The sequence below is a fragment of the Gorilla gorilla genome, chromosome 17, assembly GCF_029281585.2.
Source record: "Gorilla gorilla gorilla isolate KB3781 chromosome 17, NHGRI_mGorGor1-v2.1_pri, whole genome shotgun sequence".
In the NCBI taxonomy this organism is placed as follows: Eukaryota; Metazoa; Chordata; class Mammalia; order Primates; family Hominidae; genus Gorilla; species Gorilla gorilla.
Genome location: NC_073241.2, coordinates 31835161 through 31979339, shown reverse-complemented (window position 1 = coordinate 31979339; position 144179 = coordinate 31835161). Strand labels below are relative to the sequence as shown.

Genomic DNA, 144179 nt, shown 5'->3' with positions numbered 1-144179 from the left:
TATTTATTTAGTGTAATTTGATATTTTATGTATAGTATATAATGTATATTTGGGGTATTTTTATATTTTATGTACACTATATAATATATATGGTGTATTGTGGTATTTTACATACAGTATATAATATATATTTGGAGTACTGTGATATTTTAGGTACAGTGCACTGTGTATATTTGGTGTACTTTGATATTTTATGTACAGTATATTATATATATTTGGTGTACTTTGATATTTTATGTAAAGTATATAATATATATTTTGTGTACTTTCATATTTTATGTACAGTATATAATATATATGTGGGGTATTTAGATATTTTATGTACTGTATATATAATATATGAGGTGTATTGTGATATTATATGTAGAGTCTATAATATATGTTTGGAGTACTGTGATATTTTATGTACACTATAAAATGTATAATTGGTGTGCTTTGATATTTTATGTACAGTATATAATATATATTGGGTTTGATTTTATATTATATGTACAGTATATAATTTACATTTGGTGTCTTTTGATATTTTATGTACAGAATATTATGTATGGTGTATTGTGATATTCTATGTACAGTATATAATATATAATTGATGTACTTTTATTTTTTATGTACTGTAAATAATATGTATGTAGTGTAAATTGATATTTTATATTCAGTATATAATATATATTTGGTGTGATTTTGTATTTTATGTAGAGTACATGATATATATTTGGGGTATTGTGATATTTTAAGTACGGTATATAGTATATATTTGGTGTATTTTATATTTTATGTACAGTATATAATACTTGCTATACTGTGATATTGTATGTACAGTATATAATGTATGTTTGGTTTACTTTGATATTTTATGTACAGTATATAATATATAATTGGTGTACTTTGATATTTAATGTACAGTATATAAAATTTACTTGGTGTATTCTGATATTTTATGTACAGAACATAATATATATTATGTATATTTTCATATTTTATGTACAGTATATAATATATGTTTGGTGTAGTGTTATATTTTATGTATGGTATATAATATCTATTTCGTGTAATTTCATATTTTATGTACAGTTCATAATATATATTTGGTGTGCTTTGATATTTTATGTACAGCATATAATATATATTTGGTGTAATTTGATATTTTATTTACAGTTTATAATACGTATTATGTGTATTTTCACATTTTATGTATAGTATATAATATATATTGGGTGTGATTTTATATTTTATGTACAGTATATAATATATATTTGGTGTACTTTGATACTTTATGTACAGTATATAATATATATTTGGTGTAGTTTGATAATTTATGTACAGTATGTGGTATATATTTTGTGTATTTTCATATTTTATTCACAGTGCATAATATATATTTGGTGTACTTTTATATTTTATGTACAGTATATATATATTTAATGTAATTTGGGTATTTCATGTATGGTATATAATATATATTTGGCGTACTTTGATATTTTATGTACAGTATATAATATATATTCGGGGTATTTTGATATTTTATGTACAGTATATTATATATGGTGTATTGTGATATTTTATGTACGGTATATAAAATATACTTTTGTACTGTTATATTGTATGTACAGTATATAATATATATTTGGTGTACTTTGATACTTTATGTGCAGTATATAATGTATATTTGGTGTACTTTGATATTTTATGTACAGTATATAAAATGTATTCGGTGTACTTTGATATTTTATGTACAGTATATAATATATATTTTGTATATTTTCATATTTTATGTACAGTATATAACATGTATTTCGTGTACTTTTATATTTTATGTATGGTTTATCATATTTATTTAGTGTAATTTCATACTTTATGTACAGTACATAATATATATTTGGTGTGCTTAGATATTTTAGGTACGGCATATAATATATATTTGGTGTACTTTGATGTTTTATGTATAGTACATAATACGTATTTTGTGTATTTTCACATTTTATGTACAGTATATAATATATATTTGGTGTGATTTTATATTTTATTGACAGTATATAATATATACTCGGTGTACTTTGATATTTTCTGTACAGTGTATAATATATATTTGGTGTACTTTGATATTTTATGTACAGTATATAATATATATTTGGTGTATTTTGATATTTTATGTACAGTATGTGATCTGTATTTTGTGTTTTCATATTTTATGTGCAGTATATAACATATATTTTGTGAAATTTGATATCTTATGTACAGTATATAATATACATTTGGTGCCCTTTGATATTATACGTACAGGATATAATATATATTTGGGGTATTTTGATATTTTATATACGGTATATAATATATATTTGGTGAAGTTTGATAGTTTTTGTTGATTATATAATATACATTTGGTGTCCTTTCACATTTTATGTACAGTATAAAATATATATTTTGTGTATTTTCACATTTTATGTACAGTATATAAAACATATTTGGTGTACTTTGATATATCATGTACAGTATATAATGCATATTAGGAGTACTGTGATATTTTGTATACAATATATAAAAAACATTTTTTGTACTGTGATATTTTATGTACACTATATAATATATATTTGGTTTGCTGTGATATTTTATGAACAGTATATAATATATTAGGTGTACCTTGATAATTTATGTACAGTTTATAATATATATTTGGTGTAATATGATATTTTAAGTACAGAACATAATATATATTTGCTGAACTTAGACAATATACAGTACATAATATACGTTTGGTGTAATTTGATATTTTATGTGCAGTATATAATATATATTTGGTGTAGTTTGATATTTTATGCACAGTATATAACATATATTTTGTGTACTTTCATATATTATGTACACTATATAATATTCATTTCTGTACTTTGATATTTTAAATACAGTAGATAATATATATTTGCTGTACTTTGATATTTTATGTACAGTATATAACATATATTTGGTGTACTGTGATATTTTATGTACAGTATATCATGTATATTTGGTGTACTTTCGAATTTTTTGTACAGTATATAATATATATTTGTTGTGATTTTATATTTTATGTACAATATATAATATATACTTGGTGTACTTTGATATTTTATGTACAGTATATAGTTTATATTATGTGTATTTTCATATTTTATGTACAGTATATAATACATACTTGGAGTACTTATATATTTTATGTTCAGAACATAATATGTATTTAGTGTAATTTGATTTTTTATGAACAGTATATAATATATATTTGGTGTGCTTTTACTTTTCATGTACAGTATATAATATATATTTTGTGTACTTTGATGTATTATGTACAGTATATAATATATATTTTGTGTATTTTCACATTTTATGTACCGTATATAATATATATTAGGTGTCCTTTTATATTTTATGTACAGTATGTAATATATCTTTAGTGTAATTTGATATTTTATGTACAGTATGTAATATACATTTTGTGAACTTTGATATTTTACGTACTGTATATAATATACATTTGGTGTCCTTTGATATTTTATGTACAGTATATAATGTATATTTGGTGTAGTGTGATTTTTTATGTACCGCATATGACATATATTTGTTGTACCTTGATATTTTATGGTCAGAATATAATATATATTTGGTGTACTTTGATATTTTATGTACAGTATATTATATATATGGTGTACTTTTATATATTATGTGCAGTATATAATAGATACTTTGTGTATTTTGATATTTTATATACCCTATATAATATACATTTGGTGTACTTTGATATTATATATAAAGTAAATAATATATATTTGGTGTACATTCATATTTTATTTACAGTGCATAATATATTTGGTGTACTTTTATATTTTATGTACAGTATATAGTATATATTTGGTGTTCGTTGATATTTTATGTACAGTATAAAATATATATTTGGTGTATGAACAGTATATAATATATATTAGTTGTACCTTGATATTTTATGTACAGTATATAATATATATTTGGTGTAATTTGATATTTTATGTACAGTATACAATATACATTTGGTGTACTTTGAAATTTTATATGGAGTGTATAATATATATTTGGTGTACTTTGATACTTTATGTACAGTATATATATTGGCATATTTTGATATTTTATGCAGATTATGTAGTATATATTTGCTGTACTTTGATATTTTATGTACAGTATATAATATATTTGGTGGAATTTGATATTTTATGTATAGTATATTATATATGTTTGGTGTGCTTTTATTTTTTATATAATTTATATAATATATAATTGCTGTACTTTTATATTTTATGGACCGTATATAATAAATATTTCATGTACATTGATATTTTATTTACAGTATAAAATACATATTTGGTGTACTTTGGTATTTTATGTACATTGCATAATATATATTTGGTGTACTGTGATATTTTATGAACAGCATATAGTATTCATTTGGTGTACTTTGATATTTTATGTACAGTCTTTAATATATATTTGTAGTATTTTCATATTTTATGTAAGTACATAATATATATTTATTGTACTTTGATATTTTATCTACAGTATATAATATATATTTGGTGTACTTTGATATTTTATGTGCAGTATATAATATATATTTGGTGTAATTTGATATATTATGTAGAGTATATATTTGGTGTACTTTGATATTTTATGTACAGTATATAATATATATTTGGTGTACTTTGATACTTTATGTGCAGTATATAATATATATTTTGTGTACTGTGATATTTAATGTACACTATATAATATTTCCTTGGTGTAATTTGATATATTATTTGCAACATATAATACACATTTGGTCTAATTTGATATTTTATGTACAGTATATAATATATATTTGGTGTACGCTGATATTTTATATAGAGTATATAATATATATTTGGTATTCTTTGATATTTTATGTACAGTATAAGATATATTTGGTACACTTTGATAATTCATGAACATTATATAATATGTATTTTGTGTACTTTGGTATTTTATGTACAGTATATAATATATAATTAGTGTGCTGTGATATTTTAAGTACAGCATACACGATATATTTGGTGTACTTTGATATTTTATGTACCATATATAATATATATTTATTGTACTTTGATGATTTATGTACAGTATATAATATATACTTGGTGAACTTTTACATTTTATGTACAGTATATTATATATATTTGGTGTACTGTCATATATTATGTACAGTATATAATATATATTTGTTGTACTTCGATATTTTATGTTCAGTCTATAATATATATTAGGTGTGCTTTCATATTTTATGAACAGTATATAGTATTCATTTGGTGTATTTTGATATTTTATCTACAGTCTTTAATATATATTTGGAGTATTTTGATATTTTATGTAAGTATATAATATACATTTGGTGTACTTTGATATTTTATCTACAGTATATATTTGTTGGACTTTGATATTTTATGTGCAGTATATAATATATATTTGGTGTACTGTGATATTTCATGCAGAGCATATGTCTTTGGTGTACTTTGATATTTTATGTACAGTATACTATATATTTGGTGTAGTTTTATATTTTATGTACAGTATATAATAAATTTGGTGTACTTTGATATTTCATGTGCAGTATATCATATATATTTGATTAACTTTTATATTTTATGTACAGTATATAATATATAATTTGTCTACTTTTATATTTTTCTACAGTATGCAATATATATTTGGTGTACTTTGACATTTTATGTGCAGTATATAATATATATTTGGTGTATTGTGGTATTTTATGTACAGTATATAATACACTTTTGGTGTATTTTATATTTTATGTACATAATATATATTTAGTGTACTTTGATATTTTATGTACAGTATATAATATATATTTATTGTGCTTGGATATTTCATGTACAGTATATAATATATATTTGGTGTACTTTGATATTTTATGTACAGTATATTATATATGTTTGGTGTACTGTGATATTTTATGTACTGTATATAATATATATTTGGTGTACTTTGATATTTTCTGTACAGTATATTATATATATTTGATGTAATTTGATTTTTTAACAGTACATGATATATATTTTGTGTACTTTGGTATTTTAAGCACAGCATATAATATATATTTGGTGTACTTTGATATTTTATGTACAGTGTATAATATATGTTTGGTGTAATTTGATATTTTATGTACAGTAGGAAATATATATTTATAATACTTTGATATTTTATGTATGGGATATAATATACATTTGGAGTGCTTTGAAATTTTAAGTAGAGTATATTATATATTGGGTGTACTGTTATATTTTATGTACAGTACATAATACATATTGTGTGTGATTTGATATTTCATGTACTGTACATATTATACATTTGGAGTACTTTTATATTTTAGGTAAATTATATAATATATATTTGGTGTACCTTTATATTTTATGTACAGTATATAATATATATTTGGTGTACTGTGATATTTTATGTACAGTATATAATATACATATGGTGTGTTTTGATATTTTATATAGAGTATATTATATATTTTTGGTGTACTTTGACATTTTATGTACAGTATAATATATATATTAGATGTACTTTGATATTTTATAAACAGTATATAGTATTCATTTGGTGTACTATGATATTTTATGTACAGTCTTTAATATGTATTTGTAGCACTTTGATATTTTTTGTAAGTATATAATATACATTTGGGTAATTTGATATTTTATCAACACTATATAATATATATTTGGTGTATTTTGATATTTTCTATGCAGTATATATTTGTTGTAATGGGATATTTTATGTACAGTGTATAATACATATATGGTGTACTTTGATATTTTATATACAGTATATAATATATATTAGGTGTACTTTGATATTTTGTGAACTGTATATAATATTCATTTGGTGAACTTTGATATTTTATGTACAGTTTTTAATACGTATTTGGGGTACTTTGATGTTTTATGTAAGTATATAATATAAAATTTGTGTACTTTTACATTTTAATTACAGTATGTAATATATAATATCTGTACTTTGATATTTTCTGGGCAGTATATAACATATATTTGGTGTACTGTGATATTTTATGTACTGTATATAATATATGTTTGGTTAACTTTTATATTTTATGTACAGTATATAATATTCATTTGGTGTAATTTGATATTTCATGTACAGTATATAATATATATTTGGTTTACTTTGATATTTTATGTACAGTATATAATATATATTTGGTATACATTGATATTTTATGTACAGTATAAAACTTTTATTTGGTGTACTTTGATATTTTATGTACACTATATAAGATATATTTGGTGTACTTTGATATTCTATGTGTAGTAGATAATATATATTTGGGGTACCTTGGTATTTTATGTGCAGTACGTTAAATATATTTTGTGTACTGTGATATTTTATGTGCAGTATATAATATTTATTTGGAGTACTGTGATATTTTATGTACAGTATATAATATACATTTGGTGTGCTTTTATATTTTATGTACAGTATGCAATATAGATTTGGTGTACTTTGATATTTTAGGTACAGTACATAATATACATATGGTGTACCTTTATATTTCATATACAGTATATGGTATATATTTTGTGTACTTTCATATTTTATCTACAGTATAAAGCATATTTGGTGTACTTTGTTATTTTACGTACCGTATATAATATATATTTGATGTACTTTTTATTTTATGTACAGTATATAACATATATTTGCTGTAGTATATTTTATGTACAGTATATAATATAAATTTATTGCACTTTGCTATTTTATGTACAGTATATAATATGTGTTTGGTGTACATTGATATTTTTTGTACTGTATATTATATATATTTGGTGTACTGTGATATTTTACGTACAGTGTTTGATAAATATTTGTTGTACTTTGATGTTTTATTTACAGTATATAATATACATTTGGTGTACCTTTAAATTTTATGTGCTGTATATAATATATATTTGGTATAGTTACATATTTTATGTACAGTATATATTATATATTTGGTGTAAGTTGTTATTTTATATACTTTATATAATATATATTTGGTGTAATTTGTTATTTCATGTACAGTATAAAATATATTGGGTGTACTTTGATATTTTTTGTACATTATATAATTTATACTTTGTGTAATTTGATATTTTATGTACAGTATATAATATATATTTCACAGACTTCTATATTTTATAAACAGTATATAATATATATTTGGTGTACTTTGATAGTTTGTGTACAGTTTATAATATATATTTGGCATATATTGATATTTTATATACAGTATATATGTTTGGTGTACTTTGATATTTTTTGCACAGTATACAATATATATTCTGTGTACTTTGATGTTTTATGAACAGTATATAATATTCATTTGGTGTTCTTTGATATTTTATGTACAGTCTTTAATATATATTTGGAGTACTTTTATATTTTATGTAAGTACATAATATACATTTGGTGTACTTTGATATTTTATCTACAGTATATATTTGGTGCACTTTGGTATTTTATGTGCAGTATAAAAAATATATTTGGTGTACTGTGATATTTTATGTACAGTATATAATATATATTTGGTGAACTTTGATACTTTATGCATGGTATATATTAAATTGGTGTACTTTGATATTTTATGTACAGTAGATAATATATATTAGTTGTATTTTGATATTTTATGTACAGTATATGATATATATTCCGTGAAAATTGATATATGTTCACTATATAATATATATTTAGTGTACTTTGATATTTTAGGTGCAATATGTATTTGTTGTACTTTGATATTTTATGTACAGTGTATAATACATGTTTGTTGTACTTTGATATTTTATGCACCGTATATAATATATATTTATTGTAGTTTGATATTTTAAATACAGAGTACAATATATATTTGGTGTACTTTGATATTTTATGTACAGTATATTATATATATTTGGTGTACTGTGATATTTTCTGTACAGTATATAATATGTTTTTGATGTACTTTTATATTTTATGTACAGTATATAATATATATTTGGTGTACTTTGATATTTTATGTTCAGTATGAAATATTAATTGTAATTTGATATTTTATGTACTGTATACAATATATGTTTGGTGTTCTTTGATATTTTACGTACAGTATATTATATATATTTGGTGTACTTTGATATTTTATGTCCGGTACATAATATACATTTGTGCTACTTTTATATTTTAGGTACTGTGTATAATATATATTTGGTATACGTTGATATTTTATGTACAGTATATAATATACATTTGGTGTACTTTGATATTTTATCTACAGTGTATAATATATATTTGGTGTACTTTGATATTTTATGTACAGTGTAGAAAATATATTTGGTGAAATTTGATATTTTATGTTCAGTATATAATATTTATTTGGTGTACTTTGATATTGTATGTACAGTCTTTAATATATATTTGGAGTACTTTGATATTTTATGTACTGTATAAAATATTCATTTGGTGTAATTTGATATTTTATATGCAGTATATAATATATATTTCACGTTCTTTGATATCTCATGCACAATATATAATATGTATTTGCTGTATTTTGATATTTTATGTAAAGTATATAACATATATTTGGTGAATTTTGATATTTTACGTGCAGTATATAATATATATTTAGTGTATTTTGATATTTTATGTACAGTATATATTTGGTGTACTTTGTTTTTTGTACAGTATAAAATACATGTTTGGTGTACTTAGACATTTTATGTACATTAAGTAATATATATTTGGTGTACTTTGATATTTTATTTTCAGTACATACTTTATATTTGCTGTTCTGTGATATGTGTACAGTATATAATACATATTTGGTGTCCTTTGATATTTTATATAGAGTATGTAATATATATTTGGTGTACTTTGAGATTTTATGTACAGTCTTTAATATATATTTGGAGTACTTTGATATTTTATGTAAGTATATACATTTGGGGTAATTTGATATTTTATCTACAGTATATAATATATATTTGGTGTACTTTGATATATGATGTGCAGTGTATATTATATATTTGGTGTACTGTGATATTATATGTACCGTATATATCTTTGGTGTAGTCTGATATTTTATGTGCAGTATATTGTATACATTTGGTGTAATTTGATAATTTATGTAAAGTATATAATATATATTTGGTGTACTTTGATATTTTATGTACCGTATATTATATATATTTGGTGTACTGTTATATTTTAAGTACATTACATAATATATATTTGGTGTACTTTGATATTTCATGTACAGTAATATAATATACATTTGGGGTACTTTTTTTTAGGTACTGTATATAATATATATTTGGTATACTTAGATATTTTATGTACAGTATAAAATATACATTTGGTGTAATTTGATATTTTATATACAGTGTATAATATATATTTGGTGTTGATATTTTATGTACAGTATATAATATATATTAGTTGTCCTTTGATATTTTACAAATAGTATATAGTATTCATTTGGTGTGCTTTGATATTTCATGTACAGTCTTAAATATATATTTGGAGTACTTTGATATTTTATGTCAGTATATAATATTCATTTGGTGTACTTTGATATTTTATCTACAGTATTTAATATATATTTGGTGTACTGTGATATTTTATGTGCAGTATATAATATATATTTGGTGTACTTTGTTATTTTAAGTACAGTGTATAATACATGTTTTTTGTACTTTCATATTTTATGAACAGTATTTAATATATATTTTGTATACTTTGATATTTTATGTACAGTATATAATACATATTTGGTGTATTTTGTTATTATAAGTTCAGTATATAATACATATTTGTTGTACTTTCATATTTTATGTACAGTATTTACTATATATTTCGTGTATTTTGATATTTTATGTAGAGTGTTTAATATTCATTTGGTGTACTATGACATTTTATGTACAGTATACAATATATATTTGGTGAAGTTTGATATTTTATGTGGAATATTTAATATATATCGTGTATTTTTATATTTTATGCAAAGTATATCATATATATTTGTGTACTTTGATATTTTATGAACAATACATAAAATATAATTTGTGTATTTTTAAATTTTAAATACTATATGTAATATATATTTTGTGAAATTTCATATTTTATGTAAAATATATAATATATATTGTGTGTATTTTGATATTTTATGTACAATATATAATACATATTTTGTGAACTTTTTGATATTTTATGTAAAATACATAATATATATTTTGTGTACTTTGATAGTTGATGTACAATATATAATATATATTTTGGGTAATTTTTGATTCTTTATGTAAACTATATAATATATACTTTGTGTATTTTCATATTTTATGTTCAATATATAATACATATTTTGTGTACTTTCATATTTTATCTACAATATATAACATAATTTGTGTTCTTTAATATTTTATGTACAATATATAATATATATTTTGTGTACTTTGATATTTTATGTACAATATATAATATACATTTTGTGTGCTTTCATATTTTATTTACAATATATAATATACATTTTGTGTATTTGATATTTTATGTACAATATATAACATATATATTTTGTTCTTTGATATTTTATGTAGAATACGTAATATATATTTTGTGTACTTTGATATTTTATGTACAATATTTAACAAGTATTTCTTGTGCTTTGATATTTTATATACAATATACAATGTCTCTTTTGTGTACTTTGATATTTTATGTAAAATATAAAATATATATTTTGTCTACTTTGATATTTTATGTACCATATATAATCTATAATTAGTGTACTTTGATATTTTGTGTACAGTATATAAAACATATTTTGTGTACTTTGATATTTTGTGTACAATATATAATATATATTTTGTGTATTTTGATATTTTATGTACAATATATAATATACAGTTTGTGTGCTTTCATATTTTATTTACAATATATAATATACATTTTGTGTATTTGATATTTTATGTACAATATATAACATATATTTTTTGTTCTTTGATATTTTATGTAGAATACATAATATATATTTTGTGTACTTTGATATTTTATGTACAATATTTAACAAGTATTTCGTGTGCTTTGATATTTTATATACAATATACAATATCTCTTTTGTGTACTTTGATATTTTATGTAAAATATAAAATATATATTTTGTCTACTTTGATATTTTATGTACCATATATAATCTATAATTAGTGTACTTTGATATTTTGTGTACAGTATATAAAACATATTTTGTGTACTTTGATATTTTGTGTACAATATATAATATATATTTTGTGTACTTTGATATTTTTTGAACAATATATATTTTTTGTGTACATTCATATTTTATGTACAATATAAAATATACATATTGAGTAGTCTGATATTTTGTGTACAATATATAATATATATTTTGTGTACTTTGATATTTTATGTACAATATATATGTTTTTTGTACTTTTATATATTATGTACAATATATAAAAATATTGTGTATCTTGATATTTTATGTATGATATGCTATCATATATTACATAATAATATGTATCATATATTACATATATCATACATTTTATGTTATACATATCATATATTATGGGTTATATATCATAAATATATATTATATGTTATATATCATATATATCATATATAGTGTACTTTGATATTTTATGTAGAATATATAAGATACATTTTGTGTAGTTTGATATTTTATGTACAATATGTAAGATATAATTTGTGTACTTTGGTATTTTAGGTAGAATATATAAGATATATATTGTGTACTTTGATATTTTATGTACAATATATAAGATGTATTTTGTGTACTTTTTTATTTTATGGACAATATATAAGATATATTTTGTGTACTTTTATATTTTATGTACAGTATATAAAATATAGTTTGTGTACTTTGATGTTTTATGTACAATATAGTAGATATAGTTTGTGTACTTTGATATTTTATGTACAATATATAAGTTATAGCTTGTGTACTTTGATATTTTATGTACAACTAGATATAGTTTGTGTACTGTCATATTTTATGTACACTATATAAGATATAGTTTCTTTACTTTGATATTTTATGTACAATATAGACGATATAATTTGTGTACTTTGATATTTTATTTACAATATATGAGATATGGTTTGTGTACTTTCATATTTTACGTACAATATATAAGAAATATTGTGTGTACTTCCATATTTTATGTACTATATATAAGATATAGTTTGTGTACTTTGATATTTTATGTAAAATATATAAGATATAGTTTGTGTACTTTGATATTTTATGTAAAATATGTAACCTATAGTTTGTGTACTTTCATATTTTATGCACAACATATAATATATATTTTTTATTTGATATTTTATGTACAATATAATACCTATTTTGTGTACTTTGATATTTTATGTACACTATATAACATATATTTTGTGTAATTTGATAAATTATGTACAATATATAATATATGTTTTGTGTGCATTGATATTTTATTTATGATATATAAATATCATGTTATATGTAATATGTATCATATATTACATATATCTTACATTTTTTGTAATATCTATGATATACTATATATTATATATCATATATTATCAATAATATATATGATATGTTCAAGGTAATATATATCATACATTATATAATATATAGCTTATGTTATAAAATATATTATATATTATATAGCATATATTACATAATATATATTATATATCAAATTATATACCACATATCATATAATAGACATCATATATTAAATTATATATATCTTATGTAATATAATATATGTGATATATTATATTATAGCCAGTATATATTACCTATAATATATTATTTACTTATCATATAATGTATAATTTGAATATTATATATTATATATTTTGTTTAACATATAATATATAAAGAGTATATTTTATTTTTTTATATGATATATTAATATATCATATATACAATATATGATATATATGTAAAATATATATAATATATATCTTATATAAATAATATATATTATATCATATATAATATAATATATATATAAATATACATGTCATAAAATATATTTTTTAGATCATTATATTATACACATTATATATTAGTTAAAATATATAACATATATTCTATATATTATATATAATATAAATAATATATATTATACATGATATATAATGTCATACAATATATATTATACATTATATGTTATATATAATATATATAATATATAATATAGGTAATATGACATGATATTTTTATGTATATTGTGACATATTATATATTATATATTACAGATATATTATATAATATATAATGCATATATATTATATATATTATATATATAACTGTTTTTATACAGAGTCTTGTTCTGTTGCACAGACTGGGGTGCATTGGCACCATCTTGGCTGACTGCAACCTCTGCCTCATGGGTTCAAACGATTGTCCTGCCTCATCCTCCCAGGTAGCTGGGACTACACCATACTGGGACTACTCCAGCTGCCACCATGCCTGGCTGATTTTTTTTAGTTTTAGTAGAGACAGGATTTCACTGTATTGCCCAGGATGGTCTTGATCACCTCACTTTGTGATCCTCTTGCCTTGGCCCCCCAAAGTGCTGGGATTAGAGGCCTGAGCCAAGATACATATTTTTTAAATGAAGAAAAATTTCAACGGTACTCTGCTTGGTACAACAATCAAACATATAAATAGAGGAATAAAAAGTTAACCTTGAAACATATTGATAACTGCATATGGAAAATACAGAAGATAATGTTTTAAATAACATATTTGGAAAGCTCTAATAATTTGTAGAGTTTGCATTTGACAGGCCAGCTTGAACATACCTTGAATTCAGCAACACAGGTTCCACATGAGAAAAATCAAAATCAGGGAAAATGAAACCAAAAAAGGTTCTATCTGCTCTGAGCTTTGAAAAACTCAGCACAGACAGAGGCACTTAGGACTAAGGGCAGGAGATCCCTAATCCCATTACCATGGTGATAGGGCACAAACATTCCAGGGTGAAGGCACAGTCCACATTATGAGGTCCAACTGCTGCCAGGCAGTCAGGAGTGCTTTTACATGTACAGGAAGGTCATTGAAGGCTCAGTGTTTTGTTTAAAAACTGAATCCCAAGCCCACACATTACTAGGCTGTACTTCTTCAAATAAGTTATGAGGTGGGAAATAGGGCACCCCCAAATGTATATATATATGTGTGTGTATATATATACATTATTTACATAATGTAATATATATAACTTATATAATATGTATAACATATATATAATTATATTTTACATCCTGCATCCTTATATTTAATATGTGTAATATAATATATAATGACATGTTATTATTATATACTATATAATGCACATAATAATACATAATTATTTCATATAACATCATACATAATTATATATAATTTTACAATTATATATATAATTATATATACCATAATAATATATAATATATAATATATTATATAATGAAGAATATCATATGTATATTATATAATATAAAATCTTTATAATATATATAATGTATTATATATTACATATAATATGTAATATATTATACATAATATATAATATATTATATATTATATATTATATAATATACTATATATTAGATTTTATACATTATATAACATATTACATATTATATATCACAGTATTATATATTATAATAATATATATGACATATATTAGATAAAATATTATATAATATAATACATTATGTTTAATAATATAATATAATATATAATACATTCTATGTTATATGTAATATATTATAATATATATCATTTATTAAGTTATTTTATATATAACATATAATATAATCTTATATAATAGAATATTATATATAATATATAACATATATATTTCATAAATCATATATAATATGTATCATGTATTATGTGTCATATATTATATATAAAAAGTATCATATATTACATATATCTTACATTTCATGTAATATATATCATATATTATGTTATATATCATATATTATATTTTACATATCATTTATTATCAATAATATATATCATATGTTCAATGTAATATATATCATACATTATATAGTATATAGCATATGTTATAAAATATATATAGTATATCATATAATATATTGCATATACTATATAATGTATATCATATATATTATATACCTTGTATCATACAATATACATCATGCATTATATTATATATATAATATGTTATATAATATATGTCATATATTATATTTATTAAAGATGGTATATATTACCTCTAATACATTATTTACATATCATATATTTTATAATTTAAATATTATATGACATATCACATATTTTAACATATAATATATACTATGTATATACTATATATTTTATATATGATAAATTTAATGTAATATATATAATCTGTTATATATTATATATAATATACTATATATAATATATACATGTCATAAAATATAATATATATTATAGATCATTATATAATTTACCTATTATATATTAGATTATATATAATACATAAAATATATATCTTATATATAAAACATATATTATATATTATAATGTAAATAATATATGTTATGTGTTATATACAAGTCATATATATTATATATTATATGTAATATATAATGTATATAATATGTATTATAAATAATATGACATATTTTTATGTATATTATGTGATATTATATATTATATACTATATATTACACTTATAACATATTATATAATATATAATGCATATATATAATACATATTATATATGTAATTGTTTTTAGACAGAGTCTTCTTCTGTTGCACAGACTGGGGTGCAATGGCACCATGTTGGCTCACTGCAACCTCTGCCCCACGGGTTCAAGCGATTGTCCTGCCTCAGCCTCCAGGTAGCGGGGACTACACCATACTGGGACTTCTCCAGCTGTCACCATGCCTGGCTGAATTTTTTGAGTTTTAGTAGAGACAGGATTTCACTGTACTGGCCAGGAAGGTCTTGATCTCCTCACCTTGTGATCCTCTTGCCTTGGCCTCCCAAAGTGCTGGGATTAGAGGCCTGAGCCAAGATACATATTTTTTCAATGAAGAAAAATTTCAAAGCTACTCTGCTTGGTACGATAATCAAACATATAAATTGAGGGATAAAACATAACCATGAAACATATCGATAACTGCATATGGAAAATACAGAGGATAATGTTTTAAATAACATATTTGGAAAGCACTAACTAATAATTTGAAGAGTTTGCATTTGACAGGCCAGTATGAACATACCTTGAATGCAGCAACACAGGTTCCACATGAGAAAAATCGAAATCAGGGAAAATGAAACCACAAAGATTCAATCTGCTCTGAGCTTTGAAAAACTCAGCACAGACAGTGGCACTTAGGACCAAGGGCAGGAGATCCCTAATCCCATCACAACGGCGATAGGGCATAAACATTCCAGGGTGAAGGCACAATCCACATTGTGAGGTCCAACTGCTGCCAGGCAGTGAGGAGTGCTTTCACATGTACAGGACGGTCATTGAAGGCTCAGTGTTTTGTTTCAAAAACTGAATCCCAAGCCCACACATTACCATGCTGTACTTCTTAAAGTAAGTTATGAGATGGGAAATGGGGCACAACCAAATATATGTATATGTGTGTATATATATATAATTATATATTATGTAATATATATAAAATATACAATATGTATAACATATATATAATTTCCTTTTACATCCAGCACACTTATATTATTTATAATATATTATGTATAATATAATATATAATGATACATATTTATTATTCTCATTATAAAACATAAAAATATGTAATTTTTATATATAATATAATATATAATTATATATATTATATAATTATATGTATAAATATATTTAACATAATTATGTATATTATAAATATTATAATTATATGTAATATATAATATATAATATCTATTATATAACATATTTTATAATGTAGAATATCATATGTATAATATATGATAAATTATATGATATTTAATATATAATATAATATAAGATGTATTATATATTACATATAATATGTAATATATTATACATAATATTTAATATATTAGATATTATAAATTATACAATGTATTACATATTATATATTATGAATGGTATAACATATCATATTATATAATAATATAATATATATTATAATATATACGTGACATATTGGATTAAATATTATATAATATATTACATTATGTACAGTAATAATATAATAAAATATATAATATATTATGATATATATATAATATATTATGATATATTACATATTATATATTAAGTTATATTACATATAATATACAATAAATCATTTATGATAGAATATTATATAATTATATATAATATATAACATATGTAATATATATCATATATAATACATATTTTATTTACAGTATAGAATATATATTTTCTGTACATTGACATTTTAAGTACAGTATAGAATATGTATTTCCTGTACTTTGATATTTTATGTATAATATAGAACATATATTTTGGGTACTTTGATATTTTCTGTGCAGTATAGAATATATATTTGGTGTACTTTGATATTTTATGTACAGTGTAGAATATATATTTGACATACATTGATATTTTAAGTACAGTGTAGAATATATATTTGGGGTACTTTGATATTTAATGTACAGAATAAAATATATATTTGGGGTACTGTGACATTTTAGGTACAGGACAGAATACATATTTTGTGAACTTTTATATTTTATGTCCAGTACAAAATATATATTTGGTGTACTTTCATATTTTATGTACAGTATACAATATATATTTGGTGTATTTTGGTATATTGTGTAGAGTATGGAATATATATTTGGAATACTTTGATATTTTATGTACAGTATAGAATATATATGTGGTGTACTTTGATATTTTATGTACAGTATACAATATATATTTGTTGTAGTTTGATATTTTATGTACAGTATTGAATATATATTTGGTGTACTTTGATATTTTATGTACAGTATATTATATATATGGTGTTCTTTGATATTTTATGTACAGTATAGAATATATATTTTGTGTAGTTTGATATTTTATGTACACTGTGGAATGTATATTTGTTATACTATGATATTTTATGTATAGTATATAATATATATTTGGTGCACTTTGATATTGTATGCACAGTAAAGAATATATATTTTGGGTACTTTGATATTTTATGCACAGTATAGATAACATAATTTGGGTACTTTGAAATTTTATGTCCAGTATAGAATACATATTTTGGGTATTTTCATATTTTCTGTAGAGTATAGAATATAGATTGTGTACTTTGATATTTTATGTACAGTACATAATATATAGTTTGGGTACTTTGATATTTTATGTACAGTATGGAATATATATTTTGGGTAGTTTGTTATTTTATGTACAGTATTGAATATATATTTTGGGTACTTTGATATTTTATTATTATATATATAATTGTTTTTAGACAGGGTCTTTTTCTGTTGCACAGACTGTTGTGCAATGGCACCGTCTTGACTCACTGCAATCTCTGCCTCACGGGTTCAAGCGATTGCCCTGCCTCAGCATCCCAGGCTGGGACTATTAGGACTACTGGGACATACTGGGACTACTCCAGCTGCCACCATGCCTGGCTAATTTTTTTAGTGTTAGTAGAGACAGGATTTCACTGTATTGGCCAGAATGGTCTTGATCTCCTCACGTTGTGATCCTCTTGCCTTGGCCTTCCAAAGTGCTTGGATTAGAGTCCTGAGCCAAGATACATATTTTTTAAATGAAGAAAAATTTCAAAGGTACTCTGCTTGGTACAATAATCAAATATATAAATTGAGGAATAAAACATAACCATGAAACATATTGATAACTGCATATGGAAAATACAGAGGATAATGTTTTAAAAAACATATTTGGAAAGCACTAACTAATAATTTGAAGAGTTTGCATTTGACAGGCCAGTATGAACGTACCTTGAATGCAGCAACACAGATTCCACATGAGAAAAATCAAAATCAGGGAAAATGAAACCACAAAGGTTCAATCTGCTCTGAGCTTTGAAAAACTCAGCACAGACAGTGGCACTTAGGACCAAGGGCGGGAGATCCCTAATCCCATCACCACGGCGATAGGGCATAAACATTCCAGGGTGAAGGCACAATCCACATTGTGAGGTCCAACTGCTGCCAGGCAGTCAGGAGTGCTTTCACATGTACAGGAAGGTCATTGAAGGCTCAGTGTTTTGTTTCAAAAACTGAATCCCAAGCCCACATTTTACTATGCCGTACTTCTTAAAATAAGTTATGAGATGGGAAATAGGGCACCCCAAAAACATATATATATATATGTCTGTATATATATATATATAATTTATATAATGTAATATATATAACTTATGTAGTATGTATAACATATATATAATTTTCTTTTACATCCTGCATCCTTATATTATATATGATGTCTTATGTATAATATAAAATATAATGATGTGTTATTATTATATACAATATAATACATGTAATAATATCTAATTTTTACATATAACAAAATATATAATTAGATACATATACAGTTATATATAATTATATAGAATATAATAATATACAGTATATATAATATATATCTAATATATCATGTTATATAATATAGCATATCATATGTATAACACAGTATATATTTATGATATGATATAATATATAATGTATTATATATTACATATAATATATAATGTATTATGTATTACATATAATATATAATGTATTATATATTACATGTAATATATAATATTCATAATAGATACTATATTAGATATAAATTATACAGTATATTGTACATTATATATTATGTGTTATATAACATATCATATATTATATAGGAATATATTATATATTATATTATATACATGACATATATTACATAAAATATTATATAATATATTACATTATGTACAGTAATATAATAAAATATATAATATATTATGATATGTTATATATAATATATCGTGATATATTATATATTATATTATATATTATATTATATATTATATTTAATATATTATGATATAATATATATTATATATTAAGACATATTATATATAATATACAATATAATCATATATAATAGATTATATAATTATATATAATATATAACATATGTAATATGTCATATAACATATATAATATTTTATGTACAGTATAGAATATATATTTTCTCTATATTGATATTTTATGTACAGTGTAGAATATATATTTCGTGTACTTGGATATTTTATGTACATTATAGAACATATATTTGGTGTACACTTGTATTTTATGTACAGTATAGAATATATATTTGGTGGACTTTGATATTTTCTGTACAGTATAGGATATATATTTGGTGTAATTTGATATTTTATGTACAGCATACAGAATATATTTGTTGTACTTTGATATTTTATGTACAGTATAGAATATATATTTGGGGTATTTTAATATTTATTGTACAGTATAAAATACATATTTGAGGTACTGTGATATTTTATGTACAGGATAGAATATATATTTTGTGTGCTTTTATATTTTATGTACAGTATAGAATATATATTTGGTGTAATTTGATATTTTATGTACAGTATAGAATATATATTTGGAGTACATTGATATTTTATGCACAGTATAGAATATATATGTGGTGTATATTGATATTTTATGTACAGTATAGAATATATATTTGTTGTACTTTGACATTTTATGTACAGTATAGAATACATATTTGGTGTACTTTGATATTTTATGTACAGTATAAAATATGTATTTGATGTACTCTGATACTTTATGTACAGTATAGAATATATATTAGGTATAGTTTGATATTTTATGTACAGTATTGAATATATAGTTTGGGTAATTTGATGTTTTATGTACAGTTCATAACATATAGTTTGGCTACTTTGATATTTTATATACAGTACAAAATATATACATTGTGTACTTTGAAATTTTATGTACAGTACATAATATATATTTTGGGTGCTTTGATATTTATGTACAGTACATAATATATAGTTTGGGAACTTTGATTTTTTATGTACAGTAGATAATATATAGGATGGGTACTTTGATATTTTATGTGCAGTATAGTATATATATTTTGTGTACTTTGATATTTTATGTACAGTATAGTATGTATATTTTGGGTACTTTGACATTTTATGTACAGTATAGAATATATACTTTGCATAATTTGATATTATATGTACAGTATATAGTATACATGTGGTGTACTTTGATATTTTATGTACAGCATAGACTATATATTTGATGTAGTTTGATATATTATGTACAGTATAGAATATATATTTGGTATACTTTGATATTTTATGTGCAGTATTGGATACACATTTGGTGTAGTTTGATATTTTATGTACAGTATATGATACATGTTTGCTGTACTTTGATATTTTATGTACAGTATATGATACATATGTGGTGTATTTTGATATTTCATCTTCAGTATGTGATACATATTTGGTGTATTTTGATATTTTATGTACAGTATATGATACATATTTGTTGTACTTTGATATTTTATGTACAGTATATGATACATATTTGCTGTACTTTGATATTTTATGTAAAGTATATGATACATATTTGGTGTATTTCGATATTTTATCTACAGTATGTGATACATATTTGGTGTATTTTGATATTTTACGTACCGTATATAATATATATTTGGTGTAATTTGACATTTTAATTACAGTATATAATATATATTTGGTTTACTTTGATATTTTATATACAGTATATAATATATGTATTGTGTACTTTGATACTTTATGTTCTGTGTATAATATATATACAGTGTAGTTTGATATTTTATGTACGGTATATAGTGCGTGTTTGGTGAAATTTGGTATTTTATGTATAGTATATATGTTTGGTGTACTTTGATATTTTATATACAGTATACGATACATATTTGGTGTAATTTGACATTTTAGGTACAATATATTGTACGTATTTTGTGTATTTTGTTATTTGTATGGTATATGATACATATTTGGTGTACTTTGATATTTTTTGTACAGCATATGATACATATTTGGCATACTTTGTTATTTTATGTACAGTATATGATACATATTTTGGGTACTTTGATAGTTTATGTACAGTATATGATACATATTTGGTGTACTTTGACATTTTATGCGCACTCTATGATATTTGATGTACTTTGATATTTTATGTACAGAGTATAATATAAATATTGTGTAGTTTGATATTTTATGTACTGTATATATTAGGAGTACTTTGATATTTTCTGTACAGTATATGATATATATTTGGTGTACATTGATATTTTATGTACAGAGTATAATATATATGTGGTGTACTTTGATATTTTATGTACAGTATATAATACATATTTTGTGTACTTTGATATTTTATGTACAGTATATGATACATATTTGGTGTACTTTGATATTTTATATCCAGTATATGATACATATTTGGTGTACCTTTGTATTTTATGTACACTACATGATTCCTTTTTGGTGTACTTTGATATTTTTTCTACAGTATATGATACATATTTGCTGTACTTTGATATTTTATGTACAGTACATGATACATATTTGGTGAAATTTGATATTTTATGTACGGTATATGATACATATTTGGTGCACTTTGATATTTTATGTACAGTATGACACATATGTGGTGTACTTTCAGAGTTTAGGTACAGTGTATAATACATATTTGGTGTGCTTTGATATTTTATGTAGAGAATATGACACATATTTGGTGTACGTTGATATTTTATGTACAATATATGATTCATGTTTGGTGTAGTTTGATATTTTATGTATAATATATGATACATATTTCGTGTACTTTGATATTTTATGTACAGTATATAAAATATATTTCTTGCACTTTGATATTTTATGTTCAGTATAAAATATATGTTTGGTGTTATTTGATATTTTATGTATAGCATATAATATATGCTTGTTGTACTTTGATATTTTATGTATAGTATACATGTTTGGTGTACTTTGATATTTTATGTACAGTCTATGATACATATTTGGTGTACTGTGATATTTTATGTACAGTATATAAAATGTATTTGGTGTATTTTGATATTTTATGTACAGTATATAATATATATTTCGTTTACTTTGATATTTTATGTACAGTATATAATATATATTTGGTGTTCTTTGATGTTTCATGTAAAGTAAATAATACATGTTTGTTGTGCTTTGATATTTTATGTATGGTATATTATATATATTTGGTGTGATTTGATATTTTATATACAGTATATAATCTATTTTTGGTGTGCTTTGATATTTTATATTCAGTATATAATATATATTTGGTGTGCTTTGATTTTTTTTACAGTTTATATGTTTGGTGTGCTTTGATATTTTATGTACAGTATATTATATATATTTGGTGTTCCTTGATATTTTAGGAACAGTATATGATAAACATTTGGTGTGCTTTGGTATTTTACAAACAGTAAATGATTCATATATGCTGTGCATTGATATTTTATGTACAGAGTATGATACACATTTGGTGTACTTTTATATTTTACATACAGTATATGATACATATTTGGTGTAATTTGATATTTCATATGCAGTTTATAATACATATTTTGTATACTTTGATATTTTATGTACAGTACATGATACATATTTGGTGTAGGTTGATATTACCTGTAAAATATATGATACATATTTGGTGTACTTTGATATTTTATGTACAGTGTATAATATATATTTTGTGTACTTTTTAATTTTATGTACAGTATATGATACATATTTTGTGTACTTTGATATTTTATGTACATTATATAATATATATTTTATGTACTGTGATATGTGTACAGTATACAATTTATATTTGGTGTACTTTGATATTTTATGTACAGTATATAATATATGTTTGGTGTACTTTGACCTTTTATGTACAGTGTATAATATACATTTGGTGTACTTTGATATTTTATGTACAGTATATAATATATGTTTGGTGTACTTTGACCTTTTATGTACAGTGTATAATATACATTTGGTGTACTTTGATATTTTATGTACAGTATATGATACATATTTGGTGTATTTTGATATTTTATGTTCAGTGTATGATACATATTTGGTGTACTTTTATAATTTATGTACAGTATATGATACATATTTGGTGTACTTTGTTATTTTATGTATAGTATATGATACATATTTGGTGTAATTTATTATTTTATGTACAGTATATATTTTTGGTGTATTTTAATATTTTATGTACAGCATATGATACAAATTTGGCATACTTTGATATTTTATGTACAATATACAATACATATCTGGTGTATTTTGATATTTTATGTATAGTATAAGATACATATTTGCTGTAGTTTGATATTTTATATACAGCCTATAAATTTGGTGTACTTTGATATTTCATGTACAGTATATAGTATATATTTGGTGTACTTTGATATTTTATGTACAGTATATAATATACATTTGGTGTACTTTGATATTTTATGTACAGTATATAATATATATTTGGTGTACTTTGACATTTTACATACAGTGTATAATATATATTTGTTGTACTTTGAAATTTTATGTACAGTATATAATATATTTGCTATACTTTGATATTTTATGTACAATATATATTATATATGGTGTACTTTGATATTTTATGTACAGTATATATGTTTGCTGTACTTTGATATTTTATGTACAGTGCATAATATATATTTGGTGTACTTTGATACTTTATGTACACTATATATTATAGATTTGTTGTACTTTGATATTTTATGTACAGTATATAATATATATTATGTATACTTTGATATTTTATGTACAGTATATAATATATATTTGGTCTACTTTGATATCTTCTATGCAGTATAAAATATATATTATTTTGTATTTTGATATTTTCTGTACACTATATAAGATATATTTGGTGTACACACACACACACACTCACTCCTTCATTCTGCTGGTTAGGAACTTAGTAGGGGTCTCTGGGAGCTGCAGGTTTCCTAATCATGTCTGCACCTAAGAACATAAGGTCTTGTCTGGCTCTTCTTATGAACGGTCCCCCAGCCCGGACTCCCCAAGATCCATGCTAGCCTCACCCAGCTTCTCCCTCTTCCCTCTCAGAAACTCAGACTTAAGTGGAAGCTCCTCACCAGGGATCCGGAGCTACCATTCACCATCCCCTAGGGCTCCACCACACTCACCTCTGTCATCGCCCGTATCCCACAATCTCCCATTTCCCTGTCCTCTCCGTGATGGGCAATCAATGAAGCCATTGGTCTCTCCCGTGTCCTCCTCTGAGGATTCTTCAGAGTCACCACGTTCATCAGTAATATACCACATGTTCCTACTGCCATCACCCAGCAGCTCACCCCCAGCTCTCGGGAAGTCTCCTGGGTCTCCCAGCTACTCTCCAAACAACCCCAGATTTCAGCTGGAGTCAGCCCCCCACACCCAGGAGTCACCTACAAACTCACGAGCCTCACGGTGCTCCTCCCCTGTGTCTTTCATCTCTTCACCCCCAGGCCTCAGGGACTCTCCTGTGGCTCCCAGTTACTCTCAAGCCATCCCCAGGTTCCTGCGGGAATCAGCAACATGCACCCAGGAGTCCCCCAGAGACTCACAGGTTTCGGGAGCATATGAGCGGTCCCCCAGCCCTGACTCCTCAAGATTCATGCCTGCCTCACCCAGCATCTACCTCTCCCCTACCAGGATCTCAGACCCAAGGGGCAGCTCCTCACAAGGGATGTGGAAGTACTCTACATCATCCCGCAGGGCTTCACCACTCTCACATCCGTCATCGACAGAATTCCACAACTTTACATTTCCCTTTCCTAACCAAGAAGGACAATCACTCATGTCATTGTGTTCTCCCGTGTCCTCCTCGGGAGATTCCTCACAGTCACCCCATTCATTAATAATATACCATATGTTCTTACTGCCATCATCCAGCAGCTCACCCCAGCCACCAATGACTCTTCTATCTGTCCCAGCTACTCTCCAACTACGCCAAGATTTCAGCGGGCATCGGTATCCCACACCCCAGAAACACCTACAAACTCACAGACCTCAGTGAGATCCTCGCCAGTCTCTCTCACGTCTTCACCCCCAGCCCTTACGGACCCTCCAGTCTCTACCAGCTACTCTCCAACCACCCCTACATTTCAGCTGGAGTCAGTTCCTGGCACCCCGGAGTCACCACCAAACTCACCAGTTTCACTGAGTTACTCCCCGGTCTGTCTCATGTCTTCACTTCCAACCCTCAGGGATTCTCCTGTCTGTCCCAGCTACTCTCCAACCACGCCCACATTTCAGCGGGAGTCCGTTGCAGGCACCCAGAAATCACCACCAAACTCACCAATTTCACTGCGTTACTCCCCAGTCTCTCTCTTGTCTTCACCAGCCCTCAGGGACTCTCCTGTCTGTCCCAGCTACTCTCCAACAACGCCCAGATTTCAGCTGGAAGCAGTTCCTTGCACCCCGGAATCAACACCAAACTCACCAATTTCACTCAATTACTCTCCAGTCTCTCTCATGTCTTCAGCAGCCCTCAGGGACTCTCCTGTCTGTCCCAGCTACTCTCCAACCACCCCCACATTTCAGCTGGAGTCAGTTCCTGGCACCCCGGAGTCACCACCAAACTCACCAGTTTCACTGAGTTACTCCCCGGTCTGTCTCATGTCTTCACCTCCAGCCCTCAGGGACTCTAGTGTGTGTCCCAGCTACTCTCCAACCACGCCCACAGTTCAGCAGGAGTCCGTTCCAGGCACCCAGGAATTACATACAAACTCAGCAGTTTCACTGCGTTACTCCCCAGTCTCTCTCATGTCTTCATCCCCAGCCCCCTGGGACTCTCCTGTCTGTCCCAGCTACTCTACCACCACGCCCAGATTTCAGAGGGAGTCAGCCTCCCACACTCCGGAATCACCTACAGACTCACAGACTTCACTGAGGTCCTCCCTGGTCTCTCTCAGGTCTTTGCCCTCAGCCCACAGGGACTCTTGTGTCTCTTTCAGCTACTCTCAAAACTTCTCTAGATTCCAGCTTTCCAGCTGGACTCAGTTCCAGGCACCCACGACACACCACCGAACTCACGAATTTCACTGACTTACTCCCCAGTCTCTCTCATGTTCTCACCCCCAGCCCTCAGGGACTCTTCTGTCTCTCTCAGCTACTCTTCAACCATCTCCACATTACACCTGGGGTCAGCTTCCCACACCCAGGTATCACCTACAAACTCACGGACCTTGCTGCAACCCTCCCCCATTTCTTTCACCTCTTCACCCCCTGCCTTCAGGGACTCTCCTGTGTCTCCCAGATCCTCTCCAGCCTTCCCCAGATTTCTGCCACAGTCAGCCCCAGGCACCCAGGGGAACCCTGGACACTCACAGGCCTCACCAGGCTACCTCCCAATGACCTGTATCTATACAGGGATGGCTCCCACGCTTCCCTCAGGGACCCCAAACCCATCTCCACTTACACTCAGACACTCCCAGGGCCTGACAGCTACTCCCCGTTATTGTCCTTCAGTTCGAAGCCCTGGCCAATCTACTAGCCAACATGATGCAGCTACCTGGCCATGTCTCCACATTTCTGGGGAGGGACCCACACCCAGCCGCAGAAGAGCCCCTCCTGCATTCCGTCCTCACACACAGGCCTTTCCATCCACTTGCTACTGTCACACTGTTGCCAGAAGAAGAGGCCCCTGTAATGGCCGATATCACCGCACAGTCTATCCTCACCCCACAGCTGTGCAGCGGGACCCTCCTGCTGCCCCACGTGGCTGCCAGAGCCCATGCTGGCACGACACTCCAGCATGTCGGCGTCCCTGAGGGCCACGCTACCGGTGACATGGCTCGCATGACCCTCCTTCCTGGCAGTGACACTGCTGATGTGAACCCCAGTTTCACAGCTGTCATTTGTAAATAGGACCATTTTCCCTTTTCTCTCTCCCTTCCATTCACAGGGCTTCTCATTCTCTCTGTTTCTGCCTCCGTTTCAGAGATTTACTCACCTTTTTCTCTCTCACTATGTCTGCCGTGGTCTCCAGAAGAGTGTGCCACATAAAATTGCCCCATTAAAAGTCATGAATTGAGTGGATTTTAGTATATTTGTGCTTGTGCACATTCAATTTTAATTCGCAATCCATTTTAGAAGGTTTTATCACCCCCGACCAGAGAAAAACCCTGTGGACATTAGTCACTCCTCATTCTGTCTCAAACCCTCTCCCTGACCCTCAGCCCTAGGTAACAACTGCATAAAGCGATCAACCCCATATGCATAGATTTCCACATTGTGGACATTTCCTATAAACGGAATTGCACAATACGTGAGCTTTTATGACTGACATAACACTTTTAGCACAATATTTTCAAGATTCATCCACATTGCAGTCTTACCCACAGGGGGAAACCGCATTTTGTGGTTTCAGTAACACCGGGTGTTTTCTCCTTCCTTCCGTCTTTCCTTCCGTCTTTCCTTCCTTCCTTCCTTTCCTTCCTCCTATTTCTCTCTTATCCCCTCTGCCCTCTCTCTTTCATATGCCTTAGGTGCATCCTACGTCCTGCGTCCTTTGGGGGAATCCTCAACAGGTGCTGGAAAATTGTGTTATTGTGATTATTTACCGCTATCTCTCTTTCATGGTTCTCCATCAGTTGTAAGAATCTATTGGTTTATCCCAGGTCACTAAGTATATTTTAATTAGGTACACCTGTTTTTCTTTATACACCTGTTTCTGGAGTATAGGGTCGCATACTCATAAACCCAGTGTATCTCAGAAACGCATATAATATTCCAATAAACCCATCATAACGTTGAAAAACCATAAATCAAACCAACATAAGTCACGGTTTGTCAGTGGATATGGGCTCCATCAATTCCATTGTCTTCAATAATGCTGTACACCATTAAGAATGGCAGACTGATTGGGCGTGGATGTGGATAACATTATAAAAATCAGTTATTAGAGGGATACTTTAACCTGACTAAAGAGCTGATCTAATGGTATTAGTACAGTGCATGCTTATGTGAGATGTTTTGAGACAGAGTAGTACATTTGTGTATGAAATTCTGTGGCTTTTTTCACTTAGTAGGAACCTTTGTGTGTGGAAAACTGAGAAAATTGCTTTCTACTGTAGAATCTGGCATTCACGGTAGATTAAAGCTTATTTTTCTGGAAGTAAATCTTATTCAATAAAATACTACTCTTTATAATAAAAAACAGAGACACTGGTGATGTGAAGTCATTATCCTCAGCAAACCAATCCAGGAACAGAAAACCAAACGCCACATTCTCACTTATAATGGGAGCCGAAAAATGGGATCACATGGACACAGGAAGGGGAACAACACACACTGGGGCCTTTTGGGAGGCAGAGCGTTAAGAAAAACAGCTACTGCATGCTGGCCTTAATACCTAGGTGATGGGTTGCCAGGTGCAGCAAACCACCATGGCACACGTTTGTTTACCTTAGTAACAAATCTGCACACCCTGCCCATATATCTCAGAACTTAGAAACAAAACGAAAGCAAAGAAAACGAGAAAGCAATAGCAAAACGCTAACGGCAAAACAAAGTTTCAAACTCAGAAAGTGACAGACCAATTTTTGATTCAAATCATGGTTCTCGACCCAGGTGCCTTAAGGTCAGGATAAAGAATTTGATTACGTATTGTAAAGAAGACATGCAGCGGATGACCAGAAAAATTGTTCTCAACATACGTGTGGCTTCGAGTTCAACGGTGACGCTATCTACCGGGACATAGCATTAGATTCCAAAGGGCCGAGTCCCGCAAGACTGGCCTCCCACACTAATAACAATGGGAAGCCCTACGTTGTTTTACCTGTGCTTCTCAGCAACTGGCTGTAAATCAGGTTTCCACCACTCCCAGTTTTAGTTGCATTCATTTGCTGGAAGAGCTCACAGCACGCAGGGAAACACTGACATTTCCCATTTTCTGTATTTTAGCGGATATTGCAAAAACTTCAGAAAAAACTTTTGGGCCCGGCATGTGGGGAGGGGCGCACTGCCTTCCAGGAAGTGTTATCCAGAAGCTCTCTAAACCCAGTCCTTTTGGGTTTTTATGGAGACCTCATTCTATAGGCATGATGGGTTAAACCATAGGCTATTGGTCATCAACCCCACCTGAGGCTCTCAACCCTCCCTGGAAATTGGGGTTGAGGCTTTGCCATTCTCAGTCTGAGTAAAAGAATTTACACAAACGGAATTTTAAAACAGATTAGCATAACTGGAAACTTAACTAGATGATGGAATTATCTGGAGCCACACCTTGATATTCCTAACCCGAGCACCCTCATCCAACGAATGCTCCACCCAACTGGCTCCCAAGCCTCTACGGGGTTCCAGAGCAAAAGGATGTTTCTACAACGCCTATCTCCACCTCTTCTTCAAAGTCTTTTCGCTTACACGGGTAATTCTTCAACTGCCATGCATCAGGGTCAGGGGGAGGGCTTGTTACCACACAGATCTGTGGATCTCCGGGGTTTGAGGGTGACAAGGATGCTGCTGGTGTCAAAACCACAACGTGGGAACCACAGAACCCCTAGTTGGTTTTCAGTGTTTCCGTGCATTTAATTCATCATACCTTTGGTCAAGAAAACTTGTAAGCTCTCAGATTGTCCCAAAGGTGGCGCATGAAATCAAATCAGGAGAACAGTTTCCTACGAGGTGTAGCCTGGGAAAGTTGGGGGTGACTGATGGAAAGGAGGAGTGAAGCTCCGCCCTTTCCGCTGCGAGGTTGTGCCCGAGGCTATTTAAACCCACCCTGGCTGGCCTGTACTCAGATCTTCGCAGAGCGGAGCAGCGGCCGGAGCGTTTGGCGGACTCTGCGTGGACTTGGAGCTCACAGCGTCTGGTGACTTGGAAGCGGATTCAGAGGACAGGACAGAACACTTGGGCAAGTGAATCTCTGTCTGTCTGTCTGTCTGTCTCATTGGTTGGTTTATTTCCATTTTCTTAAGGAGCACATACCTCACACCCCACACACACAAACACACACACACACGCACACACACACACACACACACACACACACACACACACACTCCTTCATTCTGCGGGTTTGGAAATTAGTAGGGGTCTCTGGGAGCTGCAGGTTTCCTAATCATGTCTGCACCTAAGAGCACTAGGGTCTTGTCTGGCTCTTCTTATGAACGGTCCCCCAGCCCGGACTCCCCAAGATCCATGCTAGCCTCACCCAGCTTCTCCCTCTCCCCTCTCAGAAACTCAGACTTAAGAGGAAGCTCCTCACCAGGGATCCAGAGCTACCATTCACCATCCCCTAGGGCTTCACCACACTCACCTCTGTCATCACCAGTATCCCACAATCTCCCATGTCATGTCCCTGTGGCTCACATCTGTAATCCGAGCACTTTGGGAGGCCAAGGCAGGCAGATCACTTGAGGTCAGCAGTTCAAGACCAGCCTGGCCAACACAGTGAAACTCCGTCTTTACTAAAAATACAAAAATTAGCCGGGCATGGTGGTGCACACCTGTAATCCCAGTGACTCAGAAGGCTGAGGCAGGAGAATCGCTTGAACCCAGGAGGCGGAGGTTGCAGTGACCGAGATTACACCACTGCATTCCAGCCTGGGTGACAGAGCAAGACTCCATCTCAAAAACAAACAAACAAAAAATAGGCTGGGCGCGGTGGCTCATGCCTATAATCCCAGCATTTTGGGAGGCTGAGGTGGGTGGATCACCTGAGGTCAGGAGTTCGAGAGCAGCCTGGCCAACTTGGTGAAACCCTATCTCTACTAAAAATACAAAAATTAGCTGGGTGTGGTGGCAGGCGCTTGTAATCCCAGCTATTTGGGAGGCTGAGCCAGGAGAATCGCTTGAACCTGGGAGGTGGATGTTGCAGTGAGCCAAGACTGCACCGTTGCACTCCAGCATGGGCAACAAGAGTGAAACTCCCTCTCAAAAAAAAAAAAAAAAAAAAAAGAAAAGAAATCATTTCCTTTGCAGCATCATGGACGCAGCTGGAAGTCATTATCCTGAGCAAATTAATGCAGGAACAAAAAACCAAATACCATATGTTCTCACTCATAAGTGAAAGCTAAACAATGGGTGCTCATGGACATCAAGGTGGCAATAATGGACCCTGGGGAGTTCTAGAAGGGGCACAGCAGAAAAGGGCACAGGTTGAAAAACTAACTATTGGGTCCTGTGCTCAGTACCTGGGTGATGCAATCAATCATACCCCAAACCTCAGCATCACACAATATTACCAATAAACCTGTATATGCACTTCCAAATCTAAAAGTTAATTTATACCAAAAATCTAAGCTCAAAAAGAAAAACAAAGTCTTTTGCCCATTAAAAAACAAATAATAACAAATACAAGAATCATCCTACATCAGAAATCTATATTAATGCAATTTATCATATTCATTAATTAAAGAAGACACACCTTACAATTATCTCAATTAATGCAGGAAAAAAGCATTCACTAAAATTCAGCCTGCACCTGTGACTTTAAAAATTAACAACTAGGAAACTTCCTTAACTCAGCAAAGAGAATCTACCAAAATACCTACCAGGAACATCACATTAATGACATAATATTGACAGCATTTTCTTTAAAGCCTGGAATTAAACAAAAATGCCCTCTCTTCACTGCTTCCATTTAACAGTATACTACAGAGCCTAACCAGTGTAGAAAGTCAGTGTAGTAAGTAAATCTTTAGAATAACTCCGTAATCTAATGAGAGAATTCAGGAAGATTTCTAGATGCAGGCTCAACATAAAAATTAATAGCTAAATCAAGGATGCAGGTTGAAATCTTTACAGTAATTACTAAAAACATAGAAAAAGAGTATATGACTTCCAAGGTAATGACAGACGGTGAGAAGGAAAGAATTATATTATTAAAATTCAATCGAATGGAAACAGAATGTCAGTAGGAAAACAGAAGAGTTAAATAAAATAGATGTACATAGAACACTGTTCTCAACAATGCATAATACATGTTCTTTTCAAATGTACAGAAAACATTTGACAATATCGACCAAATTCTGGGCCATTAAGCAAGTCTAAACAAATTTCAAAGAACTAAAAAAAAAAAAAAAATACATAGTATGTTCTGTGTCCACCACACAATATAATCAGAAATCAAAAATTTAAAGATAAATACAAAATTCTCATATGTTTGGAAATAAGGAAGTATACTTCTACATAACTCATGGGTCAAAAAAAAACAAGCACAAAGTTGGAACATAGTTTGAACTAAGTAAAATAAAAACACTAAAAATAAAAATTTATGGGACGAAACTAAAGCAATTCTTAGAGGAAAACTTGTAGCCTTAAATGGTAAATAGAAAAGATAGTGGTTGACACTCTAAGAATTATCCATGTCAAGAAGTCAGGAAAAGAACAAATTAATCCAAGGAGTACAGAAGAAAGTACTAAATATAATAGTAATTGATGAAATAAAAAATAAGTAAAAAATAGAGACCACAAATAGGCCAAAAACTTGGTTCGTTTAAAAGACTAGTAAAATTGATAAATCCCTGGTGCGACTACTCAGAAGAAAAAAGGGGAGAAGGCACCAAGAAAGCAAAGTCAGGAATAAAAAAGGGAACATCTCTGCAGACACTAAAATGGTAAAATGATATTGTGAACAATTTGATGTCAAGACAATTTGCAAAGTTAGATTAAATGGACAAATGCTGGGAAAACTATAATCTACCAAAATGGGCAAAAGAAATAAAATTATAAAAACATTCTATATAGGGAATTGAGCCATAATTTAAAGACCTCTCCAGAGAAAACTCTAGGCCAATTTGCGTTCACTGGTGAATTTCACTTTACACTTAGGAAGGAAAAAAATCAGCATACATAAATTTACCCAGAGAATAAAAACAGAGAAAATGAAATTTAACTCACTTTACGAAGCCAAGATTTGAAAAAACTATGAGAAAGGAAAATTATAACCAATCGCTCAGACGACATGAATTTGAAAATCCTAAACAAAATATTAACGGACAGAATCCAGCAATTTAATAATAAAATAATTTAATAAGTATTTAACAAAATAATACAGCACAACTAAATTACATTTATTCCAGAAACATGTTGGTTTACCATTTAATCAATGTAATTAACCACATTTATTTATAGGATAAAGTAGAAAAATTATCATCTCAAAGATTCAGAAAAATCTTTAAGAATTCAACATCCATTCATGATTTAAAAAAACTCTTAGCAAGCTAAACGAATTTCTTTTTTCCTTCTTTCTTTTTTTTTTTTTTGTTTCATTTTTTGAGACAGAGTCTTACTCTGTCATCCAGGCTGGAGAGCAGTGGTGCGATCTTGGCTCACTGGAACCTCTGCCTCCTGGTTTCAAGTGATTCTCGTGCCTCAGCCGGAGTAGCTGGCATTACAGGCATGTGCCACCACACCTGGCAAATTTTTGTATTTTTTAGTAGAGACAGGGTTTCACCATGTTGCCTAGGCTGGTCTTAAACTCCTGGCCTCAAGTGATCTGCCCCCACTGGGCCTCCCAAAGTGCTGGGATTACAGGTGTAAGCCAAGGCGCCCAGCCAAGGAATTTCTTAATTGATAAATGGTCACTAATACACACACACACACACACACACACACACACACACACACACTCGCAAAGCATTTGGAGAGATGTTGAAAGCTTTTCCTTTGATAATGGAACTGTATGTTGATGGCTGCTATTGCCACTTCTAATTCTACACTGTACTGAATGTTCTAGCCAGTGATAGGGGAGATGAATGACGGAAATGGAAAAAGTATAATTTATTATTTTCATATGATGTAATCATGTACCATAAAATCCAAAAGAATCTATAGATAAATTAGTAGAACTAATAAGTGAGTTTAGGCTGGGCACGGTGGCTCAGGCCTGCAGTCCTAGCACTTTGGGAGGCTGAGGCTGGCAGATCACTTGAGCACAGAAGTTTGAGACCAACCTGGGCAACATAGCGAAACCCCATCTCTACAAAAAAATGAAAAAATTAGCTGGGCATGGTGGCACCTGCCTGCAGTGCTAGCTACTCAAGAGGCTGATATAGGAGGATCACCTGAGCCCAGGGAGGTTGAGGCTGTAGTGAGCCATGATCATGCCACTGCATTCCAGCCTGGGTGACAGAATGAGACTGCTTCAAAAAAAAAAAAAAGTGAGTTTAGGAAAGTTGCTAACTGCAAGATTAATAAATAAAATGAAGTGCATTTAAAACAACAGAAAACATTTAGAAAATAAACATTTTAAAGGGATATCATTTAAATAACCACAAAAAAAATCTAAGAATAAATCTCACCAAAAATATGCAAGCTTTCTATACAGAAAATGAGAAAGCATTGTAAAGAGAAATTGAAGAGGACCTAATTAAATGAGAGAATACCTCTGTTCATGGGTTGGATGAGTCAATATTGTAAAGATTCAATTCTCCCCAGTCTATAAATTCAATGCAATTCCAAACAAATTTCTACCCAGTGTGTGTAACTTGACTAGTTGATTCTCAAATTTATATGGAAATATAGATGACCTAAAATACCCAAACAATTGTGAAGAATAAGAAGAAGATGATGAGGATATATTAGAAAGCTACAGTAAGATAGTTGTGCTATTGGCACACAGATGAAAAATCAATGAACAGAAGAGAAAGGTCAGAAACAGATTCATGTTCCTCAGGGTAGTAAACAAATGAAAATCTTCTGAACCAGTGTGCTGGAATAACTGGATAGCCATACACGAAAAAAGATGAAACCTGACGCCTTCCTCACACCACACACATAGATCAATTTTAAAAGGAATGAACCTTCCCGAAGAAAATACAGTAGTAAAATGTCCTTTAAACTCAAGGAAAATTTTCTTAATCAGGACACAAAAACACAAACTTTATAAAGGGAAAGCATGATACATATGATGGTAATACAACTAAGAACTTCTGTTAACCAAAAGCTACTCCTGAGAGACAGAAAAGGCAAATCACAGAGCAGAAAAGCTTTCTTGAAATACATTTATGACCAATAACAGAATTGAAATCAGAATACACAAAGAACTACAATCAGGAGAAAAAGATGAATAATCCAGGAGAAAAGTGGTTAAGAAAATTAAAAAGTTACTTTACAAAAAAGGATATCCAGATACTTAATCTTAAAAAAACTTCCTCAATCTTATTAATTACAGAAATGCAAATGATCACCACCACAAGATGCCATCACACAAACACCCAAAGGCTAAAGATAAAAATACTCAGAATTGCAAGTATTGGGGAAGATATGGAATGCTTGAAGTCTACAACACCAGTGGAGTAAAAATTGGTACAACTGTTTTAGAAAACAGGTGACATTATCAAATAAAGTTCAAGATTCATTACCCTAAGACAGAACAATTTTAGTCTGAGGTATACATTCAACAAAAATGTGGCCACATGTGCAACAAGAAACGTGTATTTTTAAAAGCAGTATTATTGGGCTAGGCATGGTGGCTCATGCCTGTAATCCCAGCAATTTGGGAGGCAGAGGCAGGCACATCACTTGAGGTCAGGAATTTGAGACCAGCCTGGACAACATGGCAAAACCCCATCTCTACTAAAAATACAAAATTAGCTGGGTGTGGTGGTGGACGCCTGTAATCCCAGCTACTCTGGAGGCTCAGGCATGAGAATTGCTTGAACCCAGGAGGCGGAGGTTGCAATGAACTGAGATCATGTCACTGCACTCCAGCCTGGGTGACAGAGTGAGACTTAATCTCAAAACAAAAAAACAAAAAACATAATTTATCACAATAAAAATTGGAAACAACCCAAATGTAATAGAAAGAAAGAGATTCCATTTTCAGTCACAATTTGTGCAAGAACGAATATTTGAAAAGATGTGCAAAGACATGATTAAAAAAGTATAAAATATTATTAAAGAATGAACAAGATGACTCACATGTACAACTCAATATCGCAAAGTTGTCACTTCTCTCAAGTTAATCTATAAATTCAATGTAGTTCCAATAAAAATCCTAAAAATGTTTTATTATGGCACTTCACAAAATGATTTTAAAATTGAATGTAACAATAAAGTTCCAAGAAGAGCAAGACAATTATGCCTTTATCAAACCACATTATAAAGCTACAATAATTACAAAAGTGTGGTAGAGAGAACTTAGGAGCAGTTTTGAATATTTATAGAAACTTGGTATATTACTGAGAGGGATTACAAATTAATGGAGAACAAAACAGCACGCAATTGATGGTGTTAGGACAATTGGCTATCTATATGAAAAAAACACTTCCCCCAACTTCCAATTAGATTAAAGACCCAAATATTGAAAATGGAACTTGAATATTTTTGAAGAAATGTGGAATATCTTTACTACATCAGTATAGGGGGGTGAATTTCATAAACATGACAGAAAAGCGTGAAATATATACACACACATAGAAAAACAAATTTTACTATATTCAAAATTACAAACTTCTCTCCAGGCGTGATGGCTCATGCCTGTAATCCCGGCACTTTGGGAAGCTGAGGTGGGTGGATCACTTGAGTCTAGGAGTTCGAGACCAGTTTGGACAGCACAGTGAGACCCTGTCTCTATAAAAAATACAAAAATTAGCCAGGCATGGTGACGCTCACCTGTAGTCCCACTTACTCAGAGCGGCTGAGATGGGAGGATCGCTTGAACCCCGGGAGGTTCAGGCTGCAATGAGCCGAGATCGTGCCACTGCACTCCAGCGTGAGTGACACAGTGAGATCATGTCTCAAAACAAAACAAAAATTTACAAACTTTTGTACAACAAAATAAATCACAATCAAATTTAAAAGGCAACATGTGGGGAGAATATAATTATAATACTAAGAAAAATTGGCATTCAGATTCTTTAAAGAACTCCTATAAATCAATATAAAATATTTTTACTATCATGATACTACTGGTAACCTGCAGGCAGCAACCAACCAGAAGATAGCAAGACTAATATGAATGAACACATAAAAAAGAGGCTGCTCTCGTACATACCAGCTGAATATTAGCCCTCTAAACAACCTCTAACAAAATCAACAAAATATTATGTGAACACAGAATAATGTAAACCCCCTCTCAGCAAAAAAGAAAAAAAGTCAAATTTGAAATGATTGTTTTCCTTCAAGCAAGGAATTAGCATTAGTTAATAGAAAACTGATGCTGACTTCTTTAATAATAACATTTTAGGTTGGACAATGTGAAATGGCCATTTTTAAAGCAAAAGATGGTTAAAAACTGGCAATTTCAAATGATTCAACCTCTATATTCTTAACTATGGTACTGTAAATTGCCAGTTTATATACAATATTCCAACCTGTAGAGCTAAACCCAGAACCTGTATATTAACTAATATACAGCTAAACACAGAACCTGTATTTTAACTGATGGGCTTGAAACTAGTCAATAAGACTAAAACTTGATTTTACTGAATTATATAAGTCAGTTGATGGTGCTATGTTTTCCTGGAATTTGATATAAAAATTGATTTACAGCCCACTAAAAATGTAATTATTTATGTTTGTCAAAATTTGTGAAATATGCTTAGATGATTATTTAAAGCCTAAACCTGAATGAGAGAAAATCTAACTAAACTTAAATTGGTTGGATTTACAAATGGCTTTTTTTCCCCATTTTCACCCCACCAATGTCAACTTCTTCGTATCATTACACTATAAAAATTCCAGTATAATTTTTGATATAGCATCTCTGTTGGCTCCCTTAATCTAAAATGTTCTCACAAAGTTTAAGAACAACCTTAAATATTACTGGAACAAAAACAGACATATAGACCAATGGAACAGAATACAAAGCCGAGAAAAAATCCATGCATTTATACTCAGCTGATATTCAACAAAGGTGCCAAGAATCCAAGATGGGGAAAGGACAGTCTCTTCAATGAACAATACTGGGGAAACTGAATATCCACTTGCAGAAAAATGAAATTGCAACCTATCTCACCCAATATACAAAAATCATCTCAAAGTAAATGCTTAACTGTGAAACATGAAATTGGAAAACTACTAGAAGAAAAGATAGGTGAAAATCTTCTTGACATTGGTCTGGGCCAAGATGTTTTTGGATATGACTGAAAAGCATAGGCAACGAAAGAAAAAGTAGACAAATGATACTGTATCAAACTAAAACGCTTTTGCACAGCAAAGGAAATATTTATAGAGTAAAGAGACAACCTACAGAATGGGAGAAATATCTACAAAGCATACATTCGATAATAGGTTAACAGATTTTTTAAAAAAGGAATTCAGACAACACAATAGCAAGAGAATAAGTTACTTCTCTAGAAAATGGGCAAAGAACCTGAAAAGATATTTCTCAACAGAAGACACACAAATGGCCAAGAGGTATAATGAGAAAATGCTAAACATCATTAATCATCAGGGAAAAGCAAATTAAAACCACAAAGAGATATGCTCACACCTGTTAGGATGGTCATTAACAAAAAGACAAAAGAAGAGTTGGTGAGGATGAAGAGAAAAGGGAACCCCCTTGTACACTGTTGGTGTCAATGTAAATTAGTAGTTATTGTGGAAAACAGCACTGAGATTCCTCAAAAAACCAAAAATAGAACTACCATATGATTTGGAGATTCCACTTCTGGGTATATATCCAAAGGAAATGAAATCTGCACTCCCATGTTCACTGCAGCATTATTCATAATACCCAAGCTATGGAGTCGATCTAAATGTCATCAGTGGATAAATGGATAAATAATATATGGTACATATAATGAAAGGCACACTATTCAGCCTTAGGGGAGATCCTGTCACTCGAGATAATATGGACGAACCTGGAGAACATTATGCTAAGTGAAATAAGCCAGGCGTAGAAAGACAAATACTGCATGTCTCACTTATTTGTGGAATCTAAAAAAGTCAAATTCATAGAAGCAGAGAGTAGAATGGTGGTTACCAGGGGCTGGGGAGACAAAACTTGGGGGATTGTGAAGATGTTGGTTTTTACTTTATGATTATTGTTATTTTTTTAGATGGAGTTTTGTTCTTGTTGCTCGGGCTGGAGTGCAATGGTGCGATCTCAGCTCACTGCAACCTCTGCCTCCCAGGTTCAAGCGATTCTTCTGCCTCAGCCTCCCGAGTAGCTGGGATTACAGGTGCATGCCACCACACCTGGCTAATGTTTTGTAATTTTTAGTAGAGATGGGGCTTCACCATGTGATCCACCTGCCTCAACCTCCCAAAGTGCTGGGATTACAGGTGTGAGCCACTGTGCCCAGCCTGAGATGTTGATTAAAGGATGCAAAATTTCAGTTAGACAGGAAGAATAAGTTCAGGAAATTTATTGTACAACATAGTGACCACAGTTAATAATCATGTATACTTGAAAATTGCTGGGACAGTAGATTTTAAATGTTCTCACACAAAAATATGTGGAGTAATGCATATGTTAATTAGCTTGATTTAGCCATTTCACAATGTTTACGTATATCAAAACATGTTGTACACCATAAATATATTGGTTCTTTATTTGTTAATTTAAAAATAAAAAAGATCAGCCTTAAATAAAAGTACTCTGATATTCTAAAATTAAAGACTGTTTGTATTTTGAGAGATATAAACTGGCAAACCAAAAATAAAGAAATCCAAATACTAGTAAAACAAGGGAAAATATGCTCAACCTTCCTTAGTTCTTTTTTCCTACTTTCTTCCCTTCCTTATCCTCTCCCTATCTCCTACCCTTCCTCCTCTCCTCTTTCCTTTCTCCTTCCCTTCTTTCAGTCTTGGAGCTAATATTTAAAAATGCTAACAATTATTAATACATATTAATAGCAATACGTATCTTGTTCTTGTACTTTATGTATATTTACATATCTTTAGAAATGGAGAAATAAAAAGGAAAATGCTATTACCTGTGCCTCCTTTACAGTGAATCGCTACGATGTTTTCAAGATCTTGAGCCATCCACTCATTTACTTCCTTGGTGAAAACCACCATCTGACTGATTTCAAGTTTAAGATTTTTAGTTAAAATATTTTCAAAAAATCAAGCCCAATATATGAGTAATGTACATACTGCATAGATTGTAGACTCGATAGTGGTTTCGGTGTTTCTTATCTAGAAACCGCACAACTTCCTAAAAAAGATAAACACATATCTTACATATTTACATGGCACCAACATAAGCTATTTCCTAGGGGGAACCTAAAATGGTTATTACATTTATTAGTTTGTCTCTCACTAGCATCTTCTAGGGGAGATTCAGGGAATAAGAGGGTATGCAAATTTCAAGTTCTAATCCACTGTGATTTTTCAAATAGTCCACAAGTATGTTTGCCTACTCAGATGAGTCTCTATTGTAAATACACACTGTTTAAAGCTATCAGATAAGTAAATTAGCTGGTTAACTAACTTTAAGTAATTTGTTCTAAATCATTAATTCACAGTTAATATGGTTCTTGTTTAAATCTAATTCATATTCGTTCTTATTTAAATTTAATTCTGAATAGATACATCTTTAGAGAGTGATCTGCATATTACAGTCTAAGCACCATGTAAACAAATAAATGCAAAAAGTATATAGTATGATTGTGTGTATGTGTGATAGAAAAAGATAAACATATCAAATTTTAAATAACTGGTAACAATATGGAGACTTTTTTGGCTCATTTGTTCTCTTTATTTTTTTAAATGAAGATATATGTGTACCTATAAGTGTGTGTGTATATATATATATATGTATATATGTATAACCTTTAAAATGAAAAACAAATAGTAGTTATAATTTAAAATACAATCAATACCACTATATGAATCCAACTTTCAGTAAATACATCTTTCTGAAACATACACACACATACGTATATATCTCTGTGCAACAACAAAAATGACACAAAATTTTAAAACTGATTAGTATGGTACCCTCAGAGCAATGTTTACTGGCTTAATATTGAGAAAAATAAAATGAAGGTATCAAAGTCATCCATTTATTAAACTGGCTATCTCTGTTAAGAGGAAATAATAAGTCAAAAAGATGAACACTCTGAATCTGCATAGTGGGGGAGGCAAGGATAAATAGTTTTATATACTTCAGGTGTATCCTCCCCCCAGGTGATGGCTTTGTTCTTATCAATCTCTATGTTAAGATAATCCAATGGCCTGACCTGTCTTCCACCTGAAGAGACCATGGAGATTAGGCTCAGTCTTGTGCTTGCTTCCCTTTTCCACGGTGTGGCACTGGGCACACTTCTGAACAAAAATTTTCTTGCCTTTCTCAGCATCACCCATATTTAATTCTCTCTTTCATCACTGGCACTACAAAGGTTCCCGCTCAGAAGCCAGATGTCCCGCTCTATGTACCATATTTTCTTTATCTAATCTATCATCGACTGGCATTTAGGTTGATTCCATGTCTTTGCTCTTGTGAATACTGCTGCAATGAACATATGTGTGCATGCATGTATTTTTATAAGACAATGATTTATATTCCTTTGGGTATATACCCCATAATGGGATTGCTGGGTCTGATGGTATTTCTGCCTCTAGGTCTTTGAGGAATTGCCACACTGTCTTCCACATGGCTTGAACTAATTTACACACCCACCAACAGCATTTCTTTTTCTCTGCAACCTTCCCAGCATCTGTTATTTTTTGGCTTTTTAATAGTAGCCATTCTGACTGGCATGAGATGGTATCTCATTGTGGTTTTGTTTGCATTTCTTTAATGATCAGTGATGTTGAGTTTTTTTTCATATTTTTGTTGACTGCATGCATGTCTCTTTTGGGAAGTGTCTGTTCAGATCCTCTGCCCACTTTTTAATGGGGTTGTGTTTTTCTTGTAAATTTAGGTTCCTCATAGACTCTGAAGGAGATATTACCAGTGAAGCCTGAGAAACAGCAAAGATGGCAGCCAGCTCCTTCCTTTGGAAGCTCCATCCCAGGGGGATACTGACCTGTAGCCAGCCCGCACATACCTGCAAGAGGTGGCTGGAGACCCCTGTTGGGCATTCTCACCCAGTCAGGAGGCATGGGATCAGGGACCCATCCAAAAAAACAGTCTGGCTGCTTTGGGGTAGAGCAGGTGTGCTGCACTGTGAGGGATCCTTCCTCCTCCGGACCACCTGTATTCTCCAAAGCCAGCAGGTTGGAGTGGCTGAGTTGACCAAACTGCAGAGGTGGCAGCTGCCCCTCCCACCAGGAGCTCCATTTCAGGGAGAGATCAAAGCTCTGTCCATAGAACTGTTGCTGGAGTGGTTAAAGCCCCTACAGGGATTCCTGCCCAGTGAAGAGGAATGGATTGGGGTCCTGCTTAAAGAGGTAGTCTGGTCATGATCTGGCAAGCCAGCTGTGCTGTGTCGTGGGGAACTCTTCCTTGTCCAGACTGTCTGTATTCTCCATAGCTGGCAGGCTGGAGTGGCTGAGTCTATGAACCACAGTGATGCTGGCTGCCTCTCCCCACCTCCCCGGGAACTCAGACCCATCTGAGGTGGATTCCAACCTGCTGCTGTTGGCAGGCTAGGATTCCAAGCCAGTGGGTCTTAACTTGTGAGGTGTCAAGGAAATGGGGCCTGCAGAATGATGCTGCCTGGCTCCCTGGATTCAGCCCCCTTCCCAGAGATACGTATGGACACATTTCCCACTGTGCTGAAGATCCCCGGGGCTAGAGTGTGTAAAACTCCTGGGTTTCTGTGTGTGCCTGAGCAGCTGATGTGCCCAGACTCCATCCAGGTCTGTGTATCAGACCCACAGCCCTGGTGGCATGGGCTCACAAGGGGATCTCTTGATCCACGGCTTGCAAAGATCCATGAGAGAAACACGGTTTCCCGGGCAGGACTGCACACTCACTCACAGCTTCCCTTGGCTGGGAGTGGGGGTTCCTTTGGCTCCGTGCCGCCCCCGGCTGGGCCATCGCACTCCCTGCCTGCTTGTCTTCATTCTCCATTGGTCAACCTGTTCATCCAGTCAGTCCCAATGTGAGAACCTGGTTATCTCAGTTGAAGGTGCTGAATTCCCTCGCCCCTTTTCATTCTTCGTGAGCACTGCAGACTGCAGCTGCTTCTAATTGGCCATCTTGCATCACTCTAAACATTTCTTTTTTAGCCCTAGTTCTTAATTCCTATAGCCCTTGGTTTATCACTACTTTCTTGATAAAACAATCCGTCCACGTTCTCTAGTCATGGGATGGTGACTCAGGCCAGGTATCCAGGACATTTTCTGGGAAGTAGCTAAACTTGCAGCCCTGTCCTGTTCAGAACTGAGCTAACACACTGCAGAGAGGTACTCCTTCCACCTCTCGGCAACTGATACCAGCCCTAGATAGTTATACTTTTATTGAGGTATAATAAGTATTGTAAATTACATAAAATTAAACAATGATCCTTTCAAGCTGGCATTTCACAGTAAACAGCATTATATGTTTGAAATTAATTTAGTCATCCACAGAGCCTAAAGCAATATGCCCCGACTATAATTTAGGATCTCAACCTAAGAAAACACATTTTGGGTTATGGCATCCCCATCTTTCTTCCCTATGGTAGACTATCAAAAACGGCCACAATTCTTTATAATTCCTTCCATCAAGAGTTGGAGTTTATTTTCTACTCCTTGAATCCAGACTGGTAGTGTAATTTGCATTGTCCAATAAAATGGGGTAGAATTAATATATAATTTTGAGCCTGGGCCTGAAGAGGATTTGCATTGTTTTGTTGCCGCTCCTCAGACTCTTGCCTCTGCCATCATGTGAACAGGCCTGAAGTAGCCTACTGGAGAACGAGAGACCACATGGGGCCATTCAGCCAAGTCAGGTAATATTCTTTCCTTTCATTTAAAAAATCTGTTTCCGTCATTCTTTAAAAATATTTTTAATTGACACATAATACTTGTTCATATTTATAAGGTAGAGACGGATATCTCAATACTTGTATACAATGTGTAATGATCAAATCAGGATAATCAGCATATCTATCACCTCAAATATTTATCATTCTTTGTGTTGGGAACACTTAACATCCTCTCTATTTAAAAATATACAATAAATTATAGTTAACTGTTGTCACCCTACAGCACTACAGAACACCAGAACTTATTCCTATCTGTAAGCTTAAATCTGATATTTCTTTGTTGATTTTCTGTCTAGATGATCTGTCCAGTGGTTAAGAGTGGGGTGCTAAAGGCCCCAACTGTTACTGCATTGGAGTCTATCTTTCCCTTTAGACCTAAAAATATTTGCCTTGTTTATCTGAGTGCTCTAGTGTAGGGTACATACATATTTACAATTATTCTATCTTATTGCTAAGTTGATCTCTTTATTATTATACAATGACCTTCTTTGTCTCTTCATACAGTTGGACTTAAAGTCTGTTTTTATCTGATAAGTATGGCTACCTCTGCTCGCTTTTGTTTTCTGTTTGCCTGGAATATCTTCTTCTATCCCTTCACTTCCAGTCTGTATGATCCTTTACAGGTGAAGTTAGTTTCTTGTAGGCAGCATACAGTTTGGTCTTTTTTTTTTTTTTTTTTTAAATCTTGTCAGGCAACTCTGTATCTTTTAATTGGGAATTTGATCTGTTTACATTACATTCAAGGTTACTATTAATAGATTAGGTTTTATCCTGTCATTTTGTTCATTTTTTTCTGGTTGTTTTGTATATCCTTTGTTCTTTTCTTCACCTTTTTTTTTTTTAATCTTTGTGGTTTGGTCACTTTCTGTAGTGACAAAGTTTGATTCTTTTCTCTTTCTCATGTGTATATCTGCACTACAGGTGAGTTTTACACGTTTGTGTGTTTTGACAATGGTAATCATCCTCTTGCTTCCAGATGTAGAACCACTTTAAGCAGTCCTTGTAAGTTCAGTCTAGTGGGAATGAATTCCTTCAGTTTTTGCTTGTATAGGAAATACTTTATTTCTCCCTCATTTCTAGGGGATAGCTCTACTAGGTATAGTATTCTTGGTTGACAGTTGTTTTTTTTTTTCCTTCAGTACTTTGAATATATCATCCCATCTTATTGTCTACTGACCTGTAAAGTTTCCACTGGGAAATCCACTGCTAATCAAATGGAGTTTCCCTTATATATGACTTGATGCTTTTTTCTTGCTGTTTTTAACATTTCCTTTTTTTTTTTTTTGGATACAGTCTTGCTCTGTCACCCAGGCAGTAGTGCAGTGGTGTGATCTTGGCCCACTGCAACCTCCACCTCTTGGGTTTAAGCAATTCTCGTGATTCAGCCTCCCAAGTAACTGGAACTACAGGTTCACACCACCACACCCAGGTAATTTTTTTGTATTATTAGTAGAAATGTGGTTTCTTCATGTTGGCCATGCTCACCTTGAACTCCTGGCCTCAAGTGATCCACCGGCCTCAGCCTCCCAAAGTGCCGGGATTACAGGTGTGAGACACCGCACCTGATGAATATTCCCTCTTTTTGACTTTTGACTACTATGCACCTCAGAGAAGACCTTTTTGGGTTGAATCTATTTGAGAACCTTTGAGCTTCCTAGATTTTGGCCATATCTCTCCCACGTCTGTTTTTAAAGCTCTTTTTTTTTTTTTTTTTTTTTTTGAGACAGGGTATCACTCTGCCACCCAGGCTGGAGTGCAGTGGCACAATCTTGGCTCACTGCAACCTCCACCTCCTGGATTCAAGCAATTCTTGTGCCTCAGCCTCCCAAGTAGCTTGGATGGCAGGCATGCACCACCAAACCCAACTAATTTTTGTATTTTTTAGAGACAGGATTTCACCATGTTAATCAGGCTTGTCTTGAACTCCTGGCCTCAAGTGATCCACTGCCTTGGCCTCCCAAAGTGCTGGGATAACAGGTGTGAACCACTTCACCTGGACTCTTGATTGTATTTTTATTTTATTCCTTAAATTCTTCAGCTCCACAATCTGTGTCTGGTTTTTAATGATATATATATATCCTTGTTGAATTTCTCATAAGATCATAAATTGTTTTTCTAATTTCATTGATTTGTCTATCTGTATTCTCTGTATCTCATAGTTTCCTTAAGATCATTATTTTGAATTCCTTCTTAGCCATTTGATATACTCTTTAAATTTAGGGTCTGTTAATGGGGAATTATGGTGTTTCTTTGGAGGTGTAATGTTTCCTTGCTTTTCACGTTTCTTGTGGCCCTAAACTGATTTTTGCACATCTGGGGGAACAGTTGCCTCTTCCAATGTTAGGGAGTTTTCACAGAGAAATACTTTTTCCAATAGTTGTCTCCTATAGTGTTCATTGAGTAGGGTGCTTTGACTTTGGATCTGGGTGGGTGCAGTAATATAGTCTTCAGGTGACTTTTTTGGCTGTAATCAGCATTCAGTGGTGTCTGTGAGTGCCTCAGTGGCCTGATGGTGAGTGTTTGTGGAGACAGTGGTATGGCTTTTCTTGGTGTGAGAGCCATCATTCAGATTAGTTCTCAGGCCTTAGGCATATGCATGCTAGCTGCAGTGGCTTTGCTAGTTGTGGGGTACTGCCAACAGCAGGGCAGGCACCAGGCAGGCCAGTCCTCAGTGTCTTAGAAGTGCATGCGGCAAATGGGGGCTCTGCTGGTGAAGGGGGTGGGGCTGTTGGCAGCAGTGGGTGCCAGATGGGATGGGCCTTGGGCCTTGGGGGGTGCATTTAGCATGCAGTGGCTCTGTCAGTCGAGGGTAGCCAAGTCATTTTAGACTAGCCAGTCCTCAGATGACCCAGTAGCTGCCCACAGATACATGAATGAGCTTAGTTGAGACAGGAAATCCTTTCTGCAAGCACCTAAATTGGACAGTTAAGCCCATACCAAATTCACAAACCACAGTATCATGAGCCAAATAAATAGTTGCTGTTATAAGCCAGTAAGTTTTGGGGTGGTTTGTAACCACTGGCACAATTGTAACTGGTATCAATCCATTATGATTTTTTTCCTTGAAAGAGTACATTTTTAAAAGAATACTGCCATATCTGGGTCAGTATTAAACTTATGACTACACAGTCTACATTCACCAAGAAATGAGTATTTGTCAGATAAAGACCCTTACCTCGATTGGATTTCTATAGAAAGACTGCCTTCCAGAAGATGGAAATGACATAGCAATAATACGTTCTAAAAGTCAAAATCATCACTATTACAAACATTATAGATTTCATATAACATACAAAAAAATTAACTTATACATGATCAGACTCCATTTTCACAGAAAAAAACCTTTTAAGATTGAGGTTGACAGAAAAGAGCTAATACTCAGGATAATCAAATAACAAATTATACAACACAATGACCATTAAACTGCCATGGAGTTCTTAAGTCTCCACTAGTTCTAACTGTATGCCATGTATTTATGATGGCCTCAGTCTGAAGTTCCCCCTGTTCTTCGAATTTATTTCTTATCTTAAATACCACAGAAAATCCAAGATTTCTGGGCACAAGTGATGGTGGGAACTCCCAAGGTGCTTTGCAGCCCTCTGACTCAGAAAACCTGAGATCTACAAAGCACTGACCTCATTCTCTGGGATTCTAGGATAAGAAGAGGTCTCTGTGGGATCCTTGGGACTCAGAAATAACTACTAGAGGTTAATAAATTGAAACTCAAATGGAGTCAGCTGAAAATCCATTCAAGTTCCTATGCTGCAACTGAGTAGTCCTGAATTGAGAAGACATGCAGATCTTCCATTGCCAGGGCTAAACCACAAATATGTCACACTATCACAGCAGCATATATCCTCATGAATAAAGAATATTTTGAATGAATGTGTCTTAGATGAGGCAAAAAAATACAATTACAAGAAAAAGTGAAGTAATACAAGTAAATCAACGGTTAAGTGTCACAAACCTGTAACGTAAGTGAGGTCTAGGTCAAATCCATCCCTTGTGTATCGCCTTTTGTTTTCTGAAACCTGACAGTTTAAAATCATCATTAGTTTGTGAAACACTCATCAACATAAAAATAAAAAACATTATATAGTATAGATATCAACCCTTGTCAATGGGTCCCAAAACACAAAATATTTTTGCGAATCATAAGCATGTTTTGCCCACTTACCCGCCTTCTTAACAGCTTTTCAAGTTGTCTTTTTTGATGAAACAGATGAAAAATTCTTAACAGAATAATAAGTCGTAGAAGTCGAAGTAAATGTGTCCATCTAAGAATAAATTTAAAAGATCCATTTTTGCTTCAGAAACAGAATTTTATCAATATAAACTATGTCTAGAGCAGCAGTTGTTAACCAGAGGCAATTTTCCCTCCTCTCCCCAATTACCTACCTGGGGGATATTTGGCAATGTCTGGAGGCATTTAGGTTTTCACCACTGGCGTGTGTGCGTGTGTGTGTCTGTGTGTTACTTACATCTAGTGAATAGAGGCCAGGAATTTTGCTAAACACCCTACAATTAATATAACTGCTCACCACCCTCTTATGACAATGATCTGGCCCAAAATGTCAGTAATGCTGAGGCTGAGAAATTCTGGTCTAGAGAAATAGTGATACAATAGACTCTTAGCATCTGTAAATTTAATTTTGGGATTTAAGACTAGCATTTTCAATTTTTCCACATCAAAACAAATCGATTATTCTTGTTCATCTTTGTTATTCCCATGAGTAACAGATGTTCACTACAGCTGCTACTACACATCAGGGAGGCAACAGATTGAGATACTTCTGAAGTGTGCTAGCTGGAATCTCCCCTACCATCAGAACCACCAAAGCAGAGAACTGATGGTCTGGACTGGTGCTTCTCTGATTTGGGCACACATCAATAAGAGCCACCTGGAAAAGCTTGTTAAGCTGCAGATTGCTGGGTCCCAGAGATACTGATTCAGTGGGTCCAGGGTGGGGCCTAAGGTATTTTTCTTCTTATATTTCTAGCAAACTGTCAAGTGATGCTGACGTTTCTAGTCAGAAGACCACATTGGCTGAGGTTATTTTCAAATAACTCCAAAAGCCTATCACTTAACATGCTTTTAGTTAGGGCCTGAGCTGTAGTCCAGGGAAGCTAGGGTACAAAAAGAAACCAGCTATTTGACCCATGAACAAGCTTAGGAAGCCACAATCTACATCCCAGTATACATTTGCTCTTTCATTTTCCTCATTGTCACAGTAAAAAAAGAGTCACCAGGGCTTCATATACTCTTTAGTTTCCCAATCCCTAACACTTCTAACTTTGCCTAAGCTTTCTTTGTTTCTACCACAACTATACTGCAAAACTCTACTATTGTGTTGCCACGTGTCATCTCCTAGTTTCTGTTCTGTTTGCTATTTTTTAGAAACTCATGATTGAAGTCACTCTAATTTTGCGTATGCTCAAATAAATTCCCTCTTGGCTGTAGGAAAAATCCAGACAGAACATTATGTGTAAGGGATTTGTAGTTGAAGCACAGAGGGGAATTGTTTTCAATATAAATTTTTTTGATATAGCAGATATTAAACTGATAATAATATTATACTTGATCTTAGCCAAAAGGCCAAAAAATGATACAAATGGGAATTTGACGAGAACTTCAAAATGTAGAGAAGTTAAAGTTAGTACAAGAGTAAAAGTCCTTCTTTGGGGTACTGCATCTTCTTTATTCCATTAATGGTACTTAGCCTGTATACTCTTCACCGGTCCCTAAATATCACAATCTTTTAGTTTCAAAGTATGTGGGAATTTACCTAAACATTTCATTTTAAAGCAATGTATTTGGTATAGAATGAGAACATTTGAAGTTGAAAAGATTATATAGAATAAAAGGCACAGAAAATGCTAAAATTAATGAAAAACTTTAAGAGAGGTAAGTCTTATGTTTCATACCTGGGAATATTCCTAAGCAACTTAATGTCAAAAAAAATGTAAACGACATCAACCAGCAGAAGAATCACAATGATGGCAGAATCTAAAATGTTAAATAAGTCAGAAAAATACTGCTGTCTCCTGTAATATAAAACAAAAAAATAAGTTCATTCCCCCCTGCAAGAAGAGATAGGAATATTTAAAGACCACAAACTATTGACTCATCCCCATTAAGAATTCTACTATCAAGAATTATTTAAAATGTATTTTCTAGAGTAGACTAAGGGAAAAATATAACATTCATGGGAAGTTTTCAAACAATAAAATTATATTCATCATTTGACACTTATATGTGACTAAAACACCAACATGGCAATTCAAACATAATAAGAGATATAACTAAATGCGTAATAATCACACTCATTGTGGACAATGGGGTATCTATCCCCTCAAGCATTTATCATTCATGTTACAAACAATCCAATTACACTCTTTCAGTCATTTAAAAATATACAATCAAGTTATTGTTGACTATGGTCAATCTGTTGTGCTATCAAATAGTAGGCGTTACTCATTCTATTTTTTTGTACCCATTAACCATCCCCACCTCCCCACCCCCAAGCCCCTACTACCATTCCCAGCCTCTGATGACCATCCGTCTACTCTCTAGGTCTATGAGTTCAATTTTTTTTTTTTTTTTTTTTTTAGAGCCACATAATAAGTGAGAACATGTGATGTTTATCCTTCTGTGCCTGGCTTATTTCACTTAATGAACATAGTGATCTCCAGTTCCATCCATGTTGTTCCAAATGACAGGATCTCTTTTTTTTTTTTTTTTTTTTTTTTGAGATGGAGTTTCACTCTTGTTGCCCAGTCTGGAGTGCAATGGCGTGATTTCGGCTCACTGCAACCTCCACCTCCTGGGTTCAAGCGATTCTCCTGCCTCAGCCTCACGAGTAGCTGGGATTACAGGCGCCCGGCACCACACCCAGCTAATTTTTGTATTTTTAGTAGAGATGGGGTTTCTCCATGTTGGTCAGGCTGGTCTCGATCTCCCGACTTCAGGTGATCTGCCCACCTCAGCCTCCCAAAGTGCTGGGATTAGAGGCATGAGCCAGTGCACTTGGCCAGGATCTTATTGTTTTTTATGGCTAAATAATACTCTCCTGTGTATATGTACTATATTTTCTTTACCCATTCATCTGTTGATGGGCACTTAGGTTGCTTCCAAATCTTAGCCATTATGAACAGTGCTGCAACAAACAGGGAATGCAGATATCTCTTCTATATACTGATTTCCTTTTTTGTGGGTATCTACCCAGCAGTGGGATTGCTGGATCATATGGTAGTTCTATTTTTAGTTTTTTGAGTAACCCCCAAACTGTTCTCCAATTGGTTCCACTAATTTACATTTCCATGAACAGTGTATGAGGGTTCTCTTATCTTCACATCTTTGTCAGGATTTGTTATTGCCTGACTTTTGGATATAAACCATTTTAGCTGGGGTGAGATGATATCTCATGGTAGTTTTCTACACTGAGAATTTCTCTAATGATCAATCATGTCAAGCATCTCTTGATATGCCTGTTTACCATCTGTATGTTTTGAGAAATGCCTATTCAAATCTTATCCTCATTTAAAAAATTAGATTATTACATTTTTTCCTAGAGAGTTGTTTGAGCTCCTTACATATTCTGGTTATTAATCCCTTTTCAGGTGGGTAGTTTGCAAGTATTTTCTCACATTCTGTGGGCTGTCTCTTCACTTTGCTAATTGTTTCCTCTGCTATGAAGCAGTTTTTTAACTTGATGTGATCCCATTTGCCCATTTTTGCTTTGGTTGCCTGTGCTTGTCAGGTATAGCCCAAGTAATTTTTGCTCAGACCAATGTCCTGGAGATTCTTCCCAATGTTCTCTTGTAGTATAGTAGTTTCATTGAGGTCTTAGATTTAAGTCTTTAATTCATGTTGATTTGATTTTTGTATATGGTGAGAGGTAGGGGTCTAGGTGCATTCTTCTGTATGTGTATATCCAGTTTTCCCAGAACCATTTGTTGAAGAGATGTCTTTTGTTCAATGTATGTTCTTGGCACATTTATGAAAAGTGAGTTCACTGTAAGTGTGTGTGGATTTGTTTCTGGGTTCTCTATTCTATTCCAGTGGTCTGTGTGTCTGTTTTTATGCCAGTGCCATGGTGTTTTCGTTATATAGTTCTGTAGTATAATTTGAAGTCAGGTAATGTGATTCCTCCAGCTTTGTTCTTTTTGCTTAGAATAGCTTTGGCTATTCTGGGTCTTTTGTGGCTCCATATAAATTTTAAGATTGTTTCTTCTATTTCTGTGAAGAATGTCATTCATATTTTGACAGGGAGTGCATTGAATCTGTAAATTGCTTTGGATAGTATGGACATTTTAACAATATTGATTCTTCCAATCCATGAACATGGAATCTCTTTCCATTTTTTGGTGCCCTCTTCAATTTCTTTCATCAGTGTTTTATCATTTTCATTATAAAGATCTTACACTTCTTTGGTTAGGTTAATTTCTAGGTATTTAATTTTATTTGTGGCTATTGTATATAGGACCACTTTTTAAATGTCCTTTCCAAATGGTTCACTGTTGACATATAGAAATGCTACTGATTTTTGTATATTGATTTTGTATCCTGCAACTTTACTGAATTTATCAATTCTAATAGTTTTTTTGGTGGAGTCTTTAGTATTTTCCAAATAAAATGTATCATCTGCAAACACAAGGATAATTTTACTTCTTCCATCCCAATTTGGATTTCTTTTTTTATTCCCTTTCTTTCTCTTCTATAATGGCTCTAGCTAGGACTTCCGGTACTATGTTGAACAACGGTGGTAAAAGTGGGCATCCTCACTGTGTTCTAGATCGCAGAGAAAAGCTTTTCATTTTTTCCCCATTCAGTACGGTAATGACTGTGGGTCTGTCTTATACGGTTTTTATTAAGTTGAGGTATGTTACTTCTATACCCAGTTTTTTTAGGGTGTTTACCATGAAGGGATGTTGAATTTTATCAAATGCTTTTTCAGCATCAACTGAAATGATCTTATGGTTTTTATCCTTTACTGTGTGGATATAATGTATCGCATTGATTGATTTACAAATGTTGAACCATCCTTGCATCCCAGAGACACATCCCACTTGTCATGATGAATGATCTTTCCCATATATTGTTGAATTCAGTTTTCTAGTATCTTGTTGAGGATTTTCGCATCAATATTTATCAGATATATTAGCATGCTTTTGGTTTTGGTTTTGGTTTTTGGGTTTTTTGTTCTTATTTTTATTCTTTTTGAGACTGAATCTCACTCTGTCACCCAGGCTAGAGTGCAGTGGTGTGATCTCAGCTCATTGCAACCTCTGCCTCCCAGGTTCAAGTGATTCTCTGGCCTCGGCCTCATGAGTAGCTGAAATTACAGGTGCCCGGCACCACACCCAGCTAATTTTTGTATTTTTAGTAGAGACGGGGTTTCACCATATTAGCCAGGCTGGTCTCGAACTCCTGACCTCCAGTAAACCACCCGCCTCTGCCTCCCAAAGTGCTGGGATTATGGGAGTGAGCCACCACTTCCAGCCTACATGTGTCTTTATGGGAGAAGAGTGTTTCCTGTAGGCAACAGAGCAATGGGTTTTTTTATTTTATTTATTTTTGAGCTGGAGTCTTGCTCTGTCACCAGACTGGAGTGCAGTGGCACCATCTCGGCTCACTGCAACCTCTGCCTCCCGGGTTCAAGTGATTCTCCTGCCTCAGCCTCCTGAGTAGCTGGGACTACAGGTGTGCACCACCACACCCTGCTAATTTTTGTATTTTTAGTAGAGACAGGGTTTCACCATGTTTGCCAGGATGGTCTGTAGCTCTTGACCTCATGATCTGCCTGCCTTGGCCTCCCAAACTGCTGGGATTACAGGTGTGAGCCACCACACCTGGATGGGTCTTGTTCTTTCATCCATTCATCCACTCTATCTTTTGATTGAAAAGTTTAGTCCACTGACATTCAATGTTATTATTGATAAGTAAGGACTTACTCCTGCCATTTTGTTATTTGTTTTCTGGTTGTTTTGGGGTCTTCTCTTCCTTCTTTCCTTCCTGTCTTTCATTAGTGAAGGTAATTTTCTCTGGTGATATGATTTAGTTTCTTGTTTTTTATTTTTCGTGTATCCATTGTTATATTTTTTGGTTTGAGGTTACCATGAGGCTTGTAAATACTATCTTATAATCCATTATTTTAATCTTATAAGTTTTCATAAACAAGTAAAAAGAAAACTAATAAAAACTCTACAACTTAGTCTCCCTATTTTTTAACTTTTTGTTATTTCTATTTATATCTTATTATACCATCTATGTCTTGAAAAGTTGTAGTTAATATTTTTGATTGGCTCATAGTTTAGTCTCTCTACTTAGAGTAAGAGTAGTTTATACATCATAGTTACAGTGTTATAACATTCTGCATTTTTCTGTATACCTACTATTACCAGTGAGTTTTATACCTTCAGGTTGTTACTTATTGCTCACTAATGTCCTTATCTTTCTGATTGAAATACTCCCTTTAGCATTTCTTCTAGGACAGGTCTGGTGTTGACAAAATCCCTCAGCTTTTGTGTGGAAAAGTCTTTATTTCCCCTTCACTTTGAAGGATATTTTCACTGGATACACTGTTCTAGGGTAAATGTTTTTTTCCTTCAGCACTTTCAATATGTCATGCCACTCTCTCCTGGCCTGAAACGTTTCTACTAAAGAGTCTGCTGCCAGATATATTGTAGCGCCATTGTATATTATTGGTTTCTTTTCTCTTGCTGCTTTTAAGATCCTCTTTTTATCCTTGATCTTTGGGACTGTGATTATTAAATGCCTTGAGGTAGTCTTCTTTGAGTTACATCTGCTTGGTGTTTTATAACTTTCTTGTACTTGGATATTGATATCTTTCTGTAGGTTTGGGACGTTCTGTTACCATCCCTTTGAATAAACTTTCTACACTCCCCACCTCCTCTTTAAGGCCAATACCACTTATATTTGTCCTTTTGAGGCTATTTTCTAGATCCTGTAGGCAGGCGTCATTGTTTTTTATTCTTTCCTTTGTCTCCTCTATGTATTTTGAAATAGCCTGTCTTCAAGCTCATTAATTCTTTCTTCTGGTTTATCAATTCTGCTATTAAAAGACTAATGCATTCTTCGGCATGCCAATTACATTTTTTGGCTTCAGAATTTCTGCTTGATTCTTTTAAATTATTTCAATCTCTTTGTTAAACTTATCTAATAGAATTATGAATTCCTTCCCTGTGTTATCTTGAATTTCTTTGAGTTTCCTTCCTCAACACAGCTATTTTGATTTCTTTGTCTGAAAGGTCACATATCTCTGTTTCTACAGGATTGGCCCCTGGTGCCTTATTTAGTTCATTTGGTGAGGTCATGTTTTCCTGGATAGTGTTGATGCTAGCAGATATTCTTTGGTGTCTGGGCACTGAAGAGTTAGGTATTGATTGTAGTTTTCACTGTATTTATTGTAGTTTTCACTGTCAGGGCTTGTTTGTACCCATCTTTCTTGGGAAGGCTTTCCAGATATTTGAAAGAACTTGGATACTGTGATCTAATCTCTATCTGCTTTAGGGGGCACCCCAAGCCTCCTAAACTCTGGTTCTTGCAGACTCATAGTGGTACTGCCTTAATGGTCTTGGACAAGATCCAGGATAATTCTCTGCATTACCAAAAAGAGACTCTTGTTTTCTTCCCTTACTTTCTCCCAAACAAACAGAGTCTCTCTCTCTGTTCTGAGGCACCTAAAGCTTGGGGTTGAGTGACATAAGCATATCTGTGGCCACCACTACTGTGACAGCATTGGGTCAGACCTGAGGCCAGCACAGCACGGGGTCTTGCCCAAGACCTGCTGTAACCACTCCTTAGGTGTTGCAGGAGTTTACTGAAGGCCCTGGGGCTCTACAGTCATCACATGGTAAAAACAGCCAGGCCTGTGTCCTTGCCTTCAGGATGGCAAGTTCTCCTAGCCTCCAGGTGGATCCACAGGTGCTGTCTGGGAATCAGGGCCTAGATCAAAAACTGTAAAAGTCTACCTAGTGTTTTATTGTGCTATGGCTGAGCTGTCACTCAAACCACAAGATGCAGTTCCTCCCACTCTTTCCACCCCTGTCCAAAGGCAGAGGAACATCAATCCATGGCCACCTCAAACACAGGACATGGGGGGGTACTGCCAGACTACCACCAATGTTCTCATAAGGCCCAAATGCTCTTAAGTCATTTTGTAGTGAATGCTCCTGTTAATTATTTTAAAAATTTTTTTTTTTTTTGAGATGGAGTCACCCTGTCACCCAGGCTAGAGTGCAATGGCATGATCTCAGCTCAGTGCAACTTCTGCCTCCCAGGTTCAAACGATTCTCCTGCCTCAGCCTCCCAAGCAGCTGGGATTACAGGCAACCACCACCACATCCAGCTAATTTTTGTACTTTTAGTAGAGATGGGGTTTCACCATGTTGGCCAGGATTGTCTCGAACTCCTGACCTTGGGATCCTCCCACCTCAGCCTCCGAAAGTGCTTCTTATAAAACTACAAAGTAGCTTAATGCATTATAAAAATAATCAAACTTACCCTTCTACAAGTACTCGAAGAAGAACATCCATGAGAAAAAATAAGGCAATAGCTAGAGAAATAGAACGATACTCCAAAGGAATATAAAGTTTGCTGTCAGTGAAAATTAGGTCAGCAAGGACGAGAGTGACATCCAGTAAGACCAGGAAAACTCCAAATAGTCTAAAATAAACAAATAAATAAATAAATAAATGCAAAGATAAAGGGGCATTTGTCCCTGTAGCTATACTATATTTAAGCCACTGATCAGGTACCAAAATGTTATTATTTAGTACTAAGCTGCCCAGTGGCAGGAAAAACTGTAATGCCTTAGAATCTCAGAAAAAATCACTGTTTTCACCCAATAGAAGCAGTTCTTAATAAACAAAATTCTCACCAAACCACTTCACAAGATATTATTGTGGCCTTTTACAGTAAACACACCAGGCCAACACCTCAAGAGAGAAAAGTAAAACTGAATTAAAATCACCTGTGTGTTTACAAACTCTTCTTAAAATTTGCGAATTTCATAAGAAGTTTATACCAATTTCTCATAAAAAATAAACCCTCATTAATCTGGATAATTCTAAAGAATTTATTAATAAAAACCAAATGAAAGCATGAGTAACATAAGCTCTTAAAAGACCAAGATTTTTCATCAGTGACATTTTCAACAAGCACATGATTTCATATTTATGGGTGCTTCTAGCAGAGTGATGGGCACATGAGTCTTGAACTCTAAAGTACCTCCTGCCACTTGCTGTTACATATTCTAAATATATTCTCCATAAATTGATTAGACTATTTGCCTAGTCTATGAAGGTGAATTCATCTTTGAAGTACTTTTTTAAAAACTTGCAGCTCAAATTCAAATATTATTAATTCAAAAGGAAACAATTATATTGCATAAATCTATATCATAGTATGAAATCTTACTCTTATGTAGAGAAGAGTCTAAGTAAATTGTTTCCAGAATTAAAGAGTAATTCCTGATGTATAAGGTACTAATAAAACACTTTACTAATAATTATAGAATTTTAACATTTGATTTTCATTAATGTTACTTTTGCAGATGGAAGAAATACAATATTAATATATTACTATTAATCTTAGGCAAAAGCCATTTATTTGCAATTCTTAATGTCCAGCTTAAACCAAAATTCCATGATAAATTAGATTACATTAGATGGGGCACATGGCTACTTAGCAACTGATGGACAGTGGAAATGCTTTTTTGTTATTTTATTTCAGTGTTTCTCATTGAAGTATTAAGTCTCATATATATATATATGTATGTATAGATATATATGAGACTCATATATTTTCTTTTCTTTTCTTTTTTTTTTTTTTTTTTTACATGGAGTCTTGCTGTGTCACCAAGGCTGTGGTGCAATGGTGCAATTTCAGCTCATTGCAACCTATGCCTCCTCGGTTCAAGCGATTCTTCTGCCTCAGCCTCCTGAGTAGCTGGGATTATAGGCACCCACCATTATGCTTGGCTAACTTTTGTATTTTTAGTAGAGATGGGGTTTCACCATGTTAGCCAGGCTGGTCTTGAACTCCTGACTTCATGTGATCCACCCGCCTCGGCCTCTCAGAGTGCTTGGATTACAGGCGTGAGCCACCGTGCCCAGCCAAGTCTCAGATATATTTAATACATGGTGTTTTCTATGTCTCACATACCCAAATGCAAAGGATGATACAATTGAATGCACAATTTTCTTAATCTTGCTGCTGCAAAAAGAAGTAAAAATAAAATTAATCAGGTTTCTTCTAACATATATTGTAAATTTAACCAAAAAACAAAGGGCCTTATAAATATAATTTCAAAAGAAAATTATTCAGAAGTTGTATAACAAAATGCTTTTTACTAATAGCTAAAATTTTATTCTTCCTGCTCCATGAGTATTTTACTTGTTTACTATGCTATCCAGAATATATGCAAATAAGACAGTAAACTTTGGATGTTTAGTAACATTTCCATTGCATGCAAAGCTCCAACCCCAACTTTATGGCAATACTAAACTTAAACTTGTGGTCATCATCTCAAGGAGTATAGCATGAAGACAGAAAAGGGTGATAGAAGAGAACTGTATTTTAATGCCAGCCTGGGCAAATCATCAAACTTTGGCCAGATCTCAGTTTCCACTGCAATAAAATAAGGTGTTTCAGGAATGAGCATAGGGAGTAAATGGTGCTCTTGTCATCTCCTCAAACTAGACACCTAGTGAACAGATACACATTAGCAAGAGTCGCATATGAGGTTGCAAACGAACTTCAGAGGTAAGACGTTTTAGTAAGATATACTTCAAAGGAGAAACACCTGAAAGACTGGGCTCCTTCCATTAATCAAAGGAAGGAGAACCTGTTTGATGGAGCCTCCAATAATGCCTCATTTTACCTTATGGCTGGAGACAAGGTAGCTCATGAGGAACAATTTTTTTTTGTCCTACTGAAGCCTCCTGTGTTGGAGGCTCTTCAGGAGGAGAAGCCTCCAACACAGGAAGCTTCAGTAGGAGAAGACTTCAGGAAGTTTCTGTCATACTGAAGCCTCCAACACAGGACTCAAATTCCACCCCAAGAGCCATGAATCCTAAGACAATGCTCACAGCCTGTGCCTAAGATGGGAGAACAAAGAGGGCAGATACTGAGCAGAACTGGGGCACTGACAATTGGCCTTTGACATGAACAGACATTTCTCAAAAGAAGACATGCTTGTGGCCAACAAACATGTGAAGAAAAGCTCAATATCACAGATTAGAGAAATGCAAATCAAAACCACAATGAAATACCATTTCACACCAGTCAGAATGGCTATTACTAAAAAGTCAAAAAATAACAGATGCGGGCAAGGTTGCAGAGAAAAAGGAACACATATACATTGTTGGTGGGAGTGTAAATTAGTTCAATCACTGTAAAAAGCACTATGGCAATACCTTGAAGAGCTAAAAGCAGAACTATTTGACTGAGCAATCCCAATACTGAGTAGATACCCAGAGGAATATAAATCATTCTACTATAAAGATACATGCATATGAATGTTCACTGCAGCACTATTTACAATAGCAAAGACATGGAATCAACCTAGGTACCCATCAATGACAGATTGGATAAAGAAAATGTGGTACATATATACCATGGAATACTATGCAGCCATAAAAAAGAATGAGATCATGTATTTTGTGGGAACATCGATGGAGCTGGAGGCTCTTATCCTTAGAAAACTAGTGCAGAAACAGACAACCAAATACTGAATGTTCTCACCTATCAGTGGTAGCTAAATCATAAGGACTTATGAACACAAAGAAGGAAATAGACACTGGGATCTACTTAAGTGGGGAGGGCAGGAGGAGAGAGAGGAGCAGAAAAGATAACTATTTGGGTACTGAGCTTAATACCTGGATGATGAAATAATATGTAAAAAATAAAAAAAATCCTCCCTGACACAAGTTTACCTATGTAGCAAATCTCACGTGTACCTCCAAACCTAAAATAAAAGTTAAAAAAAAAAAAACATTGGTCTTTGATGAATGATGTTAGGTTAACCTGAGATAAAGGAAATCCCCAATCCTTCTAATCTTCCCCTCTCCACCTGGACCCACCACCTCCACCCAGGCTTGGAGAGTTAAGGCTGATGTAGATGGAGGATCAATTGGCCAAAAGAGGTGAACTCTCTCCTCAAGTTGCCATTCCCTTACTACAAGAACCTCTGATCCCACACAGTCTACTAGATCTCTGGGTATCAAGGAAATGTCATAAATCTGAACTCACTTGACAATGTCACCATACAGAACCAAGTCTGACAGATTACGAAGGCATGAAGAAGTGGCTTGGGTGGCTTTAGCCCCTTAATCTGTTTCAGTGTATCCTGAAACTATACCAAGTAAATACACAATTGAGACTTTTTTGCTTAAAAAAAGAGTACTATGTAAATGAAGCTTCAAGCAGTTATGTGCAGAGTTTGCAGGGAAATAACTATGACTCAGTAAATCCATATCCAGGAAAAGTACTGTTCACACTCGGGAGCAACAGACAGACACTCCAACATGAAGCAACACGAAGCATAGCCTCCATGTACCTTTCCTAAAAACAATTATTCAAAGTGCTTGAGTCAGCTGAGCAATGAATCAAAATGAAGAACAAAAATGTAGCAGGTGACCAAAAGCAATGGCGACAAAAGCCAAAATTGACAAACAGGATCTAATTAAACTAAAGAGCTTCTGCACAGCAAAAGAAACTACCATCAGAGTGAACAGGCAACCTACGGAATGGGAGAAAATTTTTGGAATCTACTCATCTGAGAAAGGGCTAATATCCAGAATCTACAAAGAACTCAAACAAATTTACAAAAAAAAAATCAAACAACCCCATCAAAAAGTGGGCAAAGGATATGAACAGACACTTCTCAAAAGAAGACATTTATGCGGCCAACAGACACATGAAAAAATGCTCATCATCACTGGCCATCAGAGAAATGCAAATCAAAACCACAATGACATACCATCTCACACCAGTTAGAATGGTGATTATTAAAAAGTCAAGAAACAACAGGTGCTGGAGAGGATGTGGAGAAACTGAACACTTTTACACTGTTGGTGGGACTGTAAACTAGTTCAACCATTGTGGAAGACAGTGTGGCGATTCCTCAAGAATCTAAAACTAGAAATACCATTTGACCCAGCCATCCCATTACTGGGTATATACCCAAAGGATTATAAATCATGCTGCTATAAAGACACATGCACACGTATGTTTATTGCGACACTATTCACAAAAGCAAAGACTTGGAACCAACCCAAATGTCCAACAATGATAGACTGGATTAAGAAAATGTGGCACATATACACCATGGAATATTAAGCAGCCATAAAAAAGGATGAGTTCATGTCCCTTGTAGGGACATGGATGAAGCTGGAAACCATCATTCTCAGCAAACTATCGCAAGGTCAGAAAACCAAACACTGCATGTTATCACTCATAGGTGGGAATTGAACAATGAGAACCCTTGGACACAGGAAGGGGAACATCACACACCAGGGCCTGTCATGGGGTGGGGGGATGGGGGAGGGATAGCATTAGGAGATACACCTAATGTAAATGATGAATTAATGGGTACAGCACACCAACATGGCACATGCATGAATATGTAACAAACCTGCACATTGTGCACATGTACCCTAGAACTTACAGTATAATAATAAAAAAAAAGTAGCAGGTGAAAATGTAAATAAATGATCCTAAAAGTAAAGATAAATGATATAAAATCATGAATAATAGTATCGATTTGAATTTTTAGGCATTCTTACACTAGGATTCAAGGTGTGGAAGAAGATAGAAGTAAAGGCAGGTTGCATTTCTTATCTTTCACAGGTACAAGTCCAGTTTTATTCTCGATATTGATGGAAAAATGGTATAATTATGTTTTCTAAACATTTAAATATAAACATTGATAGACTAGAAATGGGCTTCTGACTTGCATATCAACAAAAAATGCAAGGGATAAAAACAAATCAATTAATAGCAAAACATAGACAAATTTACAAAGAAAATATCAAAGTATTTTTAATAAAGAAAAAGATGATAAATAAAACCAAACGTACCAGAAATCATAAATACAAACATATTACTCTCATATTGCATATTGAGAAATACTCTCAGATAACTTTGAAATTAAAGGCATTACATGCTATACACGAGAGACAAAAACTAAATTTAAATGGCAATTCAAAAATAAAGACATAGAGGCCAGGCGCGGTGGCTCACGCCTGTAATCCCAGCACTTTGGGTGGCCAAGGTGGGTGGATCATGAGGTCAAGAGATCGAGACCATCCTGGCCAACATGGTGAAACTCCATCTCTACTAAAAATACAAAAAATTAGCTGGGCGTGGTGGTGCATGCCTGTATTCCCAGCTACTCAGGAGGCTGAGGCAGGAGAATCGCTTGAACCTGGGAAGCGGAGGTTGCAGTGAGCTGAGTGGAGCCACTGCACTCCAGCCTGGTGACAGAGCAAGACTCCGGCTCAAAAAAAAAAAAGAGAGAAAAAAAGATATGAGATACTAAACCTTAATACACTGAAAGTTCCAATAATATCAAAGTTGAATTAAAAGCACAAATATTAACTATGAACATGACTCATTTTTTATCAATAGAAGGTGGAAGCTACATGACACTAACAAGACCGTGTTTAATGAAATGGGATTTGTATTGAAGGCAGGTGCTATCTCCCCCACTGGACACATTTTTCTCTTGTGCAGACTCTGGGGGTAGGGAGGTGGCCATGATGCAAAGCACGAAAAACACTGTAGTGACTCTGGTCTTCCTGCTCACTCTAGATCACTAAAACAGGGTAAGGACAATACAGAGGGATGACATGTTCATGCTGAAAAAATTATGAGTCACTTAGGAGAAAAGTAAATTTCTACACTTTATACCTTAAGACAAAGTAAATTCAGGGCAGATATTTTATTTAAATGAAAAAATTAAATTCAAAACAGAAATTTTGGTGGATATATTTAAAATCTTGGGGTGAGAAGGACTTTCTGAGAATAACATTAAAGGCAAAATCACAAAGAAAAGTACAGATACATTTGATTACATGAGGATTAAATGCTTTTATGTAGTGAAAAGCAAGACAACCTGGGAGAAATTGCTTATATTACATAAAATAGAAAAAGAATCAATAGATTTAACTTTTCAGTCCAAAGACAGAAAAGGATAAATGAAGGTGTGTCAAAGAACGTGCATTAGAACAAATATATTTACTAATATCAGAGAAATCAATGATGGCTAGTGTTAAGTGTGGGAGGGGAGAAATGTACACTTTGCATCTTGATGTTAAAGCATATATCAATATCAATAGCGTCACAATCATTCCCTTTGACACAGAATTCCCACTTCTGAGAATTTATGACAAGCAAATAACCAACAATATACGGAGATTTAGCCTCAAATATATTCATTTTTGTAAGTTAAAAACTTGTAAAAAACTGAATTGTTCAGCAATATCTGACTATTAAATGAATTATAGCACATCTACACCATGAAATATCACACAACTGTTACAAATAATGTTGTAAGTGCACATGAATATATATTAACAAAAAATATAGCTATGATGTCATTAATAAGGTTATTTGCAAAAGAATAAGTATGGTCTCATATCTGTAAACAAAAAAAGTGTATGCTTAAAGAACTTAGAAGTGCATGCATCAAAGTTTAAGAATGACTAAATGTGGGTAGATTTGTTGATTGTATTTTCAGATTTTCCTTAATGAACTCTTACGTTATTTTTAGCTTTTAGAATAAAACCTATTTACAGAACTACAGAGTTTTCAAAGTATTTTTGCATGTTATTTTCATTTTATTACTAATTTTTTAAATACAATATCCAATACATGGATTGCATAATAGCCAGTTTACATTTGAATAATCTGAAAGTTAAAGAGGGTTAGTGACTTGCTGAGTATCAGGTGAATGAATATATGATGGCAAAGCCAAGCACTGATTCCAGCTTTTACTATAAATCCAATATCATTCCCCTGTTATGAAACACCAGCATTTCTCACAGGGACTACTGCAAATTCCTCCTATATCTATGTAATGAGACTTTGTAATTTAAAAATAAAATAAAATGAAAACCTGCTTTATTTTGTTTGGAGTGGGGAAAGAAGGAAATGCTTGCCGTGCTTAATCGGTCTAATTTTGTTTCAGCCCTGGGCAGCTCCATTACAGAAAACGTATAGCTAATCTGCAGACACACAGTTTAATTCAGTGGCAAATTCAGGGTAATTTGAAGAACTATTTTTATTTGCCCTCTTTGTTTCCAATCTTTGTTTAGTCACCAACAGCTTACAACCATGGTGAGTTAACTTCCTCTATGGCAGTACTTCCTCTCCAGCATTGACACAAGCTGGTGAATGGTTATACAACTGGGCAAGAAAGAAGCAGAAGAAAAATCTCCTGAATATGTCTGCAGTTCAGACACAAGCCAGTTTAAGAATGTATTGTTTCATTACAGTGAGTACATGATAAAATGCCTTCAGGTCAGTGCAACAGGAAGTACTCTAGTGAGATTAGAAACAAATAAGAATAAAATCCCAATGAGCATAAAGAGGTCTTAGTCAGCAAAATATGTTTGCTTTTGCTATCAATACTATTTGCTCATAGGCAAAATGTACAAAATTGGGAATCACACCATATCCAGTAAAAATGAGAAACGTTCACTATTGATGAGTTAAGTAGCATTCTGCATTCCTGTTTTTTTTAAAAAAACTTTTAATGGAATTAATTTCCTCTAAGAATACTTTTTACATTTTCAAGCTAGAAGAACATTTATTTCTGAATGGATGGAATTTTTTTTTCAAAATAATACTTGTCTAAGAATTCAACTGGAGTAAATACGGTGTACCCTCCCACCCATACATTTTGATATCTTTCCATAGTTTCCCTTTTTCCTTCTTGCCTCAGCGGAAGCCCTGTTTAACTAAAGGTAAGAGATCCATCAATGGCTCCCTCCTTTCAAACTTCAAACTGACTTACTCATATGAAGCAACATTTTCAGCATCTTCAACTTCAAACTTGGAAAGTCGTGCTAACACACTTTAGCCACCAAAAAAAAAAAAAGCAAAAATATATCATTAGATATTTGCTACACAAAATAGTGATGAAAAATATATTTGAATAACAAGAATCCCATGAATCTAAAGGATATAGTAAACATGACTTAGCTCACTGGAAGACCTAATATTTAAGAAAGAAAATTACAATCATTAACCAGAAACTCTTTCCTCATGGATACTCCCAACACTGAATTTTGCATATTTTTATCTTCTTTTCTCTTTCTGTCTCTTTCTATATATATGTATATAAAGATATATAAAAGAATATGTATATGGATATATAATATATAAATAATATGTGTATAGACATATCTCAAAGACATTGTGGGTTTCATTCCAGACCACTGCAATAAAGCAAAAACTGCATTAAGCAACTCACACAAATGTTTTGGGTTCCCTGTGCATATAAAAGTTATGTTTACCCTACACTGTAGCCTGTTAAGTTTACAATGGCATTATGTTCAAAAACTTATGTGTATATCTTAATTAAAAACTACTTTATTGGTTTAAAAATGCTAATGATCACCTTTTGCTGGTGGAGGGCGTTGCCTCCATGTTCATGGCTGCTGACTGATCAGAGTGGTGGTTGCCAATGGTCGGAGTGGCTGAGACAATTTCTTAAAATAGGACAACAATGAAGTTAGCTGTAGCAAATGGCTCTTCCTTTCACAAGTGAGGATTAAGTGGTGAAGCCATCAGGTCCTGGACTTTGTTGAAAGCCTTTTTATTACTGATTTAATCTCATTACTTGTTTTTGGTCTGTTCAGGTTTTCTATTTCTTCTTGGTTTAGTCTTGGTAGGTCGTATGGGTCAAGGATTTTGTCCACCTCCTCTAGGTTTTCAAATTTATTGTAGAGTTGCTCATAATAGTCTCTAATAATTATTTTTATTTCTGTCATTATCTGTTATGCGGTCTCTTTTTTTGTTTCTGATTTTACTTATTTGGGTCTTCCCTTTTTCTTAATTAGTCTAGATAATGGTTTGTTGATATTTTTTAAACCTTTTCGTTGTTAACCTTTTGTAATTTTTGCCTCAAATTTGTTTATTTCTGTTTGGTCTTCATTATTTATTTCCTTTTAATAATTTGGGGTTTGGTTTGTTCTTACTATTCTAGTTTCTTGAGGTAGAATTTTTCAGTGGTTTATTTGAAAGTTTTCTAGTTTTTTTGATCCAGGCATTTATTGCTAAAAATATACTTTTTTTTTTATACTTTAAGTTCAAGGGTACATGTGCACAATGAGCAGGTTTGTTACACATGTATACATGTGCCATGTTGGTGTGCTGCGCCCATTAACTCGTCATTTACATTAGGTATATCTCCTAATGCTATCCCTCCCCCCTCCCCCTACCCAACAACAGGCCCCAGTGTGTGATGTCCCCCTTCCTGTGTCCGAGTGTTCTCATTGTTCAATTCCCACCTATGAGTGAGAACATGTGATGTTTGGTGTTTTGTCCTTGCGACAGTTTGCTGAAAAAATGATGAGTTCATGTCCTTTGTAGGGACACGGATGAAGCTAAAAACATATTTCTTAATAACTGCTTTTGCTGCGTCCCCTGTTTTGGTATACTGTGTTTCTAGTTACATTTGTTTCAAGGAATTCTTAAATTTCATTCTTAATTTCTTTCTTCACTCACTGTAACTCAAGGGCATGTTGTTTAATTTCCATATGTCTGTATAGTTTTGAATGTTCCTCTTGTTATGAATGTCTAGTTTTATTCCATTGTGGTAAGATAAGATACCTGATAGAATTTCAATTTTTAAAAATTTCTTGAGACTTGTTTTGTAGCCTAACATATGGTCTATCTTGGATAATGTTTCATGTGCTGATGAAAAGAATGTGTATTCTGGAGATGTTAGGTGAGATGTTCTGTATATGTTTGTTATTTATGTCCATTTGGTCTATGGTGGAGTTTAAGTCTGATGTTTCTTTGTTGATTTTCTGTCTAGATGATTTGTCCAATGCTGAGAGTGGGATACGGAAGTGCCCAACTCTTATTGTAATGGGGTCTATCTCCCTCTTTAGATCTAGTAATATTCGCTTTATATATCTAGGTGCTCTGGTGTTTGAGTGCATACATATTTACAATTATACACATATTACAATTATATTTCTTGCTGAATTGAACCCTTTATTATTACATAATACTCTTGTTTGTCAATTTTTATGGTTTTTAACTTGAACTCTGTTTTGTCTGATACAAGTATAGCTATCCCTGCTCACTTTGGGCTTCCATTTGCATAGGATATCTTTTTCCATCCCTTTATTATCAGTCTATGTGTTTCTATACCGGTAAAGTGAGTTTCTTTTAGATAAAATATAGTTGGGTCTTATTTTTTAATCCACTCAGTAAGTCTATATCCTTCATGGGGTATTTAATCTATTAACATTCAAAGTTATTATTGGTAGGTGAGGAGTTACTTCCAACGTTTTATTGTTTTCTGGTTGTTTTGTATATGTTTTATTCCTTTCTTCCTGTTTACTTTTGAAGTTGGGTAGTTTTCTGTAGTGATAAGGTTTCATTCCTTTCTCTTTCTCCTTTATGTATTGACTCTAACAGTGACTTTTAAAGTTTTGCATGTTTTCATGATGGTGGTTATCATCTTTTTACTTCCAGATGTAAGACTCCCTTGGGCATTTCTTGTAATGTTGGTCTAGTGGTGATGAATTATCTTGGTTTTTGTTTATCTATGACAGATTTTATGTCTTCTTCATTTGTAAAGGATAGCTGTGCTGGCTATAATATTATTGGCTGAAAGATTTTTTTCTTTCAGAACTTTGAATGTATCATCCCATTCTCTTCTAGCCTAAGGTTTTCCACTGGGAAATCAGCTGTTAGTCTAATGGGGATTCCATTATAAGTGTGTTACTTTTCTTTTGCTATTTTAAAAAATCTTTGTCTTTTGATTTTTCACAATTTGCCTATAATGTCTGGGTTGAATGTATTTGGGGTTCTTTGATCTTCCTGGAAATAGATGTCTAGCTCTCTCTCAAGAGTTAGGAAGTTTTATGCTATTTTATTAAATATGTTTTCCTCATATTTTCTCTACACTTTTCCTTCTGGAATGCCCATAATATGAATATTTGATCAAATTAATGGTGTCCCATAAATCCTGTAGGCTTTTTTCATTCTTTTTTATCCTTTTTTGCCTGTCTGTGTTATTTCAAAAGACTTGTCTTCAAGTTCAGAAATTATTTCTTCTGCTTGTTCTTGTCTGTAAAGCCATTGATTGTATTTTTTCATTTCATCCATTGAACTGTTTAGCTTTTAGGGCTTCTGTTTGGTTATTTTTATGATATCTGTATCTTTACTGAATTTCTCTTTCACCTGATTTCATTGACTTGCCTATCTGTATTACCTTACATCTCACTGAGTTTCCTTAAGATTATTCTTTTTTCTGTCACATCATATGTTTATGATCGGGTTCTATTACTGGATAATTATTATTTCCCTTTGTAGGTGACATGTTTTCTTGCATTTTCATGGTTGCTGTGTTTCTAAATTGATTTCTATGCATCTGGTGAAAAAGTCACCTTTTCCAATTTTATGGAGTAGGTTTACTTGTATGAATTAATTTGTATGAACGGGTCTTGGATGTCAGTTCATTGGGGTATACCGGCCTTGGTTCTACATGGATGCAGTAAGTGTAGTCTCCATGTAGTTTATTCAGCTGTGATCCACACTAGTAACATTTGCAAGTTACTCAGTGGCCTAGGTTAAGGAAGTTTGTAGTGATGGTGGTGCAGCCTTGCCAGGGGTGGGCTCACTGGGCTGTTTCTCAGGGTAAGGGTGTGTGCAGGCATACAGTGGGTCAGAAAACTTGGAGTATGGCTTTATGCCGCTGGCCATGGTGCCATCACTCTAGCCAGGAGCATGGGGATGCAGTTGCTCAACCAGGGCATGACTTCCAGATGTGCTTTGCAGGACAGTGTCTCAGGCCCAGGATGCAGGCACACAGCTGTTTGCCTGGCCTGGAAGCATGCACTCCAGGAGTGGCCTGAAGGGCTGTTTCCCATAACTGGTATGTGGGTACACAGCTGCTCATCTGGCCTGGGGGCAGTATGCTGGGGGAAACTCATGGGCCAAATATATAGGTGCATAGCTGCTAAGCTGGACTGAAGGTATCTTTGCCAGGGCTGGCCAAGAGGGGTGTTTCTCAGGCCTGGGATACAGTCAAATGACTTCTCAGCTGTCCTAGATGTGTGTCTGCTGGGGGTAGTCCATAGAGCTATTCTAGCTCAGGATGTGGGCACACTGCTGCTCAGCTGGCCTGGGTGGTGCCTGCCAGGGGAAGCCCTGGGGACTGCTTCTATGAGCCAGGATGTGGACACGAGGCTGCTCAGCTGGCGTAAGGGCATGTCTTCTGGGAGTAGCCCATGGAGCTCTTTCTTAGGTCCAGGACATGGGCATTCATGGCTGATTGGCTGGTCTGGAGGTGCATCTGCTGGGAATGGATACAGGAGTATTTCTCAGGCTCATCCAAGGTTGCACAGCTGCTTAGTTGGCCTGGGAGTGTTTCTGTGGGCGGTGGCCTAAAGGGCTGTTCCTCAAGCTGGGACATAGGTATGTGGCTGCTTAGTTGGCCTGAGTAAGCTCCCAGGGTTGCTTCTCAGCCCTGAGACTTGGGCATACACAGTTGCTTGTCTCTCAGGTATGAGACACAGGTGCAAGGCCCACTTGGTGGTGTGCCTGCTGGGGGCAGCCTGTAGGACTGTTTCTCAGGCCCTTATTAAAAGCAGAGGGCTACTGGGCACGCCAGGAGCATGTCTGTGGTTGATGGGGCCCGCAAGGCTGTTTCTCAGGTCCTGAGCATGGGCTCATAGTCACTTTGTTGACCTGCGGGTGTATCAGCTGCTCAGAGGCTTAGGGGCCTCTCCCACTTGGGAGAGGGCATGTAGTGGTTTGGCTGTCTTAAGAGTGAATTTACCCTGGATGGGACTGCAGATTATTCCTCTGTCTGGAAGTGTGGTGGTGGGGGTTGATTTCCCTACTCTGCATTACTTGAGTTACAGCCAGTCCTGGGACCAACCTCCACACAGCTGGGATTGTGGCTTTAACCCACCCATGTGGGCTTGGTGTACTGAAGATAAAGCTCCAGTGCTGGAGAGGCACAGTGACTACTGGCCCCCAGAGGAGGGCACACTCAAGAGATGACTCTGTTCTCAAGATGGTGCTGTGTTGCTGCAGCTTAAGTCTCTGGGGGTGGGAAGTCTTCACCTTGTACTCCTAGTCCAGGACATGCAGCTGTGTGAATCCTTGGCAATACTCCAAACTGGCCTGAGGGCTTGCAAAGACTGTGAGATTCTCTTGTTGTAAAGACTTTGTGTTTGTGATGGCAGTGGGGCTGGTGGGGATCTTCTGCCTACCTTCACCCTGCAATGAGAAGTCCCTCCTGTCTCTGGGCCAATTCAATCCAGATGGGACAGAAGGGGCTGCACAGGCTGAGTGCTTCCGTACTATGGCAACTTTCAGTCACCACAGATGTGTCTCCACTCCTTTGCTGCACTCCAGGACTATCCCTTTGATACTCTAATCAAATCTTAGATGTGTATTTCTTGCCTCGGTTCTTTCTTGTAGGGGAGATGAGCACCAGACATCTCTAGTCACCCATCTTGCTTGATTTAGCATAATTCGTAAGGGCCCCAGGATTTTCAGAATAGTCAATGATTGTTGGCTTCAACTTAAAGTCACCAGCTTCATTAGCCCCTAACAAGAGAATTGGCCTGTGCTTTGAAGATTTGAAACCATGCATTGACTTCTCCTCTCTAAATATAAAAGTCCTAGATGGCATCTTCTTCCAATAAAACGCTATCTTGTCTACATTGAAAATGTGTTGTTTAGTTTGGCCACATTCATCAGTTATCTCACCTAGATCTTCTGGATAACTTGCTGCTGCTTCTGCATCGGCACTGGCTGTTTACTTTGCACTTCTATGTGATAGAGATGGCTTCTTTCCTTAAACCTCATGAACAAACCTTTTAGCGTCAAGCTTTTCTTCTGCAGCTTCCTTACCTCTCCCAGGCTTCACTGAATCAAAGAGAGTGAGGGCCTTGTCCTGGATTATGCTTTGGCTTAAGGGAATGCTGTGGCTGGTTTGATCCTTTATCCAGACCACTACAACATTCTCCATATTAGCAATCAGACTGTTTTGCTTTCTCAACATTTGTATGTTCACTGGAGTAGCAGTCTTAATTTTCTTCAAGAAGTTTTTTGGCTTTTCTGTTTTGTTTTGTTTTTGTTTTTGTTTTACATTCACAACTTGGCTGAAGTGGTGCAAGAAGTCTAGCCTTCCTCACAATCATTTCTAGCTTTTGGTTTAAAGTGAGAGACATGTGACTCTTCCCTTCACTAGGACACTCAGAGACCATCATAGGCTTATTAAATGGCCTACTTTCAATATTGTTGTGTCTCAGGGAATAGGGAGGCCCAAGGAGAAGGAGAGAGATGGGGGAATGGCTAGTCAGTGGAGCAGTCACAACAAACATGTCATTGATTAGGCTTGTCATCTTAATATGGACATGGTTCGTGTTGCCCCAAAACAATTACAATAGTAACATCAAAGATCACTGATCACAGATCATCATAACAGATATGATAATAAAAAGTTTGGAATATTGCAAGAATTATTAAAATGTGACAAGAGACACAAAGTGAGAACACGCTGTTGGAAAAATGAAACCAGGAGACTTGCTCAATGTAGGGTTGCTACAAACCTTCAGTTTACAAAAAGTAATATCTGAGGGGCAATAAAATAAAGCACAATAAAACAAGATATACCTGCATATACACACACATATATGTATATATAAACTATATATGTGTATATATACATATATATGCTAAAGGATATATACATATATGTTTACATATATATATACACACACATGCTTATATGTATATTAAACGATATATATGACTACTGATGTTATTAATTTGGGTCAGTGCTAAAGAATATATCTATATATAGATATGTATATATAGATATATATACACACATTTAAATATGCACATATGTAGACATGTATATAGATATGTGTATCTATATACATATGTAGACATATGTATATAGATATATGTATATCTATATACACACAAATACATATTTATATATCTATATGTTACATATATAGCTAAAAGATATATCTGTATATATACACACACACACATACATGTGTGTTATATGTGTGTGTGTGTAGATAGATCCTTTAGCACTGACCCAAATTAATAATGTCAGTAGTTTTCAATGACACCACCATTGAAAGGTGAGTTATAACAAATATATATCAAATTAGTGAAAGACTACTGATGTCATTTTATCCGGGCCAGTGCTAACGATTAAAAATGTACACTTCAGGTCAAGTGACTTCAGAGACATACTTTTCTGGCTGAAATTATGTACAATTGCTCTACATTTATAAACTGGCTGAACTCTGAAAATGTATATGTCAATGCGTATATCATTTTTTCCTAGAAGAAAACCTTATATTATGTAAAGGTGCTCTTGGGCCTTAAAAAACAAACGAATGAATCACAATTTAAGTGCAGTTCTTTATTACTTCATTTGTGAGTGAATTTTACCAATCTTAATATATGCCTCTCTTCTTTCTCTCCGTATTTTGAAATCTCACCCATCATTGATGACTCTACCACACATTACTCTTTTTAATTCAATGAGGTAATAGCTAAAGGATTAAAAATGAACATAGCAAGACTCCACATGTTATCCTAGACTTAATTTTCTGATACAAATTAGTAATAATTATTCTTCAATTTATAATCTAGTTCCCCTGAAAAATGGACATTAATCAGTTATTTATTTGAAACATGGTATTTAATTTTTCTCTGGAAATGAGGTTTTAGATGTTTGTAATGAAATTTTTCAGCCTGTGAAAAAAACTTAATGAATCAAGTTTATATACATTTCTTTACTCCTAAACCTAATCCCCAAGTTACTGTTTCTGGCAAAATTTACATAAAATCAACTTTAGTTTGTAAACACCCACCTTGCTCGCCCTTGTAATTTTCTGCCTTCTCACGTTCAAATACCACCAGTAACTCTTCACCAATCATGGATGTCTTTCCTGCCCCTCAGATAGGGTTAAGTAACTACAGACCCAAGGCAGGGCCTCCATACAATCTGATGGCTCATGACTGTAAACCCAGCAGTTTGGGAGGCTGAGGCGGGTAGATCACGAGGGCAGGAGTTCAAGACCAGCCTGGCCAATATAGTGAAAACCTGCCCCTACCAAAAATACAAAAAATTTGTCTGGCATGGTAGCACATGACTGCAGTTCCAGCTACTCAGGAGGCTGAGGCAGGAAAATCGCTTGAACCCAGGAGAAGGAGGTTACAGTGAGCCGAGATCACGCCGCTGCATGCCAGCTTGGGAAACAGCGAGACTTCATCTCAAAAAATAATAATAATAATAGAAATACGTTTTAATTTGCCCATGCCTCCAATGTCCTATAAAATAAATTCTTTTAAAAATTTATTTATTGGCTTAAAAATCAATACTACATACAAAACTCACATGCTATTGCTTAATGAGCAGCTAAGAATTCTCACCTAGATGTTTCCTTAATCAGCCACTGATTAAACACAATCCTTTTATTCCTTCTGTAAAATCTCATTCATTTTGCAAGGTTTCTTGAGCATTACACTATAATTAACTTGAATCAGGTTTTCCATATTACTTACAACTTTATGATTTATTTCCAGGAGAGGTTTTCACATGATTGGGAAAAACCTCCACCACCTCCTTCCTTTCACTGATCATGCTAGTCTCTCCTGCCCATAAGACACAGTGAAGTACCCGCACACTTGAGGAAAGCGGCATCCAATGAGGTGGTGGGTTTGGGTTGGGTCTAGGCACCAACCTCACATGTGGACAGAGCTCTCGAGTGTGTGGGACAAGTCCACGTTCCATTAGCTCCGTTCTTTTTTTCCCAGGGCTTCACTACTCCTTATTGGCTGCTATCTCCTCCATGTTGCAAATAGGATTCTCTCCTTTCTTGGAACACTGTGGTAGGGTCTCAAACTCAGGAAACCTGAATCCCTTAAAAAATTGCCTACCAGAAATTGAGGGTGACAAAGACACTAACAGGAAGAAGCAGCTCTCCTACGAACTGACCTCCTTATACAACTCCATCAAAAAAAGGTGCAAAGTTATCTACAAATGCTACAATGAGAAGAATTGGAAACCCTGTTAAAAAACACTCTGTATGGCCATGCAGGCTCCTGAGAGTAAATTCCACAAATGTCCATCTGTCTCCGTGTTTTGTGTTTCCATTTTTTGCATGGGTTTGTTTGTGTAAATGTGTTGACAAAAGTGTGTATGGATGAAGATGGATGGATATATTTGTGTATGTGCTTCGTGTGTGTATAGCTCTATGCACTCTTATGCATACGTGTGTCTTCATGTATTTATAACTCACCTTTCACTGATAGGTGACACCAGGGCTGCTCCTTTAAATTCACTTGTGTGTGGGCTAGAGGATGATAAAAGAATACAGTCAGATAGGAGATGCAATTCTAAATTTACTTTTTTGGAAAATTAGCTTTTATTACTCTAGACAGAAACCAATGAATTCCTGTCAGAAATCTGAGTCCCATAAAAAAACTGCTTAGTAGGAACTAAGGGTGGCAAATACATCACAGGGAGAAGCAAATCTCCTATGACCTGCTCCTTTTTATAGAACTCCACCAAAGAAGGATGCAAAGTTACTAACAAATGCTACAATGAGACGAATTGGAAACTCTGTTAAAAAAAAAAAAAATCTCTATGGCCATGCAGGCTCCTGAGAGTAAATTCCACAAATGTCCACCAGTCTCCTTTCTCTTTGGTCTATGTTTCCATCATGTGCATGGATTAGTTTGTGTAAGTGTGTTGAAGAGACGTGTGGATGGATGGATGAATGGATGGATGGATGGATGGATGGATGGATGGGGTATACTTGCTCATGTGCCTGTGTGTGTATAGTTCTATGCACACTTATGCTGACAGGTGACTTTAACTATTTATTACTCACCTTTCTTTCGCAGGTGCCTCCTTGGTTGCTCCTTTAAATTCACTTGTCTGTGGACTAGTGGATGATAAGAGAAAACAGTCAGAGAGGAGACATAATTCTGAATTTATATTTTGGAAAAATTACCTTTCATTACTCTAGACAGAAACCAATTAATTTCTGACTATTCATGTGTATAGCACTACTGGAACCTGGAATGTCTTTTCCTCTTTATTAGAAATGAGGATTTATATGGCGACAACCAAAATCTTAGGCGGGGGAAAATAGTAATGCTTCCCGATTTAAGTAAACCTCTTTATTATGACCTCAGTCCCAATGTGTGACAGCTTTGTGGTGGCAGTTATTTCAAACTCAACTCCAATTTGTAGGTAGTCAGCCCTCTTATTCCATTCACTGTCCTGCTTAAAAGGCCCTCCATTAGCTCCTTATGTTCACCCAGCATGGTGGTTTCTCATGTCCCACAAAAAGGGTCAGGTAACTAGAGGTCTGACACAGGGGCACAATCCAATAGGATGGTGATTTAAGGTTTGGAGCACCAGCCTCTGTGGTGGCAGGGTTCTGGAGGGTGGAGAACACCTCTAAGGCTCATACCTCTGTTGCTTTCTGCTGAAGGCTTCACAGTTCCCCAAGTACTCCTACCTCCTCCTCACTCCAAACAGGATTCTCTCTTCCCTGGGCCTACTCTGGTATGTCTGGTACACAAAAAATCTGCTTTTCCAAAGCATTTGCCCGCTACTTACTAAGGGTGACAAGACAGTAACAGATGGAAGCCTCTATCTATAGTCAGTTTCTTTTTTTCTAAACAATGTAAAAATGTGGAAGTTATCTATACATGATACAGTGAGATGATAAAGAACCTGTGTGAAAGAAACACTGTATTATCATGAACACATCTGAGAGTTAATCCCACTAATCTCGGTCTCTTTCTCTGTCACTGTTTTGTGTGTGTGTGTACATCTTTTTTTTTTTCTTTTTTTCTTTTTTGCAACAGTTTCGCTCCTGCTGCCCAGGGTGGAATGCAGCGGCATGTTCTCAGCTCACTGCAAACTCCACTTCCCCAGGTTCAATCGATTCTCCTGCCTCAGCCTCCTGAGTAGCTGGGATTAGAGGCACCTGCCACCACACCTGGCTAGTTCTTGTAGTTTTAGTAGAGACAGGGTTTCACGATGTTTGCCAGCCTGGTCTCAAACACCCGACCTCAGGGTATCTGCCTGCTTCAGCCTCCCAAAGTGCTCAGATTACAGGTGTGAACCATTGCACCTGGTCATGTGTACATCTTTTATAACTCACCTGTCATTGGGGCTGAGCCAATGATGACTCCCACCAGGTCAGTCGGATCGGGACTAAAGGACAAATATGGTCAGAGTCATACACAATGCGTAATTCTAATGTTTTGCAACAAATAGCTACAGTTAGTCTATGTGTCATTCCCCAGTTACACTTTTATTATTCGCATGTATGTATATCACTAAATTGACCTGGGATGGCATTTGTCTTTTTATTAGAAATGAGGTTTCATATGCCAACAATGAGCATTTTAGGCTGTGACCATAGCGATGCATGCAGATTAAGTAAGGGTATCTACACCTCAAGGTGTAACAGCATTTTTGGAGAGCATTTAATTCTAGTTCAAATTTAGTTCCTGAGTCTCCCTTCTTATAATCCCATTTGAGTTCCTCATTCTCTATCACCTCCAATCACCTCCTCACTTTTCACCCATCCTAGTTTTCTTTGCTGCCCAAGAGTTGCGGCCAAGTAGCTGGAGGCCTCAAGCAAGGGCTCCATCCCATGTGAGAGTGGGTATGGGCAAAGGCAGTCAGCCTCACATAACGGTAGAGCTCTGGAGGGGGTGAAATAATTCCAGGGTTATTAGCTCTGTTCTTTGTTTTGGCTGGGATTTCTCTGATCTTTGTCCACTCCTATCTCCTTCTCCCTGCAAGCAGGATTCGCTTCTCCCTTGGTTCATGCTACTAGGAAAGTCTCATTCTCACAGAAAGGTAATGTGACAAACACTAACATAAAAAGTCTCCCTCTATGAGTTCCTCCCCATTTTCCTACCTCCATCCAAAAAACAAAACAATATTGCATACAAAGCTCATTCTGAGAGGACTCTAGAAATAGTTTCAAGGGAACTCCTTGTTCCCATGGATGCCTGTCACACTCAATAGCCCTACTCAGTCTCTCTTGTGTGTATGAATGCATGTATGTATGTGTTTGTATATGCATAGATACATGTATAACTGTATTCCTTGATATCACATGGTGCATTGGCCAGCCTACTAGAAGGTACTCTCAATTCACACACAGGGCCATGCCAAAGAAGTTAACATGTACATACTAAGACAACATGTAACTTCCTAGACTTAAGGTTTTCAGTTCAAAATAATTCCAACTGCTTTTGTTTTGGTTTTTTGTTTTTGTTTGTTGTTGTTGTTTTTGGTTTTTTTGAGACAGAGTCTCACTCAGTCACCCAAGCTGGAGTGCAGTGGCATGATCTCGGCTCACTGCAACATCTGCCTCCCGGGTTCAAGCAATTCTCCTGCCTCAGCCTCCCGAGTAGCAGGGACTACAGGTGCCCGCCACCACACCCGGCTAATTTTGTATTTTTAGTAGAGATGGGGTTTCACCATGTTGGCCAGGCTGGCCTTGAACTACTGATCTCGTTATCCACCCACCCTGGCCTCCCAAAGTGCTAGGACTACAGGCCTGAGCCACCGCACCCGACCTTCCAACTACTTTTCAACCTGTAAATTGCCTTACCCTTACAGAAGTCATGTGTGTATTTGGTTCTTTGGAATCTACCATGCCATTTACCCTACACATCATACTTTATATGATTGCAGCACATCTATCTAAGACTCACTGACTCAAGAGTTCACCAAAACTCTACCACTGGAGCTGGCCAATGCACGACAGACAGCCTTTTGTGGGTGAATTTCTTTTAAATTCAACTCCACTGTGTAGGCATTCCTCCTCCTAATCCCATCTATGGCCAACTTCCTGGATCTCTCCATCACGTCTTTCCTTTCACCCATCATGCTAGTCTTTCCTGTCCATGGGACACAGGCAAGTAGCTGTGGGCCTAAGGAAGGGCTGCATCCAATGAGGTGGTGTGCTTGTGTTTGTGTTTTAGCACCAACCTCATATGTTGACAGAGCTCTGGAGTGTGAGGGACAAGTCCATGTTCCATTAGCTCTGTTCTTTTCTGCCCAGGGCTTCACTGCTCCTTGTCAGCTGCTATCTCCTCCGTGTTGCAAACAGGATTTTCTCCTCCTTTCTGTCAATCTGGTGGGCTCTCAAACTCAGGAAATCTGAGTCCTTTAAGAAGCTGCTTACTAGGAACTAACAGTGACAAATACACTAACATACGAAGCAGCAGCTCTCCTATGACCTGCTCCTTTTTATAACACTCCGTTAGAAAAGGAAGCAATGTTACCTACAAAGGCTACGAGGAGAAGAATTGGAAATCCTGTTAAAAACCACTCTCTATGGCCACGCAGGCTTCCCAGAATAAACTCCACAAATGTCCGGCCGTCTGTCTCCTTGTTGTATGTTTCCACTGTATGCATGGATTTGTTAGTGGATGTGTTTGAGAGAAGTGTGCATGGATGGATGCATGGATGGATGGATGGATATATTTGTTTATGTGCCTGTGTGTGTGAATACTTCTATGCTCAGTTATAATTCGATAAATAAAGACACACATATGCATAACTCACCTTTCATTTATACGTGCCTCTGGGTTCACTCCTGATAATTCATTTGTGGGTGGACTAGAGGATGACAAAAGAATACAGTCAGACAGGAGACACAATTCAAAATTTACTTTTCTGGTAAAACTAACTTTCATTACTCTGCACATAAACCAGTTAAGTTCTGACTATTCATGTGTATAGCACTATTTGGTTCTAAAATGTCATTTTTTTATTAAAAAGGAGGATTTATATGATGGCAACCAACATCTTAGGCTGGGGAAAATAGTAATGCTTTCAGATTTAAATAAACCTCTTTATTATGACCTCAGTCCCAATGTGTGACAGCCTTTGTGGTGGCAGTTATTTCAAACTAAACTTTTGCGTGGAGGTAGTCAGCCCTCTTATTCCACTAAATGTGCTGCCTCGAAAGCCCTCCATTACTTCTTCACTTGATTGTCTCTCTTGGTCCACAAGTACGGTAAAGTAACTGCAGGTCTGAGTCAAGGACACAATCCAATATGATGGTATTTGGGGTTTTGAGTACCACCCTGTAATGTGGCAGAGTTCTGCAGGGTCGAAAACATTTCTAGGGTTGTTAGCTTTTTTCTCTTCTCCTGAGGTCTTCACTACTCTCCATCCCTGCTGTGCTTTCCTGTTTCCAAAGAGGATTCTCTGCTGTCCTCAGCCATTATAGTAAGGTCTCACATACAGGCAGTCTGAAAATTATTTTTTATTTTTACTCAAGAGTATCAAACAGACTAGTAAGAAAAATCATTCTTCTTTTTATGTGGCCATCTTTTATCTAAATTCATTCAAGACATAAAGTCACCTTCATATCCCACAGTGAGATCACGCAGACGCATGTGTCAAAAGTTTTTTGTTTTTCCATTAATGCCCTTGAATGGGAACTTCCCTAATCTCAACCTTTATATTTCTCTGCAGTACCTGTGGGTGCATGCCTTGATTTAATATGAATGCATATAGGTATATATAAATGGTATATAATCATTTCCTCCCTTGTTCATACATCGTTATATCTATATTGATTTATTTCTTTTTCTTTTTTTTCTTTTTTTGAGGGGGAGTCTCCCTCTGTTGCCCAGGCTGGAGTGCAGTGGCAGGATCTTGGCTCACTGCAAGCTCCGCCTCCCGGGTTCATGCGATTCTCCTGCCTCAGCCTCCTGAGTAGCTGGGACTACAGGCACCCGCCACCACACCCAGCTAATTTTTTATATTTTTAGTAGAGATGGGGTTTCACTGTGTTAGCCAGGATGGTCTCGATCTCCTGACCTCGTGATCCACCCACCTCGGCCTCCCAAAGTGCTGGGATTACAGGCGTGAGCCACCACGCCCAGCCTCTATATTATTTCTGTCTCACAGTTCACTGACAGCTCCACTCCAGGGTACTGATTTGAATTTAGACTTGGCAGTGCTACAGAATTTAAATATATATATATGTATCATCCAACACCAATATGACATCCTGGACTTCACTTTCTGGTTTGAATTACTCACAAGCGATGTTTAGTTCTTTACAATTGAATACAGCACAAACTAAGAATTTGGTGGTTTACTTTATTTCAAATTCAGCTGCAGTTTCTATATACAAATCCCCTTGACCCCATCTCATTTCCTGACACTAAAATCCCTTCATGAGTGCCTTGTTTTTGCCATTATAGGTGTCTTCTCTGTTCTCACACAGGGTCAAGAAACTGCCCCATACAATGTGATGATGGGTGTGGGCTTGCAGTGTTAGCCTCACATGGTGGTAGAGCTCTGGGTGTGAGGAACCCTGCCAGGGCCATTAGCTCTGTTTTTTTTCCCTAAGGGCTCCACTGCTCCCTGTCCACTGTTACTCGCTTGTTGCTCTGCATAGGATTTTCTTCCCTTGGTCCACTCTAGTATGTCTCATACACAGAAAATCTGACTTTCTTAAGTATGTGCCTGCTACTAAGGGTGACAAGACAATAACAAGAAGTTTCCCTTTTTTGCCCTGTTCCTTTTTTATCCAATTTAATCAAAAAGTTGGATAAGGGGCCTGCAGGGCTTATAGTGAGGAGGTTTATAAACAGTGTAAAAGACATTCTGTATGGCCATAGATGATCCTGAGTGTAAGCATATAATCTTCATCTTTCTCTCTGTCGATTCTCTCTCTCTTTTCTCTTTCTCTCCCTTTCTCTCTCTCCCTGTGTGTCTAGATAGACAGAAGTATGTATATCTGCATATATATTTCTTTAAATATTTGTGTATATATATTTTATAATTCACATTTCATTGGTGGTTCTATCATAGGTCATTGATGTCAATTCTGCATGCAGGCTAAAGGAATATAAAAGTAGATAGTTGGACACACATGTAATTCTAAACTTACTTTTTGAATCAAACAGCTACAGTTACTCTACGATGTACTATCTGGTTGACATTTAAATATTCATGTGCATATCACTAATTCGAACTAGGTGTATCCTTTTTTTTAGGTGGAGTCTCACTCTCACTGAGGCTGGAGTGCAGTTGTACCATCTTGGCTCACTGCAACCTCCGCCTCCCAGGTTCAAGCAATTCTCCTTCCTCAGCTTCCTGAGTAGATGGGATTACAGGCATGCACCACCACACCTGGCTAATTTTTGTATTTTTAGTAGAGACAGGGTTTTGCCATGTTGGTCAGGCTTGTCTCAAATTCCTGGCCTCCAGTGATCTAGCTGTCTTGGCCTCCCAAAGTGCTGGGATTACAGATATGAGCCACCATGCCTGGCCAGTGGCATTTATTTCTAATGTAACTGCAGTCTGTAAGGAAACATGCCTCTTACCCCATCTAAATTCTTGATTCCTAAGTCCTTCTGTCACTTCTTTACTTTCACCCATCATGGCTGTCTTTCCTGCCCAGAAGATATGACCATGTAGCTGTAGGCCTGAGTCAGGAACTCCCTACAAAATGATTGTGGGTTTGGGTTTGGAGCACCAGTCTCACATGGTGGTAGAACTCTAGAAGGTGAGGAACCCATTACGGTTTCATGAACTCTGTTCTTTTTGCTGAGTGCTTCACTCCTCCCTGTCACCTGTTACCTCCCCATTGCTCCATATAGGATTCTCTCTCCCTTTGGCCCACTCTAGTAGTAGGAGAGTCTCATAAATGGAAAACCTCAGAGGTTCCTAAGGGATTGGATACTACTAACTTAGAGTGACAAATATACTACGAGGAAGAAGCATCCCTTTCATGACTTCATCCTCTTTTATCCAATTTGGTCTGAAAAAAAAAAATAGAAGGTTATCTATAGATCCTACAGTGAGAAGATTTAGACATAGTGTCAAAGATACTCTGTATTTCCAAGGATATGCCTGACAGTGAATTTTACAAATATCAACTTCTCTTTCTCTTTCATTGTTTTATGTTTCTGTGTGTGTATGTGTATGCATGCGTGTATGTTATGTGTATATATGTATATATACACTTACTTGTATATAAATCTTTGTTTCTCATTCACATTTCATGGGTGGCTCTATCATAGGTTACTACCATCGACTCAATTGGCTGTGGGCTGGGGAATTATAAAAGCATATTACTCAGATACAAACACAATTTGGACTTACACTTTTGGTCAAATAGCTGCAGTTACTCTAGACAAGAGTCTACCTGCCAAGGAATGCCAAAGATTGCCAGCAACCAGAAAAAGCTAGCAAAGAGGTATCAAACAGATTCTTCCTTATAGCCTTCATAAAAAGCCAACCCTACTGACAACCTCAATTTCAGATTTCTAGTCCCTAGGACTATGAGATCATTAATTTTTGTTTAAGCCACTTGGTTTGTGATACTTTGTTAAAGCAGCCCTAGAAACTAATATAGCCTAACCTGGTAGAATCTCATACACAGGCAATCCAACAGTTTTCTAAAAGTTTTAGCTACTAGTCAATTCAGCTAGGAAGAAGAAGTAGACTTCTTGTGATCTACTTATCTTGTATCCAACTAGACCCAAAAAAGAAAAGGATGTTACATACAGAAGCTGAAACTACCAGTACTTTAGAAACAGTGTCCAAGAAACTCTATAGTTAACATTTGTGTGTATCTTTATGAACGTACACACACATAACACCTTTCACTGATGGCTCCATTATAGGCTAGTGATATCGTTTCACTTTCACTGAGGACTCCATCATGGGTTAGTGATATCACTTCATTTGGGTCAGAGCTAAAGAATTAAACTAAATTGTACATAATCAAATACCATGTGAATTTGTAGGCTTAATTTTTATTCAAATTAGCTACAATAACCCTACAACTAATAAACTAGCTGTTCTAAAAACACAAAACAAAACAAAACACATGCAATTTAGCCATTTGGAAACAGTAGTGACCATCCCTGCCTGTCTCCATAGACAACAACAGCAACTACCCAGGAGTAGTTACAGTAAAATTAGGAGAGCATTAGGCTGGCTGATGAAAACAGGGAAGGGCTGAAGAGCCATCCTTGGGCCTTCACTCCTCCACCTGCCTCCATCTCCAAAGCCCAGGTTACAAACCAGAGAGATTGTCTCCTCCAATGCTGCTTTGTTCAGGAGCTTCAAGGTGATATAGTTGTTTAATTAAACAAAATTTTCCCTGTGGTTGCCTCTGTACTTGAGTCCTTATGCAACAAACTGCAAGCTAACCTAGTGTGTAAACTAACAGCATAATTATGAATAGAATATACACTTGTAACAGATAGCTGTGTCTCAGTCAATTGCAGCAGCTGAGCTTCAGTCAATTGCGGGTGGCTGACTGATTCAAATAAGACAAAACATCCAGCTGTAACCAGTTGTAAACAACAAAGCTGTTTCTGGACCTCACTTCCATTTTCTGTCCATAATGCTGTCTGGCCACGTTGCCAGCTTGCAGTTCTCAGAACTTGTTCTCGTTCTAAAAGCTTCCCAACTCAAGAATCATTTTTGCACTATTAAACTCTTAAATTTACCTTGTCTAAAGTTTTTCCTTTTCACAACCCAGAGGAGTTGCCTGGTCAGTGTTTCATGGTTCCTGAGACTCTCTACCCTGGGGCACATCACTTCTCTTCATTTTAAACTTACTGACAATGACACAGCTTACGTCCTAGATTTCAGTGAGACTGACTATATAATTCCTGCCCAAACCAGGACACTTTTGAAAGGAAAAAGTGGGTGCTATTAATAATTATGTTGCAAGAACAGCAGCAGACTGAGATTGTCCTTCAGTCCTTCCCCAATACAAATGACCAGAGTAGCCAACAGCCACAAAAAATCTGAGTTCACAAACCAACATGATTAGATATCTGAGGAATACAACTACTGAAAAAGAAATACAACAAGCTGAACCACAGCATACCGACTGTAGCAAAACTACTGGAACACACTGACCAAGATTTTAAAGTAAGCATGACAAATATTCTTAAGGATAAGAGGACACAAAGGAAGATGTTGAAACATGAAATGAGAATCGGAGTCGTAAGAAAAAATAAAAGAGAAAGCCTTAACTGTAAAAGTATGACTGTCAAAAAAATATAACTTGTTGAGGGATAAATAGTAGTTTGGATACATGTGAAAAGCTAATTAATTTAGAGTTAGAAGATTAGATTGAGAAACTTACCCAGAAAATAGTAGAAAAGAATAAAGAGAACATACTAAAGAAGAACGTTATGGAGGATAAAAACAGCTATCTAACATCTAGAATATGAAAATCTAAGAAGAAATGAAAACTAAAAATGCAAAATAAAATGTGAAAATTTATGATGATAAATTTCCCAAAATTCAAGAAAGAAGAAACATATCAGCTTTAAGTATCTAATGGAGACAAAGAGAAAATTCTAACACCTTCTAGAAACAGCAAAAGACCTATGAGGGCACAAGGACAGACCAACATCATAGCTCTCTGTACCATAAAGAAAGCTTCCACAGGATAAAGTCCACAGGATCAATATCATATTGCTGTTCTCTGAATATATTGTAATATGATTCGCTTTTTTAAAAAAACCCACATTTGAAACTAAATTACACATTACTGAATGCCTCTTATGTTAAAAGGGAAATCATGAAATATTTTAAATACTAAGAACTGATTGATAATAACATGACAAAGTTTGTAGGATACAATGAAGCAATATTTAGAAGAAAATTTACCAATATATAAGCATTAATAAGAAGTCAAGATGGTTAAAAGCAAAGAGTACACATTTAAGTAGAGAGGTTGGAAAAGGAGCACAAGGCAAAGTCTATGGAGTAATAAGGAAGCAAAACATAAGGAGGTAAGCATAAGTCACTGAACTGGAGAAGAAAAAACCGTGGAGAAGATTAACAAAACAAAAGTGTGTCTCTTTGAAAAGATTACTACAATAGACCTGTGGCAATAATAATCAAGAACAAACAGAGTGAATATCCAAATAAAATGTACAAGAAGGGAGCATAACTAGAACACAACTAAAATTTTTTAAAATAAGATTATTCAGTTATATGCTAATAAATGTGAAAACTTAGATGGAATGGAAAAATTCCTAGACGAATATAAAACACTAACATTAGTGCAAGAAAATATATTTATATAGAAATAGAATACTCAAGTAACAAAGAAATCAACCTAGTATTTAAAGCCCTTCCCTCTCCCAAACACCACAGGGCCCACATAGGTATTTTTCAAAATTTTTTAGAATATTGACATACTTACTACAAAATCTATGTCAACATATAAAGGCTCCATTAATAACTTAACTAATCATGCTAATAAAAAAAAGGTGTAGGGATGCCATAAGTATCAATGGAGCAAAATATTGAGCTCAGAGATAAACCTATGTAGATATATGTCACTGACGATGATTACATAAACAAGCAAAAAGGATGAATTGTTTCATAGATGGTATTTGGAAAATCAGCCTACCATTGGGAGAAAAATGAAACCAAATCCCTACCTAACACCATATTGAAGGGTAGACTCTAAGTAGATTAAAGCATTAAATGTGTAAATTAAAACTATGAGGATTAGAAATTACCTTTGTAGACTGAAAGTGGGAAAATTTCAAACTTCAAAAGTAAAATAATAAGGCAAAAAGTTCTGTCATGAAGAGAATGAAAAACAACAATGCCAAAGCTAACAGGCAGATGACGGATTAGAGAACATAACTTCAATGTCTCAAACTGACATGAAGGATGATTTGAATACATAAAGCGATAGTCCAAACTTTTGAATGGGATTCCATGCATCTGAGTCTGTTTAATAAGGGATACCTGAGGCTGGGTAATTTATAAAGAAAAGAGGTTTATTTGGCTCACAGTTGTGTGCTGCACAAGAAGCCTGATGCCAACATCTGCTTCTGAGGCTGCTCCCATTTATGGTGGAAGATGAAGGGGAACTGACACGTGCAGAGATCAAATGGCAAGATGGGAATCAAGGTGCGGGAAGCCGCTGGTCTCTTTTTAAACCACCAGCTCTTGCAAGAACTAATAGAGTGAGTACTCACTCACCCTCACTCCAAGGGAGGGAATTAATCTATTCATCTTCCAAACACCTTCCATTAGGCCCCACCACCGACATTGGGGATCAAATTTCAACATGCAGTTTGGGGGTACAAACCTCCAAACAATAGCACCATGTTTTTAATGTTACTAAAAAGAGTGAATCATTGCTATATTGTTTACAAATGTAACATAATCACTTTGAAAATTAAACATAATTTTAAAAGAAATTTGATTAACTTATTCTAAAATATAAAATATTCAAAAACAGCACACGTAAATTAACAAGACAAAGATAGGAACACTAGTGGAAAAACGGGCTAAGTTCATGAATGGACCATTACAGAAGAAATCCCAAATGCTATAAGAACATAAAATGATGCTCAAATTCATAAGTTATCACATAAATTCAAAGTAAAACATAATGCAATATGTTATGACCTATTAGATTGATTATATAAATTAGAAAGTTTGATAATGTCAAGTGTTGTTGTGAATGTGTATGTGTAGGAACCATCATGCACTGTTCATGAGATGCAGACTGGTATAACCATTGTGAGAGCAATAGGCAGTATTCAGTAAAATTCAAAATATGCAATCCCATGGCCCATCAAGTCCTGTTTCATATTCCTACAGAAATACTCAAACAGGTCTATAGGGGTCTGGCATAAGGATAATCATTTAGCGGCACTCTTTGTGAAGGCAAATGGTAGGAAGCAATATATGTGTTCCTCACTAGGGGATGCATGCATGCTGTGCAATTTTTCATACCAGTTAAAAGCAACAACAAAAGGTATGCACAAGAAGAATAATCTTATGTTACTAAGCAGAAAACTAACAAAATGAGATACAACTTAATACCATTTAAGTAAATTTAAAAACATATAGGCAAAACAATAATACGTAGTTTACAGAACACATATAAATGTATATACTGTGTATTAAACATTAAAATTGTTGCATATGTGCATATATCTGTATATGTCAATATGTATAACTGTACTCTCATCTATATATTAAAAAGGCCTACAAGTAGCAATGAGCCAATGGCAATCAGCATACCAAATGCAAAATATTGATTGGTTTCTAAAGGGCATGAGGTTCTTTGGGTAAATGGCTGATTCCAGGGCTGGGGAAATGCTCAAAAAGTGATGGGAACATGTCAAGTCAAAAGGACACAGGGGCTAGCTTTTAGGGAGTCCCACTGGCCAAATATGGGACCATTTAAAGATCAAAATAAATAATGACAGAAAGGATTGTAATTCATTGAAATAATGTAAGAATTTATAAGTTCATAGTAATAGTGAACAAATAGGGGTAGGAATAGCTCTCCTTATAATAGAATGATACTTATTAAACACAGAAAAACTACTTTTTTTAAAAAGAAATCACCATTTTGTAATGATCACAGTTACAACTGATTCACATAAAAATCAATGAATGCTAAAACTAGGGCATGAAAGTTTTATGTGGAACAGGATACTGAACATTGAAGATAGTTTTAACATAGACTAAAGTATGTCCCCCCAACGTGGATATTAATTATAAACTGAATAATATTTACTTGTCAGCGAATAAATCTGGCAATACCTCTCAACCACAATAGAGATATGAACCATAAAACAGTGTAATATTCAATAGAGGAGTTACTTAATCTGAAAGTGGTATTCAAATCCCTCATCTATCCTTTAAAAGGCCATGAAATTATTTCCTGTCATCTCATATAAAAGATGTTGTAATATTCTAAGAGCTTGCATTTAGGTTGTCTCTGAAAAGAGTCTGATGAATAACTTGACAATAAGAAAGTGAATGCTGAGATTTTAGAGTGAACAGACATTTTAATCTCACAGTCTACTTTGTGTTAACTCACCCCTCTCACATTTCAAAAATATCTAAAAGTAGCTGTTAGACATTCTATTAAGTCCTCCTGGTGAAAATGGAAATGTTTGGATATTCGATCTTTGCATCATCTTCCTATATCCCACTTTTAAACATTTTTGGCATTGAAACTTATTCTTCAAATGAACTTTCAGATATCACACATGCTTAGTAAACTTCAAATCTGCAAGTGGTGAATAGATAATCTGCACAGGAAACACTTTTTTTTTTTGAGACAGAGTTTTGCTCTGTCATCGAGGCTGCAGTTCAGCGGTGCTGTCTCAGCTCACTGCAACCTCTGCTTCCCGGATTCAAGTGATCCTTCTGCCTCAGCCTCCTGAGTAGCTGGGACTACAGGCATGCACCACCATGCCCAGCTAATTTTTGTATTTTTAGTAGAGACGCGGTTCTACCATATTGGCCAGGCTGGTCTTGAACTCCTGACCTCGTGGTCCACCTGCCTCAGCCTCCCAAAGTGCTGGGATTACAGGCTTGAGCCACCATGCCCAGCCAGAAAACACTTTTGACAAACACACCAGCATTTCCTTTTGTAGAATCCTTGGGCCATATTAAGGGTATTGTTAAGCTGCCATCTCATAAAGTGTACAGAATAAAACACTAATTTGGGGAGACGTTAAAAGGGAATAGTAACAACAGCAGCAGCGCTTGTTTTATTTAAATGTGGAAAATTAATTCGAAATATAAAAAAATATTTTGGTGACTATATTGGTAATCTTACGATAAGAAATAACTTTCTGAGTATAACAAACAGCATCGGTTATAAAAGTACCAATTATATTTGAACACATGAAGCTTATTATAAAGCTCTATGTAAGGTTGCTGCATTTTACTTCAAACATCAAATGCAAAAATCTATTAGAGATTTGCCACATGGAGCGGTGATATGACCAATTTATTTGAACAACAAAATTCCTTGAATCTAAAAGATATGATAAATATGACTTAGCTTACTTAAGACCCAACTTTTTAGAAAGAATTTTAGAATCAGTGTCCAGAAAACTATTTTCCCATGAATAATTCTGAGACTGAATTTCACAAACCTGAATTCCTCCCATCTCCAATATATATTATGACATCACCTTTCATTGTTGACTCCAGCACAGATTTCTGATGTCAATTCATTGGAGTCAGTTCAAAGGATTGAAAGGTAAATAGTAAGAAACAACATAAATGCATACACGACTTTTTTTTTTTTTGGTTCAAATTGGCTATGATTGCGCTACAAATTACAATGTGTTGTCCTTAAAAATTCTCATGTAAATCTGTTATTTGGCACCTGGTACTTGATTTTTCTCTAGAAACAAGTCTCTATGTGTTGGTAATAAAAATTGTTTAGGACTCTCAAAAAAGTTTAATGAATCAAGATTTAAATATAATTCTTTATTACTGAACCTGATCATCATGTGTGGCAGCAAATTTAACTTAAATTTCCTTCAAATTCATGTCCCATTTGTAGTCACACATTATTCTTGCCCATTTTGATTTCCTAATTATCAAGTCCCTCCACCACCTTCATGCTCTTCATGAGTCACAGATATCTTTGCTTCTCCTCAAATAGGATCAAGTGACTAAACCTGAGGCAGGGGCTCCATCCAATGTGATGATGGCTTTGAGTTTGGGGCACCAGCTCTGAAGGGTGAGGGACAGATACAGGGTCTCTTAGCTCCTTTCTTTATGCTGAGGGCTCCTCTGCTGCCTGTCCAATGCTACCACCTTCTTTCTCCAAGTAGGATTCTCTACTCTCTTGCATCACTCTTGAGAGAGTCTCATACACAGGCATTCTGATAGTTTCCTAAGGTTTTGTTTGCTAATTACTTAGAGTCACAAACAATCTTTGAGTACCAAGCATCCCTCTTCTGACCTGATCTTATTTTTTCCACTCTGGTTCAAAAACAATGTTACCAAAGATGCTTAAAGTCTCTGATAGAAAGCTGTTATTGCCATTGGTGCTCCCAGTGTTTTTCACCACTTAGATCAGTCAACTCACCCATTGTGGTCATAGTTGTCAGAGCATACAGTAGAATCTGGTAGTGAATCCATAACTCTACCAAAGAGTAAAAAGCACATACAAAAAATAAAGTCAGATATTTTGGAAGGCAATGAGGATGTTAATGTCAACAGTATTTCAGGACACAAAAAATAAAATCGGAGGAATTTTGACAAGAACTAAAGAAACAATTTCAGGATACAGCACTAGTACTTCTGAGACTGTGTGTGTGTGTGTGAGAGAGAGAGAGAGGACACAGAAAAAAGAAAGAAAATGTAAGAATAATGAATGTTTCTATATCAATGGCTAGTTCCCGGTCATCCTTGGTAGGAAATAAACAAGTAGATAAGTCAAGCATAGCCTTAATTATGTTTAAAACATTTTGTGAACTTAAAGTGGACTATGTGTTTACAATGATTTTGTTTTCTTTTTGTCTGGATTCATTTTCTTAAAGTTATATGGCTATGTTTTACAATATCAAGACTTCCTAGCACCGAAACCCCTGGCTTGGCTAATTTAATCTCTCTGCTACTTCATTTCCTCATCTGTAAGTTAAGACACATGCAAAATACACTCCACATCTGTCAACTTCATAAAACCATGCTGGATATTCAGCATTTTGCCAATATTGGTTTTTAGACAACCTGCTCTCTACACCATATATTATGCCATAAAAATCAGTATGTGGCAATATAAACTGATACACATTTTTAGTTTCAAATACACAAACATTCTCATCAAGGTAATACACTCCCAAGACTCAAGAATTAATGCTCTTTGCCACAATTTTCTAACTTTTCAAACATTTAAATAAGTTTAAGAAACTGATCACATACATTTTTTTGCTGCTGATAACAACTGGGATTCTCTAAGAGTGTGCTGAGGTTTCTTAACCTATTTGACCACAGAACCTCTTTCTCACAGTGGAAATGTGTGAGAAACACATTTTGGAAACAATATATTAAATGGTATCTTTATGTCTTTAAGAAAAGTTCCCCTACACAAACTAATTTTGGACTCTGATCAATAGCTCCAGCCTTTAAGCACAGATAGACACTAATATTGTGCTAGTCTTTCAGCCTGTGAGGAAAGGAGTGCCAGAGTTCAAATTATCGCATCTCATTAGCCTGGTCTGAGGGCCATGAGGTGAACCTTTCAAGTTCTAAGTGGGTGTTCTCATGTCCTTGAATGGCTCCTGGAAATTCATCCAGGTCTCAGGAAAAACAATACCTTTTACAAAAAGAAAGGCATCTATAGGCATCCGCTACTTTTCAGCAGGATGAATAATTGGATTGTCTATGCAGAATACACTAATAAATCATAACAGGGGAAAATGTTCAAAACACCAAAAAGGTAAGAATTTGAGTTTCTGACATAAGCAGCCTTATTAAATGATTACTGGATTTTTCAGACATCCTCTACTGAGCAAGAGAACTGGAAGACACTCAAATTACTCCAGATTCAGGTGACAAGCCAGGATTGCTAAGCAAGTTCCTTGGGAAACTAATCTCCAAAAAGGGCACGAGACATCCATAGATGTTACCTGAATTCCTTTCAGGGAGAGTACTGCATGAAGTCTGAAATAATACTTTGATAAGCTGCTTTGGGGCACAGAATGACTTCCCTCATGGGACATGAATAAGTAACTAGCTAAATTGCCCTCTAAGGAAGGTGAGAATTGCAAACTGTCCTAAACTGAAGTGGTCATGCAGAATTCTTAAATGCTTTTTGGTAGATAGGAGCAACCACAGAAGTTTGAGTTAGCTGAAGGTTAGCTACATCTTTATAATCATGCTACCAGGTTATAATGAAAAGTAGGTCTCCGACCAAATCTGCCACACATACAGATATTCATTTAACAAAACATTCAGTAGCAAGCAGACACAGTACACAAGCTTCTGTAAGCTTTCCGCACTTTAGGTGCTCCAAGCATGAAAGCTTCATTCTCAACAGATTTCTAATGTTTCAGAGGCCAAAATCTTCCTAAACCTTCCTGGAGATAGGACCATATGAGGATCAAGCCTTGGGTGTCGTCTCTAAATATACACTACAGGCCACCCTCATACACCTTTATCCTGTTTATGCAAGGATGGGCTGTCTCCAAAACACGTTAGTTGATTAACAGATCTTAAAATGTCATATAATTGTAACATCCATCATGCTGCTTTGTAAGCCATCAATTTCACTAATAAAAACCCATTTGTGACCTTTACTGTAATTATTAACAGTGTTTCAGGTGTTAATTGAGATGGGACCACTGAAGCCCTTTTGGTGGCCATCTCTGTGGAGTGGCTTCCTGAGCTGAACACTAGCTCACCATCCTTGAACAGAGCATCCAACATTACGGCAACCAGCTGCCCCTGTAGGAAAGATTAAAGTGACCAGTATATGCATATTATCACACTGCCTAAAATGTCATAGAATGAGGCTTGGTTTGTTTTTTAAATTTTTTCTATTTCTATTATTTTTCTATCGAATTATTTTCCTATTTTTATTTGCTGGGTCACAGACAACAGCAAATTCCATACCTTTGGAGTTATACCAGCTCATCTGCCGTAGGAGTAGAAATATCAAAGCTCTCAGTCTACCACCTTGTGCTCCAGAGATGTGGCCCAAGCACATCTTTGGACGTGAACCGGGGCAACCCAAGGCAGAGCTGGATTTCTGGGAGCTTCTCCCTGTAAGCCCTGGACATGCTTACCTATAGACCAGACTGCTTCCAGAGCCACTGCCGGTCAGAAGAGCCTGGGGTGTGTTCAGCTGCTAGAATAACACAAGTCTGAGGTCTTGTGTCGTCGGTCCAACATTCTCTAAGAGGGAGAAATTTAATCAAGATCCTGTTAGCAGTTTTCTCTCTTGTTGCCTTTCAAGATTATGGCTTTTCCTTTTTTCATTTTTTAGTTCCCAAAACCAAGCTTGTTAAATCAAATCTTGACCCAATTCCTGGCAAGTAACAAGGTTATTGCTATTTGGCCTTACACCCACGGGTTGTCCCCCAGTACCGTGAGGGTAAGGGGACTCTGTAAGGTCCCTGGGAGGGGAAAGGAATGTCAATTAGTGGTCCCCCCCCGCTGGGTATAAGCAAACTTTCCTGTCTATGGGCCGCAGAGACCACCATCTAGTCCCCCCGCCAAAACTTTACATGATTTTAATTCTCCTGATGAAGATGAGAGGACAACAGCCAACAGAGAGGGCAGAGGATGGGATGGGACTCCCTTGCTTAGAGACCTCACCTCTAGGTCTTTACCTCCTATTGAGAATAAGTCAGTTCTGTAATAAGAACTCTGTGTCCACAGCAACCCCAAACAGAATCCTAGCGCTCTTGTGATTCTTGTAGAGTGGGGAATAGAACGAGCTTGGCCCAAGACTGCAGACACTTAAAAACATACTGTTCTTTGAGAATGGCAATCATTAAAAAGTCAGGAAACAACAGGTGCTGGAGAGGATGTGGAGAAATAGGAACACTTTTACACTGTTGGTGGGACTGTAAACTAGTTCAACCACGGTGGAAGTCAGTGTGGCGATTCCTCAGAGATCTAGAACTAGAAATACCATTTGACCCAGCCATCCCATTACTGGGTATATACCCAAAGGACTATAAATCATGCTGCTATACAGACACATGCACACGTATGTTTACTGCGGCACTATTCACAATAGCAAAGACTTGGAACCAACCCAAATGTCCAACAATGATAGACTGGATTAAGAAAATGTGGCACATATAAACCATGAAATACTATGCAGCCATAAAAAATGATGAGTTCATGTCCTTTGTAGGGACATGGATGAAATTGGAAATCATTCTCAGTAAACTATCGCAAGAACAAAAAACCAAACACTGCATATTCTCACTCATAGGTGGGAACTGAACAATGAGAACACATGGACCCAGGAAGGGGAACATCACACTCTGGGGACTGTTGTGGGGTGGGGGGAGGGGGGAGGGATAGCATTGGGAGATATACCTAATGCTAGATGAGGAGTTAGTGGGTGCAGCGCACCAGCATGTCACATGTGTACATATGTAACTAACCTGCACATTGTGCACATGTACCCTAAAACTTAAAGTATAATAAAAAAAAATACTGTTCTGCCATACATACAGATACTCATTAAAGATGAGGGAGAAGGGCATGGGGTGGGGGAGAATGTACCGAAACCAAAGACCACAGGATAATAACCTCAGAGCAGAGACTATCTCTCCAGTTATTTTTTCTTTTGTATGTAATGGAGAGGATTCTTATTATTTACTCTGATAAAGAAGTTTACATCAAGTGTTCAGCTTCCTTTGTGGGTTACAGAGAATAACCAGAGGGCTCAGTTATGCTCTCTGAATAACTATGTTTGCTTAGTGTTTTCTAGACAATATTAAATTTCACTAAAATAGACAAGGTTGATAGGACTTGGGGGGATAACTCATTGACTCAAGCTATCATTTTATAGGATTGTGAGAAAACAAATAGATGTACATTTAAAATACACTCATATTCTCGCTAGAAGAGAGGATTTTGAATATTCTTACATCAAAGACATGGTAAATGTTTAAGGCAATGGATATGCTAATTACCATGATTTGATCATTATGCAATGTAAAATGTACTGAAACATCACATTGTACCTCATAAATATGTACAATTTATTATGTGTGAATTAAAATTTTGAGTATAAGAAAAAATAAACTTCAATTATAAGAAAACAACCCAACTTTTAAAAAATGGGCAAAATATGTGAACAGATACTTCACTAATAGAGATTTGCAACTGGCAAATAAGCAAATGAAAAACTGGTCATCATCACTAGCTATTAGAGAAATGCAGATTAAAACTACAATAAGAAGCAATGCTGCCAGTCCAGACGCATTGTTTTGACCATTTCCAACTTGCCCCGGCCCTTCCCGGGGTATCGCTGGGGATCCTACGCCGACGGCCCCCCTCCGCCCGCGCCCCAAGGGCCAACTGGGCAAATTGGGAGACCCGCCCCGCGGGGCGACCCAACTTTTCGGAACAGACCCCCACCGCCCACCACCGCAGACCCCCGGACCCCCGCTCCCAGCGGAGATTCAGGGAACCCCGCACCCCAAGCCCTTCTAAATCGTGCAGTGTGAGTGTGACGGCCAAGAGCGGATGCAGCCCGGGATCGCCCTCACCTTCCCGTGGGCGGAAGTGCAGGAGCCGGCTGGGGAGGCCGCGCCCTAGAGGAGCGGCTAGAAAGCTGACACGGGGAACTGAGGTCAGCCTGGGGAGGGGACAAGACAACGAGAGCCGGGCGCCTCGGGGGCGGCGCGGGAGCCTCCGCAGGACCGGGCGGGCGCCCCGGCTGGCGCAGGCGGGGGGCGCGCCCCCTTTACCTGCGGCTCCGGCTCCTCGGCCATTTCCTCATGTGGCGGCGGCCAGGACTGAGCTGACACCACACAGGCGGGCCGGGTTTGAATGAGGAGGAGCGGGCGCGGAGAGGAGGTGGCGGGGAGGGCGGAGGGAGGGAGGTAGGCGTCGCGGAGTTTTTCTCGGCCTTTTGTGCGGACACCTCTCGGATTCCGCGCCCGCACCCGGCCCCCAAAAAGACACGGGGAGCAGCGGGCGAGGGGTGCAGCCATCCGCTGAGGCGCCTAGTGCCTTCGCGCCTCCAAGACCCCCGCCCTAACAAAAAAGGAGCGTCCCTCACCCCTAACCCCGCCCGGAGGATTTAGGGCCTGGGCTCACCTCGGGCGCGGAGCTAAGTGTAGGCGCCAGGGGTCCCTAGAGCCGCCGGGGCGCAGCGAGTCCGGCGCTGGGTGACCGTTGGGTCAGAAAGTGTTGAGGTAGCAGCTGTTGCGCCCTCCCTTGGCCCCGCCGCTCGGAGGCGCCCCGCCCCCTGCCTTGAACGGCCGCGCCGGCCCCGCCCCCTCCCTTGAACGGCCGCCCGGCCCCGCCCCGGCCCCGCCCCAGCGCCCACGTGACTAGCATAGGCGCGCCCCCGCTCCGCCCGCCGCCGCAGACTCCGCCTCCGGGACGCGAGCGAGCGGCGAGCGCGCGCACTACCAGTTCTTGCTCGGCGACTCCTGCGCACGCGCGCGCCGTGCCACCCTCCCCGCACCCCGTGTCCCGCACCCCTCCTCCCGCCATCCGGCTTAACCTGGCGGGCGCGCGCCGCGGCAGTAGCCGTGACAGGTACCCGGCGGGGGGGTGGGGTTGGCCCGCGAGGGTGTGCACAGGCACAGACCCGGGTCCTGTCCCCGCCGCCCCCTCCTCTGCAAGGTGTGCCTGGGCGAGGGGAGGGGCCCGCGGCCCGAACCCCTGGGTCACCCCCGAATTACAAACAAAAACCTTAAAGCCATTGCTCGCGGGTTAGAAGGCAGCTGTGCGTGCTCAGGAAAAGAAGCCACGCACAAGAGACCGCACGCGGCGTGGATACAGTGACACGAAACACCCAAAATCTCTTTTGAAAGGGAAACCAGGCACAGTGGCTCATGCTTATAATCCCAGCACTTTCGGGGGCCAAGGCGCTCACCTAAACCCGAGAGTTCAAGACCAGCCTGGGCAATACGGCGAAACCCTGTCTCTAAGAAAAATATAAAAATTAGCTAGGCATAGGGCTGGGCACGGTGGCTCACGCCTGTAATCCCAGCACTTTGGAGGCCGAGGCGGGCGGATCACGAGGTCAGGAGTTCCAGACCATCCTGGCTAACACAGTGAAACCTTGTCTCTACTAAAAATACAAAAAAAAATTAGCCGGGCGTGGTGGCAGATGCCTGTAGTCCTAGCTACTTGGGAGGTTGAGGCAGGAGAATGGCATGAATCAGGGAGCGGAGGCTGCAGTGAGCCGAGATTACGCCACTGCACTCCAGCCTGGGGGACAGAGTGAGACTCCGTCTCAAAAAAAAAAAAAAAAAAAATTAGCTGGGCATGGTGGCTGGCACCCATGGTCCCAGCTACTCAGGAGGCTGAGGTGGAAGGATCTCTTGATCCCGAGGAGGTCAAGGCTGCAGTGAGCCAAGATGGCATCACCGCACTCCAGCCTGGGCCACAGACCCTGTCTCAAAAAAAAAAGAGAAAGTGGGGAAGAAAATGTAATACAAATTAATATACCAACAGCAATTAGTGAGTACTTCTTCCATGGAGCTGGGAGAGAGAATAAATGTTTGTAAAATTAAAATGTTCTATGCTAGAAATCAACTTTCCTTCTATGCTTTCTTTACTTCACCCCTTATAGCTACTTAGTAAATCTCACAAATCCTATCCTTCTAATCTCTCTGAAATGTATGTACCCGTTCCTTTCTATTCTCACCACCCATGTTTCTTTGTTTCCTTCTGGCCTGTGTAATAATCTCATAATCGCACCTCCTGTACCTGCCTTCTTTCTAGTCCAGAATACGTTTTCCTAAATTCCACCAATAACCATCCTGCTACCGCTTTGTGTGAAATTCTCCAAAAAAAATTTTACTTTTCCAAAATAAGTCAGGCTCCCTCTCTTAGGATACAAAACCACACCATGGCCCCAGCCAATCTTTCAGCCTGATTCACTCAGTATATATTTATTGACCTCTCCTTTCTCCCAAGCACTTGGCTAGATAGTAATTAAAGAGTGCGGCACAAAACAAATTGGATTCCTCCCCTCATGGAGCTTGTATTTTAACAGGAAGCACAGACATTAAATAAATTAAAACACAAAAAAATAGACAAGCATATAATTACAGTATGTATCCTAGAGAAATATCACTCATGCAGAAAGCATACACAAGGATGCAGCACTGTTTCCAATAGCGAAAAGCTAGAAACAACCTACATGTTCTCCAAAAGAAAATTGCCACATAAACTATACCATATCCAAATTATCCAAATTTTAGAGTATAGACAACAGGTTGGGCGCGGTGGATCACGAGGTCAGGAGTTCAAGACCAGCCTGGCCAACATGGTGAAACCCCGTCTCCTCTAAAAATACAAAAAAATCAGCTGGGCGCTGTGGCAGGCGCCTGTAATCCCAGCTACTGAGGGGACTGAGGCAGGAGAATCGCTTGAACCCTAGAGGCAGAGGTTGCAGTGAGCCAAGACCGTGCCACTGCACTCTAGCCTGGGTGACAGAGCAAGACTCCATCTCAGAAAAAAAAAAAAAATAGAATATAGACAACAGGCCAGATGCAGTGGCTCATACCTGTAATCTCAGTACTTTGGGAGGCAGAGGTGGTCTGATCACCTGAGGTCAGGCGTTTGAGACCAGCCTGGCCAACATGGCGAAACCCCGTCTCTACTAAAAATACAAAAATTAGCCGCGCGTAGTGGCGTGCGCCTGTAATCCCAGCTACTTGGGAGGCTGAGGCAGGAGAATCACTTGAACCCAGCAGGCAGAGGTTTCAGTGAGCCGAGATCGTGCCACTGGGCAACAGAGCAAGACTTCCTCTCAAAAAAAAATACACACTGTGAATAAAATGTTTACTAGTTCCATATCCTGCTTTTGGATAAACATTTGATACACCATTCTATACTTACTCCTCTCTTTGCTCTATTCTGAATGCCTGCCCCCCTCCCCGCCACCCAATCCCCCAACGTATATGCCATATATATAAACATCAACCTGTAACCACCCTAATCGGCCCCAAGGTCACTCAAAATGCCACCTCCTTCAGTTACTCTCTCCTTTGTTCAATGCCTCCTTTATAACACTGTCTGCATTATGCCCAGCCCTGGGTATGTTATTTCTCTTACCAATTGAATAGTGGGGAGGCTCTTCCAAGGGAAGACCAGTTTCCTCCATGCTGTGGAACGGTCAACACACAGTAGGTGCTCCAATATTTAGCTGTTCCAATATGTAGCTGTTCTGTGCTCCTTGGGTTTTTGTTTGTTTGTTTGTTTGTTTGAGACAATGTCTCACTCTGTCGCCCAGGCTGGAGTGCAGTGGCGTGATCTCAGCTCACTGCAACCTCTGGGGTTCAAGTGATTCTCCTGCCTGAGCCTCCTGAGTAGCTGAGATTACAGGCGTGCACCAGCACACCTGGCTGATATTTGAATTTTTAGTAGAGATGGGGTTTCACCATTTTGGTCTCCAACTCCTGACCTCAAGTGATCTGCCCACCTCCCAAAGTGCTGAGATTGATTACAGGTGTGAGCCACTGCTCCTGGCCTCCCTAGATTCTTTTTTTTTTTTTTTTTTTGAGACAGTTTTTCACTCTTGTTGCCCAGGCTGGAGTGCAATGGCGCAATCTTGGCTCACTGCGACATCTGCCTCCCCAGTTCAAGCAATTCTCCTGCCTCAGCCTCCCTAGTAGCTAGGATTACAGGCACCTGCCACCACACCCAGCTGAATTTTTGTATTTTTAGTAGAGACGGGGTTTCACTATGTTGGCCAGGCTGGGCTCGAACTCAGGTGATGCACCCGCCTCAGCCTCCCAAAGTGCTAGGATTACTGGCATGACACACCTCACCCGGCTCCTGGATTCTTTAATACACTCGTTTTTTTTCCTCTTTCATGTGACATGTACCTAATAAGCACCCACTATGTACACCAGGCATTGTTCTATGTGCTGGAGATGCCGCAGGGAACCAAATAGATCAAAATGCCTATCCTCATGGAGTTAACATTTGATATTATAGTGTGTTAGATATTATAATAAGTACTATGGAGAGAAATACAAGGGGCAAAGGGGCTACAGAGTGGAGGGGTGGTGAGGGAAATGTTAAACAGATTGGCCCTGAAAGGCTTCATCATAGACACATCTAAATAAAGATCTGAAGGGGGTGACAGTGGCAGCCACAAGGAGTTCTAGGGGAAGAGCATTCCAGGTTCAGGGACAGGCAAGCGAAGTCCTTGAAGCAAAGTGCACCCAGTGTTTCAAAGAACAGCAAGGAGGCCAGCATGGCATTGTGGCTGGCATGGAGACAAGCCAGGAAATTAGGATAGGGATGGTGCATCTTGATTGCACGGATCTTTCTGGCCATGGTAAAGATTTTGAATTTCATTCTGAATGGTCCTGAGAGCTCTGAATAATCCGAGCAAAATGGCCGGGCTCGGTTAGTAAGTGGGTTCACACAATCAAGAGCACTCCTAAAATAGTAACACAGGGGCTCTCTCCTTTGCTGAAATCACTCAGATATTTAAATGTATCTCTATTTCAGGTTACTTCTACAACCATAACAGTAATAATAATAATAGTAAGAAGAGGGCTGAGCGCAGTGGCTGGCTCATGCTTGTAATCCAAGCACCTTGGGAGGCCAAGGCCGGCAGATTGCTTGAGTCCAAGAGTTCGAGACCAGCCTGGACAACATGGCGAAACCCTGTCTCTACAAAATACAAAAATTATTACAAAATTAGCCAGGAATGGTGGCAGGCACCTGTAATCCCAGCTACTCAAGAGTCTGAGGCAGGAGATCACTTGAACCCAGGAGGCGGAGGTTACAGTGAGCCAAGATCATGCCATTGCACTCCAGCCTGGGCAAAAAGAGTGAAACTGTCTTAAATGAAATGAAATGAAATGAAATGAAATGAAATGAAATGAAATAAAATAAAATAAAAATTTGGCGGGCTTGGTGGCATGCGCCTTTAATCCCAGCTACTCAGGAGGCTGAGATGGGAAGATAATTTGAGCCCAAGGGGTTGAGGCTGCAGTGAGCAGTGTTAGTGCCACTGCACTCCAGCCTGGCCGACAGTCTCAAAAAATAAAATAAATAAAATAAGAAGAACAGGGAGGAGAAGAGGAGGGATAAGAAGAGGAAAAACAGGCCAGGCTCGGTGGGAAGCCAGCACTTTGGGAGGCAGAGGCAGGAGGATCACATTAGGTCAGGAATTCCAGACTAGCCTGGCCAACATGGTGAAACCCTGTCTCTACTAAAAGTACAAAAATTAGCCGGGCATGGTGGTACGTGTCTGTAATCCCAGCTACTTGGGAGACTGAGGCAGGAGAATCGCTTGAACCCCGGAGGCAGAAGTTGCAGTAAGCAGAGATGGAGCCACTGCACTCCAGCCTGGGCAACAGAGACTCTGCCTCAAAATAATAATAATAATAAAAGGGGAAAAACAAAATGATTTACTGCACCCCCACTATGTACCACTCTCAGCTCCAAAGCTGATTTATATTATGGTGTTACTTAGTTCTCCTGATAACCTTCATGCTTAAATCCATTTGCAGATGAGGAAACTGGGGCCTGATGTTAACTTTCTGACTTAATTCTCTTACTTGAAGATCTACAACTAGAAGAAAGTGGGATTCTAGCCCAGATCCAATGCCAAAAGCCATGCTGACTCATACCATTCTTTTCTGTCTTAAGTGGTTGACCTTGGCCTTAGGAAAACAGAATAATAACAATCACTGATTGGGCATTGACTCTGGGGCAAGCACGCCATCCTCCATTTTGAGATCCCCCAGCAGAGTTGGAATCCAAGTCTCCCAGAATACAAAGTGGCACCTAGGAGCAGTGACCCCCACAGCAGGTCAGGGCTGAGCTCTTGAAAATGGCTCTCTGGGTTCAAATCAAAACTCGATTCCCCAGCTGTGCCACCTTGGGGCTTCCTTTGAACTCTCTTTGACTCCATTTTCCCCATTTTACAGATGGGGATAACAGAACTCCCTAACGGCTGGGCGCAGTGGCTCCCGTTTGTAATCCCAGCACTTTGGGAGGCTGAGGCAGGAGGATCGCTTGAGCACAGGAGTTCTAGGCCAGCCTGGGCAACAAAGTGAGACCCTGTCTTTGCAAAAAGCCTAAAAATTAGCTAGGCATGGTGGTTGTGTGCCTGTGGTCTCCAGCTACATCAGAGGCTGAGGACAGGAGAATTGCCTGAGCTCAGGAGTGCAAGGCTGCAGTGACCCAAGATTGTGCCACTGCACGCCAACCTGGGTGACATAGTGAGACCCTAAGATAGACAGATAGATAGATAGATAGATAGATAGATAGATAGATAGATACATACATACATACATAGATAAAAATTGAGGTGCACTGTCGCTTGAGAATTTCAAATTATGTGATAAGTATCTAAAGCAGTCAAAGAAAGGCTTTGGAGATGACCAGAAAGTACCTTATGTAACTAAGTTATTAAGTCCCTAAACCATTTATATTTAAATATAGAAAATATATTTAATAACTTGATACAGGAAAAAAGAGCTTGTCAAAAAATCTCAAAAGAATAAAGTCTATTGGATTTAAACCATTTCCTTATAAAACCTGATTGCTGTATTACAGATATGAACTCTATATGCACTCAAATCCTTTCATCAATAAAAGGCAATAAGACTCTTATTGAGTAACAATAAGAGGCAATAAGGTTCTTATTGACTGTAACATTATTTAGGATAGTTCTTTCCAATAGAAATATCAGGATCAAGGGGTTACATAAAAAAAAAAAAAAATTTTTAAGTCAGTACTATACCATCATCTCTGCAAGGTAACTGCTCAGAAACAGAGCCTGAGGAATCTTTTCTGATCACAGATCTTTTGGTTTTCCCTTGCCCAGTTCGACTTCTTTGCCACACCATAAATCCACCAATACTTATCCAAAAAAAGAAATTGGGTAAACTGATAAATAATTTCTCCCTACGTTTCCACAGTACACAGGCTAAAAATGCTTTATCTTGAATAGTAAGTCATTTTCCAAAATTAAATCTGTGCTAGTCTAAATAAATAACCTGAGTTTTAGGTAAAATAGAAGTTAAAAACAACAACAACAACAAAAAAAAGGCAAAGCCACTGTTATCACTTATCAAACAGAATACAAAAAGACCTGTGTGCACTTCCTCTTCTAAACAGTGTCAGTGTAAATATCAAACACTAAATTACGCTGGCTTATCTATTTGACAAATATTAGTGTCTCATACATCACATAACAGTCATGCACTGCATAATGATGTTGGTAAACAAAGGGCTGCATGTTAAGGCAGTGGTCCCATAAGATTATAATGGAGCTGAAAAATTCCCACCACATACAGACATCACCATAGTTATAACACCGTAGCACAATTACTTTATTTTTTAAAATGAATTTAGCGTACCATACAGCCTAAGTGTGTAGTAAGCTATACCATCTAGGTTTGTGGAAGTGCACTCTATGATGTTCACACAAGGATGAAAATGCCTAATGATGTATTTCTCTGAACTTAAGTGATGGATGACTGTGTCTGTATATTAACCAGCTAACTGGTACATTAGCTGGAGGACAGAAGACACAAACTACCTAGATGACACAAATATTCTTTGACTGATATGATTTCATGGGGAACGGTGTCTGGTACTCCAACGTATGAGGGCATTTATACATGGGACACATAGAGCCCTGTGGTTAAGAGCATGGAATCTGGAGTCAGACTATGTAATTCTGCTTACTCACTAAATACTTCTCAATGCCTCAATTCTTTCACTGGTTAAAAATGGGGGTAAGGCAAAGCAGCTTCTCATACATATGTTAAAAGGACAAATAACATAAGTGAAGTGCTTAGAATAGAGGTCTTGTACACAGTCAACACTATAAGCTTTTGTGAAATGATATCGCTGTCTAGCAATATACTCTGTGACCTAATGGGTCCCTCAATTAGAGGGTTGACTTCCATGTGAGGCAGAGGAAAAGAAAACAGTAAATACAAGTTCCTGGAAGAAATCTGCAATGTCTAAAAAAGTACACTTATAAGCCTCATGATTAGGAAGAAATGAAATCATTTTCATAAAACGATTTAGAAGCAACTCATCTTAGGTCCTTATTATAGATATGACCTATTTAAAAGACAGGTTATCTTTTAAGGTCTCATGGAATACGAATGAAGTAAGAAAGTTCTTCCTTACATATCAAAAGGGATTTAGATCACTCTTACCAATAAAATATAAGCAATAAGAAGCATAAAGATTGTACGAATCCAATTTAAAACCTCATTGGTAAACAGACATTAATAAACTGGCTAAGGAAAGCCTACTCAACACGTGTGAAAAGCGGAAAAAATTTTTTAAATAAATACATAAAAGCCTACAACTTCTGTATTGTGACAATTTTAATAATTTTTTCCAATAAGGCAAATAAAACTGACAAGCAAGACCGCTTTTCTCTCCACTCCTGAGGCAGATAAGAAATGAGTGTTTAATCAGTCATGGTTTTTAACTAGACTATAAATTCTAGGAGCCATAATAACTCTGTCTTGTTCCCCTTCACACTGTATACTTACTGGCATTCCTGCATAAACACTGAAATAAGTTTTTTCAAAAAAAGATATTAGAAAGTGAATACTGAAAATTAAAAGCGTCACAGAAGTACACATCCAGAGGAACTATATAAATGGCCTTCAAACTCCAAGTATGAACAAAAGCCAATCTAGTAAAGCATTTAATAAAATGGTTAACATTTGGGATAAGGCATTCAATAATGGTTCATTGTGAAGTATTCACATATTCAAAATAAAGAACTCTGGAGCTAAAAAGTCGTATTCAAATAGTTTAGTTCTTTAATTTATGCGCACATATTTTTGTTTAGACAGTTCTTAATCCTGAATATTTAATTTTAATTGAAGTCTTCAGTATTGTATTTTTCTTTAATTAACCAAGTGTTGATGATATTGAAATGTCTACCTCAGGCACTATACCTGGTCTGTATGGTTTCCTTTTTCTCTTTTTGACACCATCTGTTCCTTCCACTCCCTTAGTTTCATCATCCACAGCTTCCCGCTCAGGACTAGATTCTGATTTTCCATCACAATCCATAAGTTCTCCTTCTGGAAAAAAGTAAATATATACACAAAACTGGAAAACCCTATCAAATATATAATCCCTACATAATGGGGAATAAAAAGTAGGGTTGTTGCTGAACCATTTTAATTGTACATCCCTGTTGGTAGGGAAAGTATGAAAGGAGATAGAAGCAGCCCCAAATGGTTGTAGAAATTGTGCTGCTTAGTGCAGTGTTCCCATGAAATAAAACATAATCAGAGAAGGGGAACACAGAACTCAGAGTTCTGTTAAGTGCAATCCATTTGCACTTAACAAATTCATTTGCTTTTAATTATGTCTTCAGGTCCAGGTCTCTAGACTAGAACTCTCTTCTGAGCTTCAACCACAGCTATAATTGAATATTACCTAGTTACTGAAAACTGTATATCCAAAATGAACTATTAATTTAAAATAAACTTTCTCCTTTTTCCCATGTTACCTATCATCGTTAAAAGGCATGGAAATGTAACCTGGAGAAGACAGAGGCCTGGAAGACCACCTTAATCATTCCTAATCTCTTTCCTCCTACAACCAAGACTCCTCAATACCTCTGAAATGCATTTTATCACTCTCTACTACCATCTTAGTCCAACCTCAGATGACTCACTATTAATACAATATGCTCCTATCTAGTTCCCCACCTCAAAGCTTACCTCTCTCCAATCAATTCTTTAAATTACTGCATAAATGATCTTTCTATAAATATGTATCAATTTTCTGCTTAAAATCCTTTCATGTCTTCCCAATGCCCTCAAAATAAACTTCAAATTGCAAGGCCCATTACAACAGTCTCTTGTAAACTTTCCAGCTTCATCTCACTCCCACCAGTGAACTACACTCAGTTCTTTGAATGTATCAAGCTCTTTCTTCCACTATCTTCCCCAGTTTCTGCCTTCTACCTAACTTATCTTTCAGGATTTATTCTAAACTTCACTGTATTAAAGAATTCCTGATATTTAGATAAGATTATGTCAAACAGTTTTATGCTCGTATGTGTGAACGTCATGCTTCATTTTTATTGGTCCTTTAAAATCTGTGTCCCTGCTAGATTATATTCTCCATGAGAACAGGTACACAGATTTTCTTAGTAACAGATGTATTGTTAGTAGGATACCTAATACATGTTCAATAAATACTTCACTGAATGAGGTAAATGGAATGCTTAGAGAATGCTATTTTAGAGAATGCTATTTTAACACTGTGGTAATCAAACTTTTCCAAGTTATATATGCTTTACATTGTATTGCAGGAAAAAGACATGTTTATCAAATACATTTTAAAATCAAGTTGTTAACTCCTTCAATATTCTCAGTATTAGAGATAACGTATTTCTGTAATGGCATGAACAGGGTATTTGTCTTTTCTTTTTTATTATATTTGGTCTATATTTGAGGCCAATTCCATAACAATCTGATAATGGCTATGGACTTATGACTAAACCATGAAAAGAAAAGTTTATAGACCAGGCACGGTGGCTCATGCCCATAATCCCATCACTTTGGGAGGTCAAAGCAGGTGGATCACTTGAGGTCAGAAGTTCCGTACCAGCTTGACCAACATAGTGAGTCTCTACTAAAAATACAAAATTATCTGGGCGTGGTGGTACACGCCTAAAATCCCAGCTATTCAGGAGGCTGAGGCAGGAGAATTGCTTGAACCCGGGAGGGGGAGGTTTCAGTGAACCGAGATCGTGCCATTGCACTCCAGCCTGAGCAACAAGAGTGAAATTTCATCTCTCAAAAAAAAAAAAAAAAAAAAGCCGGGCGCGGTGGCTCATGCCTGTAATCCCAGTACTTTGGGAGGCCAAGGTGAGCGGATCATGAGGTCAGATGGAGACCATCCTGGCTAACGCGGTGAAACCCCGTCTCTACTAAAAATACAAAAAATTAGCCAGGTGAGGTGGCTGGTGCCTGTAGTCCCAGCCACGTGGGAGGCTGAGGCAGGAGCATGGCGTGAACCCGGGAGGCAGAGCTTACAGTGAGCGGAGTTGGCACCATTGCACTCCAGCCTGGGTGACAGCGAGACTCTGTCTCAAAAAAAAAAAAAAAAAAAAAAAGAAAGAAAAGAAAAGAAAAAAGAAAATTACTGAAAAAAAACAAACACCAAAGATGACAATACCAATTGTTTACCTTCAAATAAACCCACCTAAAAGTTAATGACAGGGAATTTTGGGTTAAGGTGGCAGACTAAATTCATACATTAAAATTATTCTCCTGAAACCCTACTAAAAACACACTGAAATAATCTATTTTTAAAAGATAAAATCAAGCTGTGGCATGGTGGCATGCCTGTAATCCCAGCTATTTGGGAGGCTGAGGTGGGAGAAGAGAATTGCTTGAGCCCAGAAGGTTGAGGCTACAGTGAGTTATGACCACCCTACTGCATTCCAGCCTGGACAACAGAGAAAGACCCAATCTCCTTAAAAAAAAAAAAAAAAAAGACAATAGGAAAGGAGAAAAACAACTTAACAAAGGCAAATTCTCAGTTGAGAGCAGAAAGAACTGAAAAAAAGAATCCAGTTTATAACAATCCTCAGAAGGCTGAGAAACTAGGAAAACTGGCCACCTTTGGAAATAAGTGGGAGAAAACTGAAGCAACAAGAGATTTAATTATCTGCAGAAGTTATACTCCCTACACCTGCTTCCTAGGTTTACACACTGAGAAGCTGCTACTCTCATTTGTGGGATGCAGGATTCCTGGGTGACCTTAAATGGAACAATGGGATGAAGATCGAAAATAGGACCAAGAAAATATGGGCATACTAAGTGTGGACAACCCCATTCTGCTCCCGTTGCCGGACCCCACATTTCCCCACTGAATTCTCAGAAAGCTATCAGCCAGATCTCTAGCCTCCAAGTATGAGGTTTGAAAAGACTGTTGTGGGGAACCTGATCAGTTCAAGAAGAACATCTAAAGATACTGAAACCAGAGGGTTCACCAAATGGTCAGCACAAATCACCCCACTAAACTTACAAATCGACAAGCACCACCACATACTCAAAGCTTTCTAATCAACTACTTAATTCCTTTTTTAAAAATAAAAATACTATCTATCCAGTCTCCATCTTTAGTTCTTCACTTTTAATCATGCATGTACCATAAAGATTATCTGACAATGGTCTATAACAAGCTTGTCCAACCTGCAGCCAAGATGCTTTAAATGCAGCCCAACACAAATTCATAAACTTTCATAAAACATTATGAGACTTTTTATGAGGTTTTTTGTTTTTTTTTAAAAAGCTCATCAGCTATCATTAGTGTATTTTACGTGTGGCCCAAGACAATGCTTCTTCCAATGTGGGCCATGGAAGCCAGAAGATCTGCAACACCCTTGATCTGTAACATAAAAGACAGAGACCTGAGAACATAAAAGACAATTTGGAATTAACAGACTAAGTAGGAAGTAAAGAAAATCTTCAAAAAGATTAAAATCCTCTGAGGGATAATATAAGATACCCTTGAGGCAAGAATAGGATGCTACAAAAGAAACATTCAAAGGGAGGAAAGAAAGCTCTTGAAATAACTGAAATAAAAACAAAACTCAGTAGAGGAAGATAAAATAAGGACATGAATTGGAAAGAAGCAGAGAAAAACTGAGTATGTTTCACATCTGAAAAGCAGAATTCTGGAAAAAGAGAGGGAATTGTTATCAATAATATAGTTCAAGAACATTTCCTACCACTGAAGGATATAAGACAGCAGACTGAAAGAGACCACTCAGTGCCTAACAAAACAGATTTTAAATGTCAAAAATAGACAAAAACAGACGTTATCCTCATGAAATTTTAGAACACTGAGGACAAAGAATTTCTTAAAATCTTAAGAGCTTCCAAGAAAACGCAGGTCACATAGAAAAAACCGAGTTCTTCATATACTAGAAACTAAAGACGGTGGATCAATTGACTAAAAATGATAAATGAAAATGTATTTCCAACCTGGAAAAGATGAGTCAGGTAGGAAGGTAAAATAAAGACATTTTCAGAAGTATATAATGCTCAAAACTTACCTTCCACACATTCTCTGTCAGGGAGCTACGGAAGATACGTTCCACCCAAATTGAGGGAAGAAATAAAGGGAAATTCATGAAATTGCAGAAAACACATGTAACACAGGAGAAAACAGAAGATGATCTCCAGAATGATAAAGAGGAAATCCCCAAATTAATCATATGTAATGGTTTGTGGCCAAGGATAGCACTGGATCTAGTACAAAGACCACCTTTCACCTGAAACAATGCACACAAGGACAGTAAAAACCAAGAGAGCACTTTTATTGATGAGGTTCATAGTGACACCAGTAAGCATACATGTTGAGACAAATGGCATAAAGTAGCACATACAGTGCCCTAACACAAGTGGTATCACTGTAGCTAAAGTCTCTTCTAACCAACATCTTCACAAGGGCCTTCTGATTCCCACATGCTAAAATAAAGAAAAAGACCGTTATTGGCCAGGCACGGAGGCTCATGCCTGTAATCCCAGCACTTTGGGAGGCTGAGGTGGGTGGATCACGAGGTCAGGAGACAGACACCATCCTGGCTAACACGGTGAAAACCCATCTCTACTAAAAATACAAAAAATTAGCCAGGCGTGGTGGCGGGTGCCTGTAGTCCCAGCTACTCCAGAGGCTGAGGCAAGAGAATGGCATGAACTTGGGAGGCAGAGCTTGCAGTGAGCCGAGATTGTGCCACTACACTCCAGCCTGGGCGACAAAGCAAGACTCCATCAAAAGAAACGAAGAAAAGAGAAGAGATGAGACGAGGACAGAAAGAAAGACAGAAAGAAAAGAAAAGAAAAGAGAAAAAGACCGTTATCACCCAAATATGAGAAATTCTCCCATATATACATACTTGTATCTAGATGACTAATCTCTGGAAAGTTATAAGAAAACACTGGTTCTTTCCAAGGAAGGGATGGCCAAAAGGTAGGCTAACTTAACATTGTTCACTCTTTTTAAGACTTTTGTATTTCTTGTATCATGCACAGGTATTGCCTATTCAAAAACAAACCTACAACAGGGAAAGACTGAAAGCTTTTCTTCAATATCTGCTACAAGACAAGGATGCCTACTCTTAACACTTATATTCAACATAGTCCTAGCCAGAGCAATCACATAAGAAAAGGAAATAAAAGGCATCAGCAGAAAAAAGGGGGTAAAATTATCCCTGTGTGCAGATGACATGATCTTGTATGTAGAAACCCCTAAAAATTCCACAGTTACTAGAGTAAATGAATTCAGTCAAGTAGCAGGATACAAAATCAATATACAAAAATCAGATGTATTTCTTTATACAAATAATGATCTGAAAAAAATCAAGAAAACATTTCCACTTAAAATAACATCAAAAAAATAAAACACTGAGGAACAAACTTAATGAAGGAAGTGAAAGCTTTATATACTAAACACTATAAAATACAGACAAAGTAAACTGAAGACACACAGCCGGGCATGGTGGCTCACGCCTGTAATCCCAGCACTTTGGGAGGCCAAGGCGGGTAGATCACCTGAAGTCAGGAGTTCAAGACCAGCCTGGCCAACATGGCGAAACCCTGTCTCTACTAAAAATACAAAAGTTGGCCAGGCGGGCGTGGTGGCAGGCACCTGTAATCCCAGCTACTTGGGGGGCTGAGGCAGCAGAATTGCTTGAACCCAGGAGGAGGCGGAGGTTGCAGTGAGCTGAGATCACACCACTGCACTTCTGCCTGGGCAACAGAGTGTGACTCTGTCTCAAAAAACAGAAAAAAACTAAAGACACAAATAAATATAACGATATCCCCAAGTTTGTGGATTGGAAGAATATTGTTAAAATGTCCATACTATCCAAAGTGATCTACAGATTCAATGCAATCCCTATCAAATTTCCAAAGGCATTTTTCACAAAAATAGAAAACACAATTCTAAAATTTGTATTAAATCATAAAAGACGCTGAATAGCCAAAAGAATCTTGAGAAAGAAAAACAAAGTAGGAGGTATCACACTACCTGATTTCAACTTATATTACAAAGTGATAGTTATCAAAACAGTATGGTACTGGCATAAAAACAGACACATGGATTAATGGAACTGAATACAGAGCCCAAAAATAAACCCAAGCATATATTATGAGCTAATTTTTGACAAGTCCAACAAGATACAATAGGGAAAAGATGGTTTCTTCAATAAGTAGTGGTAAGAAAACTAGATATCTATATGCAAAAGAATGAAACTGGACCTGATGCCTATCTTACACATCATACATAAAAAGCAACTCAAAATAGATTAAATACCTAACACCTGAAACCATAAACCTCCTTGAAGGAAATTTAGGAGAAAAATTTCTTAATATCCTCCTTGACAATGATTTTTTGGATATCCCATCAAAAGCTCAGGTAGCAAAAGCAAAAATAAGCAAGTGGGACTACATCAAGCAAATAAGCTTCTGCATAGCAGTAAAAAAACAAAACAAAACAGGGGTAAAAAGGTAGGACAGGGATTAGGGGAGAATACTGGCAAACCACACATCTGATAAGGGGTTAAAATCCAAAACATATAAGGAACTCACACAACTCAGTAGCAAAAAAAAAAAAAAAAAAAACCCAAATAACTGGATTTTAAAATAGGCAAGGACCTGAATAGCCATTTTTCCAAAGTCATACTAATGGTCAAATGGTATATGAAAAGATGCTCAACATCATAATCATGAGGAAAATGAAAATTAAAACCACAATAGATATCATCTCGTGTCTCTTATAATGACTATTATCAAAAAGGCAAAGACATAAGTGTTGGTGAGGATGTGTAGAAAACGAAACCTTTGTACATGGTTGATAGGAATGTAAATTAGTATAGCCATTATTGAAAACAGTATAGAGTTTCCTTAAAAAAAATACAACTACCATAAGATCCAACAATGCCTCTGTTGGGCATATATTCAAAGGTAATAAAATCAGCATCTGAGAGAGACATCTGCACTCCCACGTTCATGGCGGCATTACTTCCAATAGCCAAGATATGGAAACAAACTAAGTGTCCTGATGGACAATTTACTTACCCATTCAAGGACAGATGAATGGATAAAGAAATTGTGACGTTTGTATATACATATATTAAGTCCTCCCTTAATGTCATCAATAGGTTCTTGGGAACTGAGACGTTAACCTAAATGAACATACAGCAGGTCCTCAAGTAACACTGTTTCCTTCAATCTAATTTTGGCATAATGCAAAATGAAAAAATAATCAGTTTTGTCATACTTTTTTTCCCCTCTTAACCACAGTTTCTAAGAACTTACTGATGACAATGAGGACTTTATACGATGGAATAGTTAGCTTTAAGAAAGGAGATACTGCCATTTGTGACAACATGGATGAACCGGGAGGAAAGTATACTAAATAAAGTAAGCCAGACACAGAAAAATACTGTATGATCTCACTTAATAAGCAGAATGGGAGGCAGCGGGGTGAGAAGCTGAACGTATAGAGAGTAGAATGGTGGTTTTCAAGGGTCTGGAGGTAGAGAATGGGTGGGATGGGCAGAAGTAGGTCGGAGGGTACAAATCTGCAGTTAGGTAAGATGAATAATTCTAGAGATCAAATTAATACACAGCATGAGAACCATAGTTAATAATATTGTGTACAGAAAATTTGCTGAAAGAGATTTTAGGTGTACACACACAGAAACAGACATTTTGTGAAGGATACAGACATTTGTTTGACCATAGTAATCATTTCACTATGTATACAAAGCATGTTGTATACCTCAGATATGTATAATAAAAAAATGAAAAAAAAAACCAAAAAACTGTATCCTACCTTCCAAAAACAGTTTCAAATGCATTATGTCTTTGGATTTAGCAAGGAATTCACCTTTGCAGGCCCACTTACATACAACAGTATAAATATACCAGTTGATTCATTGTACTATTCACAGTAAAAGATTGAAAGAAAACCGGGCACGGTGGCTCACGCCTGTAATCCCAGCACTTTGGGAGGCCGAAGCAGGCAGATCACGAGGTCAGGAGATCGAGACCATCCTGACTAACATGGTGAAACCCCGTCTCTACTAAAAGTACAAAAAAATTAGGCGGGCATGGTGGCGGGCGCCTGTAGTCCCAGCTACTCAGGAGGCTGAGGCAGGAGAATGGCGTGAACCCAGGAGGCGGAGCTTGCAGTGAGCGAAGATCGTGCCACTGCACTCCAGCCTGGGTGACAGAGCAAGACTCTGTCTCAAAAAAAAAAAAAAAAAAAGATTGAAAGACACCCAAAGGTCTATCAACAGGGGAAAGAACAGGTAAATTAAACTGCTTATATATCCATACAAAGGAATATTTGCAGCCATAAAAAAATGAAGGAAAGTAAAAAGTAGTAAGACAAAAAGAATAAAATATATATACACACACACACACACACAATATATATATATATATACACACACATTTCCTTGTACATGCATAAAACACATCTGGAAGGTTACACGAGAAACCTCTGAGGTTTCTGGAGATGTAAACTGGGGGCATGAAGGCATGGGAAAGGGAGAGACTTCACTGTTTACCTTTTTATTATTTTCCAATTTTAAATCATTTGAATGTATAACTTGTCTAAAAATCAAATTTTAAAAGTTGAGGGAATTAACATTACAGAAAGTAACAAACCTCAAGGAAGCAGCCACCTTCACCAGATGGACAGTCTACCTCACTCTTCCCACGCTCCAGTAGTTACTGAATGCCACTCTCCTCCCTCCATTCAGTCTGCCCCACCTGCTGGCCTTCTAGAGCCTCAGTGCAGTCCTATTCCCACACCTCCAAACACATCCATACACTGTGATGGTCGATCTGGGACCACCAGTTGAGAGGAAATGTGTTGTGTTTCCACTCTTGAGACAAACAGAGTGTTATTTTATTGAGGTTTGGGATTTTTTTCTTGCATTAACAGGGTTTGTAGATCCCAGTAGGTGAATGAGAAAGAAGTATGCTTTTATTGCATAAGGAATTTGTTTCTGATACACCATAGTGATGATGTATGACTTTTCTTAAAGAAGTGGTTATTAGAAGAGTTAAAAATCAATAGAAACAAAAAGTCATAGGTATTGTTCCAATACTCCAGGAACATCACAATTTGGATTCTGTAGATGTGTGTAATATAATGTGTAATATTACATTCTGACAACCTCAAGTTGAAAACTGCACAGCTGAAGATCACTTATAGTCAGTAACACTTTTCAAACTTTAATTTTAAATTCATCAAGTCTCTCCCTAATATATCATACTTTTTAATAAAGGAAACTGCCAGATACGCTATAATACAGAGGAAAACGTTTATATACTCTTTCATTATAATTTTTCCACAACTTCCAAAATGAAGAAAAAGACATGGAAACATTAAGCTCAGAGAATAATTGTGGCAGACAATTCCCTCCTCCTGAAAGTTCAATTACCCCAACACAGGCATAATTTCTTACTAACTCAAAAGGAACTGAATTCACATATAAAGACAAACGTGGGATTCTGTTGAATTCTGTTGGACAGAGAACACAATTGCTCAAGCACTGGTTGGGCACTTGTATTCTAATAGCTCACGGTTACTGAGCACTCCATGTCTGGGAAGAGCCAGTGCTGGGTGCCTGGCATGCATCCTTGCACCTCATCAGCACAACTATCCTATGGGCTCATCCTGGTTAACCTATTTTATAAATGAGAACACTAGCATCAGAGAAGTTAAAAAATTTGCCTAAAAACATCCAGAGTAGGTTTCATCGTTGCCCACTACTTTATAATGCTTTCCCAAGGGTACTGAGACGTTATCAAAACATGTTAGTGAAACAGTCTAAAACATCACAAATTTTAGGTTAATAAAAAATACCCAGAAAAGGGCAGCGTTATTAGAAATCTCAGCATAACGTAATAATAAGAACTTATGATGATTGTATTCTTTTCCTATTTTTTCTCCCATACAGGCATATGAAATACCATAAAACTTATTTTAGGGGTGTGTGAGTACATGTAGTTTCAGGATAATATAGTAATCTAAAACATTTTTAATATGGCAAAGTGTGGCAATACTAAATTTTTAAAAATGATTTTTATTTAGCAAACAGAAAGCAAAAATGTTGTCCAAGTAACATGCATTTATTTTATCCCTAGGAATGTACCTTTCCTTCTGCAAAGGATGTGAGATCCTGGCATGTAAATGAACATGAGGGACTAGTCATGAAAATACTGTATATTCAATTCCTTAAATTCTAAAATTGTCTTAGCATTTAACATCCAACACACTAAAGAATCTTTTTTCATATTCAATATAAATAAGGACAAATTCAGTAAACTCAGATGGGCTATTTTTTCACGTAAATTTTAAAAAAGCAAGGGCAATTTTTCAACTGATTTTCTTTTACCGATACGAGTCAATGAGAAAATATGAAATTGAAACATATCACCATTTCTCAGTGTTTACAAGTGGTAAGTCACAAGGAAAACCTTCCAAGGTCTTCTGTGTTGTTTTAAAAAGGTATTATAATCACATAATTTGGGAAACAATGTGTACTATTATCAAGAAACCTTTCATATTTTGTGAAATGGAGCACTTCCCAAATTTAAGAGACTATGGAAACCTTTTTCAGACATTTTTTAACATCCTCAGAAATTGAAATTCTTGTTAATGCTGATCTGATCAATTCCTCCAAGTATATGGACTACTTCTTTGCAAACTCCAGGCCCCCAAATCAAATCACCTGTTCAACTGTATCTGAAAATCAGTTACATACAAGCATCAGAAAGTGTTTCTCCCAGCAACATAGACCCAAAACACATTAAAAAACAAAAATTATCAAGAACATACAAAAGACATATCTTTTCATATATTTATTTATTTTTTGAGATGGAGTCTCACTCTGTCACCAGGCTGGAGTGCAGTGGCTCGATCTTGGCTCACTGCAACCTCTGCCTCCTGGGTTCAAGCAATCGTCTGCCTCTGCCTCCCAAATAGCTGGGATTACAGGTGCTTGACACCACGCCCAGCTAATTTTTGTATTTTTAGTAAAGACAAGGTTTCACCATGTTGGCCAGGATGGTCTTGATCTCCTGACCTCAGGTGATCCACCCGCCTTGGCCTCCCAAAGTGCTGGGATTACAGGCATGAGCCACCGAGCCTGGCCACAAAAGACATACCTTTTCAAAGCCACAATTACCTCTCACCTGGACCATTGTTTCTCACTGATCTACCTGTCATAACTCTTGCACCTAATCATCTACTTATATCATAGGAGAGTGTTCCTCTTAAAATATAAATAAGATCATGGTGTTCTCCTTTTCAGAAACATTCAATGGCCTCCTATTCCGTTGCTATTAAGCACAAACTACTGACACATCACCTTATGGTTGTGTGAGATATACTGAGCCGTCCTTCTTGTCCTCACATCTCTAATCTTCTCACCTTCTGACTGTCCCCTCTGCTCACTCTGTTGGTCTCCACAACACTCTTCAAACATGCTCAGCACACTCTCACCCAGAGCCTTTACACTGGCTTCCTCACTGTATGGGATGCTCTTCTCTCAGGTAATCAAGTGGCTCACTCACTCACCTCTTTAAAATCTGTGCTCAAATACTGCTTTCTGTTCATATGGACCCTAAACACCTGTCTGTACTTCCAATTCCTTTTTTTTTTTTTTTTTTGGAGACGGAGTCTTGCTCTGTTACCCACGCTGGAGTGCAGTGGTGCAATCTCGGCTCACTGTAACCTCCGCCTCCCAGGTTCAAGCAATTCTCCTGCCTTGGCCTCCCAAGTAGCTGTGATTACAGGTGCATGCCACTGAGCCTGGCTAATTTTTGTATTTTTAGCAGAGAACGGGTTTCACCATGTTGGCCAGTCTGGTCTCGAACTCCTGACCTCAAGTGATCTACCTACCTTGGCCTCCCAAAGTGCTGAGATTACAGGCATAAGCCACTGTGCCTGGCCAGGCAATTCCTCTTTATCAAACTTAATTTTTACCATGGGACTTGCCAAACACATTATAATTAACTGATTTTTTTTAAGAGTTGAGTTACCTAACATTAAAATATAAACTCTATGCAGAGAATTCTACCTGTTTTGTACACTGATATGATTTCCAACATCTGACATACAGTAGGTATTCAATAAATTCTATTGTCTCAAAGCCGGCTGCAGAGGCACATGTCTATAGTACCTGCTACTTGAGAGGCTGAGGCAGGAGGATCACTTGAGCCCAGGAGTTGGAAACCAGCCTGGGCAATGTAACAAGACACTGCCCCTTAAAAAAAAAAAAAACTATGAAATAAAATGTAATGGAACAGAAATAATTATCGCTTCAATTCTGAATCAGTTGAAAATAAATAACCACCCCAAAAATGAGGAAACCTACAGTAATCCTCTTTAATTCATATTGGATTTTAGGTTACTATTAAAACATTTTGCTATCTCAAGGATTCAGCAGGCTGAGCAGAGCAGATAGCTTGAGCCCAGGAGTTCAAGATCAGTCTTGGCAAAATGGCAAAACCCCATCTCTACAAAAAAATACAAAAATTAGCCAGGCGTGGTGGCCCGCATCCAAGGTCCCAGCTACTCAGGAGGCTGAGGTAGGAGGGTCGCATGAACCCAGTAGGCAGAGGTTGTAGTAAGCCAAGATCATGCCACTGCACTCTAACCTGGGCAACAGAGCAAGACCCTGTCTCCCAACCAAAAAAAAAAAAAAAAAAAAAAAAAAAAAAAAGAATTCAGCTAGAAAAACCTTATATTTACTTTGATTAAGAAAATGTTTATAAACCAATACTTTATGATGCACACTGGTGAATATGAAGTTATACCTGAAGTAATATTAAATGACAGCTTTTCCATTTCTAGAATGTATGCATCAACTACCTTCACTTAAACATGGTATTATCCAAGCTCACAGTATCTGAGAAGGTTTGTGTCATTATCTAGCAAACTAAAGTCAAGCCCTCTGTATTTCCCCACCTGTGATCTTCAAAGATATGGTGCTCCTTGAGATTTCTGTAAGGTAGGTCTGTTCTAAAACGTGTGAAAGGAAGAGAACCTGAAAAGGCAAGGTCTAAGAAGATCACTCATTTGGAGATGGCAAGGGTCACATCGGGGTTATCTAAGTCAGTGTGATTTACCCTTTGGTAAATCATACACATATTTCAAAAGTTACTTTATATGCTGTAATTCTTGCACACATATTTCATGGAAAATAAATTAGTATTACCTCGACTATCATCCATATCACCATCCCTTGAATGTTCTGATTGGATGTCTGGAGGGGTCTGAAGGATGGCCACGCTCTTCTGATTTATAATCTTCAATTTCAGTTTTGGTTTTGACAGTTTTCTTCTTGGAACTGCAACTGTGAGGCTCTGTAACTGAGTCATCCCTGATTCAGTCAAACACACACCATCCTGGGTATAAGTCTTGGGTGGGTCTAAAATTACAAAATCCCAAGAATACAAATCTAAACTTTCATTTTAAATTTGACTGATTACTGATTACTGATACCCATGTCAAGGGAATGTGACTGTAGTTCCAGAAAGCAATTACGTATCTATGAAATGCATGAATAATTAACTTCATGAAACCCAATAAAAACTAGGAAAAATAGGTCAAACTTCCTTGGATTATAGGCAGAAATGTTACATGTTTTTAAAAAATGGTCTTCCTGGGCCGGGTGCGGGGGCTCATGCCTGTAATCCCAGCACTCTGGGAGGCCGAGGCGGCAGGCAGATCACGAGGTCAGGAGATCGAGACCATCCTGGCTAACACAGTGAAACCCTGTCTCTTCTAAAAATACAAAAAATTAGCCGGGCGTGGTGGCGGGCACCTGTAATCCCAGCTATGCGGGAGGCTGAGGCAGGAGAATCGCTTGAACCCGGGAGGTGGAGGTTGCAGTGAGCCGAGATCGTGCCACTGCACTCCAGCCTGGGTGACAGGGCGAGACTCCGTCTCAAAAAAGTCTTCCTGGCATTTCTATTTTCATGTCCCAACAAAAAGAGTTAGAAGCACTGCAAAGAAATGCAATGCTCAGCTAATCCACTATGAGCTTTTTCCTGGAAAAGATCAAAAGGCAGGGATCTATTTACACAAGAAAAGAGAGAATACTCCAGAAGCTCATCTGGAAAAATCAGAGTATCAACATAATTACTAATAGGGAGAAGTAATAAATAAGTACAAATCCTGCAGATTTAATTTTAAATGTACAAAACTGTTGTTCCTTAGAACAATTCCTGTACTATCCAAATGTTTTTGTATCAGGTACTATTAAATACAAGTATTCAAAAGAATGACTGTTTAATAAGAATGTCATATTAATCACCATACTAGGCTTATTAATTATTTTAAAAATTAACAGATTGAATTAATTCTAAAAGAAATCTGCTTGCTAACTAGGCCGTATTTTCTGCTAACTGATAATTAAGCACAGTAATATATCAATGAAACCAAAGTAAGTATGGCATTAATGGTTATTCTAAGAGCTGTTATTTTTGTTGCCAACTTGCTGAAATTTATAGGAATACTGCCCCAGTAAAGCTGGATGACATTTTATATATCATTGTGGAAATGATTACCAACATTATGGAATTTGGATAGAACACCCATATGATTGAAGCAGATTTTACAAGTGGTAAGCCAATTATGTAAAAATTAAGCAAAGTAAATTAATTAAATTAAGTAAAGCATTTCAAATTTTACCTAGCTCTTTTACTTTTGTGACAATTTGTGCTACAAGTGAAGATCCACAGCAGTCTGAGGAAGGCACTGAAATGAAAAAAAAAATCCAGGTAATTCTTTTCAGAAAAGGTAAAGTGTATTTACATACTTATATATGATTAAATTTTCTGTTTCTATACTCATTTTATTAAAATAAATGTTTGAACACTAAAGTTAAAAGCACTTTTTAAAGCAACAACAAAACAAGAAGTGATGAAGGAAATACTCAAGTCATGGAGGAAAACCTGGCTAAGAAAGAATCAACACATTGGATTTTGACATATTGTCAATAACTACAAGATCATGTTCCTTGGAAGCAAAATTATAGTTTACATCTAAAGTATGTGCTTTTTATTGTTTCATGTAAATTGTTTTATAACAAGTTGTGATAAGTCATGTATAACCAACAATAATATTTTTCATAAAATACTTGTCAAAGTAAGTTTCACAAAGATAAAATAGAGTAGAGCTAAGCTAATTCATTGGTTATGGACAGTAAGGTGCAAATGAGTGGTACAAGAGTGCAGACTCACAGTTTAAATTATTCTCTTACCATTAGACGCAGGCATATAGGGTCTGCACATGTTACAATCAAAACCAATGTCTGCTACATTTTCCACTTCTTCCTCAGTATTTAAGTTCTGACGAACTGCATGCATCCATCTAAAAAGACCATATTTGTACATTTTTTAAAAAAAATGGAATATACTGAGAACTGCTACCTTTTAAACCTGTAACACTGAGTCTTCAAACTTAAAAGCCCTAAGCCTCACATGCTCCTCCTACCTTGCCCTTTTCTCCTAACTATCCCTATTAACAGAAAAACTTTCATAGAGCTAAGGAGGAAATAAAAAGGAATGAGAACAACTATTAGAGAGGAAGCAAAGCACATTACATAAGGAAGCTAATTATTTTATAATCATATATTAAATATTTCAAAGACAGCAAGGAAGCTAGTTAGGGCAAACACAAAGGTATTCAGAAAACTGCAAATGGCAGTGCTAGCATATATGGGCTCCAGGCAATGCATCTAACTTGAAGTAGACATATCTCATGGAAAGCGATGTTGAATGGTAATTGGGAAATAAAGTAAAAAGTTGTCTTGCAATGGAACAGATAATTAGTAGCCAGAGTCCCAAGAATACTGTACTACTGATAAAATAATACTATCAATATATGTTCACTGCTTAACTTCTGAAGAGTACAACAATATACCAATGAAAGCAAAGAAACATTCTTGATTTTGAAATTCCACATAATTATGTAGGGAGGGCAGAAGGTGTTATCTAATACCTAGATATCTAGTATCTAGAGCTTTAAGAGAAAGTGGTTTAAGGAGAACAGAAAGTGTTAGATATTTTGTATAATCTATTAAAAGGTTCAGAAACCCTTCATAAGAAACGGCATAGATGAAGGCAATAATTCTCCATCTAATTTCAAGGGATTCCTAAACCCTCAAAAAGGCCTAAATTAAAAATCTTTAGTCTTGGGTGGACATAGTGGCTCATGCCTATAATCATAAAACTTTGGGAGGCTGAGGTGGGCGGATCACAAGGTCAAAAGATGGAGACCATCCTGGCCAACATGGTGAAACCGTCTCTACTAAAAATACAAAAATTAGCTGGGCGTGGTGGCATGGACCTGTAGTCCCAGCTACTCCGGAGGCTGGGGCAGGAGAATCGCTTGAACCCAGGAGGCGGAGGTGGAGTTTGCAGTGAGCCAAGATAGCGCCCCTGCACTCCAGCCTGGCGACAGAGCAAGACTCTGTCTCTAAATTTAAAAACAAAACAAAACAAAACTTTAGTCTGGAGTTGAGAATTCAAAACAGGAAATCAATTCTGTAAGTTTCTAGGTGACTAAAAATCTACAAGGCAAAAAGTTCCATACCTAAAACTTGTGATTAAGGAAAAGCTATTTTCCAGTTTTTTTTGCTACATTTCAAAGAGAAAAGCTTTAAAAAGATGAAAAAATAGCACAATACCTATCACGTTGTCTACATTGCAGAATAAGATCTTCTTCTCTATAGTTTCAATAGCAGACTGGACAGGAAGATAAGCTTGCACAAGGAGCGCACTGTGTGTAATTGTTCTTCCATTCACATCTTAGAGCTGCAGATGTTGCTCCACAGTGTCTGCACCAAACACACCTGAAATCCAAATCCCCCCGAAAAGTCTCAATTTTATTTTCTTAGTTATTCAGTTACTGTAATTCAGGAAGCTACATACGAACATAATGGGGCAAATGATTTAATGTGTATGTGAAAATTTTTCTGATTAGTGGTATCTATCATAGAATATGTGTATTATTCAATTAAATAGGTATGGCTAATTTTTAAAAACTAAAGTGGTATGAGAAAGCTCTGAACTTGAAAGACTGACAAGGCAAACAAACCCTAGAGAACCATTTGCACTTCCAGCCTCGTTTGGGAACTGTCTGCAATGGAGGGTCTAGGCACTAGGTATGATAACTTATGTCACAATCATCACACAGCAGGAGTCTTCCTGTGTCAGTTGCCTTCGCACAGGCCTCACACACAGTGCACTCAAGACACCTCCAACCTTTGCTAAGAACCACTTTAGTGATCTGTGAAAGAAACAACCAATCCATGTGATTTATGCATTAACCTAACATAATCAAATATACTATATAAATTAATATGGTGCTTATGTACCTAGAAGCAGAAAGGGGCAATCAACTAACATTTATTGAGCACCTACGGAGGCCCAATACTGGGTTGGGCATGTTCATACACGCTTTTAGGAGCCTACTGAGCAGAATAATAGAAAATGGCACATATTTTAATGCCTTTTTAAAGTCCACATAATTACCTTATGCTGTACATTTAATGTCCACTATATTTATAGATATAGTGACCAGATTTTAAAGAAATCAAGTAAGCTTCACTGTTATTGATACATAATTTGAAAATACATCAACAAAATCTCCATCTACATTTCCATGCTTAGAATCAATAGAAAAAATACCAAAAAAATTAATGTAAAGCGTGAGTTCTTAGGGACATTTTATGATCTTAGAGGATTTCTATTTAGACTATGAAGCTAGGAATTCTGAAGTTCACATTCATTCCTCTGTTTATTCTCCCCTCTCTCAAGGGTATAACTTAGCAGAATATTTGGGAATCTCCAAATCCCTAACAAACTCCTGAAGGAAACCACACCATGTAATATTAAGGTTGCGGAACTTCTTTAACATCTCAAAAGACTAGGATCGTCAGACAGAACCAATCAAGTGCCCACATTATAATGAAACAGCAAGTAATGAGGGTACGGAATAAAAATTCAGATCATGAGGTACATGAAAGCCTAAAAGCTACCAGAGAAGAAAATAAAAGAGTTAAATTCAAAGGAACACCCATCAGAATGGCACAAAACTTCCCAACTCCAGATGCTAGAAGAGTATAAGTTTCCAATTCTACAGGAAAATACTTTTCAAAGTACAATTCTCAACCTAGCTACACAAGCAACTATGTGTGAAGAGAGAATACGTTGTAGACACAGGAAGACTCAAAATTCAGCTCCTTCATTCTCCTTCTAATAAAGTTACTTAGAGATATGCGGAACAGAATGAGGATGTATTACAAAGAAAAGGAAGACTTGGGATCTATAAATCAACAGATCCAACAAAGAACATCAGGCCAGGGAAGTTTAAGGATGAGAACAACACACCCAGAAGCCACTGGCACATATCAGAGCAGGAGAAGGGAATGTCTAGAAGGAGGGTAGGACTTCTCCCAGAAAAAAACAGTGCTTTAAAAAATAATCTTATATGATAGTTCTATAGTAGGCAAAAACAAAGAACGAATGGAGAGTCACTATTACTTTCTTGTTATTAAAAACTCCATGAAAGACAAAAGAAACTCATAGTATACTGTTTAGATCTGCAGTGAACATTTACTGAGTCATAACCAACACCTTATTAATTGAACTAAACATAGTAATACAACTATATTGGGAGAAGGAAGGGGGTGTATTTTAAGAGCTAAATCAGAATTTATTTATTCATAGCAGAAAGTCAACAAAATCTAGCATTGATAAAGCAGTAAACCAGTTGATTATTTAGAGCTGTAACATTAACCACAAGAAAAAAGACCTGAAAAGATTAAAAGTGATTGCCTCAGATGTGGAGGTAGAGTAAGACAAGAGTTGGTTGTTCATTACAAGGCCTTTTTTTTTTTTTTTGAGATGGAGTCTTGCTCTGTTGCCTGGGCTGGAGTGCAGTGGTGTGATCTCAGCTCACTGCAACCTCCGGCTCCCATGTTCAAATAATTCTCCTGGCTCAGCCTCCTGAGTAGCTAGGACTAGAGGAATGAGCCACCACACTCGGCTAATTTTTGTATTTTTAGTAGAGATGGGGTTTTACTGTGTTAGCCAGGCTGGCTTGAACTCCTGCCCTCAAGTGATCCACCCACCTCGGCCTCCCAAAGTGCTGGGATGACAGGTGTGAGGCACCACACCCGACCCGTTACAAGGCTTTTAATGTCATTTGATTTTTAAACATGTATATTTATTATTTTGATTAGCTTATTGATTTTTAAGAATTTGTCTTAGATTACCAAGTTAGTATGTTATTTGCCCAAATGAAGGAAATGGCCTGGGGTAAGATCAGGGTGGCTTAGAGCAGTAGCCAGCAAACATTTCCAATAAAGGGCCAGAGAGTAAACACAAAGTTTTGAGGGCCATATGATCTGTTGCAACTTTATAAAAACTCTGCCAGTGTAATGCAAAAACCGCTACAAATATATGTAAACAAAAGAACATGGCCATATTTCAATAAAAGTTTATTTGCAAACACAGGAAATGGGCCAGATTTAGTCTATGGGCCAGTCTGCCCGACCCTGGCTTAAACAATGACCTGAAGACAAAGTGGCAGACAGATCTGAGGTGTTTAGTGGCAGAATTTTTAAAATATTTATCTTCATTCCTATTAAGTTTTCTTCACAGATACCTGTGGTCCCTTTTACAACCAAACTCTCAAGTTTCTCCGCTTATATTCACTCTTCAAAACACTACAGTCTGGTCTCTACACCCACATCCACTCATAACTGCTTAAGCCAGGCTTGTCAAGACCTTCTTATTCTCAAATCTAATGGAAACATTAGTGTTTGTGTTTCTTGACTTCTAGTACTTCAACACTTCAACAATTTCTCCCTCTTTGAAATTTCCTTTTAACTTAGGTACTGGGGTTGTACTATCATTTTTTTCTTCTGTTGAACCAGTTTAGCCTTAGTTTTAAAAGTTTTTTCAAATAAGATGTCATCCAGGATTCCATCCATGGTACCATGTCCAAAGTTGTTACAGATATGTTTTATAATCTAATACGGATACATGCTTCAACGATAATGGAGTAGATGGGACCAGCCTGTTCTCCCATAAGATAGTAGAAAATTGGACAAAGTGTATGAAACAACTGTTTTCAGATATTGGACAACACATAGTAAAGGAGACAGTGGTCTCTGAGAGGAAGGAAACACTCAGGGAGTCCTATGATATTCTGCCTAGAAACATTTTCCAGAACGCTGCCCAGGGAGGGAGAACCTCAGCAGAGTACAATCAATGGCCTCGCTGAGGTTAGGGAAGGTGAGGCAGTGGAATTTGCAGGACACAGTACTCAAAATGAAGAAGCAATAAGGACTAAGAGCTCCAGAAATCTACAAAGGATCCCCTGAAGTCTTTGGTGGAACACCAAGCCGTACTTCTAGAAGCCCAAAGACCCACAACCAGGGGAAAGTACACCTACTGGGAATTTGTAAGCTGCACAATTACCAGAGCTTGCAAAAGGCTCAAAGACAAGTGAAGCACAACCAGTCAGAGTACAAAGACACTGGTGAACAGGGGGTAGAATTCAGTAGTGATCCCAGAAAGGCCAAGTCTTAAGTATAGGGTTAAACTAATGGTAGGACTGCAGCTACCAAAATGTGGACTAGGGAACCCCAGTGGGTCTGTAAAGTTAAAACAAGTTTAAATAATACTAAGATTTAATTTGCCTTTTTTCACTTTATTCACAATTATACAGTGGTGTTTATAGAAGCTACATGTTGTATCATAATATTACACTGACATTGTACAGGTTGTGCTTCTGTAGTCTTGTGTTACAAAATGTTCCTAGTTTTAATTTCTAAAATGCTGAATAGTCCATAGTTAAAATCCTCATGAACAAAAACTATGGCATCCCCAGTAATTTTAAAGAGTGTTAAGGTTCTAAAACCATAAAGTTTGAAAATATCCACCTTAGAGTGAAGGCTTTCTAGACTTGCCCCAGCAAGCTTAAAAAGAAGCTTCAAAGGTATCAAGCTTATCCACAAACAATTGCCTCCTGCAATAAAAATGCAAGCTGAGCCAATTCACATATCCCTAGTATATTTCTAGATACTGCTGTATTTCTCAATGAGACTGCAGTATTCTATACTGTCCAAAACAGTGTTGTGTAAAAGGAACCACACATAATTTTTAAAAACAGGAATAACTAGGTGTCTGATAGTGCACTAATTGTCCAAACTTAACTTATGTAAGTCGTACTCATCTGTAAAATGGGAATTCGGTAATTGTTGGATGGGTTAAAAGAAATATATTACTATCTTGAAAGGGATCTTGTTCAATTTCCTTAGGTCCAAAACATTAAGTATTCTAAAAAACAAAATCTAATGATAGCAGCTACTTTTATACAGAATATAAAGCACAAAGAAGAAAATAAACATGTTTTATGCATATATAACTTCATTTCTAATTGGCTTTATATACTCTGTGTTTTTCAGTCACATACCATGAGCAACTAATTTTAAAAAACTACATAAATTAACCGTACTAGTCTTCTATTTTGGATAGTATTAATTACAATCTTTCATTTTGATTCCTAAATTCACAAAAACCTGTATTACCCTATAAAATAAATACTACTGTAGTTATCAACAAAGAATTCTGAAGGAGATAATGTTGATTGGCTTACTATACTGACATTTTACTGACAATGATATAACACAGTGGTGTCTGAAGGGCAGGGAGAATGGTATAAAAATCACTCATGATTCACAACCTATTATTGAAACTGAGGTTAGTATTTATATTACAAGGTATGGCAATACTAGAAAAGATTTCCTTGTGGAGTATACAGTTTAAGACCTCTGCTGTACAGCTATACCTCCATGCTTGCTTCCAGTGGCCATGACACTTTATTCAAATATGTAAGTTTTATTAAGACTGAGTTCTTAAAAAGAAAAAACCAAGAACCTTAGATAAAACTAGTGAAGTATTGAGACCTGTCCATATTTGAAACCAAGCACACGATACCACTTAAAAGATTCCCCAGAAAGCCTCTATCCTGAAATGCTTGAAAGTGAGCAGTGCTGACTCTCAATTATTACCAATTGCATTAAATATGACACTTGTTTTGTTTCTTTTGGCTATAAGGAGAAAATGTCATTTTGTGTATGAGTGAGCACAGAGGAGAGAGAATGTGGGAAAGAACAGAATGGGCTAATAATTTTTTACTAAATACTCCAGTTCTCAGCTTTATAAATCAACAGACAAAATGAATCAGCTAAACCTAAAACCTTTGTGAATAGTATAGATTGTCTTTTAAATTAAATGCATATATTTTTATGTTTTACTTTTTCAAGGCAAAAGCAGGATATTAGTACAATATAAGATTTATAGAGAAGCAAATTTCTTCAGATAGCAAACCCTTAAAAGCAGTATTTAAAGTACTTAAATACTGTCACATATGTTTAATAATCATAATACTTAATTGTGAGAACTGGGAGCTCATGTTACTACTAAAACCAAATAAAAATTAATACATATTTGTTAACTCAATTTAAGGATGTTTACCTTAATACTGACACAGTATGGATGATAACACTGACCACACTGAGAACAGGCAAGTAATCTTCCTTCTGCTCCTTGGCCAAAACTGCCACAAACTACACACATATCCTGAAGTTAAGAAAACAGAACATATTTTAAATGGAGACTAAGCTAAAAACCTACAAATTTTACTTTAAAAATACCTTCTTAACTAATACAGCTCTATAGCTAAATATTGGATCACTTCTGTGTATATGAGATAAAGCAGAAATATACAAGGAGGAATTCAATGAGGAAGACAGTAAATTGTCAAGTTCAAACCTGATTCAAAGTGAATTTGTCACTGCTGGAAAACAACACAACCGTAGTGTGCATAGAGTTTTCTTCATCATCCTTATTTGATGAAATATCTGCAGTAGACACCTATAAAAATCAAAATACACAAAATACAAAGTTATATTTTTCACTTGTTTTACACTTAACTGGAAAGCTTCAGAAAATTCATAATCAAAACATATATTTTTGCTAAGGCCTAGAATAACAATTCCAAATATTAATGCTAAGATACTACAGTAAAATGGAGTCATGACATTTTATTATTCAACTCATTCTCTCTTTAGAGGTAGAATTCCTTTAGACCAAGAAGTAATGAGAAAATATAATAAACCTGTCTTAGTAAGACTTGATTATGCAGAATTCTAATCAAGAAACTATAAATGATAATATTATAAGTATGTACACACACAAATCTATCACTATTTTAATGACACACACTTGGGATCTGCAATGTAGTTAGTCTGAACTGAGATGTCCTGCAAACATAAAATACAGCACATAATTACATATTACATGTTGAAATGGTAATATTTTAGATATATCGGTCAAAATGGAAGGCATTAAAATTAATTTCGCCTGTTCACTATAACCTTTATTTTGTTTCGAGATGAGTTTCACTCTTGTTGCCCAGGCTGGAGTGTAATGGCGCGATCTCGGCTCGTTGCAACCTCTGCCTCCTGGTTCAAGCTGTTCTCCCTGCCTCAGCCTCCCAAGTAGCTGGGATTACAGTTGTCCACCACCATGCCCAGCTAATTTCTGTATTTTTAGTAGAGACGGGGTTTCACCATATTGGTCAGGCTGGTCTCTTAACTCCTGACCTCAAATGATCCACTGCACCCAGCTCACTGTAACTTTTCAATGTGGCTACTAGGAAGTTTTAAATTGCATATGTGGTTCTCATTATATTTCTATTAGCACCGCTTTAGAATATTATTTTTAATAACATCCAAATTTCAGTATCAGCCAAATGATTATCAACCAATATTGTTCAGTCTGGACTTAGTTCTATTTGACTAAATCAACTAAGTACCCACTGGTTTGTTAATAATTTCTAGAGTGATTATGAAACAAAATAAAGCTCTGAACTAGAAGTTGTAGAAAGAAGACAAGGAGGGCACTGCCAAAATCATAAAATACAATCCTGTTTCTTTAAAAAGCTTATAACCTAAGCCTGGAAAGACAGAGTTGAAACACAACAGGTTATGTTCAAGGTCAAAACATAAAACAACTGAATTACTTTTCTTGAGGAACAACTGAAAGAAGATTAACCAGCTGGGTGTGGTGGCTCATGCCTATAATCTTAGCACTGTGGGAGGCTGAAGTGGGTGGATTGCTTGAGCTCAGGAGTTGGAGACCAGCCTGGGCAACATGGTGAAATACTGTCTCTACCAAAAATACAAAAAACAGCCGAGCGTGGTGGCACATGCCTGTAGTCTCAGCTACTCAGGAGGCTGAGGCAGGAGAATCACTTGAACCCAGGAGGCAGAAGTTACAGTGAGCCAAGATTATGCCACTGCACTCCAGCCTGGGTGACAGAGTGAGACCGTGTCTCCAAAAAAAAAAAAAAAAAAAAAAGAGGAAGGAAGGAAGGTTGGTTGGTTAACTAAATAGAAGGACTACATCTCAGTATTTTTCAATACAAATACATTTAAAAGCAGTTTTTTTTTTGTTTTTTTGTTTGTTTGTTTTTGAGATGGAGTCTTGCTATGTCACCCAGGCTGGAGTGCAGTGGCACAATCTCAGCTCACTGCAAGCTCTGTCTCCCACGTTCACGGCATTCTCCTGCCTCAGCTTCCCGAGTAGCTGGGACTACAGGTGCCTGCCACCATGCCCGGCTAATTTTTTGTATTTTTAGTAGAGATGGGGTTTCACCATGTTAGCCAGGATGGTCTTGATCTCAAGACCTCATGATCCACCCACCTCAGCCTCCCAAAGTGCTGGGATTACAGGCATGAGCCACCGTGTCCAGCCTAAAAGCAGTTTTAATGGATAGTACTAATGCTTTATAAGAGCAATTTATAGTCATATGAACCCTAATGACTACAAGTGTTAATAATGCCAATATTCATCATTAGGGAGTAAGTAAAGCCATGACAAATCCAAACATTCGAAAATTATGCAACATTTTAAAAGTAGGGAGGTAGAAACTTGTATAGACTGCCATGAAAGAAATTACAAAAGACGTTGTTGAGTGAAAAAATAAATTGCAGAACAGTATTTGAGGTATAGCACTATAATATAAAAACCTGCAAAGTCATTACATGTAGTCTATGGGCACATATAAGAGGTTGAATCATAAGAAATTGCTGCTTTTCATCAGTTCAGAAATAATATTGTCAATTTCATATGGATCAACCTAATATATAAATATAGCAAACTGGTAACAGGGAAATAAGGAGGACTGAGGAGTTAGTAATGGTAAATTCTGATCTACCTATAGCGCTTTAATTTTTTTAATAGAGAAAATGTATTGATGTGTTATATGCATAGTATTAACAAAATTAGCTTTCTAAGATTTTAGAGAATCATCCAAGATGATTCACAGAAGTAGAATCATCATCATCAGTAAGAAATTAAGTGACTGCTAAAAGTAATCATTAATTCAGTCATAGGACTAATGATGCATTGACAAGACTATTGAGATATATAATTAGGGAAATGGCTAAAATAGAGATAAAGTATCTATTTCTACCTCCCAACTACTAACAGAAAATTCAACACATTATACACACTGAGCAGCTCAAAGAAATTGTAAAGATCCATTATTATTTTTAAAAGGAAATTTAACCAGTGGATGCTTTCACTGAAAATGATAAACAATATATTCCCAGTATAAACCAGAAACAAAGTCTGCAGTAGAAAAATGCAATGTCCCTAGATTCAAGTGGGGGTGGGGAGTCATATTTAAATAATAAGTGCAGAAAAACCAAAATATTTTAAAATAATTGTCCACGCAAGAAAGAAAACAGTATCATCTAGCTTGAAGACCCACTGTTCTTATTTTATAATTTATTTCATGACCTTTAGACTGCTAGAAAAATAAAACCTAACTTGAGGGCAAAGGTAATCTTTGAGAAAATATGTGCTATTGTTGCCTGCATAGATAATAGTGTGATTTATCCAGAAGGTGATAGAAATTTCATTTTCCTAGACCACAGATATAAGCCAAGGAGAATAGAAAGCTCTGACCTAAACTTCACAAGTGTCCCTTCCAAGCAGGGACACGTAAGAGTAAACAAAAAAAGAAGATCAACTTAAACTCAAAGTGAGAAGATAGGAAAAAATAAAGATGAGAATATAAATCAATAAAACAGAAAGAGGAAAGAAAACAGAGAAAAGTCCATGAAAACAAAGGCTGACTCAAGAAGATCAATAAGATTGATAAATCTCTAGCCAGACTGATCAGGAAAAAAATAAGACAAGATACAAATTATTAGTATCAAGAATGAGGGAGGTGAAATCACTACAGATTCTACAGGTATTAAAATAATAAGAAACATTATGATCAACTCCATTCCTTTAATTTGTCAAGATGGACAAAATGAACAAATTTCTTGAAAGGTGCAAATTTATGCAAGGAGAGACAGATAACCTAAATAGGTACCTATTAAAGAAATACAATTTGTTGTTAAAAACTGTCCCACAGGCTGGGCACCGGTGGCTCATCCAGTAATCCCAGCACTTTGGGAGATGGATCACCTGAGGTCAGGAGTTCGAGACCAGCCTGGCCAACATGGCAAAACCCCATCTCTACCCAAAACACAAAAATTAGCTAGGCATGTTGGTGCATGCCAGTAATCCCAGCTACACAGAAGGCTGAGGCAGGAGAATTGCTTGAACCTGGGAGGTGGAGTCTGTAGTGAGCAGAGATCACGCCACTGCACTCCAACCTGGGCATGGTGGCTCACGCCTGTAATCCCAACACTTTGGGAGGTCAAGGCAGGTGGATCACCTGAGGTCAGGAGTTCGAGACCAGCCTGGCCAACATGGTGAACCAGGGGGCTGAGGCAGGGGAATCACTTGAACCTGGGAGGCAGTGGTTGCATGAGCTGAGATTGTGCCATTGCACTCCAGCCTAGGCAACAAGAGCGAAACTCCATCTCAAAAGAAAGAAAAAAAAAAAGAAAACACAACAAAAACCCCCCACAAAGAAAATTTCAGGCCAAGATGCTTTCACTAATAAATTCATGTATAATATAAGAAGATACATTTCCACTACTACACAACTTTTCCAGAAAACTGAAGATGAGAATATACTTTCTGATTCATTCTATGAAGCTGGAGTTATGCTGATACCAAAACCAGATGAAGACATTACAAGAATGTAAGACTACAGGCTGGGGCATGGTGACTCACGCCTGTAATCCCAGCATTTTGGGAAGCCAAGGTGGGAAAATTGCTTGAGCTCAGAAGTTCGAGACCAGCCTGGACAACATAGTGAGATGCTGTCTCTATTAAAAATTTTTAAAAAGTAGTTGGGTGTGTTGGCACACAGCTATGGTCCCAGCTACTTGGGAGACAGAGGTGGGAGGTCAAAGCTGGAGTTAGCTATGATCGCACCACTGCACCCCAGCCAGGAATTAGAAAGAGAACCTGTCTCCGAAAAAAAAAAAAAAGAAGAAGAAGAAGAAGAAAAAAAGTGCACAGGTCTACAACTGTGGTGCATCCACAGTTTTATTAATACTCAGCAAGAAAGGGGAGTACACTGTTAACAAGTACAACAGCATAGATGAATCTCCAAATAATTGTGCTGAAATAAATCAGTCCAAAAAGCATACAGTTCTGTATGATTCCACCTATATACAACTCTAGAAAATGCAAACTAATCTTGGGGACAAGGACGGATGGCAGGGGGAATGCAGAAAATTTCAGAGGGACATGAAGAAACGTTGGGAGATGAGTATGTTCACTATCATGATTGTGGTGTCGTTTTCAAGGGTGTATATGTATATATCAAAGCTTATGGAATTGTACATGTCAAATATAGCTTATATCAACTATACCTCAATAAGCCTGGTTTGAAAATTTTTCTTTTTGAAAAAAGGACGAGAATCTAAGCTTCCTTATTCCTGGTTTAGTAGTAAACTTGAACAATTTCACCTGTCTCCTATACTTAAAATGACATTTCAGAATTTTAAAAACAGGATTTTAATAAATAGCAAAGTTATTACATAAAATATTTGCTAGTAGTTAGCAAATATATTTGTAATACACATATAAATAAAGCCTCATAACATGATAGTAAGCAAATATCAATCTTAAAATTTTTAAATTAAAGAGCAACTATATTACATACTGACTTTTTAGAGAGGGTTGGCATAGAAAGATAAGGAGTCAAAGAGGAAGGTAAGAAAAGAGAAAGGATGAGAAAGTAAATATACAAGAAAACGTAACCAGAGGCTCAAAAAAAAAAGCAAAGTAGGACAGTAAAATAAACATTTTGACCTATTTATATGACTCTTAAGTTCAAAATAACTTGCTATGAGATTTTCATCATTAACTGACATTTAGATTAGAGAAAATATACATGAAGCAAGCCTCACCCCAGGCAATACAACAGCTCCGATTCCACTTTTCAGCATTGACCTGCCTCGGCCACCTCGCCCCGACAGTCCTGCACCTCGAGGTCTCCGCTTTCCTGGAAATCCAGACCCACGGCCCTATGTAATAGATTAGGAAAAGTCAACATTCTGTGACAGCCCAAAATAATTTTTAAATCCAAATGCCACTGAGATAAAACATTTTATTAAATGTTATACAAACACTTCTTTAGATAAGTATTAAGAGACCTGGCTTATTATTTTTATCTTTAAAAGTATACTCCACAACTTAAAAATCTAAATATAAAATGCTTACAACCTTAGAATCATACTTTCGGGCTGTCACTGTGAACGCTATCAGCAAGGCTTTGCATGATTTTTCTCTTTCCCACTCCTACATTCTCGGTGACGACAACAACTATAGCCTTATCCAGATATTTCGAAGTGCAACAAGTTGTATTCAATATAGAGTAAGGATAAGGAAGAACTCTCTCATTAACTGGTCTCGCGGTGATTACAGTAATAGCTAACATCTGTTGAGTACTTACTATGTACTAATCTAAGTATTTTTTACTCTCAACAATCCCATATAGTAGGTTTTATTATCCTCATTTGAGATGAGTGTGCTGAGGAATAAAAGGGTTAAGTAACTTGTCCAAGGTCGCTTAGCTAGCAAGTCTGGCTCCAGCGTCCCTGGGTTGGAAGCATATTCTGTACTGCTACATCAGCATGAAAGTTCATTTTTGCTAGTGTGTAACAGTATTCTTCCTGTCATTAAAATTAAGTCAGTTTCCTTCACTATTCAACAGCTCTCTTATGAACTCAACATTTCTACCTCATTCACCATTGTATTTAGAGGAAAATTTATTATTATTGTTATTACTTTTATTTTTGAGACAAGAACTTTCTTCGTCACTCAGGTTGGAGTGCAGTGGTGTGATCACAGCTCACTGCAGCCTAGAACCCTTGGGCTTAAGTGATCCTCCTGCTTCTGCCTCCCAAAGTGCCAGGATTACAGGAGTAAGCCAAAGCGTCCAGCCAGGAAAAATTATTTGAGGATTACAGGAAAGCTGACAAAAGGCTTTGTGAAAGCTTTGCTTTAAATAATCTGAATAATAAATACTTGAAATGGAAATAATTTATCTGACTTCTTACACAAGAAATAAACCTATTGGAAAATGTGTTAAATTCCCTGATAATTTCAGACATTAAGTACCAGAGTATGGTGTTCCCTGCCCCCTCACCCTTGTTTGTACTAATTAATTACTCCTTGAAAAAACCTGGCACCTACCTAAGTAGATGAATTATGTATATTTAAAATTATCCAGATGCTCAGGAAAATACTTAGGTGTTTCCCTCACCATAAGTTAAATAATATGTCATATCTTCAACTGATGTCCCTATCATAGTTTGAAATGAACTTATTCCCTATTTAGCAGAATGGTTTCCAAGTCAAAAATTGATGGTGATACTGTAAGCATAAAATAGAAACACATGAACAAAAGGAATGGGAGGAATGGCTTTTTTCCCTTTGGATGTAATAAATACAGCCAGCTCCCAGCTTCAAACTGCCACTCGTGTCTTCTCTTACCCTGCTCTCCTTGAGATCCCTTTTGAGAAGTGCATCAGCTTCTTTGCACAACAGATGGATGGGGTCAGGTTAGTTTTTTGGGTTTTTTGTTTGTTTGTTTGTTTTTGAGATGGAGTCTCGCTTCTTTGCCCAGGCTGGAGTGCAATGGTGTGATCTTGGCTCACTGCAACCTCCGTCTCCTGGGTTCAAGCTATTCTCCTGCCTCAGCCTCCCCAGCAGCTGAGATTACAGGCACATGCCACCATGCACAGCTAAATCTCTTTGTATTTTTAGTAGAGACGGGGTTTCACCACGTTGGCCAGGTTGGCCTCGAACTCCTGACCTCCAGTGATCTGCCCCCTCAGCCTCTCAAAGTGCTGGGATTACAGGCGTGAGCCACTGCGCCCGGCCGAGTTTGTTTTGTTATTAAATTGGTATAAAAGATTTTTGAAAAATTAAGTCAGCGATTAAAAATCAAGACTACAGTAGTCTCTCAATTTATTTTCTCAAACATGAAATGCTGACCCAGAAAAAAAGTAAGTACAAATTGGTGGTCTATATTATCAAACTGTCAAATGAGGTATATTTATACCTCAATATCTTGGATGATATCATGGGGAGGTAGGGAGGTTAAAAAAAAATAGTTCTTCCAGTCATGAAAGAAAATAAAGTATAACCTAGAATTCCTTAAAATCCTTGATTAGTCTGAATTAAACAGCCATATTCCAGAATATTAAATATAGAATATGAAGAAAAACTGTCATCTCCAGTCAATGAAGTATTTTAACTTTTGAGTTAATACTTTTTCAAATTAATTTTTTTCTCTTCAAAATGCATCACACTACTTAACTCACTTCAAGGACTGGCAGAGCCATCAACCAATGTCATGGGGGAAAAAGCCTTGTCATTTTAAGGTATTAAACAGACAATGAAATCTGCCACAATTTTGGTATTTCTTCTCCATGAGAACATAATAAATTAATGGAGTTTTTTCTTCTGCTTTTTTCTAAGCAACAAAGTTTTATGATATCATGAATGAAAAGGTCCTTAATTACCTTTTGGTCTACATGTCAAGGACTTCTCCCTCATAAAACCAGTAGTAATCACAACAAAAGGAATTAACCATAAAAAGAGGTATTAAAAATGTATACTTGATTTTTAAATGCAAGCATATTATTTCTTTACATTACAATTTTTAGATTTAAATAGTGTTTCTGGAAGCTCAATCTAGAAAAGAAAGATTTAATTCTTAACACCCAGTAGGGCAAAACAAATCAGACAGAAATGATATATGAATGTAAATGCAATTTTATTTACCACTTTGATGCTCCAAATGGCACTGCCAGGAAGCTGCCTGGGTTTAAAAATTTCCCGACCTTCTGAAATGTCTGGGGACCAGGAAGGTGGGCTCACTGTATTTTGGGCACTCCAAGCCTCCTAGGATATGGCAGTTGAGAAAATAGATGTGTAAAACTCAGCAACATAAAAGGTCAAAGCCAGCAACTAAGGAATTTTAGAACAGCAAAAACAAATGCAAACGTATGGAAATTTAGTACAAATTGCTTCAAGGAAGGCAAAATAAGCTAATCACTAACAGTGATTTAAACATTTAAGTATAACTTAAATAACTTAAATGTTTGCTGCTACAGAGACATCACTACAATGAAACTTTAAAAATTAAGGTTTATATGATATCAACATTGACTCATGAACTGCAATTACTGCACCAAAAAGTAAATAAAAGTCAATCACACTTTAAGAATTAACACTAGAAGAAAGTATTGGGGGGTTATTTTTCTTCTAACAACTATCACTCTACTTAAAAGGAGAAATGGATAACCATAAGGAATTCTATATTCTATAGCTATAAACAACCAAAACCAGTAGGCCAAAGAATGCAATGAGAAACATAAGCAATCGATAAATGCATAAACTTTACACTGTAGAGAGCTGGTAACATTCAAATGCAAATACCATTGTAACCTTAGCATTTAATCACTCTTTCTTCAGTGACCATTAGTTGTCGGTTTGGTTTCGGTTTTTACTTAGAGAAATGAATACTTTATGGAAATTACATCCAATGGACAAAAGTGAAGAAACGTTAAAGCAAATTGTCCTAAATTTGCAAATTAAAATGCCTAAAGTACCTGATAAATTATATAGAAAGTATTATCTTATTAAAATCTATATAACTAAAACTAAAGCATTTTACTTCCAAACAACCACATTCAGCAATACCCTGAACTAATCTGAAGATGCTAAACAGCATAAAGAAAAATGTTTACTCCACAAAGATAACATTTTAAAGAAAAACAAGACAAATGTCAAACAATAAAAGAATATATTTTGAATTAGGTAATTCAATGGTGCATGCATAATTTTACCAATCAAGTAACCAAAACTTAAGGCAAGGTACATAGTACTTACCAGGTTTCTAGAATATCATCAAATTAACAAGTACTATCTCATTAATCACATACAAATACCAGGAATTAAAATAACCAGAAATAAGAATGTGACTACTCTTGGGGTAAGAGATAGGTAATGGAATAACAGTATTTTGGAAAAGCCACACAAGCAATAGACTGGTTTCATTTTTAAGTCACAAACTCAACCCACACACATTGAAGTCCAGCAATCCAACTCATTCTCTCCAGCAAACACTTTATTTTTTTCCCCTCCAGGATTACCCTCAGGTGTTCTTTCTTACCCATCAAATCTCTAACCTAGCTCAGGTAATCACTATGCTGATTTCACTGAGCAGCAACCACTGCAGGTCAATTATCTCACTTTCATAATTTGAAATCAACTTGAATCTGTACCTATGTCTTCTTCCCTACTATTAGTAGGGAAGTGTTGTCAAAAGCCATTTCTCTTTTCTCATTTTACTCATGCTCCTAACATCTGGCATACTGTTCTGCTGGATTTGGCAGCAGCCCACCTGTGGATATTTCACTGACTTCCTTGCTAATCTTTCTTCATCTCCTGTACGTGTTCTTCCTCTATTTGACTTCCGAAGCCCTGGAGTTTCCCAGGGCTTGAGCCTAGATCCTAAATGGTGTTATCTACAATGAGGGCATCTTGGAACTTGATGCTTCCCACATTCTTATTTCTAGTTTTAATCAAAGATCTCCAAATTAGCAGGATTTTCAACTTCCTTCTTAGCATTTCCATTTTCTCACATAAAACCCCTCTTAATTTTGCCATGTTTAAAATTTCTCCCTTAACCGGTTTCATCCCAGTCTTCCCCATCCTTATAAATGGCATCCAGTCCCTTGTCACTCTCCTCTGCTCCTTCAGTCCTCTCCCCCAACACTTCGTCAATGCAAATCATCAGCAAATTCAAGACTTTTTATCTTCAAGTTTTGTCTCCGATCCTTCTACTTCTTGTCACTTCCACCACTAGCAGCCCAGTCGTGGCCACCACCATCTCTCACCTAACCTGCCACAAGAGTCTACTGCTGGTTATGCTTCTCCCACCCTGCATCTACTCAAGCCTTTCCCCACAGCAGCCAGAGGAACTTTTCAAAAGTGCAAATGTGATCAAGCAAGTCACTATTCTATTTCAAATCTTCAATTGCTTCTCAGAGCACTTAAAAGACAAACCTTTCCCCAACTCATCTTGTGGCCCTTGTCTCCCTGCTGCTATGCTCCAGCTATTCTGGCTTCCTTGCTGTCCTTCAAACATGCCAAGCTCTTTATCAATCAGAGCCCAACTGACTCAGAACACTTCACAATACCATTCCAGCCCTTCAATAAATGTCTGGCATTTTCTTTCTTTCTTTTTTTTTCGAGATGGAGTCTCGCACTGTCACCCAGGCTAGAGTGCGGTGGTGCGATCTCGGCTCACTGCAACCTCTACCTCCCAGGTTCAAGCAATTCTCCTGCCTCAAGCCTCCTGAGTAGCTGGGATTACAGGCAAGCACCACCACGCCCGACTACTTTTTGTATTTTTAGTAGAGAAAGGTTGTCTCCAAGTTGCTCAGGCTGGTCTCCAACTCCCGACCTCAAGTGATCTGCCCACCTTAGCCTCCCAAAGTGCTGGGATTACAGGTGTGAACCACTGCGCCGGGCCAATATTATTTTTTAAGAAAATACTAATAAAAAGAAACAATTGATATTAAATAAAATTTAACTATTGACTATAAATATATGTTTCAAGAGATTTGAGTGAAAATACCATTCTATGTTAAAATAAAAAATATGACATTCGATAAATATAGTAATAACATGTTCTCAAAGGTTCAAGGGGCTAAAGCTAATGAGAAAAAGTTAAATATAAACACCTTACAATTTACCTAATTACTTGAAATAGAAACTTATCTTCATTCCTGTATTTCTCCATTTTTCCAATTTCTAATGTCTACTTCTTTCCATTTTGTATTTTCTTGTATTGAGGCAATTTAAAGAGGATATGCCAGGTCTTCAGAAAGCCAGGAAATGAACATAAGCACTCTGGAACCTATCTGAACTTAATTTTTCCAAGATTTTTTTAATGGTTAAAAATTGGCTCAACTGGGGATACTAAGAGGAAACATCAGGGGCAAAGGGGATTTGGGTTAAACAGATCGAACAGGATTCTTACTGAAGGCAGGCCAGGCTGATCAGAAATCATCTGGAGGGTGGTGGGAGATAACAAATTTGATCAGATATCAAAGGTGATCAGTACTGAGAGTGGGGGATTCTTTGCAAGTTTCTTCCTAAACCTGAGAGATGTGGGCCAGACTAGGATGAACACTGAAGGCTGAGGCTGAGAGGAGGCTTAGAGGATCCTGACTAGAGTTTGGGCAAGGGGAGAGGCTTTGTCAATGCAAACATGCATTCAGCAATATTACCAAGTACAGATGCATGCACATAAAAATACTGAAAGGAAATATAAGAACATGTTTAAAAATTTTTAGTGGCTTATTTATTTTATGTAATTTAAATATATGTATACATAAAATTAAGGTGTACTTTGAACACATACTAACACATTCAAAGAATTAAGTATACGTTTGATAATACATAATAGTTACAAAATAAGCAAGGTCTTCATGCAAACGAGTTTAGAATTTCCAGGGTTTATTACTTAGCATTTGATTAGCAGGCCTGTAAATTCTTCTGCTGCCCATTCATTGCCCACTTTATTAAAATTTCCTCAAGTGGATGCATTGGAATGGAAGAAACACTGACTCTTTCCTTCAAAGAAGGAAACAACAAACCTTGTTTGACAACCCTGTCAAACAAGACAAGGACCAAGTGGCCAGTGGTAAGGAAAGTTGGTCAAACTAATGAATGACATTTTAGATTAAAAGTGAATTTTATTTAACCCAATTATTCTTATCCTATGCACACAAATTTGAATTTAAGTTAGCTTGATGCAGATGGTCACCCCATTCCAAAGCATGGGTCCAAATACCCTAAGGTTCCAGGAGGAGCCAGCTTTCTTCAGAAGGTGGCAAGTGCATTGCAAAGTACTGAGGAAAACTTTCTTTAAAGTATCTTTTTTCATCATTCCATATTTTGCTCCTTATAATTGCAACTGCTCTCCTTATACATGTCTCTTTTGAAACTTCTCACTTGTCTAAGATGCTATTGTTCCTGCTCATCTTTTTTTTTTTTTTTTTAATAGCATAGTCTCTCTCCCTCGTTGCCATGCTGAAAAGGCTTCTGACTTGCTGTTCTTGCCAGGAAACATTTCTGCAGGGCGTATTGGAGTGGAACTACTTACAGAGTGTCAGGGCAAGTCCTTACATTTGTTTATGCTTAGGACACAACACAGAAGATAATTTTCTAAGTTAAAGATTGTATGGTTTTATCTTGACTTCAGAAACTGGTCATACTTTTTTACTTTAGTTTTTAAGAACCTCAGAGCTGAACTTGAAACAAGTTTAATAATTCCAATGAGACATTTGTTATGTATCCTTTTTAAAAAAGACTTTTCTAATTTAAATCATTTTATTATTGCTCTAAATTTGCCAGGTTCATTTTAGAATTTTATAAACTGTTTTAAAACTAATTTACATTAAGTTGGAATAAAGTTAACCAAATTAATACAAACATATTTTATTGCACTTCTCTTTATTGTGCTTCACAGATAGGAACATTTTTTCTTTTATTTACAAATGAGATGTTTGTGACAACCCTGGTGAAGCAAGTCTATTGGTGCCATTTAACAAACAGCCTGTGCTCACTTTGTGTCTTGGTTTCACACTTTGGTAATCTTCACAATTTTTAAAATATTTCCTTATTATTATATTCATTACAGTGATCTGTGATCAGTGATCATTAATGTTATGGGAGGCGGAGTTTGCAGTGAGCAGAGATCATGCCAGTGCACTCCAACCTGGGCAACAGAGTGAGACTCCATCTCAAAAAAAAAAAGGGAGTTTTTATATGTAGGGTACAAAATACTATCTGACCTTAAGGTGTGTGCAAATTTTTCTGAATTAATTAAGACTTAAATATCAACAGGAGTGATTGTTTTTGTTACAATCACCAGGTGGGTGATCTGATACTTTCCCCTGAAAAATGCATATACAAAATTTTCACATAATTTAAAAACATCCACAGATACATAGCTATGGATTCAGTTTATGGATCAATAATTCAACTCCTCAGAAGTAAAAGATTACATGAGAAAGTATCTGATATTGAGGTGACAAGGAATAATGTTGAAATGTATCTCATTAAAAAGTGCAGACAGTCGTGGCTAAGACATTGGGTATTACAGAGGTGCATCCATGTGTCCAGTGAGAAGACTTTAAGAATCTGTTTGGGAATAATGAGAACATGAGCATTCCCCTCCCTACCTCTAGCACTCCCCTCCTGCTATTTGGATATTGTGAATTTACCAAACACAGTGATTTAGGTCACTTTTATTATTTCAGAAATTCCAGATACATTACTACTTATATAAAATAGCCTTTGAAAGGATGCTTACCATTAAATAATGTCTAATACAAAGAAAAGACAAATGTATGTGATCTGTAGTGCATACTTATAATACAATCTGAATCCTACATTTAAATTTTTTACTCCACTTTCCAAGAAATAAAGCATTGATTCTAAATATATTCTCTATTTGTCAAAACAAATAGAAACTATCTAGTGTTTCATTTATAAAAGAAATTAATTAATGGTGTCTCTAAGTTAATTTTTTACTTCTTTTCCCCATATCATTTTTATATTATATAAGAGAGCATATTTTTCTACTCTACCCTGGAATTAATAAACAAAAAATAAGGTATGATATTTAAGCCAGGGCTACCACATTTTTTTCAGTGTATTTAGTAGGTTCTCCTAAATCTGGAAAAGAAAACTTCAAATATAAATATAACCAAATTAAAATAACACCTTTTTTCTTCTATTTACTTTATTTCTTGAACTCAGTGATGTAATATGTCTTCATCTGCCTCTGAGAATACACTTAAAACTACAGAAGCAAATTAACATTTTCCCAATT

The 144179-nt window shown here is 35.9% G+C and overlaps 1 protein-coding gene and 2 pseudogenes across 1 annotated transcript; all 3 read right to left on the bottom strand.

The window, feature by feature from the left end:
• Positions 1 to 39854: 39854 nt before the first annotated feature.
• Positions 39855 to 80956, bottom strand: LOC129528468 (phosphatidylinositol 3,4,5-trisphosphate 3-phosphatase TPTE2-like; annotated as a pseudogene).
• On the bottom strand, positions 51442 to 51553 carry LOC129528480 (uncharacterized; annotated as a pseudogene).
• Positions 80790 to 141077, bottom strand: LOC129528467 (histone-lysine N-methyltransferase 2C-like). The gene is given in 15 exon segments (XM_055368863.2): positions 80790 to 80867; positions 92125 to 92181; positions 94826 to 94934; positions 104461 to 104579; positions 106645 to 106780; positions 119971 to 120183; positions 121449 to 121514; positions 122020 to 122129; positions 123448 to 123612; positions 123868 to 124049; positions 129311 to 129415; positions 129608 to 129709; positions 135166 to 135282; positions 138050 to 138169; positions 141039 to 141077. Coding segments are annotated over 13 exon segments (1521 nt in total). The 3' UTR covers positions 80790 to 80867; positions 92125 to 92181; positions 94826 to 94887.
• Positions 141078 to 144179: the final 3102 nt, after the last annotated feature.